We start from the raw sequence: 144179 nt of genomic DNA, 5'->3' as shown, positions 1-144179 counted from the left end.
TTATTGTTGTAGGGAAGATATAGCACAAAGTAGAAAAAGCCAGAGAGAGATGCATCAGGAGGCTATTGCTTTGGTCCAGGATAACAGGGACTGATCAGGATCAGTGAAAATAAGAATAGAAAGCACGTAATATATACAGGAAATAATCAGGAAAAAAATTCTGAGTATTAGGTGATTAAGCACATGGTGCTTGATGAAGAGTGAGTTAGAGTAGTAGGTTTTTGTTTTGGAGAGAGAATAAAATTTTATGTTAATATCCAAGAGGAGAATGAATGAGACTTATTGGAGATACACACACACACACACACACACACACACACACACACACACATGCACAGAGAGAGACACACACACACCCCAATCAAGTTAATATGCAAATCTGAAACAGAGGTAAAGGGAAATAATTGTTGAGATGGAAACCTGAGAGAAGATTAGACTTTGAGCAAAAAAAGAAATCCAGGAAGTATATAAAGATGTGGAGAACCAGGAAAGGGACTAGAATGATTACTCACTAAGAAGCTAGTGGAACTAAATCCCAAGTATAGGTTCACTAAGATGTAGGCTGAAATATGTCCATTGAGTCTGGGATTAGAATTTATGGGTGACTTTAAAAGAAGGAATTTATGAATGACTTGGACAAGAGTAGTTTTGGTTGTGGGGGTAGAAATAGAATTTAGATTTTTTTATATGATGGATTGTATGAAACTATTGAAAAGTTGAATATAAACTATTCACTTAAAAGGGTTGGTTGACAAAAAATTACATGAAATTGAGTTTTGAATAAGAGGAAGTCCAATTTATAAGCATCTTACTGATGAGGAAACCACTGCTTATTAAGGTCATGTAATTTGTCCAAGAATACCTAATTGTAAGTGTTACACCCAAAGTCATAACTTTGATTCCAAAAACCTATTTTATTTTGAACTTAATAGATGGAGCAACATCAGTGATATAACTAACAAAGTGACCGGTACTATCATCACCCTAATATCCTCTCCTTTTCAACCATACTACATTTCTGTGCAGCTATATATGAACTTCATTTTAGAATTACAATTATGGCAAAGGGGAGGGTGGATCGAAGAGGAGAAGTACTATAGGCAGCAAAACGGATGCCAGGGAGGAAAGAGTCATCAAAGGTGCCTTGGGCTTTGCAGGTTTGTTGACTGAATTAATGGTGATAGTGTTAAAAGGAGAAGTCAAACCCCACAAGGGAGCTATATGTTGGGAAAGGAAGGGGGATGGGAGTGCACTGGAAAAGATTGTGGTGAATTTTTACAGTTCCTTGGCACCTGCCAGTCTTGATGTATTGAACAGTCACAACAGTGCGTTTGAGAATTCTGCAAAAATGTACCAATTTTTCATTAGTGAAATGAATTTCTATATTCAGTGTTATCTCAACTAAAATATGAACAAAAATTAAAATTTACCAGAAATTGGCTAATTTGAGACCAATTTAGTTGGTTATTGGTATCACTTATTCACTAAGATTTTAAATAGTGGATGGTTCTGAAGAGAAAAAAATTGTAGATGAAGTGTTTTTTTGTCTACATTTATCTAAGACAATATTTGTTTTTTTTTTTTCTTTTTTTTTTTTTTCTAAGACAATATTTGTACAAAGTAATGACTTTGTACAAAATGGCTTGGTTGAAATCACTGGGGAAAACTGTATGTTGCCTAGTCACATGAAAACCCTGTTTTTCCCCCTAGAGAGAGAACCTTGATACTTTAATTGTCATGTTTATTAGAGTCCAACTATAACATGAAACTTTTTACCTGGAATTAGTCTAGGTGGCAATGGCCAATTTGCAGAAAATAATTAAAGAAGAGTGACAGATAACTGAAACCGTATAATTTGAATCCACTATTCGATCAGTACAGCTCAAAGTTCATTTTGTTTGTTTATTTATTTATAAAATATTTTATTTATTCACAAGAGACACCCACAGAGAGAGAGAGAGAGAGGCAGAGGGAGAAAGAGAGGCAGACCCATGGTGATGAGGGCCGTGACACAGGGCTCTCTCCCAGGACCCCAGGTTCATGACCTGAGCTGGAGGCAGACACTCATCCAACTCAGCCACCCAGGGTTAACCCCTGCTCCCCCTTTTTAAGATTCTATTTATTTATTCATGAGAGATTGAAGTTCACTTTAGAATTTATATCCTTTTCTTTTGAATCTTGAACCTTGAAAAATGGATATCCTTTCAAACCCTTTAAACTAAAAAGTCAAGTAGGGGGAGACAAAGGAAGGATATGCACTGCTATTACATTTAAAAATTATTTAAAAATTACTATCTCTGACTTCACACTAACAATCCCATTAATAGATGCTTCAGAAATCACAAAGTAGCAGACAACTAAAAAAAATGCAACAGTAAAATTAAGAATATTCGATAAGTATCCTTTTTGCATTATTAACTTTAATCAGGGAAATGGCATTTGGACACATGGTTCAAACATCTTAGAAATGAGTTTGAATAAGTCTTGATGTTTTCCTTATGTTTGTAAAGTGTTTATTATATATCCTGACAGCAACATCTGTACTCGTGGCCTTTATTCCTGTTACCCCAAAGGATCAAATTCAGAACAGTGGCAGAAATCATTTGTAAGGCAAAACCTGGGTTTTTAAAATTTTAACTATGCATTTGTTCTTCTGATATTCTTTCCTAAAGATTGGTATGAGAGCTACCAGTAGAGAAAGGGTCAGTATTAATTACAGCAGGTTTAGCTTTCCTGCATATTGCATGAGACATGAGGATAATAATAGTCTCCTATCTTGGTACTTTTGCATTATGTTAATGATCGTCAGGAAGGCAATGTGCCAGGAAGAGTACCCAGCTTTCTACTTCTGCCTGAGGTATCTGCGTTTTAATCCAAAATATCTATGTTTAAATTCAAATCCCAGAAGAGACTCAAATGAGTCTCCTCTGTCTTATGAAACACTTACTTGTGCCAGTGAGTGGATTTTCACGCTGTGGTGCAGTCAGACACACTTTGGTTTTACAGCAAGTGTTCCTTAAAGAGATGCTTCTGCTCTTTGCTTCCTCACTGGATATAGCTTTGGCAATGGTCCAGTGAGACTGAGAAAATACTCTCAAATTAGGCACGGACTGGTGATAATTGCTAATTATTGAATGTCAATGGGTGAGAAAAGAAAAATCCATGTAATGGCAAAGAGATGACATGTAAAAGTGCCAACCACACTGTCATAGTGTTCAGTCCATCAGTCTTTATAAAAAAAAATAAGTAAATTCAATTAGGCTAAATAGATGGTTATTTAACAACACTCAATAAAATATTTCTTTACGGTATAGTAAATAGGCTTATATTTAACCACAGCTTAGTATATTCCAATGTTAATACCAAGGCAGTTTGTTTTCATAGCTTGATCTAAACAGCACTTTATGTTGACACTTCTATTGCGTATTTAATGAACTCATATCAAATATGCATGGCAAATAAATACTATGTTCCTGGTAAACCTTTATTCCTTCCCCACTCACTTGATCTTTTCAAGGGAAGTTAACGTGCTTTTCACAATATATTTCTTCTCTCATAAAAAATGCGTATCACAACAGTGTAACTAAATCTTATTTCAATATTTTTGCAAGGCGGAAAGGAGAAATCTAGATCATTGTAAGTGCAGACTTGCTGCTGTTTTAAAATGCATCCTGGAACTCTACCTCAGTTGGCCTCTGAGCAGCCAGTCTACTGAGAAGTACCCTTCTGAAAGAAAGGATTAAGGCTTCCTGAAAGTCCTTAATCTGCCTATATAGAAAAACAGTAGCAATGCATATGATGCTGCCAGTCAGAATCAGGGATGGCTGCCCTTAGCTTTGTACCTAGGAGAGCACAGAGAGGATGGAGCTGCCGGGTGGCTCTGCATCTGGGCATGGGGGCAAGGTATTGTTACTCTCTCCCAAGAACAAAGTCAGGAATAGTGGAAGCAAGAAGTCAGGGTAGTTGGATGTGTGTCTTTACTGTTATGAGACTGTTACAAAATAGTATTGCAAGTGACTTGAATTTCAAAGATTTGAAAGGGTCACTGAATTGGCAGGTCCTTAGGTCTCCTATTTAGTCCATATGCAAAGCACAAATAAAGGATGGATGGTGGGATGAAATAGATGAATACATGCACAATGTACTGTCTCCTGATTTCTGCCAAAGTCCTATTTAGACTGTGATCCTGCCCCGAGTGTCACTTTCACTCAGGGACAGAGGATGGCAATTTGCTCCCTAGGTTTTTAGGTATGGCATGTGCTTCAGCTAAACAGAGCAAAATAGTGATTTCTTCCTTTTTCCGCAGAGAAATATGAAGACGGAAACTGCTCTGCAGTGTTTGTCTTGCCCAGAGACAGAGTGTGCGATCTGTAAAGGTTTTCCTAGTAATTAAATTTCGAAAAGGATATGAATCCCTTTATTTATATTGGGTAACTTTGAGACCAGAAATAACAAATGTTTGATTCTTTAGCTCAATGGACTTTGAAATAAATGCTTATTTTTGTTCATCTCTAGCTTTGGGTATTTTTTGAAATGCAGCTTTAAAGCTAGCCTTCCTTGTAATTCACTATGGGATGTCTTTATACACTGCTGACAGTAATACAACTCATTTTGGGTGATTAACTTAACCCCCAGTATTGCAAGTGTCGTGCTGCATTAGCATATCTTTCAAGGAATAGTTGCAGTGTGAGAAAATTGCCTGTAGGATTATTTGCAACTAGGAACCTGTGAAATGTAAAATAAAATTGAAGACTATAAAGTAAAACATCAAAGCTACCTAAAATATTAATAGCCAGCACTCTAAAAAGTAATTTAGAAGATTGCATGAGGTAGTGAAAATTACTAATTTAAAAACAGAGTTAAAAAAATAGGCAGGAGTTTAGAACAAACAACAGACAATAGAAATTCATTTTGTTCATACTATAAAAGGAGTTCAAGAGATACTGAAACCTTATCAGTTGAGAGGGTCTAAAGTTCAATATTTGACCATCCTGAACTTAAAGAAATATGAAAGCAAAGCTGACATTTTCTCCACTTCAAGATTGAAGGGAAAATATACTGTACCCTTAGTAAAATATTGTAGTGGGTTGAAAGACCGTTTTCAATCCCTCCTGGAAATTTTGTTTCACTGAAGCATTTGTTTCTTAACTTGTTCTGTGATATCTGTCTGTGGATTCAGAGGTCATTTGATTGGCTATTTCTTAGGCATTTTCCAGGTTCGAAGCCAATTCTTTAGTATACTGTCATTCTCTTTTTTTTTAATTTTATTTATGATAGTCACAGAGAGAGAGAAAGAGAGAGAGAGAGGCAGAGAAACAGGCAGAGGGAGAAGCAGGCTCCATGCACTGGGAGCCTGATGTGGGATTCGATCCCAGGTCTCCAGGATCGCGCCCTGGGCCAAAGGCAGGTGCCAAACCACTGCGCCACCCAGGGATCCCTATACTGTCGTTCTCACTAGGTATTTGTTTTGAGAGGAAATGTGTTAAGTGACATGGTGAGTATACTTACTTTTTTAAAGTATGGAATGAGCGTGAGGCGCAGAATGCATGGATTTTGGAGTCATACATCTTTTGTGCCTGCCACCTGCCAGCTGTGTGACCTTGGGTCACTTACTTAACATCTCTTAAGGTTTTGTAAATAGGTCATAATATCTACTTGAACATGTTGTCAAAAATTCCATGAGACAACACTCACAAAACTTTAAGAATATTGCTTAGTAAGTAGCAAACATTCACAAAACGGTAGTTACTTTTATGATTCATTATTCAGGATGATAGTTTCAGAAGTGGCAGTTAAAGCTCTGTGTAAAGTGGTCATGGCATGGCATACCTGAGGTGCCTTTTTTGGTGCTTTTCTACACTGAGAACAATTCTCTCCGTTCAGATCTGTGATGGAGCTAAAGGGAGAAGGGGAATGTGGAAGAGAAGGGGCGCATGGTGAAGGAGTACCTTTGGTACCTGGGAATGGAAACGCAGTGCTCATGCTGGGTGTCTACATTTTTTGAGCACCTTTTAGGTAATGCCTACCTAATACACATAAAATTAAGCTAAAACTGGGTATTTAAGGGCCCCTGGGTGGCTCAGTCAGTTAAACATCTGTCTTTGGATCGTTGGATTGAGTCCCATATCAGGCTTCCTGCTCAGCAGGGCGTCTGCTTCTCTCTCTCTGCCCTTCCCTCCCCCACTCATGATCTCTCACTCTCTCTCAAATAAATAAATAAAATCTTAAAAAAACCCTCACAAAAACAACCCCCCAAAACTGAGCATTTAGGTAAAGCCCATGTTTCCAAGTAGTTCAAGATATCTGATGAAGTGCAGAAGTGTACTCAAAGAAGAAGAGTGGAGATAAAGCAAGACTGGAGCAAGTGAGCGTATTAAAGAGAAAACAAAAGAAAAAATAGGAAAAGGAAGAGAAGATAGAAAAGAAGGAAAGAAATCATACATGTGAAAGAGATTAAAAAAAGAACTAAAAGAAGCAACTGGGAACAAGAATGATGGAGATATTCACAATGATGATAATACCATTTTATAAATACTATTTGCCAGACTCTATACTAGGAATTTTAGTTTTAGGTGTTTTTTTTTTCTTTCTTTTTCTTTTTCTTTTTCTCTTTCTTTCTTTCTTTCTCTTTCTTTCTTTCTCTTTCTTTCTTTCTTTTTAATTTTTGAATTTTGAACACATATTATTATTCCCATTTATAAGTAGGGAAATGGACTCAGGAAATTTATTTAGCTTGTCTAAGATATACAATATTTAGGAAATCAGGAGTTTAGGAAATAAGATGAAAATGATTTTCAAACCATAGGCATCAAATGACATCATGTTATACCTTGAAGAAATCAGAATATAGTCATAGAAAAAGTCATTGTGAAAGTCATTATGAAGTTGAAATTAAACTATATAAAGTCCATTCAATTATAGCAGCAATATTATTAATAAAATTATGTATTTATCATTTCATACATATCATGTATTATCATATATGCTATTAGGTATGCCAGATTATTATAGCACAAAGAAATCACATCTTTAGTTTGGTTATAATAAATATACTCAGGTTTTCTAAAAATATTAATTGTGCAATCATTAGAAACATACCACTTTAAAAAAAGCTGAGGAATTAATAAGATGGAGAACACAATACCTTTCTTTCCACTTTGGACCAACAACTATTTCTTAGCAGCTTATATTCTGTGTTTAGCATTATACTAGGGCTTTGTGTTCATAAAGGAAGAAAATTTGTGATTAGTGTTGTTACTGAACTCATAATTTAGCCTGAGACCACGACATACGTAAAACACTATAAAATAAAAGTATTAAGAAAGCAAATAATTATAATAAATGATGTGAGCCAGTCATTGCTGGAGGAATTCAAAAACAATCCATCATGACTGGAATATTTGGGGAAAATTGTTAATAATTGTTAGAAACTAATCTGTAACAAGTCAGGTAAAAAATAATAAAAGTACTAAAATGAGACATTGGGAAATCCTTCATAGGAGTATGAAAGGTCTAACTATGATTGAAAACATAGAAGTCAAAAAAGAAAAGATTTATTATATGAAAATGAAGATCATCTTCTAAGTAAAAAATAAAAATGCCTTAAGCAAAGATAAAACTCAGTGGGCAAACAATTGGTCAATGCAACCAGTATATGAGACAAAGGGGTCAATCTCTCAACTATAGTGAATGCTGATAGAAATTGTTAAGAAAAAGACAAATGATCCAAAAGAAAAAATGGACCCAGACTATGAACTGACAGTTTATTGAAAATGAAATACACATGGTTCTTAAGCATATGAAGATTTGCTTAACCTCATTAGTGACACACACACAAGTGTAAAATATACTGAAATGCTATTTTTTGATTATTTAAACTAGGAGTAGAGCCCCAAATAAACCACATGGACTAGTCAGAAAGGAAGAATCTCCAAAATTTTGGTGTAATATCGTAGGAAAGGGGGGATAGATACTGGGTAGAAGAAAAAAAAATCAGTTATCTAATGTAAATGCTAAAACTATACCATGTCATTATTTCACCAGGAGCACTTTATGCCACAATTCTTTCTAATGAGGAAGTTATGTATTCTATAAAAGTTCAACATATTTTGTATATTAAAATGTTTTAAGACTGTTGTTTTCTTTTTTTTTTATTTAAGATTTTATTTATTTATTTATGAGAGACACAGACAGAGGCAGAGACACAGGCAGAGGGAGAAGCAGGCTCCATGCAGCAAGCCTGACATGGGACTCGATCCCAGGTCTCCAGGATCACGCCCTGGGCTGAAGGCAGCACTAAACCCCTGAGCCACCTGGGTTGCCCAAGACTATTGTTTTCAATCAAGATGGAGTAACAGGACATCAGATTTATCCTCTCCAGTCAAAATAGCTGAAAAAGGAGACAAAATGTATTATAGTTTTCAAGAACTTGAACTTTAGAGAATGAAAGGCAATGATTTCTAAGAGTCAGGTAACATATGAAGTGAGTCTTACAATTGTCCGAACTTATTGGTGTAGGAGGATTTCCAGGCTGCAGTGTGTGACGGGGAAACCCAGGCAATGCCTGGCAGATTTCTCAATTTGGGAGGAAAAGAGCTGAGAGTCTCGGGAGACTGAAGCACATGAAAAGCCACCAAGCAACCAAATAAAAAGTGCCTGTAGATATCTGTAGGGGGTCCTCCTGGAGTAGGTAGGACAGGCCTGCTCAGTAAATACATATGAGAAAACTACTGGAGGCCAAGAGGAGAACTAGCTGAGAGCATTAAAAGCAACAGTAGTCAAAGCTCACCCTAGGCCAAGGATATTGCTTATTTCTTAGCTAGACTGGAAAACCATGCAATTCAGAGACTTGGGTAAACACTCAGAAGCGATTGCCTTGATAGAGGGGGAAAAATGGGACATTGGCTACTGTTTGACTTAAACCTAACAAATATTAAGAGCAAGACCCCAAAGGATCCAACTGTTTCCAAATTACTTAACTGGATCCCAGAACAAAGCTCAAGAATTTTAGAAGAATATAAAAATATCCAGCTCCTAACAAGGTATGATTTATAATTTCTGGCATATAATCAACAAGTTACCAGTCATGAAAGGAATCAGGAAAATGAAATACATAATGAGGAGAAAAAATAATCAATGAGAAACAACCCAGCTCTGAAGCAGAGGTTAGAATGAGCAAACAAGGACATTAAAACAATTGTTATAACTGTACTCCATGTATTCAGAAAGCCATAGGAAAATGTTATTTGGAGATATGGAAGTTATGAGAAAGACCAAAATCAAACTTCTGGAGATGAAAACTATAATGTCTGAAATGAAAACTACACTGGATAGGATTAATGGTAGACTAGACATTACAGAATAAATGATTGGTGAACTTTAAGCTCTATCAGTAGAAACTATCAAAAATGGAAACAGAAATTGAAAAGACTCAGAACAACAACAACAAAACCAGATCATTGGGAAGCTGAGGGACAACTTCAGGCAGCCTAATGTGTAATTAGAGTCCTGGAAGAGAGGAGGACAGAAAATATTTGAAGAAATAATGGCAAACATTTGCACATTTGAAGAAAACTATAAAACCACAGATGCAAGATGCTCAGTGAACCTCAAGTAGAAAATTATACTAAGGCACAAAATAATCTACTTATTCAAAATGAGTGATGAAACAAAAATCTTAAAAACAGAGAAAAAAACGTGATCTACAGAGGAACAAAAACATAAGGATGGCAGCAGGCTTTTCTTTGGAAACAATTCAAGTGAGAAGATAGTGGAGCATCATTTTGAAAGAAAAATAACTGCCAAGGAAGAATTTTGTAACCAGGTCAGCTTCTATTTCAACTTGGAGATGGAGAGACCTGGAAATAATAGGAATATGTAAAATGCAACAGGAAAATGCAGATTGCAAATGAATGATGATTCTTGGATTTCAGAGAATTGCAATGGTAATTATTGAGGTAGTGAGACAAATACAGAGAGAAATCGGATCCACGCTTTTGCTTACCAGTGGCAGGCACCACTGGCTGCTTAAAAGATGGTAAGAGAATATAGCTAAAAATTGTTAACAAACTGCTAAAGATGGAATGAGGGTTGGCATCAGAGTGGAAAGCTCCTGGGGACTTCAGATATTAATAACATTCTAACTCTTACAAGAAAAGCCTTAACCCCATAAGGCACTATCAGGGATGATAGAGTCCTGAGATAGGTTTTCTCATGGTTCTCTTTGGAGAAATGTGAAGGACGGCCACTGCCAAAATTCTACTCAGAACTGCTTTTCCTATTTCTCTCTCTGATCAAAAGCCTTAACCTTTAGGGTGGGTAGTGGTGGTGGAGAACAACAAAAATGTGTTGCCTTAGGGCACTGGTGGAAACCCATTGCAATTTGGGAAAGGAAATTTCTTAAAAAGCACCACATTTGGGGAGGAACAGAGTTAAGTTCCAGATTCAACATTACAGCAGAAAGAGAGTCAAGAGTGTTTATGAAGGATCTCAGCTGGACTCATAGACCATGTATCCACCTACAATTAAGTGTTGAGTAAAAATAACACAGGAATATAGTTGAGAGAGCTTCAAGGAACAGATTCTCTTTGGGGAGAGGTGTACTGGGAAACACAACACCAAGGGGGGCAGCAGACACTTTAAAACCTACCTTGGGAACCATCCCACCACCTAAACCCCAGATATCACTCAGGGAATTTGAAGCCTGTGGTGAACTGAGATCAGTCATAGCAATACTAGATCTCAAACACAGCCCAACTGACTAACATAAAGCCTTCACAAATTGGCAATGATTAATAATAATAATAATAATAATAATAATAAGTGGTTATTTCCAAGCATAGAAATATTTATCTCAATATCTAGTATACTACACAAGATGTCTGGCTTTCAACAAAAAGTTCTGAGGCATCCAAAAAGAAGAGACCAATCAATCACTAGAACTAGACTCAATATTACACAGGTGTTGAAACTCTTTGAAATCTTAAAATAAATATTAATATGTTAAAAGCACTAATGAAAAACTTAGATTGCAAAGCAGGATCAGATGGGTAATTTTAGAAAAGAAATAGAAAGTAGGAAAAATCAGATGGAAGTCTAAGAAGTGGAAAACTTGCTAATAGAGATGAAGAATATTTTTCATCGGTTCATCAGTAGACTTGACACATCCAAGAAAAGAATCTGTGAACTTGAAGAGAAGGCAGCAGATCACACAAACTGAAACACAAAGTATGAAGAGTGGGGGGATAAAAAGTAAAACAGAATAGAGCATCCAAAAGCTGTGGGACAATACAAAATGGTCTAATACAGCCATCATTGGAATTCCAGAAGGAGAAGAGAGAGAATGAGGTGTTAGAAATATTTGAAGAAGTAAATGCTGGAAGTTTTCCAAAATTAGTGACAGACATGCAAAGTAGTCCAAGAAGATGAGACAACATGAAGTAGGATAAATATCATAAGACCACACCCAGAAATTTTCTATTTAAGCCACTGTAAATGAAATACAAAAGCTAATCTTGGAGGGAGCCAGAGGGAAAAAGATGCATTATATATGGTGGAATGAGATAATAATTACAGCAGACTTCTCATCAGAAACCATGGAAGCAAGAAGACAAATGCATAACATCTTTAGCATGCCGATAGAAGAAAAACAAAAGCCTGTTAACCCAGACTTCTATGCCCAGCAAAGATATCCTCTACAAGTAGAGAAATACTTTCTCATATACACAGAAATGAAAGGAATTCATTTCTAGTAGACCTACTCTGCATAGCATTTTAAAGGAGATAGAATTTTTTTGTTTTTAAGGAGGTTTTTCAGGGAGAAGTATTATGATATCAATCAGAAGAAATGAGGCATATTGAAAAATGAATAAATTAAAATTTGTATTTTTCTTATAGCTTAATATCCCAAAAGATACTGATTGTTTAGTCAGAAATAATGATAGGATGTGTGCTTAGTGTATATGTTTTTAAAATATTACAATCCTGCAAAGAATATGAGGGAGAGATTGGAGATGTATTTTTATAAATCCTAACATTACAACTTAAGTGGTATATTTTTGAAGATACATTTGATTCAGATAGTTTGAAAATGCACATTGAAAAACCATGTGGCAATGACCAAAGTGGTTTAAAAACATATAAATCATAATTCAATAGAAGAGATATAACAGAATCATAAAAATTGATCAGTTAACCCAGAGAAGCCAGAAAAAAATAGAAAAAAGAACCTGAGGAACATATGATCCAGCCATTCCACCTCTAGGTATTTATTCAAGCAAAATGAAAACTTATACCCATAAATATTTGTATACAAATGTTCATAGCTACTTTATTTGGAATAGCAAAAACCTGGAAATAATCCAAATATCTACCAACAGATAAAGGGCTAAGCAAGTTGTGTTCTATCCATACAGTGGAATACTCAACAATCAAAAGGAATGAACCATTGATATATACAATATAGATAAATCCCAAAACAATTATGATAAATGAAAAGTCAGTCAAAAAGCAAGTTTGTTTTTGTGTAAAATTCTGGAAAAGGCAAACTAAAGTGACAGAAAATAGATTGGTGGTTGCCTAGAAATGTGGCATGGATATAGCAAGAGAAAACTTTTAGGGATGTAGGATATCTTTATCTTTCTGTGGTGGTTTTGTGTGTGTGGGAAAATCTTGTCCATTAAACATGTGCAGTGTGTTGTATGTCAATTATATCTCAGTAAAGCTGTTGAGAAAGTATGTTTGATACAGATTTATTGTAGCACTTTCCAGTGTGCAACAATTATATTTTAATTTCCTTCCAACTTCACTAGGCTTCCATAAATAAGCTCTTATACTTTCCTGATGCAGGATCAGAATGTCACACCTAACTTGACTTATGCAAAAATTATGGCCCAAAACTATCAAAAATTTACCCTACATCATACACTGCTGCCGAGTACCACAAAGTCTAAAGCTCTGCCTTTTGATTTACTGTTCTTCCCATGAAGTCATTTATGGCTACGTGCTCACCAGATTCTTTCCCTCGTCTTCCTGGGCATACAGCTACAGCACATTGCCTATCCTCCTTTTGCAGTTCGATGTGGCCACGGAACCCAATTCTAAGCAGAGGTGATAGGCACAACTTTCAGACCTGATCTTAAACATCTCTTGTGTGTCATCTCTCTTCCCTTTCCCCATCCTCTAGCTGAATGAGGACCCTTCCAAGACCCTAGAAGAAGGCAGAGCTGTAGTATAAAAATACCTTTGTCTGTAAATTAAAATTTAGAAAGCTGTGTGCTCACCAGGGATGGTGGAATTAGACTGTTATGTGAGTCATGAATTAAATTTCATTTGGTTAAGCCATGAAATTTGGCAGTTTGTTTGCTATATAACATCCATATTAACTAATAGACGTTGCTAATTTTTACCAGCATTACCAGCATACTGGAAGGAATAAAGGTGACCCTAACATAGCAGTGTCTTTCCCTGCAGTTCTTTTTTAAAAAAAATATTTTTATTTATTTATTCATGATAGACAGAGAGAGAGAGAGAGAGAGAGAGAGGCAGAGACACAGGCAGAGGGAGAAGCAGGCTCCATGCTAGGAGCCCGACATGGGACTCGATCCCGGGTCTCCAGGACTGCGCCCTGGGCCAAAGGCAAGCGCTAAACTGCTGAGCCACCCGGGGATCCCCCTCTTTTTTTTTTTTTAGCTGTTTTTGTACATTTACCCTGGGGCCAGATTCACAATAGATACTTAATAAATGCAAACTTTCTTGGACTTATTTTTTTTCCATTGTCTTTTTGGAATACAAGAAAAACAGAATAAGAATATGTTTTTTTTTTTTTTGGTTTCAATTAGTATTTATGAAAAGTTAAAAAGTAACTTTTAGAAGTTTCATCAATACGATGTCTCACAACTATACTTCATATAGTAGCTTTCTCTATTATCTGTAAGAATAAGAATCGTAAAGCACTGTGATTGAGAGAAATAATTACTATTGAAATAGAGTGGATATAAGGCTTCATAGTTACTTGCGGGAAACTTATTCACACTTTTGATCAAAATTCCATTACACAATTCCAAATTATGTTTTCAGGAACAAGTTAAAAAAACAAAATACTTTTCTTGAGTACAAAATCATCTTGTAAGAGGATTATTTTCATAAATAGTGATATTTCAATTTGTGAGTGTTATTTCTAGAGAAACTCGGTGGCTCTACTTCTCCACAGGATTTACTAAAACAAACTTGACTCCACGAGTACAGAAGGAATATAGCCATTTGGTTCTGCTGTTCAACTAACTGATGATTGTTAAAAATGCTACCCATGATATTCCCTTTCTGGGTAGCTTCAGAAGATGTGATACCACCTCCACAAGGCACTCACTCCACCTTGCATGTGGCGTAACCACTGGCTCTGAAGTGCACACACCCCAGAAGAGGGAAAAAAGGGCTCTCTTCTCAAATTGCAAGAAATAGCCTTTCTAGAGAAATTACTACAATCATAGAAGAATTGCTGTTTCCTTGAGGAATAAGAAAGGAATGTGTGTGGGTAGCTGGGAGTCTAAGGAGTTTAGAGTGGGAGATGTGAAATGACTACTCGAACATGTAGAGAAGTCCTTCGTTTTTGAATCAGGCTCTTACTTGACAAGTACAGATGGGCTAGGAAAAAAATGTGAGCTAACTCAGTTCAGAGGGTAGTGTTACCTGGGGGCTATGTACTTTACACACTGAGATCACAGATGTTCAACGAGCATTGAGATATTCTTGATGAAGTTCTGTCCTTACTGCTTTATTTGCTTATTTACCAGAGGTACCTATTAATTAGTGAAGTAGGCACATGTTTGGTAATGGATGGACTTATTCCACAAATGCCGAAAATGAAATCTTCATCCAAAGAGTGGAGAGCTTAAGAAAGAGCTTAAAAAGGTTGAGAATACCCCAAAGAGAGGTTGAAGAGAGAGCCTTGAGGCAGTTCACAGGTCACAGACCTTCAGATGAGTGAGGAGTCACTCAGAACCCTCCTCTATACCTTATTCAAAATATATCAATGGACTTAATGTGAATAAATCAACTCCATTCCTCTGCCCTAGAAGATCATAAATAGAAAATCAAAGAACTAAAATCAGAGGGCTAAGAAGGACTTAGAGGAGTCACAGAGTTCACCAGTTTGCCTCCCAGCATAGGATGGCATCTAAGTCTAACAAGGCAGGTGATGAATATTCTTAAAGGTGGCTGGTGGTTCACACTGTTCAAATGGTTGTCCAACTACCATTTATTAAAGGAAAGAGCTTTTGTTCCCCTGCTGATATCAGTGGCAGAAGTGTTCTAACTAAAATATGTGTTAAATATCAGAAGCCATCAATGCATTTATAGAGGATTATATATCTTGGACTTCACAGTAACATTAGGCAGTGTGATTTAAAATTGTAACTTTGAAATTAAAAAAAAAAAACTACAAGTTTCTTCACCACTGATAAAATTGTGATTTTAATTTTAAATTTAATTTAATTTTATATTTTAGGTGCTCAGTGTGAGTCTTGTTGGCTCATCTATACTCAGGCAGTGGGCAAGTGGTGGGCCTGCTGCTCCCTCAGCCCTGCCTCCTTCCTCTGCTGCGTCCTTCCTCAGACTGTAGTACCAGCAGTAGCCTAAAATTTTGACTTTTAAATATCACTTTGTGCACTTACAGGACAGATTTTTAAATACTGCTTTTGCCTTTATTTTTCCCCTTGGCCACAAGTGGTTGTAGCTGAATTCTTTCTAAATGTTCCTATTTTTCTTACTTCTCTTCTATCTTAATCCTGAGACTCATGATTTGAATTTAGGAAAATCTGGATATAATGGAGAGAACTCGGGACTCCAGGGAGCTGTCTGGGTGCAGAAGGGGTGAGTAAACAGTCTTAGAGTAGTGTGGTAGAGGCTTTGATGGAGTCATGTGCCGCAAGCAAATCACCAATGGGCTCGTTAAGTCTTACTGGAGAGTCAGAGAAAGTATCCAGGAAGCAATTTGGCCAAGAGGAAGAATGAGTGAAGGGCTGGTGGTATTCCATAGAGGAAACAGTATACACAAAGTTGTGAAGCTGTTAAATAGCATAGTCTATTCAGTGTGTAGTAACCAGCCATCACTGAAGTTTAGAGCGGATAGCATGGAAAACCAGAAGATAGGCACAGGCCAGGACTTACATCATTATGGAGAAATTTTTGGATACTATCATTGACATATTATTAGATCGTAATCTTTTTTTCCATCAGGGTAATGTAGTAATTCACTAGCAGGAGCCCACAGAGGCTAATAGGGGCTGCTATGGACATAGCTGGAACCAGACTGGTAGGGCTACTGAGAAAGCAACCTCAGAAATAAAGACACTTTTATAACCCTGCCCTGCTGCTCTCTTCTTGCAGGGATGCATTCTGATGAATCATCCTGCTGCCCAGAACCACCATTTTCTGTAAGGCTTAAGCAGCTGTGTTTGTAATTTAGATTTTGGTGGTAAGACCCACTTTAATTCAGGGCAAAGATTGACCTGGATTTAAGGGAAAGAAACAAGATTGTTAGATAACCAGAAGACTAGCTGGCACAGCTCTCTCGTCATGCAAGGAAATGTCCACTGCTTTAGATCCCCAGCCATTCAAGAGACTCTGTTCTCCTTCTTCTCCCTTCCAATCCAGTGCAGTTTGGTATTGAACCACTCCCTTAATATGCTGACAAGGGTCACATAGCACTGATGTATTGTCTGAACTGCCCTTTTTTTAAAGCTGATCTGAGCTGCACAGTACGTTCCAACATTACTGAAACTTGTCTCAAGTTGCAAAGTCAATCTCCCTTTAATTACAGTGTATTTGGATAGCATTTATTCCATAAATAAGAACAAAAAAGAGTCGAAAATGAGTTTCTAAGAAGTAGAAGCCCAAATGGGACTCTTCATTGTCATTACAGCAGCAAATATGTTGAAAGTACAGGTTACTGTGTGAGTTGGTTTCCATCTTGTATTCATTCATTCATCTTGTAGTTCAGGATGGTATAAGGGGGAGGCTGTCTTAGGTTTAAGCAGGGAACTGAATATAAAGGGTAGTGCAATGTCAAGGCTTGTCTGGATCTTCCCCCAAGATTTGCATTTTCTCAAATATAAAGTTGTTATGTTGGGTCAATCTGGTTTCAAGCCTAATAATGAAAATAAGACTGACGCCTTGTCCTAAAATATACATATACGTACATACATTTTAAGAAGAGAGAAAGAAAGGAAGGAACCAGTCTCCAGGCTGGATCCCAGCTTCTCAGAATTTTGCCAAGCCCAGTTTAGGCCTGAGTTTCTGCTTTGCTACTCATCCTAGGTTGCTGTTCTCAGTGTCTGTTCTGCTCTATGTTAAGGGAGCACATCTTCTTCATCCCGTACTGCCCATAAATGTCTAAATCGTGACTGGATAGGAATTAATTTCTAAGACCATGGAATTAGCTGGTGTAGCGATATATTTGTTGCCAACTGGCTCATTTCCTAGCTTTATTGTTACTCAAGTGTAGATGTTAATACACAACTATGGATTCTTCCTCCCTATATATAAACCCCTTTCTGTGAATATCTTCCAAACATGTCTAGGTCTTTAGAAATAATGAGCCTATGCAATGGTGGATCTGAAAAAGGGAAAGGTCTGGTTTGCATGGGAAGGTGCTCCAGATTAAGAGCCAGTACAAGAATGCTCCGTTTCACTTTTTACCATGTAAACGTCAGGTCAATGAATTTTTTCTTTGAAATTAAAATTTATTGTCTGAAATCTATTCTATACAAGATCTTTCTATTTGAGATCAAATTTTAGAGTTCATATTAATAAACTAATAATTTTGAGATCGTTTTTAGTGCTGTAGTTTAAGAAGCACATCCTCTTAGCTTTGAATGGGTATGTCGTGTTCTATGGTACTTGGTTTATAAGAAGTAAGTTATTTCCCGTATCAGTATAGTCTTCTTATTCAGACATAGGATCAACATAAGATCCTTCAATTTTTAAAATTGTGGTTGGTGCCATTAAGATTTGTTCAGTTAACCTTCAGGTTATTTTTTGCTAATATGAATTTTTACAAACTAAGTGGTCTGAAAACAAGTAATTATATAGTCTGACAAAGTAGGTTTGTGTATTTCTCACTAAAAGAATTGTGCTGAAGGCACAATTTCCATTTTGTTCTTCACATGTAAAAATTAAAGGCAGATTTGAGGACAAATAACTGCCTTGACTTCATATAGCTTTCTTCTCTGTTTGGGGCTCTCATTGCCTATGACAGATGAAGCAGGTTCAGTAGGACAGTTCTATTGTTTAATTTGATATCCTGACATTCTAATGGTTGCATCACGACATTTAGTTGTCCCAGATCTCTTTATGCTGTTTTCTGGGAGTGACAGAGTCAAAAAAATATGCCTCTTTAAGCTGTCATTCTGCTTAACTCCTCCTCTGCAATTACATTTGCATGCATAATACATCATAACAAATTAGATGTCGCAAAGACACACAACAGGAATTATGTGAGCTTGCACTAAGAGCTGTGGCTGATGGAATAGGCAAGGAGGAGATTGGAGGGTGAGGGAAAGAAGAAGAGAAAAAAACCTAATGAATGAGAACTACCATAGAAGATGGCAGCGGAAATTTATCTTCTCATCTTTTTGAGGCCAGTAATCAATTGCAGAAAAGTAAATGAAAAGGGAAAATTCAAAACCAATTTGGTTACTACCAGTCTGATTGGAGATTAAAATGAAACAATGGTATTTTGTTCTAGAGGGGAAGATATTCATTGGTTTGGAGGCAGTAAAAGTAACTATGACACAGAGGAAAGCTCTTTATTTCACATGTTAACCTGGAAAAAAAAGAGAGAAAGATATTGAGGTTGTAATTCAAGCTTATTGGAAGTGTTTTCTAGTAGACTGGAAACAATCTTCTTGACTGAATGAACCTAGGCTGAAATTACAGCTATACCCATAAACACCTCAGCCACTCTGTTTGGCTCCTACCTTATAATGACTGGATTAAAGTGTTTTTCTTATGTGATTGTATGTCTTCTGGCCCCCTGACACACGAAATTGGCCAATTTAGAAGCACTGGTACCTGATGGTCATCGAAAGGCCATTGTCCCTGAAGTGCTATTAGTACGTGTCATACGTTGGCCAATAACTGGCACAAGGACCGGGCCCTTCTCTAAAAGGTTGGAATAGCCGCTTTCAAAATGATGAGAATCAGTCAATATCGGCTGATGATGTTAAATGTTTTACTTAGTCTGACAAAAGAAGGAGGAGGAATAGGAATTGAACTTGTGGTTCCCTTTGTTCTGCCCCCCCCCCCCAGTCTCTTTCCATTTTTATTACTCATTTTCTGTCTGTTTTCTACAAATACATAAGGGAAATAATAAATTTTCGGTAACATGGAAGTTGGATTAAATTCAGGAGAAGCCCAAAATATTAGTGCGGTTACAGAACATGCTGTAAATCTTTGCTCTCTGTCCTGCTCTCCTCGGCTTCTATTTCCTTAGCTTGCTTCCTCCCAGCCCCCTTGCCTCTCCTCTGATCTCAGGCCAGGCGTCCCACTCTGCAAGGAGGCACGTAACAGATTGCTTCAGTGAAGCATTTGCCATTCTCCCGGTTTTTTCTCATCATTCTCTTGCAGCCTTTTTTCCAATGCTCCTGACAATGTGGAAGAGCTCCCCAGCCAATCATTTTCTGGCATTCCGTTGGTTCCATGGTGAGATCCGAGGAAGCCCATCAGCCTCTGCTAGGCTGATAACCATCATTGCTTCTAATGTGTGCTTCGGCATTTCTCATCACAGCATGCATCTGTTGGGGAGATAAAAGGAGAGATTTACAAATATATAATCAGCAGATGTATGAAGGCTGTCGAAGCAAAGTAGACTAAGAAGGAAGCATATCCACATTTTCTTGGGGGTAAGAGGAGATAAATATGCTGGCTTTTGTATGATTAGGTCATTACTAACACCTGGAGGCTGTCTCGGTCCTTGGAGGAAAACCATGGAGAATATTTGGTAACGAACACATTTGGTTCACAGAGGGGGTTATTCTGAGCCAGATTGGAAAACATTTTAAAATGGAATATTGCCTGCATAAAAGAGGCAGATATCTCAGCTTTGCTTCATAACAGGAGTTCTCTAGTGGATCCTTCTGCATAATGGGGCCGTATGGTAGGTCTATGGAATATCACACTCTGATGTCAGAAAATCATACATATCTTCAGCCAAATGTTTGCATGTGCATTAGAGCATATACAGTATTATTTCATCACTGTCTCCCGGGCCCTTGTGTATTAGCTCCCCGGCCCACGTTGTATAATGAACCCCTCTTAAACCAGTGAGGTTTTTCAATATCGGTGAAGAGTTTTCAGAACTATCGTCCTTTAAATATTATTTGAAGTTATCTCTTGTTAATCTTTAATATTCTCTTCCCCGACCCCCTAAATTTCTTAGGTGAGAAACATGGAAAATTTTGGAATTCGAATGTGTCAAGATTATTTCATATTTGAGCTTTCCTTTCACCTTAGCTAATATAAAACTGATAGATACTATTGTCTCTCTTCAAAGAACACATCTTATTGATGACTCTCTTCAGCCCATGTGTTAGAAGCCATATTTTTTTAAAAAAGAGAAAAAAGGACAGATTATAAATTTGTGAGCAAGGAAAAAAATACCAAGAAATTAATGACTTAGCCTTTGCTTGACAACAAGAAAAACCTACTGTAGTGATTTCTTACCATGGACCCACAGATTTCTAGAAAACTATACATAACCAAGAGAAGCTCTGTGGGTCACGTTAAGTCATCAGGATATTGGGAGGTGGCATTAGGATGACACTGTCCGACAGAGAGGAATTGCTTGCTCCGGTAAGAGATTAAAAATTTAATACTGTAGGATATTATATCAATCTAGGCTTTTCTCTATTCCTTTCTACTTTCTCTCTCCAACTGTCTAGTTGTTTTCTCCTTTCTGCTCTATCTATGGTGAATACTTCCATGCTTAAAAAAAAATTTTTTTTAAGGGAATCTTTCACCTTTTTTTCCTTGTAAACTTTAATTCTGTGGGCTATATTTTCTTAAACACGAAACTTTCCTTTTTCTCTCCTGGAATTAGAGAAAAGAAGTAATGTGGATGCTGAATACTGTGTCTTCAGTAAAGCAAAATGGCAGTGATTTTTGGATGGAATAAAATGAATAGTTAGAGGCACTAAATTAAGAGTGGCACAGAATAGCGTCGATGCCAGCATCATGCATGCAGGCTTCTAAGCTGCATAGCATCACCTAAGCTATTTTAGAACACAGCTACGTATCTTTAATGATTACAAATCTTCTTTCATCTCCAGAGTGAGATGAAAAAGAAATTATATCTGTTTCTCTTCATTGTCTAAAAGGTATATGCATAATCTATATGATAAACATGTGGCAAGCAACTGGCACATAAATTATTCAGTAACGTTGAACAGGGGATGCATTACAGAATGCCATTCCGCACCTCACATCTCACCTCACCCTCCCCCCTTCCTGCACTGTTCAATACCAGCATGGCCTCCATTCAGTAGGTATATTCAATTAAATCTAGGAACTTCTCCATTTCTGTTATACCTCCAGAAACACAACAAAACAGAATGAAACAAAACTTGCTATTTCATTTTTAAAGTACTGTATTCCCTTTGTAAGAGAGAAGTTTACCCACTCTCCTAGTCAAATGATTTTGAAATTCAGATAAAACTGAAAGTAGAGGGGCTTTCTCTCTCCCTAATTACATCCTACTTCATAGGATTTCTATGAGTCATATTGTTTTAAGGGTTCGTAAAAGAATGCACTTGGTATTGTACCAATTTAATGTTCCAAAGGAAACATTTGCCCTTGAGATTCTTCTAATATGCTGCATTTGGATTCAATGAAAGAGTTTATGTGCATAACTTTTGCTGTCTTAGGGGTTTTTGTGTGGTCTGTCTGATGGCAATTTGGGGATGAAAAAGGAAATGAGAATCGATATTGTATTATCAATTTCTTTTAATCACCATCAGCCTTCTTTCCCTCCCTCTAACACATTCCCTTCCACCTGCACGATATTCTCCTTTTATGGTATTAGTATATGATAAAACCTTACTTCACAGCCTAAACATAATATTGTGGAAAAAAAAAAGAAAAAAATAAGCCATTTCAGAACAACTATTGGTTTTGGAGCCAAACTTTTCTTCAGTTCTTGATGCAAAAAATACAAATTGTAACACTTCTATTTTTCCCATACAGTCAATAGCTAATCACATTACTATTTTATGTGATAGATATGCCTATTCTCTGTGATCAAATGACTTTTCAATTCTTAATTTGGACATATCTTTTGAACAGTGAAAATAAAATATTAAAAATATTCAGAAGTTTATAGTATTGTAACATCCTCTGTGCATGCAGCTTTCCCTCTGTGTTGATACTGGTGAGCAGATACTAACAATAACACTTGGAGAACTTTATTATCCAATTTTGTGTGCATTCAATAGGATTATGAGTTTTTGATCATACAAATGCAAAAGAGATTTGGCAGTAGCAGGAAGCAACATAGTTCTAGAAGCAAATTTCCATTTTATTAATCTGAGATAGAACTACTTTTTCCAAATTGCTACACAGCTTGAATTATCCGTTCAGCTTTCTCTGTTTATTCTTTGCACCACTAACCTCAGAATGTTAGTGGTTTATATAAATTCACAGTCCTATGAAATCTGGGGGACTAGAAATCTTTGGATGCTATCCACACGACTAAGATGCAGCCAATAAAATTTTTAGCTTTCTTTGTAGGTGGTCTTTGTTAGTCTTGGTTAGTGACCTGTGTAAGTTAGAAGCAATGAAGAAGACTCTTGAGATTTATTTAAGGTAAATAATTTTAACAGCTCACAAATTTACTAGAAGTTTCTCTAATGTGACTTTGAAATCTATGTTGAAATCCTCCTTCAATATGACAAACTCTTAGAGTGAGGTAACTCAGTTACTTTAGAAACCCAACCAATTTTTAATTCTACCCCATATTATTTATGTGGATGGCGAAATTCCATTACAAAAAGGTGAAGATATGGAGCTCTTCTATAGAGGGCATTCTCCTAGCTCTCCCATTGCCTCTTTCACATTAAGCCACATTTACACAAAATACCCTGAGGCTCATGGTCTGGATGAGTCTCTTGAGTATCCTCTGCTGTGTTCTGGTCACCACATCTTATTCTTTTTTTATTTTTTTTTTAATTCTTTAAATTCAGTTTAGGTAACATACACTGGATTGTTAGTTTCAGAGGTAGAATTCAGTGAATCATCAGTTGCATACAACACCCAATGCTCATCATGTCATATGCCCTCCTTAATACCCATCACCCAGTTGCTCCATCCCCTCACCCATCTCCCCTCCAGCAACCCTCAGTTTGTTCCTGCTGTTCAAGGTTTCTCATGGTTTGCCTCTTGGCAACACATCTTCTTAGTGGGGAAGTTGGCATCATGTCTCAGTTCTCCTCTCCACCCCACCATGGACAGCTTCAACTTCCATGTGGATAATACATCTGACAGCTAATTTCATTGTTTAAAAAACAAAACCAAACAAAACCCTTTTGCGTTTTAACAGTCCTCTCCCAAGGCCACTGCTGGCCTTTGTCAGTACCCATGACTTGTCTACTCTATGAACTCCCTCATTGGTAACAACAAAACAACCTATTAGTCCCTCCAGTTCCTTTATCCTTAATCCCACTAAAATTTCTCCTCCATATCATTAATTTCACCACTTTTTCGAGAGTTTATCATTATCTCTCTGGCTGCAACCTTGTGTTGCAATAAAATACAAGCCTCCTTTGCTAAACCTTCAAATTTTGCTCATCTTTTTCTTTTGACAAGTGCATTCATTGCATTCTGTACTTCTCCAACTTGAAGGCTGGGGTTGTATCTGTTTGACAGTTACGTTGCCTATTGTAGTGTTCTGACTCAGTTACTGTTTTACTAAGCAGAACTGGAATGAAGAAAGCAGCAAGAGACCTCGATGAATGAAGCTTAATCACAAGTTTTAAGCCTTAATGACTGGGTTAGTACCATTGGTAAAAATAGAAACTTTTTGGGGGGGCGAATGGTTGTGATGGAGTGGAGTGGAGAATTGTCAACTCAGTTATTAGAATTTGAGGTGAGTGTGAATGTTCTATTTGAAATTTCTTTTAGAAATTAAGAAGTAAGACTGGAAATTGCTGTAAAGATGGGCACTGCAGACAGTAATTTGAATAGTTGTCACTTCACAATACCAGTGAAGGAGATTGACTCCACAACTCTCATGGTTCATGTTTTGTCACAGATTCCTTCATAAATACTATCTCATTGATCTTCATAGAAGCTAAAAGGGAGAATATTGTCATTCCTGTTTTATAGATTAGGAAACCAAAGCTTAGGGAATCTTTGGATAGAGCTAAGATAACTCAGCAGGAAAGTATGGAGGGAACAGAGACTAAGTGACACAGACGGTTTTAGGGTACATAGTTTCTGAGCAGACACTTGTTGGTTAATTGATAGAATCACAAAACAAAACCCAGGGACTTGAGAATTTAAAGAAAAACAAGGTGGTTTTTAATGCTGAATGCCAAATGTTTCAGGAAGTTAAAAGGTTGATGACTAAGAAGAAATTGTTGGTTTGATATTCTCAGACCACTCACTGGTCATCTTGAGCAAGCAGTCTCAGAAGAATGAAGACTGAAGTCAATCACATGACACAAGGATGGCAAGTTGGAGAAATATGTCAGTGAGTGGATGGATAACTTGAAGGGTCAGGAGGTTTAAGTGAAGATTTGCCTTAAGTTAGTTTTGTGGGTTGTATTAGTTGGTACAGTAAAGTAGCCTTGGTGAAACCCTCCTGGGTACCACAGGAAAGAAGCCACTTCAGGTGGTAACTCCAGGGCAGCCTCATCTGTGCAGCCTCTCAATGTGCCAACCAGCTTCCTGGTTGCTCAGGAAGCAGAAGAGAGGTTGTGGGGAACTCACCACTAGTCCTCAGTGCATCAGACCATGGTTTCTCTTCATCTCTCAGCCTGATGCCCTGTGGAGTCAGTGGCCCTAATACACCTTCAAGGGAGACTGGAAAGTGTCAGGGAGCATGTGCTATATTTGGTGAGCACTCTTCTCTACTTAAGTGAAGGAGGCCATGTTGCCTATTGAGGTATTAAAACAACAGCATGCAGGTTGGACTTCACAGCTGTCTTGGGCTGTTTTAGTCAGAACCAGGTGATCCTGGAATGGCTTCCAAGTTCCATGCGGAAGTTTCTCCAAGTCAGGCATCCACACGACTTTCTGTCTATGCTTTCCTCCTTTAACAGGTTAAAACTAGGAACAGTGATTCTGAAAGCTTTTATCCACAAAATACATGGTAACATTTAGCAGCTTCGCGGATGCATGATTCGGCATAGAATTGCCAGCTTGCTGGCCTGGATAGGGAGAGGTCAAAAGGTTGCATTTTACTACCGGGAAGGAGAAAGGTAAATAGAAAATAACAAATGGATCAGCAACACTGCCTCCCTCTGGAGATTCTGGGATTGAAAGCCTCTACTTTACCTTCTTTTATTACCTTGTAAGGTTTGCAGAGCCCACATCCATTTTGTATCAGCCTTTTTTCAGCTAACCTGAGGGACAGAACATGAAGTCGGTGGGGGAGGGCGAGGCTGTGTCCTTCCTACTTCCTGTGAGTTAGTGGGCAGGCACTCACAGTTTCTTGTCTGGAGACAGAGCTTCGCGTCCAGATTTCTCTAGTGTACGGTGTGTACTACGGTTTCTATTCCTCACTCCTCAGCTCTCAGAACACCATCAACCATCCTGAACAAAGCCCTGGAAGCTGCAATAAAAAGGTTTTAAAACCTCAGAAAGGAGAGCCTGAGGAAGTATCACCACAGCAAAGGCAAATTAGTGTCACACAGTGGAAAAAGAAGGCTGTCGCTTCCATAAAGAGGGTACTCACAAGCCTGCCTCCTTAAGCATCACAGATTTCCCAAAGCCTTGTGGACTAGAGAGGCCCCATTTGAAGACAAATGATACGATTTACTATGATGATCCATGTACGAGAAGTCAGCAGAGAAAATAGTGATAAATTCTCAGAAAACAAAACACAAGCTCCTCAGTGGAGGAGGGGGCGAAGAAAAAAAATGTAGATGGAGGCCATATATAAATAACCTTATTGCCCATAGAAGATGGTAACTCTTTCTCTCTCTCCCCTTGTCTTCCTTTCTTGACTTTAGAGTCCTTTTTACAATGATTGTTCCGTAGAAGCCTGTATAAACTAAGAGTGTGCCTGCCCGGGCCCAGTGACGGGGTGGTTCATGGGTGGAGTGATGTGATGCTGTTGGCCTGTGACCCTCCTCCCAGCCTTCCTTCCTGTACTTAGCCCACCTCAAGTTCTGCTGAGGCAGCTCTGGAGAAGTCTGGGCTCCAGAGAGTGTGATGTAAACATCGCTGATACTGGGTGAAAGAGTCTAATATTAAATAACGCATTTTTAATTTTGTACTCAGATAAAAAGAAATCATGAATTTATATTTGCAATCTGAATTGCTTTCTGTGTTAAAGATTTTAACACTATCTCTCGGGAATGAGGATATCTATTCCATATCCCCGATGTCAGGACTCCTGATCTTACCTCTCCCCACATTTCTAATGTTACCCACCTCCTTTCTTCCCCTTATCTGCCTGTGTGTCAGGCTGTCATCTATTCTCCTTTCTGACTGCTGTCCTTCTTGGCACATGTATCTGGGTAACTCCTACTTGCTCTTTGGGTCTCAGCTCAGGTCATTTCCTTAGAGAACTTCACCAAACCGTGAAATACAGTGTAGGCCTTGTTTTACACTCTTAAAATGTACTCTTCTTTCTTAATACTTCATTCTGATTTCAGTGATCTAATTATTAATGTGATTATCTGCTTAATATCCAGTCCCCCATTAGACTCCAAGCTTCATGCAGGAAAGTTTATACATGACTTATTCATCATTTCGTAACTGGCAACTAACAAAATAATTGAGAAATGGCGAGCCTTTGGTGAAGGAATAGAGAAGGAATAAACATTATATCAGAAGAGGCTTCCCACTAGCTTTTCTCTCTCTCTTTTTTTAATTGAAGTATTGTTGATGCACAATGGTGCATTAGTTTCAGGGGTACAGTAGTGATTTGACATGTTTATATGTTATGCTATGCTCACCAGAAGTGTAGCTGCCATCCGTCACCATACAATGCCTGTTAGGTTCTGGTTAAGGTCAGAAAAAAAGGCGGCATTTCAAATATGCTAGTATATGTTTCCAGTTTAGATCTCATGAACCTTGAGATTTGGGTCGATGGTCAAACAACCAGATTTTTTTTTTTTTGGTACATGTAGCAGTCCTATATATTTGGATGATGCTTTTATTAAAGTATCCTTATTTGTATGGCAACATTTAATCCTTATACCAACCCTGTGAAGGATGTAAGCCAGTAATCATTATTATCTTGTGCATTAAGAAATGAATAAATCACCTGAGAAGCTGTTATCTTGCCTTAGCTTCTAAAGCTAACTAGTGACAGAATGAAAACAAGGCCCACAATTGCTAGCCCGGTGGTAAGTTGTTTATTTATTTGTTTTTTTTTTAATTACAAATATAGAAGTATCCCAACTGGGAGCCCATTCTGTGAACAGTTCAAGAAACAAAATACATATAATATATTTAAAGTTTGTACCTTTGGTTCATGGCTCTACTTTAGGTTCTGGCTTCTCTGAGTAAAAAAATAAATATCTCCTCTTCAAGAGGGTTTTTGGATATACAATGAAGTTGTCATTTTATATACATCTTTATGTATACAGAAGTAGATTGTTCTCTCCACAAATTCTCCATGTGGCTATGCAAAATTGGCTCTTTTCTATAATACGCTACAGTAACATTTGGGACATTAAACAGCTGCATCCCAAACACTTGTAGAGAAAGAAGATCGAGGCGCCTCCTATGCAGCTACTCTGTTAACGTGGAATTTCAGTAACCAAAGGGTTAAGAAGTGAAAATTATCAGAGGAAGCCTTGTTAAAGGAATTAGTAATGGGATACGGGGAGCATGTTATCTTTAATTTGTGGGCATGAATCCAAACTCCGTTATTAGTAACCAAAAATCTATTGCATTTGGGAATTTTAGAAGCTCTGGTGGAATAATTTAGGAGGGAATTTGTCTGTTTAATGGATCATCGTGCATTGAAATTTTTATTTTTAAGAACAATATTTCCATGTGCATGTGTTTTCTTTTCTGACTCCTTTTGGTTATTGCTGAACAGGTGCTTCTCATGACTTACTCTTCCGACATTGTTTCATGCTACAGATCATCTGTTCAGAATACATTGAAACTCCACTTTAAGACTATTTGCCTCTGAAAATACTTTCATAATTAAAGCAAATCCTTTTTGGATCCCACCCAAGAGAATTTAATTGCTAAAACAGCAATTACTTATTATTTCACACAGTCTTATTTCAAGAAGATTCCAAAGTCCTGGGACTCCGAGGATAGCTTCATAAGAAAGTGCCATCAGATTCTCATAATGTTTTGGAAAAACTGTATCACATCAAGATAGAGATGATTTTGAGCGCTTTTGTATCGCTGGTCCATCCCCTAAAACATTTATTGTTAGGTGGGAAAAGGGTGCATTCTGCCAAAGGAAGGGTCAGAAAGAGAGCCCGGAGAAAAATAAGGCCAGGCCCAGATGAAAGCTATTGGCATTGACCTTGCCCTTGCCCTCCTCGATACATAATCTCTGTTTTAGTTGGAGGGCACTGAGGAATCCCCATACTGATGGCTCTGGGCCAAGTACAGAAGGAAATGAGTCAAATTGTATGAGGTAATACGTTACAGAAGTAGTATATTTATTTCCAGGCTTAGCTGATTCTGAAAAATTACAATTGCAATTGTAGTTTTACGAATCATGTCAAAGAATAGACCAGACCAAGACAGGCCACAGAGCCTCAACTTTATTGATCCTTAAAAAATAGAACATCTAAATTAAGTGTAAGCCATACTTGTGGAGTTTGGGGAAATTTTTAATGCCTTAAGAGCCACTCCCTCCATTGCACCTGTTCACTGGTGGAAATAGAGGACTTCACTTAGGAAAACGAGCACCTTCCACAAGCACTCAGTTTTGTTTGAAAAAGTAATTGGAGGAAAACAAAGAGATTCTTGTTCGATCTGAAATCCAGAAGCTACTCTTGCCAGCTTTATGAATGATGGGAGTTCTACTTTCCATGTCGAAATGGTTGGCCCTTTTGCTGATATCCATAAATTAAGCAGCTGGGTTGTTGTGAGTTTTTTTTTTTTTTTTTCTTTTCTTTTTTCAATTAAGTGCAGAGTGCTCACAATGCACAATAGGTCCCTTAGAAGTGCATCTAATCTGTCTTCTCCCATTTAAAAAAAAAAAAAAAAGAAGAAAAAAACTGGATACAGGATCATAAACAAAGAGTCAGTTACAGTACATCTGTACAGAGCTGGAGAGTTGAGTTCCAAGAGGATTTACATTGGGAAAATCCCCAAAGCAATAAAAAGAGACAAGCACAAACGTGTCCACACTCCAAATAGTGAGGCAAAGCCTGCTCCCAAGCCAACATGCTGATTCAAAGGATTGGAAAGCTTGTGTTTAATAAAACATAATTCTAATAGCCGTGTTCGTGATATCAAGGGTTGCTTACAACGATTGCTCGAACAAGGAGGAGGGACTATGTAAAATTATTTTCTAGTGCAACTTGCTAATTGAAAATGCCCACATTCCTGCTATAATGGCATAAAGGATTTGAAGGCCGTGTCAACCAGCAGAATGTTGACTCCCCCCACTTCAGGAAAGTCTCTGAGAAGACCTTTAACCAAAGCTGTGAGACTCTATGATAATGATAGGCCTTCATCACCATATTATTCCTTTAAATTTTAGAGTAACAAGCTCCCATGAATATCCTCGTGCAGGTCTAACTACTTAGAAAAGAAGTTAGCAGCAGTGGAGTCCTCCGGGCTGGGGGTTATGGCACATGCTGCTTCACCTTCACCTCCAACTGAGGGAACAGGCAGCAACATGGAGCATTCGCTGGGGGATGAGGCTTGGCTGTGTTCATAAGTAACACCTGTGTTTATCTGTGCTTCGAGGTGCCAGATACCCCTTTGTCAAAAATAGCAAAGCTTCCACCAATACGCTAGTCCTTTCTGAGGAGGGCTTATGGTATCATTTTATTTTCCAAAGAACCTTTCTTTCTCCAGCTTTCTCCATTTAGTTAGATTTGAATAGAATTAGAAGTGTTCAGAAATCAGTCCTACCACGGCTGAGTTTCTAAACCTTAGTGATAGAAGTTAACAATTTAAAAAATGATAATCCTCTTAATTTATTATGGAAAGAGATTCCTTTCTTCTTTATCCTCATTTTCGCTCGTTCTTTATTTTTTCCCCAAGCAATCATGCACATGTTTTTGGAGGCATAACAGCTCCAACCCATCCAGAAGCAGACACATTGCAATGCTTCACTATTGCGATTGCAGTTCAGGGTTTACTTTGGACCTTGAGCTCATTAGGGAAATATTTGACATCTCAACTCCAATTATTTAGTAGTCACCAAACTGCAAAGGCCACACATAACTGCCTGCAACTGGTTATAATTGGGGAGGATCAGAAGAATGATAGCAGAGGACTGCATTTCTCTTAATCTCCAAAGACAACAATACCTCAGGTCATGGTTCCTTTCCAAAATATACTGAAAGGCTGGAAAACAATAGACGTCCTTTCAGATGAGAAGCAACCAAAGTATTCTAATATTAAAAATAGAGTCCTCTCAGAAACGTTTTATAGATCTTCATTTGTCTGTCTTCTTTCTTTTCTTTCTTTCTTTCACTTTGTGTAGGAAGCATTTTTTTTTTTTTTTTTTCCTGAAGGATTCAGTGATTGAATAGCTCTCTGGTTCTTCCTCTCCTTTGTTCTCCCCCTCTCTTCCTTGTCCACATTCCAGTCTTGATTCTGAGTCAGTCTGTCAAGGTGTTCCATTGCCGAAGGCAGATATTTGTTTCCCAAGGGTTTTGTTTGTGAAAAGAAACCATTTCTTCACTTGTAGTATTTCTCTAACAAATTATTCTTCTCCTGTTCTGAGTTGAACTATCATTATCAGCATATCAGCCTTCTCTATCTTCCTGGAGGTTTTACTTTACCAATATCTGCTATACTTTCACGGAGGAATCCTCATGCTTTATAGAGGTCTTGTGCAAAGGGTAATGTTTTTGTACAGGGGATTGGTTTTTATTATCAATATAGATCCTAATTTCTTTTTTAAATTCTACATGATTTCAAGTATATGGTAGTTTGAAAAAGGCAAAATTATGGAGACAAGAAGATCATTGAGTCAGGGGGAGGAAAGAGGAATGTACAGAGCATAGAGGATATTTAGGACAGTGAAAATATTCCACATGGTATTGAAATGATGGATCTATGTCATTATACGTTTGTCTAAACCCCATTAACTATACAACACCAAGAGTGAACCCTTAGGTCAACTATGGGCTTTTGGTGGTTACGATGTGTCAATATAGGTTCATCTTTGGTAACAAAATATGCAATTCCAGTTAGTGATGTTGATATTGGGGGAGGCCATACAAGTGTGGCCTCCTCCATACTTGTATGGCTGATAGTTGATGAGAAATCTCTGTACTTTTCTCTCAATTTTACTGTAAATCTAAAACTGCTCTAAAAAGTTAAGTCTTTCAGAAATTATTCATCATGCACATTTTGCTGTATTTCCATATATTTTTTGTCCCAACAAAAGCTGTGTTTCATTTCTTTTAAAACTGTAGGTTAAGAATGTCTGTCATTGTTTTTAAAGAGACTATCATGAACTCACAGACGTATCACTTCACTTCTTTCTACAGTTATCCCCATTCACCAATCTATTTTCATCTCATTTTTACCTAATAATACAATGCAGTAGCTACACCATATACATACCTTTTCCTCTATCGTTAGATCTTAGATTATTTCTAGGTTTCAAATATTAGGACAAATGATAAACCAATTTTTATAAACATGCTTTTAGCCTCTCACGTTTAGGTTTATTTCTTTGAGTCAAAGCCTACTTCCCATAGTCTTGACGCATATTACTAAATTATTTACCAAAATAGCCTTTGGAAATTTGTGCTCTCAACTATGTTTTATTTTACGTAATTACAAAGTTATTGACTAAATGGGACATCTGGGTGGCTCAGTTGGTTAAGCATCTGCCTTCACCTCAGGTCATGATCCCAGTGTCCTGGGTTCAAGCCCCGCATCGGACTCCCTGCTCAGTGAGGAGTCTGCTTTCCCCTTTCCCTTTCCCTTTCACTCTGTGTGTGTTCTCTCTGCCTCATAAATAAATAAATAAATAAATAAATAAATAAATAAATAAATAAATAAATTTATCTTTTTAATAAGTTATTGATTAAAGATGATTTCTCTTTGGTTTACTTGATTTTTTTTTTAATTAATGGAAATCCTAAATAGTTTTGAACAGTTTTCCTATGTTCATTCTAATTGTGCTTCCTTTTTTGTGAGTTGTCCTTGCTCTTTTCGCATCTATTCTTTGGGTTCTCAGTACTTCTCAGGTTTTTCATATGGGGTTTCTAGAAGATTGTAACTATTTGAGAGGAGGCTTTTTTTTTTTTTTTAAGGACAAAACTATACATTTTTTTAAGTGAAAAGTTTTTAAACCTGTAGAATCTTGACTTGTCATGGCTTGAGCAGATGTGGGTGAACACAGTGGATGGTTTCATGGCCTCAGCAGTGTTCTTAGGGAAAATATTTTTTAGTACTGTTGGTAAATCTTTTATTTCTTGACATTGGAATGCAGATAAATGAGAATATATGGACAAACTTAGAGAAAACCATATAAACGTACCCTTTCAATCTTGAAATTGTTATTAAAATGCATTTTACAATAATGTGTGTCAAATCACTATCCTCTATTTTTTTCCACACTCTCTTTAAATATAGAGTGGGTCAGGAGGAGTCTTCAGAGAAGAGTCTGTGATAGGGTGTTTGTGATTCCGGGAGCTGTTTTGGTATGTGCTATGCTATTACACCTGGCACCAGTCCTGGACCTGCCTTTGATATTTAGGTGATTGTTTGCCCACAAATATGCAATTACTGTTTATAAAGGAAAAATGTACCTTTAGCTGCCACTTCTGCTTCATTTGCTCCCTGTTATAAGAGCAATGGAAAATAGAACTTGAAAGAAGTAAAGGAGACAGAAAACAGGCTGTGTAAAATTGTGTATGGGGTGGCACCATAAGAAAGAACCCCAGAGGAGTGAAAAGTCTAGTGTCATTGTGGGGAGGCAGGGCTCTGCTGAGGACAAGCCATTCCATACACTGCAGAATGTGAAAATAGCTGTTTGATTACAATGTTGTGCACATTAATGTGTTCACTGGCCATTTTCCTCATCTCTGAGGAGAACCCAGCAGGATAAATTCAAATGTGTGTTTTAGGAATGTCAAGCCTATGAGAGTTCTTTACCTTTTCCTCCTCCATCCTCTAGTATCAAACATACCTGTTCTTGTTCTGGGTAATCTAGTTCTTCAAGAACCTGGTAGATGATTATAGTTAATTAAACAGGATTGTAGAATGATATTAATGACTTATAATGACTAAATGTGATACACTCCCAGCCTCACATAGTAGTTTTAACAAGAGTCTTTGATGCCTCAACTCAAGAATATGACTCATGGTGGAAATTTCGGGAATGGTGAAGTGCTGGTGAGGAGTATGGTGATGGTGGCAGTGTGGTCAGAATTTTGACAGAGAATTTATTCCAGTCTTTAGGAGTTTCTACAAAGGAAGTCACCTGTTCATCTACTGAGCAATGACTTGCTTAATGTATACATATTTATATAGAGTTTCTCAGAATTCTTTCTCTCTTTCTCTGTATATGTTTATGTGTGTGTGTGTATGCAAAACGCCTGTGAGAAAACTTAGCTTTAACTCTTTTACTGTAGTACTTACAAGTCTTTAAAAGATACTACTGTTAATTGGCATTAAAATAGAAACATTCATTTATTCTCACTTCAATTCTAAGGCTAATTCTCTATCTCTATGGAAAAATAGGTCTTTACTTAAATGGAAAAGACTTGGTCATTCTGCCAATACCTAGCAGTATAATCTAGGCATGTCTTTTTATGTCTCAGAACCTCAGTTTACTTATCTGCAAAAAAAAAAAAAAAAAAAGGATCAGTAGTACCTATCATAGAAGATTGTTTTGAAAATTGTCAACATGGTTAATGTTATTACACTATCTGCATTTTAATAGACTGCTGATGGCATAATTGATGATAGAACTGCCATGTGAGAATTGCAATTTGGAAAAGAAGAATTTGGAAATTTTGACACATTGAATTATTTTTACTATTGGCTAGAAATAGTTATATTAAAGATGCTTAAAACCATAAGGCTAAGATTTGTTAAACATACTTGGTTGATGACCTCTAAAAGGCCTTTTTACTTAGTTCAAAGGATTGAAGGAATAGTTTTTTTAGGGAATTTCATTTCTAGTATTGTGTTCATTGGGATATTACGAGTTTTTTTTTTCTAGTATCTCCCTGTCAAAAGAACTGACTTGTTAACAAATTTCAGGGGCAGCTGTGAAGACGAAAGCTGTCAGTAACTTCCCATTAAGTTCCAAGCTTCAGTCTAGCATGGAAAATGTGCTAGTCCCTGTGATGGATGATCCTTCCCAAATGCTGCATTTGAAATGGCTTTCTATTGTGAATGGTTAATCTTATTGAGTTCAAATTGAGAGTTTCTCAGAATTCACATATCATTTCAGGTTTGAAAGCTTATCCAGCTATAGCTAGGATATTTAAGACTCGATTTTTAAAATCATACTTTTCATACTATTATGGAAAGAGGTGTTTGTATAAGACAGTATTTTCTCATTTTGCAGAAAATTAAATTATTAATGTGATTTTAGGTAAGGGCTCTCTACTAGATCAGTGGATCAATTTTGAGGACAGAATTATTTCATTGTAAACACTTGAAATAATGCCCCCAATAAGTGGAAATTTAATGTTCTACTTTACTTGATTATTGTAGGTGCGGGCATCCTTAATTGTTTTGATAACTGGCATTAAAACAATCTCTGCAAAGAGTTTGGCTTTTTAAGGAGGTGGTCCTCATTTGAAAATTGCATCAGTGGGATATTCCTCACATACGATTGTGGAGTTTTTCTGTCATTTCTACGGTTTAAAGAGTGAAACTTTTCATATACTGGATGGATTGCTGCGATTTAGTTCTGTTCACTAGGCAGTCGAGTTACAATCTTTTTGTTTGAGTGAAATGAGGTTATCACTCAGGTCCTTTGTAACTTAATTGGTAGAAGAGCTAGGTGCAGCTTTGATAGTATGCCCTTCATAGGCAAATTCTTAATAACCACCTAGAGGTCAGCTATGTCCCTATAGCATACAGTGGAATTCAAGATTTTCTGGATAATATTTGCTGAGATGGGTAGATGAAATGATAGGACTTATTCGAGATGTCCCACAACTCTTAAGATTTAATAATGGGTAGAAATACACGTTGGTTAAAGACTGGAACTTTGAACTCAACAGGCTTTGGTGCAACCTGGCCTCCATCACTCAGTCACTGAGTGTCTTTGGGCAAATGGCTTACCGCTCGCTCTCCACCATCCTTGTTTTCATGTCTACAAAATAGAAATAACAGTGCCCACCTCTGAATGTTTTTAGAATTTAATACATTCACATAAATTGCCTAGTAGACTCCTAAATGAGATTGTCATGTGATAAACTGAAGTTTCTTTATGTACATATTTTCTTAGGTAAACTTTTTCCCTCATTTAATAATTCTCTTCCTTTTCCCCACTATTACGGACTGCCAGAAAGAATGCTATTTGGGGTATAATAGAAAATCTTTCTCAGATTTTCCTCCCACAGAGAACAAAGAATATAGCAAAAGGACCTCTATTCTTGGGCCATCATTATCCTCAGTGCCTGACTGACGTGGAGCAAATGCATGGCCATATTTGAATGCCCCGCTATTTCCTACAGCAGCAGTCAAGGTCAGAATGATACTATTGGCCATCAAAAAGTATAATCTGTTGGATCTTGAAAGGCTTTAGCTAGAAATTCTTCCCCTTCTCATATGCACCATCCTAAAGGCCAGTCTCAAAGCTTTTTAGTTTCTCTTTAGACTTTTATTTTTGGTCCTGCATGCTGTAAGTGTGCCTTGCCTTGAACTATTTGAGGTTCATTGTTTACTTTCTTCTTATTTGGAGTGTATTTCAAGCATGTTATTCTTAGTGGTCTTTTGTTAAAGCTCTCAGAGGCCTTCACACTCTAAAACAACAATGAATTAAAAGTTAATGTGTTATTATTTTTTACTCGCTATAATTCCATCTTAGTATTTGAAATGGCTTCACCCAGGAGTGCAGAGCTTTCAAATACCTGACGCTCAACCTGCCATAACACTTCAAATGTCTCTCAGAATTTACAAAGATCCCTAAATGAACCAGCAGAATGATTTTCCCAATGTTAGAGTCTGAACCCTAAAGCTTTTAACCCCTGAAAAGTTGTACAGGAAGTCAAGGGAAAAATGGTAAATGTTGAACTTTCCTGGCACAATAATGTCATTTGACAATTGATAATTTCTCCTATATTACTTGCAAAGCTCCCACATTGTATTTTTGGTAAACTTTAACTTCTTTATCTTTCTTTCTTAAGAAAAAAATAAATATTCCTTCTTTAAAATATATCTCCAGCAACATGTGATACCAAAGAATGACCAATTTTTAAACATTTGTAATGGTTATTTTTCCTCTAGGTTATACATAACATATATATGTATATGTATACGTATATGTATTATGTATATGTAATATATATATGCCAAATAATTTGTGTTGAAGAGATATCTAAATTCAGTATGATATATGAGGTGTAATCAGAGCAGAGAAAGTATAGCTCAATTCTAAATCCTTTATATATATATATATATATATATATATATATTTTATTTAGAAGTTAAATTAATTCCTTAATAATGCTGCTTCTTGATTCATTTTTTGGATGGTGGCTACTAGTTACTGATCAGTTACGTTTCCTACTCAGTTTTTAAAACCTGGGCTCAAAATTCTGTTGATGGATTTATCCTGTGTTGTCAAGGTTGACAAAAGGGACGGGGAGACCCAAAAGTGTCCAGTTACCAAAGCGTTCCTGGCAAGGCAGGAACTGTGTACATGGGAATGGACAGAGAGCATGCCTTTTGCATATCAGTTTTACTGATGGATATTTCAATTTCATTCTTAGGACTGTCAGATTGAAACTTAGATCTTGAGTACCAGAAGGAGTTTCAAAGATACCTGGAGAAATATTAGATGCGGGACATCTCTGAGGTCAGTGCAGTGCATTTTGCTAAAGAATCTACATCCACAACATTGACTACTTCATGACAAAAACAGTGTAGATTATGTATAAGTCAATTTCATCTCATAGCATTTTACATTATAGAAAATTATTGCAACATGGAATATTATAGCATGGTTACATTATGGGGCTTTCAATTCTAATGGAAGATGGTTCAGATATTATGGAGAAGTAATTTTATGTACTACAAAGGAGCTTAAGGTTTTTCTTAATGTTAAAGAACCTCAGAAAAAGGTGGGAAGAGAATTTGTTGTGATTAAGAATTCGTTGTGATTGTGGCCCAGGTTGAGGAATTGGAATTAAATTGTAACTGATTATAATTGTAACTAATTGTAACTGATCTATTTGTGATGAGTGCAAGGCAACTGTGATTAATTGCTTACTCTCTTCTATAACTGACTGCCTTCCTCTTTCCTCTCCACTTCATTTCCAGATCTAGACCAAAATGTTCTAATGAATCTTCTTCTTACATTATATAACCATTAGCATATAACCCATCTTGCAATGGAGTTTTATAAAGGTCTATAAATTGCAAATGTCGGTATTGGAATATTAACAATTTATTCACCTAAGTAGTTACCTTCAATGCATCCCCCTCCTAGTTTTCTTTATCTGTGTGTTCAGGTCTTTCTTGATGAGGAAATTTAAGAGGTGTTTTTGCTTAAATTTAAATGAACCAAATACTGTTGTAGGCAGAGTCACACCAGAGACCAAGAATCTTAACAAAGAAATGTGCACATACTGTTTAGTTTTGTTTAGGTTGTTTTAGAGAGCAAAGAAAGGAAACAGCGATATTTGGAAACTGATCACTAAATAATAGTTTTATGCAATCTCATGAAGAAATGGAAAACAATTGTATACTCCAAATAATTGTTTAAATAAGATTGTTAGTAGGCCTGTTATTTTTTTTTTTCTTCAGTGGTTGTATATTGCACTCCACTTTGCAAATGAAATAAAACACTGGAAGAAGACATACATAAGAGAAAAAGCATTGCTCTCAGCTTTTACGCCGCTTCCTAGTTTATTTGGGACTCTGTCCTCTACCCAGACATCGGTCATTTGAGATCCGTGCCAGGTAAGTAAATTAATTGAGTATAAATGTGTAAAGCCTTTCTATCACCTCTTGAAAATAATGAAACTCTAGAAGACAATAGAACTTGCAGCAGTAACAGCGAAATGGCTTACTAAAGTGAATTAGAAGGTTGCACCAGATTTCATCTAGCTCTTTAACATATGTTTATCTATCCAGCTATCTATTTATCTATCTAATGTGTGTGTTTACACACAATGCATAAATGTTATGCAAAATGTATATAGAAGCAGATGCCTCACAAAGATTAAATGTTATTTTTTATATGTCTCTAAAGTCTGTGTCTCATATTAATACAATGGATTGTCAGATTTTTCCATTGTTCCACTTCAAAGCATGCAATTATATTGCCTTAATTGGAAGCACTGATGTGTTTTCACCAAGGATGTTTATTTGTATTCTGACTACTGAGATATAAATATGGGACCATTTGCTATTTTTAGTTTTCCACTAACAGTTTTTTAACTTTTTATCTTTATGAACAGACACGTCGAGTTTATTGTCAGTTCAAAATTCTGAATTTGTAGTGGATTCACATAAAAATCTTACCAGTTGTCGTACTGAAATGAATCTTTTTTCAAGGGTCGTGATAATACATAGCAGAAAGCATAACAGACAAATCCAGGGACTTGCTGACTTATGTATTACCATAAATCCAACTGGCATGGATTTTATCCAGGAAGCTTTGGTGTCCATTTGACCAGAATATCTGTAAATATTTTGTTATCTCTGATCAGTTGGGTCAGCATGGATTTTAAACCCTTTTTGATAGGCACATGTTGTTGGTGAAAATACAGTTTCCTCCAAAACTTTTTGAGGATATAATCTCTGCAGGGATTTCAGTGGAACAAAATTTTCATCTTGTCAGGTAATAAAAGTATTAAATTATACTAATTATCACTAAATAGAAATTAGAGACTTTTCTTTAATCCTGTGTATGACAGCAGGGCCCTGTTGATCAGTGCAGCATAGATTCTGTGTTTCCCCACATCTGGCTTCAGTGAGATGAATTAACCAGTTAACTTGAAATTGTCTTTGCTATAGACTGAACCAGCAAATCTGGAAATGCCATTTTTAGTTCTGATTGTGTTCCAGGTACCATTTCAGGTACTTTGTATGTATAAACCTATTTAATCTTCAAAATGTGCACAGTGCACATTTGTTTGCTTCCCTAATTTTATAGTTGAGGCAACCAAAACGAAGGGAGGTGAAGGTACCATGTCTCATAATATTGAGCCTCTTGTTCTCTGACTAATGAAAATATTACCACAGATAATTATTATATATTTATGACTTAGTAAGAGACCCTCACAATATCATTATTTCCTTTATTCTTTCACAATATCTTTCCTCAAAGCTAAGAAAAGAATCCATGCCTACCAGTACTTCATCTAAGTGGGAATGCAGCCAAAAGAGCTTCTTAAAAACAGAGGCAGTTGTCCCTGAAACTAATAATACGTTATACGTTACATAAATTGAATTTAAAACAAAACAAAACAGAGGCAGTTGTGAAATGACAATAATTTGTTCATTCATTCATTCAACAAATACCATATTTATTTTATATCTGCTATGCACCGGGTACTTTTCTGGATGTATACAAAGGATGCAAAGATCTTCAAGTAGACTATATTATTTTATACAATCAAATAAATAAAATCATTACAATTGTGATGAGTTAGGAAAAAAAAAGAGTAGATGCTGTAATAAAAATAATACAAAGGACTTCCTTTAGGTAAGGATAGTCAGTAAAGGCTTCTCTGAAGGAATAATATTTTAAATGAGACCTGAGGACAAAGAGTAGTCACACTACAAGAGCTATAGACAAGGAATAGCCAAGAGAAAGGTCTCCACAAGAGTCTGGAGAAAGTGAGAACTCAGAATGTTCCAACTTAAGGAAAGCCAGTGTGGTAGGAACATAGAAAGAGCAGAGGAGATACATCTGAGATGAGGCTGAGAGGGTGAAGTGGCCATATCTTGCCACAGAAGCAGAGGCAGCTTGAATCAGCACTGTCAATACCTGGTGGGTTCATCAGCACAACACAACCCCACTGGCATTGACTTTGTTCTAGGATCTTGGCAGTGGCAGGAAAATGATTTACATGTTGTAAATCATGTAAATCAATGTAAAATCATTACAATGATTACTATGTCTTCTGTGGTAGTCCCAGTTCTGGATATTATATATATATATATTTTTTTCCCTCATTTGATACTTACAATCCTGTAAATAAAATGTACCTAAAAAATAAAATAAAAAAATAAAAAAAATAAAATGTACCTATATTTATTTAGGTAAACAAGCAGAGAAACAAAAAGCCTCCACTGTAATAAAGTATCTTACTCAAGGTTACACGGCCAGGAGAGAGTAATGGAGTCAATCCCAACTTTGAAGTCCTTCTAACTATGCCAGGCTTCTTCCCTGTGAGTCACAAGGCTGAATGGAGAGGATGAAATTGAATGATCCCCACAGAAGTGTCTGATAGAGAGGAGCCAGAAAGTTCCAAGAGGATGTGTTGGTTCCCTAGCAGAGATTTGTTGGACATGGGAGAAGGGAGTCCTGTCTTAGACATTTGTGGAAAAGAGATGCTGAGACTTAGAAAGCAGGAGTCAGAACTTCTTTGGGCCAGAATGGAGGCTTGGAAAGGACAGTCACTTTGTTTATTTCTGTGGGGCATATGTGCCTGCATACTGTTAGCAAGAATGGGGAGGAGTGGCTGATAAATATGGGGCATTATCAGTGCAACTTCAATCAAACTAATCTAGGTCTCATCCTGAATTTCATCTGTACTTCTCCCCACCCAAAGCTGTGACATACGTGAATATAGCACAGGCTCAGAGAATGTTATAAAAATGTGACATTGGTCTATGTGTAATGACATTCCTAATAGACCTAAGGAAGTAAGTGGGGATTTCTTCTTGGTTTGGGACTAAAACGATGGAACCTTTGTAGTTCCCCCTTGGTATTAATGTAATCTCCCCTTTTGTATTCAAGTTACATATGCATTATTACTTTTTGAAAAGTAGGACCACTGCTTTCTCTCTCCAGAAATTTGAGTACTGATATCATGTTGTATTTAGTTGTTTCATGGGAAAAGATGGATTACAAGACTGAATTCAAATGGTGGCCAATTGCCATTTTTTAAATCACCAGGATCCCAAATATTAATTTCACATGTGCACATCTTAAACCATAATTAAGTTGAACAGCAATCTGGTGGGAGATTCCATCTTGCAGTGCACGGACCTCATTTTCTGACTTCTCAGGGACACTATATTTTTCTTTTCCTATTGAACATTCTTTATTTAATAGACTTTTTGAAGATTATATTTTTCTGGAAGGTTATTTTAATTCAGGTGTTTCTTTTTTTTTTTTTTTTTTTGTGGAAATAGATTACCCACTTTTTGGGCCTCTAATAGGATGAAAAAGCTGTGTAGGGAAGCGGAGTAAGAGGTGCAGGGAGCCTTTTTAAAACAAAAATAAAAACAAGAGCAAAAAACAGCAAAGTTCCTGACTGGGGAAATACTGTGTGGATTTATTTTATTGATTCTTTTTAACTGATTGAGTCTAATAGAAGAAACGAGAGAACCAGAAAGAGAAAATTGTGCGTCATAGTGGTATACTTCCGTTGTTCTTTTTTTTTAAGATTTTATTTTCATTTATTTATGAGACAGAGAGAGAAAGAGCGAGGCAGAGACACAGGCAGAGAGAAAAGCAGGCTTCCTGGAAGGAGCCCGATGTGGGACTCGATCCCAGATCCTAGGATCACACCCTGAGCTGAAGGCAGATGCTCAACAGCTGAGCCAGGGACCCAGGCGTCCCTCGTTGTTTCTTTTTCAAACAAGTTTTTGTGTAGCTCTGAATTGAAAAAGTTCTTCGGGCAACTACAGTTTCCTGGGACATTGGTAAAAGATGACATCAGTCTTAGGGAGACCATCAGGTGAAGAGGGTTTAGGATTTGGGGAGAACATGTCATCAGAACCTTCCAGTAGCCCAGTACTGACATAAACTAGAGTAGTAATTCCCAAACAAGGACCACACCTAATGACATGGTAATCTGAGAGATTTCTAAATACAAAGTCCTAAAATCTGCGTGTGAAATTCAGATTCAGTAGGAATGGGGGCTGGGGACATAGAAATCCCAAGCAATTTCTAAAGCTTCCTTGCAAATTGTGAAGCAAAGAAGGTTTATGAATTACTGAGTAGAGGACTAAACTGTCAACCTGTCATTAGAGGATCTTCTCTTTTTGTCACTCAGGTCTCTCCAATAGGAGAAGACAGGGGCCATGAGCTACCTTATAGATGAGAGCTTGTCTAGGCACTAAAGAGGGCTAATTCCTTTTTCTACAGTGTCTTTTTTGTGGGTTGCTCTTTCTCTTCTCATTCATTGTCCTTCTTTTTGTCATCCTGACTCCATCCTGGTTATTTTTGGAGAAGGTAAAAGGGATTTTGTTCTATGGGAGATTATAGAAATACTGTGAAATTTGGGTAGAAAATGTACTCTGTAGACCAATATGAGGCTTTAAAAAAATCAAAATGTATTCTTGTGAGATGATTCACTTACTCTCTTATTGAATTTATCCCACAGAAGCCTAGTTTGCTCATAGCCGTATTCTTGAGCCCGGATGGATAGGATGAACCTGTCCCTTGTGTCCAGTTGACAGATAGTATACCACTAGCCAACTCCTGTCACTCTGCTTCTCTTTACTTGAAACCCAACATTAATGGACCTTCCAGTCCTAAATGCTAATATCTACTCTTTTCATGGAGTCACTGGCCCTGAGACTGCTCATTTTAGTACCAGTCTAATACCTTTACTCTCCATACCATCTCCTGCTGTGGATCTCAGCATTTCTGCCATTGCTAGTCCACTTGACAATACGCTCATGATTAAATTCCTTCTGAGACTCTACTCTTTTCTGTTTAGTCCCATGGTTATGGCCACATTCTGGACTTTATCACCTCACTGATCTGGACCTTTTGCCATCTCTGGATATAGCCTATTCACAGAGTGTTTCCTTTTATTTTGGAAAAACTACTGATATCTCTTTTTATTAGAGCCCCTGGGCATTATAGATCTTTCAATAACCTCAGTTTAGAATTCTGCATCTGATATACTTGAGTATCTGTTTAATTTGAATGACCTAGTTGGATTTATCTAGTTTAACACTGGTGGAAGACTGTGCTATGCATTATGGTGGGTGCCATGAATCAAAGATAAATGCCACACTGTCCTTTTATTTGAGTATTTAAATTCTGGTTGAAAAAACATGTAAGTGGATTTAATACAATACAAATTATACTATGACATAATTAAGCACAGAGAGCTATGGAAACACACACACACGTCCAGCCTAAGCATGTAAGGGAAGGATTCCTGGAGAAGAATGAGTCCAGGAATGATTTAATGAGAATTAAATGAGAGAATTAAAATGAGTCCTTAAGGATATAAAAAAATTAGATGAAAAAAAAAAAGGTTAGAAAGTACTATGGGGAGAATTAAGTGCATTGATGGCATGGAGGTGTGAAGAGAGGTAGGATATGGAAGAACCTATTGGAGGGCTGTGGCGGATGAGATAGAGAGAGAGGTGGGAATAGCATGAAGAAGACCATTGGCACCATGCTAAAGTGCATGGATTTTTTTTTCTCTAGTTGATAGGACTCTGTTGAACAGTCTATGCATGGGAGTTGTTTAGTTAGATTTGTGTTTTAGAACAATCACTATGTCTCTCTACAGAGAATGGGCCTCAGAACAGCAGGACTGAAAGCAGGGAGACTGATGATGGTCCAGGACCTTGATTAGAGCAGGAATTATTAGGATACAAATGTTTAGGAGGTAAATTTGTAAGATTTAGATTGCTTATTCACTGATTTCTAAAATTAACATTAGTTGCATGCCTGCTATGTGCCAGGCACAGGAGGAAGCCGCCCAGGCAAACATCCCTGCCGACATGGAGCTTACATCTGGTGGGAAAGATGGACAATAATAAAAAGGTAAACATGTAATATATTACATGATGCTGAGTGCCATAAAGTGGGATAAGGAGATTGATGTATGGGGTAGAGTTACCAGACTTAGCCAAAAACTATAGGACACCTGGTTGAATTTGGATCTCAGATAGACAATGTATAAATTTTACTATAGATATATTCCATGAATTTTGGGGAGACATATTTATGCTAAAAAATTAGTTATGGTTTATCTGAAATCTTAAGTGTAACCAGGCATCCTCTATCTTATCTGCGGGTAGGTGGAGGTACTATTTACAGAGAGGATGGTGAGTGAAGTCTCTCTAATATGTAATCTTTGAGTATTGCCCAGAAAGAAGTGCAGGGCAAGTCATGTTGCTGTGTCTGGGAGGAACATGCTGACACAGGAATGGCAAGGGCAGAGGCCTGAACCAGGAGCATGATGTCCTGCAAAGACTGAAAGGAGGCCAGTTCGCGGGAAAGGAGAAGTAATCATGGCTGGGGAAACTTCCTTTACATTTCTCAGATTTTAAAATTTATTTTCACCTCATTTGTTAAAAACCTCAGAATTAGAGTAAATTACAATTTATAAATACTTCTGTGGTCTAATTACGGGAACATACTAAGATGTCTAACAGAATCATACAGTTTAACTGTGTATCACATACTTAATAAAACTAAAATCTTGAAATGTTTTATAGTTAAATAATCCTAAAAACGATTACAGAAATCAATAGTGTCGAGATAATGTTTAGAGAATAAATTAAAGCATTCGGTCATATGCCCAATAGGGGAGAAAAAAATGCTTTGAAGGGAACTATGTTAATACATTTTTAATAGTATTCTACATCATAATATGTAATATTATGAAATTGATCAGATTGACTTCATATGGTAATGCGTTTTGCATACTTTTATTAAATTATATTCAGATTCAATGCCTTGTAATCATTTAAAACAGAAATGTCATTTTAAATTTTATAATGTGCTAAATAGTTAAATAATTTAATATGAAAAATTTAATGTACCATTTTGATAATGTATCAGGATTTACAGAAAATTAGTTTCTTTTATCTTTTATTCTTGAATCCCTAAAATAAAGAGTGTCAGCATATGAAATTCAATTTGTATTTTCTTTTATAAAGATTTATCTTCAGTAGATTTAGAATACAATACTTTTGGGGATTAAATAAATTTTTCAACTATGAAAATTAAAATTTGTGCATTTAATTATGGTTTTCTGATTGATATATGTATTTATTCTTTCGTGCCATATTGAGAGAGGGTCTATTCAACCTCAAGGGCAGGTCATGCACAACAAGCACTGTGTTGGAACAGCCTGAAATTCTTTGTTTACTTTTTATGATTTTGCTTGTGTACGTTTTTTTTTTTTTAAGATTTTATTTTTAAGTAATCTCCGCACCCAACATGGGACTTGAACTTAGAACCATGAGATCAAAAGTTGCATGCTCCATCGCCTGAGCCACCCAGGCGCCCCTGCTTGTGTATGATTGTGTGTGCATAGCTATGGTTAATACAAGTTCACATAATCTTATTTGTTTGTATGTACTCCCTCACTATTATTAGGCAGAGATAACCCCTGCTATATTTTGTATACATTTTTTTTTTGTCCTACAGACTAGGTATATAATTACTGGGTAGATCCTTTCCTAATCATCTAGTAAATTTTGGCTCACTGTATATACTCAAATAGCTTTGCTATTAGCAAGGCCGGATTTTCAGCAGGTCAGAACACAGAACAAACTTTAGATTTAGATAACTTTGAGTTCACTCTGCCATTTTTAGCTATGTGATTCTGAGTAAATGAGTTAAGCTCCCTAAACGTCAATTTCTCATTTGTGAAGGATAATAATACATATAAGGATCCCTCCCTCACAGGATTATCATCAATATGAGGTAGATAACATTGGTAAAACATCTAGCAGCATACTTTGCTTATAGTAATTGGTTATTATATTGCTGCTGTTTTAATTAAGTTCAATTGGACTAGTTTCTGAGACCTAGTCGTATATATCTACGTAGATGTTGTGGACATGATTTTACACTTAGAAAAGTGTAATATCCCCCTTTCTCAGAAGTGCACTTAGTCAGAAGTGCATTGTGATACATCTTCTTTGATCCAAGTCAATCAGACTAGGGATAGAACCTGATTCAAGTCATGCCAGACTAGGTCCCAACGTAGACATTTTCAAACTAAAGCAGGAGAAAGACCTTTATTGAATCTGTCTCTGAGGGCAAAGCTAAAAGATGTGATGCTCAAAAAGTCCTGGCAGTTTGTACCATACCACGTGGTGAGATCAGGTAGTTAATTAGAGAGAATATGGTTGAAAGTGGGAAGAAGCGTTGCTTCAGTCTTTTACTCCATGTTTGTTGAGTGGCTGCTTGCTGGATCGTGATAAGCACTAAGGGCATAATGGTGAGAACCAGTCAAGTCTCCCGTTTCTTGAAGGGCATCAGCTGATAAAATGTGGAGTCCTGGAGATAGACACTGGAGGAATAAATACAACCGTGAGTGACTGATAATACACTAAGTACAAGGAAGGAAGGAATACGGTCCAATGACAGGATGGACTGGGGAGTGAGGGAAATCTGCTGTGAGTCAGTCACGCTTAAGCTGATCCAATGAATCAGAAGTGGCCATCCAGGCAAAGAAGGAGAGGAGGGTGGCTTGGGGCGGGATGGGGGGTGGGGGTGGATGAAGATGCACAAAGAAAGTGAAGAGGAACAGGAAGTATTTTTTTAAACTAAATGGAAGCTAAATTATGGACCCAAACTACTTGGTTTTGCACAAAGAGCTACCAGTAACTAGCTGTGGCTCTTTGAGCAAATTATTTAACCATGTTCTGCATCAACTTTATGAAATGTTTAAGAGGATCGCGCAAGTTACACAGCAACCTCAGAGTGGTCTGTGAGGATTAAGTGAAATGATACATGTAAAGCATTTGGCATGATGTGTTCAGCATACACTAAGGTTCAGTGTATATTTACAGAGTATATCATAGAGGGTGAAAGTAACTCAAAAAGAGGTTGAGAGGTAGCCAAGAGCATGAGAGATTATCTGATTTCCATTTTGGAAGGATCTCCAAGTCTGTAGAATAGAGAAGTTACTTGACAGAGACATGATTAGGTAAAAGGAAGCAATTCTTATGCCACACGGCTAGATGATAGGAGCTTTGATGTAGGTGGTGGCAGTTGTGGGGACATGTTTTAGAGTGAAAAATAGGACTTGGACATAAATTGGAAATGAATGTAAAGGAGAAAAAGGTATCAGGATTAGCCAGGAAGGTCTGAGATGAGTTAGAAGGACAGGAAATGGCCATACGAACAAAAAAATATAAGATAAAAAATCTTATTGCTAAGATAGGAACAAATTGTTAAGTGAGAGCAGAGGAAGGAATATATTGGACCCTTTGCTTTCATCAAGCAGAGAAAAATCTCTCTTCTGTGGGGGAAGTATGCCGATGGATAGAGGGAAAATGATGTTCACTCCATGCTCTTTGTTTTCTTCAGGGAGAGAAGAATATCCTTTTGGTCTGTGGAAGATTGAAGAATAGGGTGGAGCTTGCTGTGGGGGCGCAGCAGAATAATGTAGCAAGTTGAAATTAAATAATTGAAGTTTCTGGAAATTGAACTTCTGGACGTGTGGATGCCATATTTTATTTTGAATAAAACAACAAAGATATTTGGTATAAGAACACTTTCTTCTTTAAGAGTTAGAGTATGTCAGGGCGCCTGGGTGGCTCAGTCAATTAAGTGTCTGCCTTCCACTCAGGTTATGATCCCAGGGTCCTGGGATCAAGGCCCACATTGGGCTCCTTGCTCAGTGGGAGTCTGTTGCCCCTCTCCCCCTCCTGCTCTCCTTGCTAGTTGTCTCTCTTTCTCATCAAAAAATTAAAATGTTAAAAAAGAATTAGAGTATGCCAACAAAAATCAATAATCAATGCAAATTTCTAAAATAAAAAAATTTTTTGCTAATAACTTAGCTTTCAGTAAGGCTAAAAAAAGCAGATTGAAGCAAAGGTGAAGATCAAAGAACAAATTTATAGCAAGTGTGTTAGAAAGAGAGAATATTTTAGTTTTATCATCCTAACAGAAATTATCAGATGGATAAAAGCCATGCTGTTTAACTATCATGGCTGTAATGGCATTAGCTGTATATATAAATATATATTTAGTTTCTGAGAATTACCTACTAGGTGCTGGGCTAATGCTTATAGAATACAATAGGACAAGAAGTTCTTTCCATGTTGTAAGAAAAAGGACATGCCAAGAAAGATTTTATTACTAATACCATAGGAACTGGCTGTGTGACTTTGAGCAAGTTAATATATGCCTCTGAACCTCTGTCCCCAACTGTAAAATGGGGTATTAATACCTAACTGTAGAGTATTAAAAGTTACTGGATAGCATATATTAGATACTACTGCTTTTACATTTTTTGTTTTTATTTTATTTTGTTTTTAGATACTATGTTTTTAATAATTAGTGGTTATTACAATTATTTGGTCTTCACATTTTATTTTCTATAAGGTTGCATTACAGTCATAGCAGCCAAGTCACATCTTTGGTTCAGAGTGAGCCTACAGTTAATTAAAACTAGAGCTTTTTCGCATGAACTGATGCAAATTATTTCTTAAAATTTCTTAGAATTTACTCAAAAATACTTATCACTGATGAATAAAGATGAGCTATAATAATAAACTATAGTTTTATTAAAATGATAAAGTTCTTTGGAGGAAACAAAAGAGAGGAGAGCAAGATCACACAATCTCTATTGAGGATAATGAAAAAAATCATACTGTGAGCTCCCTTGTTATAGTTGAATATGCAAACATCTGTTTTCATTTTTTTTTAAAGCTGCGGATTTTTAAAATTCCTTATCTATTTGTTTTATTTCATGAGTTCAGATGTCAATTCTTAAAGAATTTATCCTCTAGAATTTTATAATTTCAAAATTCTAGTTCATATTGATACCATGAAGATCTATACTGTGAAAGTGAATATTGATCATTTTTAACATTCACTGACTAATAAGTATTTATATTGTAGTATATAAATGCAGTATAGTAGTAGTTTCTTACTGATGCCTTAACAAATTATCACACTGGCTGACCTAAAACAACACACATTTCCTATCTCACAGTTTTATAGGTTAGAAGGCCAACATGGTGTCACTGGGGTAAAACTATGGTGACAGTAGGGTTGCCTTCTATGCAGGCTGCTCCGGGGGAGAATCTGTTGTTTCCAGGCTCATCTGGGTTCTTAGAATTCAGTTCCAAGCAGTCACCATTTCATTGTCGGCATTTGTCTAAGAGTCCTCTGCAGTTTCTGGAGGCTGCTCAGATGACCTTCAGCTTCAAAACCAGCACAGGTGGGGTAGGTGGAGGGGGCCCTTTGTGCTTCCCACTGACTTCTTGTGTGGCTTCATCCCTTCTGCTTCTTATTCTGCATTTCTTTGACTTCATCTGGATGAAGTTTTCTGTTTTTTAAGGTTCATGATTGGGTACACCTGGATAATCCTGGATTCTGATAATCTCCCTATGTTAATTTTAAGGTCCGTAACCTTAATTACACCTATAAAGTCCCTTTCGCTATGTAACAGTATTACATGTTCACAGGTTCTGGGGATTAAGGGGTACACGTTTTGGGTGGAGACATTATTCTGCCTACCACAAATGTGTGTATTCTCATATAGTTGTTGGTGTGAATTTTTGGTGTGCCCAAAGAGCCTTAAATTTTTGTCTAGTAAACAATTAAGAAAAATATATAACATATGTACTGCATTTTCATAAGGAAATTTGTAAATCATACTTATATTAGCTAACATTGTTTTATTTCTTCAATTACCATCAAATTACACATGTTTGGTAACTCCCTTTGAAGTAAATGAGCAACATTTATTCTCAATAAAGCTTCCATTTTAACTAGGCACATTAAATATCATTAGCACAAATTCATTATAAATTACATTCCAGATTTCATACAGGGTTTATTTACCCAGCACTTGTTATATAGGAAAAGTTAACTAAGATAATATTAATATTAGTTTTAGCAAATGCCCTGCAGTTAACTAGATTCTATTTAATATGAGAAGAAATTCTTGCTTTCTTTTGTAATATTCACAATGGACAAAAATTGAATCCACGTTTAGTTTATACTTACCGATCTAACCATTCTACATTCTTTTCCCTTCTGATGATACATACAAATTCAGAAGCAAATTTAAAATAGATGGACTTCAGATTTCAAATTTCAGTGTTTTATGTCATTGATTATGTTAAAAGATACATAAATTCTCTGTAATTACCCAGCTTATCACTACTTTAATGTTACATCTTTTAAAAAGGTAATTTGGGTGTTTGGCATTAGTCCGTGATTCATATTTTGTCCGAGCACCCCAGTCTTGGATATCCCCTGCAGTGATGGATATATTCCTAACAAGGGTCTTTTTATTTTATTTATTTTTTTTTGGAACTTGGTCATGATTATAATACAGATGACAATCCCTGTCACTCTTTAGGCTGTAGCTTTTCAAGGCAGAGTGGTGCTCCCTGAGCCTTCTTAAGCCCCTGTTTAAATGTAAATTAGAAGAGACCAGTTTACATTACTTATTCCAGGCATCCATATGCAACACCAGATTGAAAAAAAAATATTTGTAAGAAGCTATCCCTATATTTATCTTATGACACTCATCACTATGACACGTTAGTGCTTAAGCCGCCAAACTAGAAGCATTTCAATTATCTACCTTAGGGGGAAAAAAACATCCAGAACAGACACAGCTTTGTCTGTTTCAGAGCCACATTGAGCAAGTAGAGAGCAAGTGACTTTTTAGTGCTCTTGGTCTAATTAGATAGCAGTTTGGTCAAAAGGGTTATTTGCATCTTCTCCTGAATAAGAGAAATTAAATGCCCTTAACCGGATTTTGAAAGGCAGATGGGACCTTACATGGCCTAATATCACCTTTTCTACTAGAGATTTTAATTTTAAAAAAGTTCCATCCTTAGGTAAATGAGAGGACAGTATTATGGGCAGAAGGTAATTATTAGCAGCATTCAAGGGCAAAGAAGAAAGAAAAGTAGCAAGAACCTCCCCTTAGCCTTTTAATGGAAGGTAAAAGAAAGTGAAAGACAAAACAAAACAAAACAAAAATAAATAAAAGGGGCTTCACCAATGAAAGGAGAAATTTCCTTCCTCTAAATTTCCATTGAGTTTCCTACTTAAACTTTGGTGATTTGGTGTCCTATTAATTTAGCGCTTGGCTGTGGAATTTTTTTTTTTATCAGCAGAAGTGCAGTTATGATCCCCAAATGTCATTATCCTTTGAAAACAAAGAAGCTAGAAGAACAGAACACTCTCCTTGTTGGGATTCAATGAATACATAAAGTCTCATTCATATCACCTTCGTAAGATGTCACTTAAACTCCATGGGATCAAATCTCTCTGCTTTCCCCTTTAAGATCTCTGGAATTTTCATTCTTTTGAGACCAACTATTCTCAACTGCAAAATTGGATCAATATTGCTCATTTCATAGGTTTATTTTAATGACTAATTGAGATAATCTTGTGAAATCTTTTTGCATGTTTGTTATCTAAGTGCTCAATAAACAAACATGCTATTATTTATTTCACTTGATCCTCATGGCAAACCTGTGAAGCAGGTAAGGAAGGCATTGTTATTATCATTTCACAATTGAAGAAGCTGAGACAGGACTAGTTGGAGGATTTCTTGGACACAACAGAGTGCTGCTTCTTAGCCATGCAGCTGCCCATCTAGACATGAAAGAGTCATAATTTAGGGTATCTTCTTCTATTTTTAACATTTATTTATTTATTTGAGAGATAGAATATGGAGGGAAGGGGCTGAGGGAGAGAATCTTAAGCAGACTTTGAACTCGGTGCGGAGCCCCAGGCGGGGCTCCATCCCATGACTCTGAGATCATGACCTGAGCTGAAACCAAGGGCCGGTCACCTGTACCATTCAGGCACCCCTAGAGTATCTTCTTCATTTGAAGATATGCAGTAACCTGTTACGTGCACAGCACACTGCTACACACACCGAAGGAAACAGAGAAACTACTTTTTACACTTCCTGTGCAGTAGACAACTGGTCTGTGCTACTTGGTTCCTGGTCCTTCTTGGCTCAGAGAGTTGGGCATGAATATAATGCTACCCATAGCATACGTTCCTTTACACGTTAAGGACTTGGCCCTGAAGATGGCTTCCTTCTCTATTTGATAATCACTTCTCATTGCCCATTATTTCCCTCTTCCTTTTCTTTTTCATCTAATAGACTTTTATTGGAACACAGGCAGTTAAGCCTGACATCTCTTGTAGGTAGATGCATTATTTCCTCAATGTGTTTAGTGTCTAAAGAAGAGAATTTTTTTAAGTGATGGGTTAAATTAAGGGGATTATAGATGGCTTTCTGGTAAAATTTTTCTTCTATAGTTTTTACAACACTTACAAGAAGCTAGTATTGTCTTTTGAGTGACACGAGGAGATAGAAGTTCCCTGCAACCTGAGTACAACATAAGGGTATAGGGAATAAGCAGGTAGATTGAATTAAATGTTTGCATGTTAGAGTTTGTGTGTGTGTGTGTGTGAGAGAGAGAGAGAGAGAGACAGAGAGAGAATTAGGTGAATTAGGGCAGAAGGGATTAAGAGTGGGAGAAAGAATAAAATCAAGATAAAATGGCTCACATAAAGAATCCAAATGCTCCAAAAACCTAAGCTCTGATTGTGGTCAGAATCCAAAAGAGCACATGCTTTTTGTGTCCCTAGCTGTGTTTTTTCTTGCCCTGCTTATCATTCCCCTACCATTCCATTAGATCTGGTTTAAATCTGTTGTGTAATGAGACAACTCTACTGAGCTATATTTTTTTCCTCCAGTTTTGTTTCAGTGCGAGGTCTATGTAACTGGAAAAATCTGTTTGGAGGCAAATAGCATGACCCATAGCATGAGAATATTTCTGAATGATAAAGAACCAGATTTGTTAGAGCAAATTCCAACAGCTATTTTTTTCTGAATTGGTTCCTTAGACCTCAGTCTTAAAACATTTATCTATTTGCCAAGAAACAGGGCGAGTTGTCTTCTTTTTCTCATTTTTTTTTCAAATTGAAATTGTAGAGGAGTAAGACAGAAAATATCTAAAGTGCCCATTCACCATATAAAATGGGAACAAAAATAATCAAACCCTTTTGAGATATACCTCTGCAAATTATTGTGACAAGCACATGAGATTGTCTTTGTTCCTAATTCTAGATGTCTACTATGTTTTACAATCCAAAAAATCAGCCAGAACACAATGTGCTACTTTGTCATGATATCTCCATGGGATTGTAGGTAATATTTTCCTTTCATGACAAATTGTGACCCTATGTCTGGATTTTAGAGTTGGAAGGTGTCTTCTACACCACCTGGTTTAACCCCCATTTAATAGATAACATTAACAAAATCATGCAGAGACATGGTAACTTGCCTCATTTTGCACAGCAAGTTAGTAAAAAGTCCTGAATAAAGGCAAATTTAAGTTTCCAGCAATCTTACATATTTGAAAAATCTAGGCATTTTTGAGGGTAAAAACAATAAACAATCCTAAGATTATTGTTGAATGAATGACAATGCAGATGCTCTAATTTGACTCATCTGACAACAGAAGCAATCCAACTACTCTTTTCAGACCTCAGTGATGAGTGGCTTTCTGATAATCCAGTTCTTTCAGCTGTACCTACCCAACATGCCTCTTTATGGTGAATGTCACCTCACAGCTGAAGCAAGTTTATGGGGCACTGCAGTTCCCCGGGCGTTCTTTGTTCAGTGGAGAACCAGAGAACTTCAGTCTCGGGGACTGTGAATCCACCAGCTTTCATCAGTCTGAAATGCATTTTAAATCAGTGTCAGACTGGCTGCAAAATTTATGTCGCCAACTTCATAGTAACTCCAGCTGTCCCACAGTCCTGTGAGTACCTATACTAATTACATATGGTAAAACATAAGAAATGAGTAAAAGCAATGATCTTATGCTATGTTTGAAAAGAGAGATGAAAATGCAAAATCAAAAACAATAATCCTAATCAGTGCCACAGAGAAAAAAAAACCTTCTGAGTATATATTATGATGGATGTAAAGAAAATAGATACATATAGAAGCTTTATGTTACTGTACACCCCAAAGTGAAGCTATTAAATGTTGGTGTCTCCCCTTGAGAATGCTGAAAACCTTTCATTTTCTTTTGTCTGATATTTCTGAAGCCATCTTTTCTCACATCTGAGTTTGGTTAGTCACTATTTCAAACATTATTATACTGAAAACGTTATTATACTAGAAATTCAAATAAAATGATTTTGCCTTTAGGTCTCAGATTCCACACAGGATTCTTTAATTATTAGTGAAAAAGGTTTGATTTTTTCCATATTGAAACCAGTCTCCTTAGTACTTCTAGAACTAAAGTATTTTTGGTTTTAATTTCATGTCACTAATGTAGTCATCAGAATTGGTACATTTTGTTCTTCGTAATTTCTCTGATTGGCGATTACCTGCCCAGAAGTGGTAAAGTACTTCATGAAGTTGTGCTTATCAACAATTTGTCTGAATGTACAATTTTGCTAAGTATGGTTTTGCTACGTTGACAGATTTGGACACGACTTGAGGCCCGATAATGTCCATTGCCTAATCCGCATTGCTGAGAAAGTTTGGTGTGTTGGAAGATGCTTTAATATTGTCCCAAGTGAAAGGGAAAAATAAATTCTGTTTATAACCAGAGGAGAAAGTACTAAATAAATAAATCAAGAGGAAAAAGAGAATGTGACTATCTGAGAAAGGGAGTGGAAGCCAAGTTTCATCTCTCTCAGTCAGTTGCTTGGGAGACAAAGGGAGGGAAGTGGGCAAGGGAGTTTTGTTCCAAACGTCAAGAAGCAACAGAGGGCAGTAGTTAAACATGTAGGTGTGAAGCCCTAATTCCTGGGTTTAAAGCTTATTTTTTAAACACTTCTGGTGTGGAAATAATGGCACACTGCTTAATCTAAGCCTCAGTTACTTTCTTCTGAAATAGGGCTAACAATAGCACCTACCTCATAAATCCATTGGGAAGATTCCATGAGATACATCCTGTCTTGATCCTTAGTCCAGGGCATGACCCACTCTAAATGTTAGTTGTTACTGTTATTAAATCTCAGGAGTTTGGTGTGGTTTTGTACGGGGGAACTCTAAGGAAAACTGTAGAGCTAGAGCCAAAGAATATAAAATTAGTTTTGTTGATAAAAGAGATTTGATAAGACATATATGCTACCATAGCTACAATGTAAACTTGCTGGAAATAGCTTTGAAAGAGTGTGGGATTGCGACAGCCGATTTTAAGTTGGAAGAAAAGCAGAGTTATTATTTTTTTAGGTCCAAATAGAATTGCCTAATGGATTCCATACATTAGTAATGTAAGACTATATGCCTGACTGACTTTCCCTGGCTCCATCTGAAGGGAGAGGAGTGAGAGATCCAGTAGAAGGTGACTTGGCATACAGAGCAGCACAACCTTATGCTCATTGTCTCCAGAGATCCTGGTAGACGAAGAGTTGCAGAAGTTTCTGGAAAAGAGACAACAAGTTTTTGTCCATTCCTCTTAGGCCAGAAAAATCTTGAGGCCATGATTCATCACCAGAGTAGGCTTAATTTAAAAGCAACTTTGAATTCCTTAGCTGTGGTGGTTAAACTGTTTTGTGGAAACTAAGTGGTAATATTCAGGGGCATTTACAACAGGGATAGATGGGCAGGTTTCCTTATGGTTTACAGTTTCTGTATCTTTAAAATTATTATCATCAGAGTTTTTTCCCTGGCGTGTTATGAGAATTAAAAGATATTACTGAAGCTACCTAATGCAATATTTGGTACAAAGTAATTGTGGTACAATTGTTAATTTCCTCTCCTTCATCTATTTGTTTAGAATTTCTTCAGGATTCCTCTAGATGCTTTCTTGCTTCTACCCTATGGTGACATCCCGCTGAGAGCATGATGCCTTCTCATTTGTCCTTAAATATTTAGCTGATAACCTATTGCTTTTCCTTGGACATTTTACATTTCCTTTGTCTACTTCCTTGGTCCTGTGACAGATGTCCTTTTTGGTTCTCTTTTGTGCTTGATATGTTTTGTTGGCTCCTCTAGATTCATTTGCCTTCTTCTCAGCTCTGCTCTGCTTTAGTTATCGGCTGCATCAATGGCCCCCATTGATGGTTTTCTGGGTTCTGTATGAGTTTGTCCAGTGGGGGAATGGTGCTGTAGGAGATCCTTGAGGGCATGTGATGACTAGTTGACCCGTAAACTGGACCCCAGTGATCAGAAGCACCCTACCCCCTCCTCTGTCCTTGGAATATATATTCTGCTTTCTTTCCCTGTTCCCAGAAGCTGCCCCAAGGAGATTATGATGTGGTATTGAATACCAGGAGGGTGTATGTGACTGAATCCAGTTAAGGGTTCTACATAAACTTTCAAGATTCGGTAGGTGGGTGTGAAGATCTATTCTCTTATGGCTGCCCAAGCCAAACAGATTGTGTAAGTTCCCTTGCTTATTAAACCTGCCATCTACCAATCGGGTGTGGTCTACCTTTTTTTTTTTTTTTTCTCTTTTACCCTCTGGAAGTAGGGACTGGTGTTAGAGTACATGAGGGGAGCTTCTGAGGAAGTTGTGACCAACAAAAGGAAAAATGATTATGAGGAGCTTATTTCCTCACTTCCCTTCCTATGGACTCACCAGACTGGTTGCATCAGGTTAGGTGGTTTTCTCCACATGGTTCTGTTTCCTCTTTTGGGCAAATACCTTCTCTCCACTTCCCATCAGACCTAGGGATAGCTCCTTACTGTTACTATAAGATCTTTATAAATATCTCCCTTTTAAATTCTTCTCTAATTACCCAGTTTGAACATGCTATCTCTTTCCAGTGAGGATGCTTGGAAGGATTTACAGCCTCTGCTCTTGGACTCCACCACTCTTGATCTTTTTTCTCTATATTAAGATAAGCACCTATCTTACATCTAGAAAATTTCAAATTTATAAGAAAATCAAAGCACTTTTAAATAATACATGTCTCAATATAGATCACTCAGGTTTCCAGATTTCACTGGTCTCATTATTAGGTGCCTGTGCAGATAAGTGTCTAATCTGTAAGTACATTTTTCATGTCTTAATATATAAACTGGAACCTGGCTAATGAAATAATATTTTGGAGTTTGATATAAAATGCTTTTCTTTCAAGATCTCTTGTTTAGAAAGTAGTGGCTAACTGTCAATGGACTTTCTAAATATAATACTTTCAGTTACGGACCTCCAGGATAGAATTACAGCGAGGTTTCATGTTTGATGTGTATTTGTTTAACTATACATTTATATTACTAACCCAAACACTAGATTAAAGGATAGGTCATTTCAGTTAATTGTAAATGGAATTTGTTATTGTTTTACTTTTTTTTTTATTACTTAAAACTTCCAAAGATCTGAAATCAACACCGGAATAGAAATGTATTCAAGAACATAAAACATACAAAGAAAGGAGGTTTATTAGAAATTAAATGTACTCTTTAATTAGGTCTGGTGTTCACATCTGAGGAAAATCAGATGGCCTTTAGCAAATATTTTACAAGCATGGTTTTTGTATAAGGAAAGGTAGGTGACATAATGATCAATTATGAGACTGACATGCTATTTTCTTTTATCTTTGGCTGCTCTGCTAAAATTCAAAGTACTGGGTTATACTACAGCACATCTTTTAGGAGCCCTATTAGATGTGTATTTTATTTGCTAATTAGTGTTGGTAGTTCCTCATTTTGTAGCCAATAGGGCACTAGGCATTGGATCAGAAAGATATCTGACATGCATTGACATGTACCCTTATAAAGCAAAAACTAAATTTATTGTATTTTCTGTTTTTATAGAGTAAAAATTTTTTTCTTTGATTTATATGTATTCTATGGAAAAGATAAATGTTAAAACAGAGTCTGACACTCTGGTGTACAAAGAACTGTATGTCCTTGCTTGTATGATCTCTAATAACCTCAATATAACAAACTTAGGTAGAATTTCACAAAGGTTGTCCAAAGGCTTATAAGTGCAGTACCGCATATGTAATGTGATATTTGTGTTAATCAGTTATGTATTAAATTAATGTAACATATATGTGATACGTTATGCACACATATGTATCCTATTTATTGATTTATTCAGCAAATATGTATTGAGAATCTCTGATCTTCTGGGCTCTAGAGCTGCTGCAGCAGTGAGTTAGTTCAACATGGTCTCTGCTCTCATGAGCATTATGTATAATTAAGCATTTGCTGTAGATGTGAACAGTTTTCTCCACAAAGAATGCAACCACTTAGGACAATTTAAAGACAGCAGTGGAAAAACAGAAGAACTCATGTTAGTTGAGGCCTTTTTAAGCAGTGGAGTGCCTCTTACATTTAGAAAGAAACTAAGCTCAAATAAATTTAAATACCATGTCTCAGGGCTTCTTCCCCCTCCCCCCCATTCCTATTTTGAATCAATGTCATTCTCTCCTGTTACCAAAAGTTAAACTTCTCCTTTCCTCGGATCCTTAATTTATAATTCAAAAAATAGATTTCAGCTACGCTGTTAATGTTATTACCATCTATTATATTATATGGCTTAACTCTGTTTCGATGTCACTAAATATCTTTGAAATATTTAGTTTCCACATATTTCTTTATTTTTCCTAGAAGTAATGGCCTTTTTAGGTTGCCAGGAAAAATGGTTTCATTTTCTAAATACCATTACCTGGCTGTTAGATTTAAATATTATATACAGTTTACAGATTAAAACAAACAGGGGTGCCTGGGTGGTTCAATTGGTTAAGTGTCTGCCTTTGGCTCAAGTCATGATCCCAGGGTCCTGGGATCAAGTCCTGCATTGGGCACCCCACTCAGCAGGGATCCTACTTCTCCCTCTCCCTTTGCTCCCCACTCATGCTTCCTCTCTCTCTCAAATAAATAAAATCTTTTAAAACAAAACGAAACAGTGAATTAACTGAATAACCCATTGTCCACTGTTACACATGTAGGAGGTGCCCAAATAGGACCTGAGCAAGGTATGCGCGGTGACAAGCTTGCAGAGGGCAATTCATGGGCCCTCCTGACCTCCCGAGACGTTGTCAAAGATTTTATTAATTTTACAACCATTATAAAAAGAAATGAAAAAACAATAATGGTAATGTAACAATTATTATAATGTGATAAGAAAATAAAAAAATAAATTTTTAATGGCACAATAAAAGGAAAACATGGTAGAAAAATGTAATAGAACTACATACGATATAACCATAACCATACATTTAAAAAGGCATTAAATTGCAACTCTTCCCAGCATGGTCACCCAAGTTGAATATCATGAAATGGCTAATGGTTCACTTGATACTTCCCAAAGTTTAGAGAGCAGCAGGGGTAGAAAAATTCATTTGTCATTTGAGCCTTTATGAACGACTAAGAGAATTACGTTCTCCTCCACATTCGCCATGCAGCGGCAGGAAGAGTGGGAGGCACGTGGTAGAGGTCTGACATCCAGCCCAAGAACTGAAAGATGTGCAGCTGTTGGTGAAGGAAGGGAATGTTGTCATTTAGTGTTGGCGGAGAAACACTATCTTCTGGAAGGGAAGACAGGATCCTGGCAGGAAAGAATTTTAGATCACATAATATTGAAATCACTGATGCTGAAAATAGTACAGAAGTCCCCTTGAGTCTGTTAGGTAGTAATGAGCCCCACATTGGTTCTCCCCATTCCTCATGCCTACTTTGCAAAACCACAGTGCTGCAAGTAAATAGTTGGTTATCAAATGTGGCTGTGCATTGCCATTCACAAGTAGGGGATAACAGATTTCCTCTAAAATAATTTTGCTTCACTAACCCAAGAGATTGATTTGAAAAACTTTACAGGAAAAAAAAAAGAAGTTATAGGATATGATTGATAAACACTTTAACAGAATTTTCATAAAGCCTTTAAAGATTAAACAGTGGAAGAGGATCAGAGGTTGAAAGTACTATTAGGGGTTTAAAAAACATTTCTTGAAGGAGAAACAAAGAGTAAGATGTTATGGGCCACTGTGTATGTGATGCAAGGTAAATGGATACTCTGAAGACAGACTGTACTGTGAGTAGAGTGGTTCAGTTTATTTATGATCTGGGAGCAGGTGATGGGGAGAGAAGAAGAGAGGAAGGGATGACTTGCAAAATCTGCTAGTGATAAAAGACTGTTTAGATGGAGGATTGGTAAGAGCCCAGAACCTAATTTCAGATTTAAAAGACATTGTTTTATTTTATTTTTTAATTTTTTAAAAGATTTTATTTATTTATTCATGAGAGACACACAGAGAGAGGCAGAGACACAGGCAGAGGGAGAAGCAGGCTCCATGCAGGGAGCCTGACGTGGGATTCGATCCCGGGTCTCCAGGATCACACCCTGGGCCAAAGGCAGGTGCTAAACCACTGAGCCACCAGGGATCCCGTAAAAGACTTTTTTTTTTTTTTTAATTCCTAAAATGTGTAAAGAATTCAAGAATTTAAGAATTCTTCAGAGCGCATACACGTAAGAATAATTTTACGCTTACCTCATTTGGTAGTTATTATATTCAATCTCAAATAGGCCAGGGTTTCAGTCACTGGCCAAGACATTTCTGTAAAGTTTGGGAGGTGCAGAAATCCTTGGAAGGTATTTTATTGGGTGCTTTAAATGTAATATAGAAAGCATTAGCAAAGAGAAATTATAAAAATTATAACCCCATAACCCTTTCAATTTTAGAATGAGTTATCTGTATATTAAGTGCTGATGGTGTAAGTTAAAAGTACATAGAGAGAGCTTAAATATATGAGGAGGGCACAGAATGAGTACCCTTATTTTTCATTCTTTCTGGCCACTTTCAGGCATAATACAGATCAATTAACTTTCTAATCCATTAATAAGGACAGGTTCTCATCTGAATGTGCTCCAATGAGTCTAAAAATATCGCAGTTCAAGACTGCAGTGGTTTTGTATTTTTCCTATTTGTGTCCATTCACAATTTACTGCAGAAATCAAGTCATATCATATCCAGGTATAGCCCTTGTGTAACTGTACTCGAGGGGGTAAACTTTGTACATCTTGAAAAAAAAAAAAAAACATTGTTTTTGTGATTGTGTGCTTTCTGACATTGGAGAATTTATCCAGAAAATAGAAAATAGTAAAAAAAAAAAAAAAAAAAAAGCTGCACACGTTACAGGGTGTCTTTTTTTTAATGTGTATTTTTTTATAATAAATTTATTTTTTATTGGTGTTCAATTTGCCAACATACAGAATAACACCCAGTGCTCCAGGGTGTCTACTGAAGACGTAATGCAACAATGGAGTGTGAAATATGCTGGAATCTAGAAGAATCACTGGCTGAATGTGAGCCTTGCAGTGTCCGCCACACGCAAGGACTAACTTCTGAAAATAAAGTACTTGTATCCATTAGAAAAACCATGGTAATGTACTAACATTGTGGAATTGTCTAATTAAACAGTGTTATTATGAACAAATGATGAAAGGATTCTCTAATGTGCAACTTCTTGGGCATTTCTGCCAGTTGTTATGGAAGAGAAATTTGAAGAAATCATGTGATACTCTTTGAAAATGTAAATAATTTTTTTTAAAAAGGAAATAAAAAAAAAAGAAGAAAGCTAGGAGGGAAGAAAAAGCTAGGGACTGGTACTTTTTAAGATTTAAGTTTAGGAGCTAAGCCTTGTCAGTTTTTATTGCTTAATAAGATTGAGGAAATAGGTGGCAAGTATAGATGGTAAAGAGACCATATTCTGGATACAACCCTAACAGCCTTCAGATTGTATATCTTTTTCATGATACCCTTTTTCCCCCTTACCTGACACTCTCTCAGAGGATTTAGTCCAGTGTTTCAAGTTTAACTTGCATCTATGTCCTGACGACGTCTAAATAAATATCTCCCGCCTCAGTATGTCTCAGAAGCTCCAGTTCTGAATTTGACTGGACATGTGCACCCAGACCTTTTAAAGGCATCCTACACCTAAACTGTTTGTCGCTTTCCCATTCCCTGTATTTCAAAGCTTCCCTGTGTTCATTATTGTAATTAATGCACCTGCCATACACCCAGTCGCCCAAGCTAAAAGTATTGAAGTCAAGCTTAACCCCTCTCCTTTCATCGTTCGCTAAATCCAATTTATCAGCAAATCTCTTAAATTCTGTTTTCATAAAAGTTTACCAAGCCTACTCTTTCCATTTTTTTTTTCTGGTGACATTGTTCTAGAGACTTTTATCATTTATTTTCTAGACAATTGCCATAGTTTCCAGTTAACTATATTGAGGCTCTGTCTTTCTTAGGTCTGTGTTCCACATTACTCCCAGGAATATTTCTTAAACAGACACATACATGTCTCTACCCATTCTTTGCAAAAACCTTTCATGGTTCTTAAATTACTAAAGAAGTAGTCCAAAATCCTTAGCTTGTACTATACACTCCAGGAACATTGGAGTCAGTGGTTATTTCACGAGAAAGGAATGATTTTATGCCTTACTTTCTTGCTCTAGAATTTTTTCTGCTTCAAATTACCCTCTGTCTAATCTCTTCATATGAATTTGTAAAACTCATGGTTATCTTTTAACTCCTAAACCAAATACCACCTCTTCTGTCAGACTTTTCCCGACTCTTCTCTTCTTCCTTATTCTTCTGTACTCACTTAATTTGCTTAATACCTTTGTTAAAACATGAACCAAATTATATTAGAGGTTGTTTTTGTTTGCTTAGATTCTGTGTATAGTCTTCTCTGTTCCATTATTTCCCCTCGATTTGTTCTTTTAACCCTGTTCTCGTCCTTTTGTGACACTCTGAGATCTTTGAAGTCAAGGACCTTTGTATAACTAGTGCCAAGCACAGGACTAAACATGCAGCAGGGCCTCAGTAAAGGTAAAATGAGTGAACCAAATAATCTTAGAATGAGAGAGAGACATGAAAATTGGAACCTAAGAGATTTGAGCAGCCACTGCAGACTATGGAGAAAAAAAATTATTGAATAGAATGAATCAAATAATTTCTGACTAATACTGAAGTTCAACTGAGACCAGAAACCTTTATTGTGGGTGTAATCAGTGCTGGAGTCTGTGTGGCAGAACAAAAAGGGAAGAAAAGAGAATTTAAGCCTTCAGTAACAATGATATGGTCAAAATGATTGTCCAAGGGGTGCCAGAGAGGAGTCCGATAAATGAATCAAGATTGACCATTTGACCATAGTGAGCCGAGAACATGAGCATCCTGCATTTGTGTCAGTTTCTGGAGAAGAGGTGCCATCTTGGGAAAATGAGTCCTCATGTAACAGTGAGGGGTTGAGGTAACGTTCTAGGAAAAGAGTCTCGTGATTTCCAAATTTGTTAGCAAACAAATGAGGGTGCTTATAAAATTGGTGACAGAGAAGCCGGAGAAAGACATGGTTTGGATTTGGGCTTTTGATGATTGTACTGAGTAAATGAATAGGTGGGTAGGAGCAGCAGTAAAAGTGTAGTTCGCAGGAGAGGGAGGGGCTCAGTGATTCAACTGGAAGTAAATGTTACTGATCTCTTCCTTTTTCTTCCTACTGGACTCTTCCCATTAGCATAAAATTTGTTTTTCATAAAAAATCTAATTTGTTTTTGTTCACATAACTCTCCATCTACCACCTCATTCCTCTCCTTACTTTTATAATAAAAATATTCACTCTGTTTAAGTCCTTTTTCCTTGTCTCCTGATCCCAAGATTTTGTTCCTATGACTTCATTGCAACTCATCTTTTCAAGTTCATTGAAGACCTTTCAGTTACCAAATCTAACTCATCAATCTTTTTTTGAAAGCATTTATTTCTTTATTTGAGAGAGAGAGAGAGAGAGCATGAGTAGAGGGGCAAAGGGAAAGGGAGAGAGAGAATCTCAAACAGACTTGGTGCTTGAATCCCAGGGAACAGAGATCACCACCCCAGCCAGAACCAGGAGTTGGACGCTCAACTTACCACGCCACACAGGCACCCCTAACTCATAATTCTTGGTCCTCTTTTTAACCAACCTACTTAACGAAGTTGATCACTTGATAAGATGATCACTTACTCTTGAAACGATTTCTTCCACTTGACTTCTAGGACACCACATTTCCTTGGTTTTCCTTTAACTTCATTGACTTCCCAGTCTTTTATGTTTCTTGCTCATTGTAAACCTTTGAGCATTCCAGGGATCAATCCTTGGATGTGTTCTCTCTGTATTTCATTAGATTATGCTCACTTCCTAGATTATCTTATCTATTCTTGTGGCTCTAATTGCCATCTATCACTGATAACTCCCAAGTGTATATTTTCAGTGTGGCTCTCCCTTTTAACTCAAGACTCAATTGTGTACTTTACATCTTAAATTAGAGAAACAATTGGCATCTCACACTTAATATACCGAAAACCACATTCCTGATGTTCTTCCTCAACCTACACTTCTTGTAATGGTTCTAATCTAATTTAATTGTAATTCCACTTTCCAGTTGCTTAGGCTAAAATTACATAATCCTCGGTTCATCTCTTTTCCTCACACCTCACATCTAATCTGGCAGCAAACTATATTCACTCTAATTTAAAAATGTATCTCAAATCTTACCACTTGTGACCATTTTGCCACTCCCTGTCTGATCACAGCCACCAACATCTTTCACCTGATCATGTTGCAGTGGCCTCATAAATCGTTTCTTGCCTCAATTCAAACTATTTTCAGTATCACGGCCAGAATGAACCTGTATAAATGACAATCAAGAAGCCTAATACCCTGTGCCCCAAACCCCCCACCAGCACTTTATCTCCCTCTCTTATTTCACTCTGATTTGTTGAATGTCCCTCTTATGCTCTCCCTAGATATGCTAACCTCCTTAGAGTTTCTCAAACATACTAGGCAAACTCCTGCTTCATACTTTTGTACTTGGAGTTTTCTCTGCCTAGAATGTTCTTCCAAAAGATTTCAAAACAATTTGCTGTCTGACTTCCATCAATTCTCTGCCCAAATCTTATTTTCCCAGTGAGGCATTCCCTGGCCACCTAATCTACCATTCTAAACCTTCATGCCTTTCCATCTTCCCTGCTTTCTTGTTTGACTTAGCACTTATCTATTCGACAAGCGCTTAGACAGGACTTTCTATGAGCAAGGTACTTGTTCTAGGGTCTGCAGAAAATATTAACTTATTTATTTATTTAATCTTTCTTTAAGAGATTTTATTTATTTGAGAGAGAGACAGAGACAGAGATAGTGACAAAGATAATAAGAGAGCATGAGCAAGGGGGAGAGGGAGAAGCAGGCTCCCTGTTGAGCAGGGAGCCCGACATGGGGCTTGATCCCAGGATCCTGGGATCATGACCTGAGCTGAAGGCAGACACTTAACTGACTGTGCCATCCAGGCACCCCAACATTAGCTTATTTAATGATCATAACAACACTTTGAGCTTGGCAATATCATTAGTCTCATTTTATGGGTGAGAAAACTAGCACCCAGATTGATTAGGTGACTTCTCCATTGTAACGAGGAATTTAAACTCTGGTCAACTGGCTCTGTAATCTGTGCTCTTTACGATCATATTAGGCAGCCTCTTGCCATGCATGAATTCTGTATATATTATTTATTGATCTTTTAGATTATCTGTCTCACTGAGTGTTGGCCAATACGGTGTAGGCTCAAAGTGATGGGTGTAGCTTCCAAGCTGGATTCAAAACAAAAACAAAACAAAAAACATTAAGAAATACAAAATTCCTGCTAATACTTTATGTTCTCTCTTTTTCTCACAGAGGATCTAGTGAAGAATTCTGAGGTCCTTATGGATGGAATGGGACAGTCTGGGAGAGCTGTCCAGAGAGGTGACTGACCAGGAACATCGGGGTGGGATTATTTCATGAGCAATCCAAAAATTTAGGGATTAGCCTTCTATGAATAACACAGGGATTGTTTCTATAGAAGATAGTGATTAAAATCATTGAAAGACTCAGAAGGAAGACTAAAGAATAAAGAACTAAGGACAGAGTCCTGAGAAACACAAATGAGGAACGTAAGAGATTGAAAAGCCAATCAAAGAGGAAAAAGTAAGAAAATAATTTAAGATTGTTTATCGTCACTGAAATCAAAGCAAAAAGGAATCTCCAAAGAGGAATAGGTCAAGAGCAGTCAGAAAATGCCATTTAGAATTGCTAGAAAGAAGTTATTGTTAAATTAATGGAACATAATCGCTAGAAGTCTATTTAAAATAATAGTTTTAAATTGGATTATTTATTTTTTTGGTGTTAAGTTTTATAGTTCTTTATATATTTTGGATATTAACTCCTTATCAGATATATCATTTGCAGATATCTTTTCCCGTCTCATAGGTTGCCTTTTTGTTTTGTTGATGTTGGTGTAAAAACCTCTTAGTTTGATTTAGTACCAATTGTTTATTTTTGCTTTTGTTTCCCTTGCTTAGGAAGACAGATCCAGAAAATTACTGCTAAGGACAATATTCAAGAACTCACCGTCTATGTTTTCTTTTAAGAGTTGTATGACTTCAGATTTTTCAGTTAGATCCTTAATCCATTTTGAGTTTATTTTTGTGTATGATGTAGGGAAGTGGTCCAGTTTCATTCTTTTGCATATAGCTGTCCAGTTTTTGCCAGCACTATTTATTGAAGAGACTGCCTTTTCCCCATTGTATATCCTTGCCATTGTTATTGTAGATTAATTGACCATATATGTGTACATTTATTTCTGGCTAGAGGACTTAAATAGACATATTTCCAAAGAAGATATATAGATAACCAACAAAACATGAGATGCTCAAAAATCACTAATCTTAGGGAAATGCAAGATGAATTCTCATCTCACACCAGTCAGGATGCCTGGTATTGAACAGAAATAAGAAATGAACAAAGGGGGGATCCCTGGGTGGCGCAGCGGTTTGGCGCCTGCCTTTGGCCCAGGGCGCGATCCTGGAGACCCTGGATCGAATCCCACGTCGGGCTCCCGGTGCATGGAGCCTGCTTCTCCCTCCGCCTATGTCTCTGCCTCTCTCTCTCTCTGTGACTATCATAAATAAAAATTAAAAAAAAAAAAAAAAAAAAGAAATGAACAAAGGGTAGTAGAAGAGGAGGCAGGTGGGGGGCTGGGATAACTGGGTGACAGGCACTGAGGAGGGCACTTGATAGGATGAGCACTGGGTGTTATACTGTATAACAAATTGAACAAACTGTTCAATTACTGTTGGCAAATTGAACATTGAAATGTGGTATATACAATGGACTATTACTCAGCCGTGAAAAAGAATGAAATCTTGACTTTTGTGACTACACAGATGGACCTAGAGAATATTATACTTAGTGAAATAAGCCAGACAAAGACAAATACCATATTATTTCACTGACATGTGGAATCTAAAAAATAAACAAAAAAAAAATAGACTCCTAAATGCAGAGAACAAACTGGTAGTTCTGGAGTTGGGGGTGGGGTGTCGTAGATGAAATAGGTGAATGGAATTAAAAGGTACAAACATACAGTTATTAAAAACAGAACAAAAAGAATAGCCTGAACATTTTTGAAGATGGAAGTACAACAGCCAATATGAAGAAGTTAACTGAAGAAACAAGGGAGACACGTGTGGTTTTAAATTATGATAAAAAGTGGGAAGGAATAATGTTCATAGTATAGGTAAAAGGTATAAATTAAAAGAGACAGAGAGACACTTTCTTTGAAGGGAAAAGTAAGAACAGAGAACCATCTTGGTGCAAAATTTGTTTTATGCTCCATTTTTTTCAAGATGATAAAGAAGCAGTGTTCTGACCGAATTTGGAAATGGAGAATAACACGTTGGTTATTGTGGACTGGAGCTATGCTGTGAAAGGGTCATGAGAGAATTCTAAAATCTTCTTGATGTGAACTCTGACAGGTTCTAATTATAAACAAAAATGTAGAATTGAGGAAGAAGAAAAATTTGCACATGCCATAATATATTGTGGAGCCATTTAAAATACATCCATCTCTTCCAATTCTAATTAGGCAACTAATTTCACTTGGTTAGCTATATTGGCGTGAAGAATTGTGGACAAATGGCAGAAAAGACATTCTCTCTTTTATCAAGTAAAATGTACAACAAACGACAATGATAAGAAAAACAATTCTTAACCTAATGTGTTATTCAGGCATAATAAGTTGGTGAACAGTAATTGACCATGTTTGTCACTTATTGTTTTTTTTTTCTTTTTGAAAAGCCTCTTTATTAAGCTGCTAGAAAGATTAGGAAAATCATATATTTTGTAACATAAAGGCAGAATCAGACAGACACATTGGCCTCTGGATCTTAGTTTACCAATGTAGATTCACTAATCACCAAGGTCCACTCTCAAGGTATAAAAAAAACTTTTATAATTTTAGAGGTAGAGCACTTTTCATTTATTTTAAACTTACAGAAAAGGTTACTCAGTCAGACAAAAACAGGTAAGCGGGTGCCCATTCTCTGATGTTAGAGGAAAGAAGTATAATACAGCATATTTTCTAGACTAAGATAAGCATGAGCATTGGTAAAGTCTCCTTCTCTTCTATTCCCCCCAAACAAGGACTAAAGGCTACTTCCTTCATATCTTAAAATGTCCAGCAACAACCTAAATGCTAATCCTGATTTTGAAAATGTTATTATTTTGTTTCTCTGGTTAATACTGAATGACATTTAGGAAAATGCTGTCGAGAGGAAACATACAAGTTCTTTGTTTATAGACAAGGATCAATATGATAAATGATGTTGCATTTGTTTTCTAAGTAACCCCTGCAGTGTCTTGAGTGATTATACAATTTGTGTGCAAACTTGGGAACTAATAGTATTGGTATTCATAGCACAGCACAGTGTCTACTTAAAGCCTAATAGAATTTCCAGTAATATTCTGCATGGCATAAGGACTGTCTCAGAAACTGACTTGTCTTTTACTGTAAACTAGCTATGTCAACTCTCAGACTCTTGTTTATGTTGATATAGAGGTCATACCATCTTTTTACAAACTAGAATTTTAATTGTAATCAGTTAACATAACTGTTGCAATGCACTTAAGAAAAATACTATTTAGCCTAAATAAAGGGGCATCTCGTTAAGAAATTTTGTAACAATAAGCAGCAATAACCCTGTGAGTTATTAAATGGAAATCTTACATGATTTGGCCTAGCAGTAAAAAATATGTTAAGTCAGAAAACAACTGGAAATGGGATGACTGTAGCCTTGATCACCTTGTTCTATTCTTTTTGTGGTTTTTTGAGGAAATGAAATAAACCCTGGTAGGGAGCAGATCAAAAGGTTAGCAAGAGGAGATAACATCATTCTCTTTCCTGATTAGTCTATGAGGGCAATTAAGCAAGAGCTATAAAGTAGAATTTTTCTTTTTTTCTTTTTTTGGGAGGGAAAATATGGCATGTTATATAATCACAATCCTTTTGAATGCTATTTTACATGTTGAGATGCCTAAGGTCCCTTACTAATTGGGATACCTTTGCATGGGACTCATGTTGGGATGACATATCTTGCTGTGGGGTATAAGATAGGCAGTAAGGTACTTTTTACACTTTTATAATTTCTCTGTGTGTTCTAAATTTTGCATAGGTCAATTAGCTCCTCCATTTATTATTAAGCATTGGCCAGATCTGCATTTATTTGCTAATTGTGCTTTATATCTGATGTTATAGAGAATATGCAAGAGGTGGCTGCCTGTCAGATGCATGAGGCTGTCTTTTGGCCTGGTGCTGAGGGTGAGGGACCCACGTGGAAAGGACACAAGAATTTTTTTTTTAAAGATGCATTTATTTGTTTGAGAGAGAGAGAGAGAGAGAGAGAGAGAGAGACAGAAACAGAGCGCACAAGTGGGAGGAGGGGGAGCGGGAGAGGGAGAGAACCTCAAGGCAGCTCCTCACTGAGCACAGAGCCTGATGTGGAGCTCTAACCCTGGACCCTGAAATCATGACCTGAGCTGAAACCAAGAGTCAGATGCTTAACCAACTGAGACATCCAGGCACCCTGGGAAATTTTTATTCATCTGAAAATTACTAAATTGAGCCAGAGGAGAAAACCACCTCTGTTTCAAAATGTGTTCAGGCCTGCTTTGAGTGGTTCTATCTCCATATCATAAGGTGGAAAACCATTGGTTTGGATTCAGGAGACCTAGATTTGGCTCCATTATGTAAAAGCTAGACAAATCACTTAATCTGGCTGTGTTTTGGTTTTCCCCCTTGTTTAGTAAGAATTTCTTCCTTCGAATTGTTATGAAAATTAGAGGAGGAAATTTGTAGAAATTTATTTATCACCAAACTCACCCAGTAGATGCTCAGTCTAAATGCTGAGGAAGTTCAGACCGAACTCCCATTTTCTGGAGAATATATAATCTAGTTCTGCTAAGACAAAGACAGAGTTAGTGTGCCAGCAGGGGACCCTTTATACAGCTGGAGAAACTGTGGTCTATGGGAAATGGATGGGAAAGGCTGAGGCCAGAGTGGAAGCCATAAGCAGACTTTGGTCTCATGAGGCAGGGTCTGTTCACTAAGTAGGAGTTCAAACAGGCAGAAGGGCATTGTTAATAGGAAACAAGGGGATTGGGACTAGGAGCCTGGGTATAGATCATAACTGGCGCCGATTCAGCAGATCTATAAAGATGCAGAGGTATCACTTGTGATGAGGATAGGGGCTTTCTAACCTTTGTTCCGGTCATGAACAGCTCTCCCAGTGTAGGAAGATTAAAGGGTTTAGGCTGTCTAGAGAGAGATGGGATCCTGCCAGCACCGATAACAATACAGGGCTGTTGTACTCTGAGTGGTTTTCCCAAGTTGGCACAGACTTGGCTGGGCTCTCCAGATTCTCATGGGATCTTATGTGACAGACATTTCTGAAACAGGGGGATTGATTCTGAATTAGAAGCAAATGACCTCTAAAGTTGTCTCACTGGCACATCCTCTTATCCCTGGTGTTAAGTGGTGATTGGCTGCATCTCAGGAACAGTTTGGCATAAAGCTCGAACAATAAGCATTAACTTAATCAACCAACATCAAGGAGTAGTAACTAATACAATTTGGGAAGTGGAACAGACATATAAGAAAAATGACTATCCATTTGGTTTCATCTCTTCTTTGGAGTCTGCAGATTATGTCAGGATAGGATACAGGCATTCCAAGAGCTAGAAGATGCTTTCTCGATTGTTCAGCGTATATTATTTAATGATGCATAATATGTAATCTCAACTGTATTTCCATTTGCCTTCGATGGCTCTGTGTACTGCATACAAACATACCAGTATAGCTACATTGTCCTCGTCGGTTCCAACGTTATTTAGATATTTTTTCAATGCAATTAATATTGTTTGTTAATGAAAAACTGGATTGGTTACAATGACAAGGCTGAGGTTTACTGACACATTTGCTCTCCTCTTTTCCTTTCTTCCTTCAGAAGTTGTGTAAGCATTCCTATCAGCATGGAACAGGTAAGGATCCCACTGGGCACAGGGTAATCCTGGTGGCTAAATGGTACATATCGAAAAATCTCTTGACTTATCGTTTAGCAACAGCTGCACAACTACCTTTCTCCCTACTGTGAGAGTCACGGGCTGAATCACCAGAAGTTGATTAATAATCAAAAAAGTAGAATCTGCTAGGGTGTAGGAAATAGGTACTGTCATGAACAGTGCAGCTGAGAATGAAATTAGCACAAGTTTTTTTTTTTTTTTCAAGAGAGGAGTTGGTCTATATTTAAGTCTTTAAATATGGTTACTCTTTGACCTAACAGTATTACATTTGCAAAATTATTCTAAAGAAACAGTCTGATAAATGTACACATATATAAGTGCAAGGATGTTCACTGCAGCATTGTTTATAATAATAGAAAATTGGAAACTAAATGATCAATAAAAGGAGCCTGGTTATGGTGCTTTTATTATCACAGAATAATATGTACACATTTAAAAATCTTTTAAAAATGGCATAATGATATAAGAAAGTACTCATGAACTAATGTAAAGTGAATAAAGCAAAATAGAAAACTGTATGTTTAGGTAACATTCTATATTTGTAATAAATATTTATGTACATATACTTAGAAAAAAACTACAGTAACATGTATCAAAAAGCACAAGAGTTGCGTTAGTGCTATCGTGAATTTTTTTTTTCTTGTGCTTTTCTGGCATAAAGAAGTTTCAATTTTGTAATCACTTAAAGATAATTGTGATATTGAAAGCATCCCTTTTTTTCTAGGATTATAAATGCTGTCAGGAGAGATTTTTCTCTTTTGTTCATTGCTGTGTGCTCAATACCTAGAAGAACATCTAACTATATAGTTAGATGTTCAATAAATATCTGTTCAATGAATGAATATGCTGTTCTATTAGTCTCAGACATTACCATACCAGAGATCTAGCACCTTCTTAGGACAGTTGTGTTGAAATGAATTGTTGCTCAAAATGACCCAGTTCCCCAAAGAGTCTTAATATCTAGAACAGTCCCAGAGATTGAAGGTAGTATTTTAATGCTCTAAGATACCCCCATGTAATGCTCTAATGCCCTAGTTTAGTTTATATTATTTGTGCAGTGTAAAGTGGAGACCAGGAGTCAAAACAAAGAAATAACTAATTTTACTACGTAAAAATGTAACTCCTCATTCATTTATATTTTTTATTCAACAAAAATTGTCACATGCTTGTTTGTATTATATGTACTGAGAAAAGTTTTGGGGATGGAACAGCAAATATGTAAATACTTGCAGTTTATGTTTGTTGTAATATTGGTTGCCCACATCTCCTGAGTACCTTTTTTATGTTTAGGGAATATCGCCCCTTATGAGATCTCAATCTCCAAGGAAGATGCCAGAAACTTAAATTTCAAAATTTCTTTTACAAGTAGAGCTCAAGAATTTGATGTAGATTTCTCCTATCAAATGTTCCCAACAAGATTTTCATTAAGAGACATATAGCAGGAAGAAGGAAGCACAGTGCAGTGCCTGTTTTTTTGGTGAGGGGTAACTGAGAGATAGCCTGTGTATTATGGGTTCCAATGGTTGGACCGGGGGATCTACAGTCAGGGAAATCTGGGGTTCCCTCACCGATAGAAAACTATGTCCTGTGAGCAATTGTGTCATTGCAATTTGGCTATTGTCCTGGTTGGATAGCCCCAATGATTCTTTGACCTTCGCAAAGATCCTGAGAATTGCCTACTCTTCCATACTGTTCCACAGTATGTTTCTTCTTTTAAGAGGAATAGAACACCCAATAAGATGTTTCTTATGACCTTGTCTTCTTCCTCACCGCAGCTCCCTACTCCCACAGTCACACCAAACAGTTACCACCAAAACCTCAGTTTGAGGTGTCCCACTCCTTACTCACCAGGGCTTTCTCCAGGATGCTCCTTTAAGTTCTCTGCTTCAATAATCCTCTGAACCCTTAGTCCTACCCTTTTCATTGTTTATTTCTACCATTGCTTCTCACTTCCTTTGTTGGTTTATTCTGTGGTTCATCATTACAAGAATTATTTGCATTTGTTTTTACACGCATTCATGCTAATGGATCTCACTTTATACTCAAAACCCAGAATATCGAAAGTTCCCTTGGTGCTGCCCAGTTAGCCTAATATGTCTCTGTTCAGTCAACCACCTCTTGCACATCTGAGACAATTTCTTGTCACATCTCTCTCCTCTCTTCTATCTATTGTATGTCTGTATAGTTCTACCACAAAATCTATTTCCCCACCTGTACCTGCACCCAAGTACTCCACATCCCGGTCCACTACTGTAGTTGAACTATCTGTTCCTGGTCCACAAAGGCCACCTCATTTTTTTGCATCCTGATCCCACCTTCTCTCACCTACTAATGGACATGGCAATTAGTTCCTCTCAACCCTACATTATCAACATCTTCCTCTTACTTGGATCTTCCCCATTGGTGTAATGTGTGCTGTAGTATATCATAGGGATAATTATCCACTTAACTTACTACCTTCTCCAGTGAATTAACCATTTCTCTTCTCTCTGCTATAACAGACTCCCTCAAGAGTTGCCAATGTTCATAGTTTTCACTTCCTGCCGCTGCAGTCATCCCAGGACAAGCTGCCACCACCAGTTTCTTTCTGGACAACACAGTAGCCTCTATGTCTCTTTGCTTTCTCAGTGACAAGCACGTGCTCTACTCAAAGCAGCCAGGGTGAAATTTTAGAAATAGAAATAAGATCAGGTCACATCTTGCTCTAAATTTCCCAATGCTTTTAACTTACTAACGTAAAAGTTTCAAGTCCTTGCCAAAGCTTACAAGAGCCAGAGTTGGCAACCGGCTACTTTCTTGACCTTATATCCCATTTCTCTTACCCTCTTCCACTCCCTCTGTTCCTTCTTTCTTTTTCTTCAAAATTTACATGTATGCTTTCTCCTCCAAGCCTGTGCATTAACTGCCCTTTCTTCCTTGGATACTCTTCTCCTGAGCAGTCACTATCTCCCTCATTTAATTCTGAGATTTACTCAAATGCTCCACTATCTTGGAGGATTTTTCTCCCCACCTTATCTGCAACTGCTCTCTTCTACCCCCAACATTCCTTCTTACCCTGATTTCTTTTTTCTTCAGAGAACTTACTACCTCCTCTCTATGCCATGTGCTTATTTGCTTATTATATGTCTACTCCCACTTGAATATTATCTCCTTGAGAGCAAGAGTGTTGTTTTGATCACTGTTCTACTCCCAGTGTTTAGAAGCATTAGATAAATATTTGTTGAATGAGTGCCTGGGGTCTTGAGAACAAAGAGGAGGGAGTGTCATATTCTTCCTAGGAGGTTCTTCTCGGTGGAGGTGATTCTGGAACAAGTATTGAGTAATGGGACGTATGCCAGGCATCAAGTAAAGGAGCAAGGAGAGGACATTTTAGAAGACAGATGGTATGTTCAAAGGCACAAAGAAATGGCAGTTTAAATTCTAGAGAGAAGAGTACTTTCTTAATAACTAGAGCCTAAGAGTGGATGGAGTAATGGGTGTGATGGAGTTTTCAGAGATAAACCTTGAATGGTAGACACTATGATAAATGTGTTAGGCTTATTCTTTCAAAGTTTAGCAGTATAACTTTATGAATATTGTACCATTCCAAAGATTTTTTCTACATTTTTCATATGCTTATTTTATTGAGTATTGGAAAGAAAATTAAACCACTCTATATTGCTGTGGATGAAATGATGCAGAACTAAAAATCCAATTCCTAATTTATGTCTTCCTTTCTGAAGAAGCATCGAATGCTTTTAGTATTTTTCAGCCTCCACAAAGTGGTGTAGCCTTGTATATAATCCATGTAGATGAGCTATGCTCCTATGAAGTGGCAAATCAGAGCTCAAATCACTCTTTATTTGAATGAATGTTTGTTGGCTTGTGTCAATCTGATTAAAAAATAGTAAAGGAAAGGATTTATTTTCTCATACACAGTAGCTCTTAATCCTTTGAGACTGATAAAAGTAATGGAGAGTCTACCTTAGAAAAATATGCATAAACACACATAAGAAGTTTTGAATAAAATTTCAGAAGGTGTCAGGTGCAACCCTGAGGCCATTCATGTCTCCCGTATATCTATTGGCTGGGTTACTATGCACCTTTCTAATACATATACCATGTTATACATACGGTAGTTAAGTCAAAGAAGTATGAAATGAGTCAATTAAATATTTTCAAAATTAAACCGTTCTGAGAGATTATTAGCATATGAGTATTTTTAATATATTGGATGTCATTATTTATCTGGTGTGTTTCTGAATGGCTTAGAAAAACATTGGATTCTCTGAATATATAAAAAATATTGGAAAATAGTACTTCAGTAAAAAAATACAATAGGCATAAAATAGTATTTTATATTAGTTGGATTAAAAAAAAACCAAAGGATTAGAATATTCCTAAATTATTGTTAAAGTGGTAAACAAAAATCAGTTAAGTGATATTTATTCTCAAAGGTTAGCCCTATAGACCAAACGCATGTATGGGGATTTTTGTTGGTTAGGATATGTTTGGCTGCAAATACGAGAAACATATCTCAAAATACTTAACTCTAGAGAAAGTTTATCACTTTACATGTAAGTCATTTTAATATAGGATGACTCAAGGTCAAGTAGTTCCCCAGCTCAGCATTGTCATCAGAGATTAAGGTTCTTTCCATCTTCCCACTGCCACAGTTTCAGGGAACTGCCTTGGTCCTCAGACCAGCTGCTCTTAGGGTTGCAGTATGGGTGCCACAATTCTGGTAGTCACATCTGGACTCGTTCAACATCCAGAGGAATTAAATGGCAGTCTCTTTGTATTTCTTTTGATAAGTCCCTCCCCTTAGACTTAGGAGACCTCTCTTTAGAGTTCATTGGCCAGAATTGGTCATATGTCCACTGTAAACCAATCACTGTTAAGGAGAATTGTATAAACTTGATAGAGTCAGGATGTTCAGGATTTGCTCCGCTGAGAACAGAAATATATTTTCTAAGATACAGGTACATGGATAAAATTGGGGTTTCCTTGGCATATAAGAATGAGGAAATTATGGGTAGGCAACCGTTATTCTTTTTTGCAAGAGCTGAACAAAAATAAAAGAAAAATATTTTCTCAGCAAGATAAGGTTGGAGTATGTGTCTACCATTTTGTCTTCAGTGGGTGGTGGAGGAAAAATGTCATGAAATCTTTAGCTTATAGGCGTTGATTAATATGATTATTGAATACCAATGGAAGCAATCATCCCCCCCAAAATACCTATTAATATTTAGGAAGTATTATGTTGTGGGGCACCTGAGGGGTGTATTTTAAGTGTCTGACTCTTGGTTTTCAGCTCAGGTCCTGATCTCAGAGTTGTGAGATCAATCCTCCATCGGCTCCCCACTTAGTGTGGAGTCTACTAAGGTTTCTTTCTCCCTCTCTCTGTGCCTCCCCATTCTTGCTCTCTCTCTCAAATAAATGAATAGATCTTGGGAAAAAAAAAAAAAAACCTTTTTGATTGTGAAAGAAAAAAGTAATTTTACATTATAAACCAGTACATGTGTGCATTTGCATACACACACACTACACATGTATCTATACAAATATATAAATATAAAACATATATAAAACTATTAAAAACATATTCTTCTATGTGCAATTAGTTTTGATTTTTTTTGTTAAGTTTCACTTAAAAATTTATTGCAATCTGTTGATTTCATGAGCAATCAAGATGTTGTGACCCCTAGTTTGTAACACACTACTACTGCTGCTACTACTAGTATAAAAACAGTGAAACAGGGATACTCTAGAGACTTTGGGGCTCTATCCAGCAGAGGTCCTACAGCTGTATTTTTGTTACGGCTGGGCAGTGTTTTTGTCATTATTACTGATTTGTTTTTATTAGCCTAAGCTTCACCTCGGAAGTATTGAATCGTGGTATCTAAGATAAGACCTGGACAGACTTATTTTAGAAAATTCTCACAGTTGAGAACACAACGTTTTAAATATTTTGCAATTGCGTCCAATCCCCTGATCTTCCAACCATCAGTATTTCCACCAGACTGGCTATATCCATCAAATTCAACATGTGCTAAATTGGACTTAGGGTCTCCAAACAAACTCATCCAGCCCATCCCTCCCTTTCCCTTCAGTGTCTCCATGCCCATATATACATGTTTTGTTCTGTGGGTTTCTAGGGTCTACATTTGTATTAGTGGAGGACATGACCATATACTTAGCAGTAAGCTAGTTTCCTTTCACTCATCTCCCCTCCAAAAATGAATTGCATTGCTCATTATTTCTCTTATCAGTGTCCCTGTCTTAGCTCAAAGCTTCCTCATTCTTTACCTTGACTATTGCATAATAACTTTTAGCAGGTTTCTTTATCTTTCCTTATCCTCTTCAAATCAGTTCCCGATGCTACAAGCCAGAGAGATCCCCAGAGTCTTTGCTTAAAGTGTTTAATGGCTCTATTTCCCAATAAGATAAGTTCAACTCTTTTTTTAAATATTTCTTTACATTTATTTATTAATGAGAGACACAGAGACAGAGAGGGAGGCAGAGACACAGGCAGAGGAAGCAGCAGGCTCCATGCAGGGAGCCCAACGTGGGACTTGATCCCGGGTCTCCAGGATCATGCCCTGGGCTGAAGGCGGCGCTAAACCACTGAGCCACCCGGCTGCCCAATTCAACTCTTTTCGGCAGCAAAGAATATTTATCTCTCCTACTCTAATCACTGCAGGTCATCTTCATACCTGTCTTTAATATATCATGTTCCCAGTATGTACCAGACTATCTCATGCTTCTGTACCACTGTGGACCATGGCCAGAGCTCCTTCATTTAATCCCCAGCTCTGGCCTTTTCTTTCAATTCATATTCTGCACATCCTCCCTGTTGTTGGGTAGACACACCTGCATTCTAATTCTCTCTCTATTTCCTAAATCTTTGTTGTGATCTTAGGCAAATTACCTTCTTGTGCGTCCAGTTTCTGGACATCTGCTAACCCTTGATTTCACATTTGTGAAATTAAAACTAAGTCTCATCTAGCAAAATTAATACACTTAAAATTATTTGGCTCTGAGCATAGAATGTACTATCTAAAAATACACATTTAATTCTGTGTGTATTTATTGAATATCTATTTTATGCCAGATCTGGAGGTAAAAGTGAATAAACTGTTGGCACTTACAATCTATCTATTTTTGCATCACTGATACAAGCTCTAAAACATTTACTATATAGTTACATAATTCTGATAATAACAATGACTTCTGTAACATATTTGGTATCATGATATCTTTTTTTCCCCTTCTTTTGAGTGGCCTCAAAGCCAAAAACTTGAACACTGGCTTAGCTTTGAACACAAAACATCACAGTGCAGTAAAATGGCATGAATTGATCAATTTGAAGAGGTAGTTAGTAAACTGTAGCATTAACTTCACTCTCAGTGAAAAAATCTTTAATGATCTATAAAGGGGAGTAAATAGCACTTTAATGAAATTTGAAGACAATGCCAATATTTGGAAGAAAAGAAGAATCATAAAAATGGACCACACTGTCTTAGAACAGGAACAGGGCTTACGACTAAGTAAGATTTAAAAGCAAAGTGAGACAAATCCATCAGAAACTTAGACGTCCAGTAGGCAGAAATGGTTCCTGGGGTGAAGAGAGCTGCAAGGGTTCATGGGCGCAGATCTCCCTAGTTTTGAGAGTGCTAGACTCAGGGTAGCTGAGGAGAGGCCTTGCCTTCTGCAAAGATCTCCTGGACATTGTCCTAATCTCACCCTCTTGGGAAAACAACACACAGAGCAGTTGGCACGAAGGGAGATATATACTTGCTATATATAACCAGCCACTGGATTTATCTTGGATGAGTAATAAGAACCAGGGAATAATCCAAGGAATATTAGAATAGTATAAATATACACAGCAGAGGAATTTTTTATACAGGATCCAGGGAATTTGAATGAGACAGAGGGAGAGAAAATTAGCAAAGTCAAATTTAACTCCTGCCTTTAAGGGAAAACAAGCAGAGTCTAAGAATTGTGCTATTGCAGAAATAAACTGCTAAGAAAAGCAGTTGAAAGCTATGACACAGAGAAGGCACTAATTTCCAGATGACAAAACCTAAGATGTATTGCTCTAGACTGATCCTCTGTCAGAGCAAGATTGAATGGATAACCTATTTGGTCTTTCCCGTCTCTATCTCTTTTTCATTTCCACTTCCATTATTCTATGAATATACAAGAAAGGGAAATATAATATTGTTAAAGCTCAGGTATGATTTATTGACTCACTGTATCTTTAAGATAACACATGTACATTGTGTTGTTATACTTGATAGCACATTCTTTTTCATGAATAGTCGTGAATAGAGTAAACAGACTCATAAAGCCTGTTTAAAGTGTCAGCGTGTAAGTTACTGCCGGTGGTGTCTCGGGACTGCATTAACTTACACACGTAATTTCTCTTCCTTCCTCTTCTCTCTCTCCTCCCCTTTTTACTTAATAGATTTTCTCATTTATGAGCATTTAGCATCACCTTGTTTGCTTGATGCAATTCCCCTTGGGGGTTTCCCCTGTGGATGGCAGGGGAAGGACGTAGGGGAAACAGTTTGATGAATCACAATTTGTTGAAGGCAGTTATGGTAGCAGCGATAGAGAAGTAGAATATTTGCAAAATGCCAGAGGTGAAGGAATAGGACACACATGATTAAAGTTGCCATAAAATCAAAGCTGTCAAAGCAACAAAAGCCATAAAAAAGAAATACTCTGGCAACGTCAGTCTCCCCGCACATCCAGGGGTGCCAAGAAGCATATTACTAAAGAAAGTCCAGGAGGAGTAAGAGGATGACTTTTCTCCCATTGACTATGAAAACATGTGCTAAACAATATTCTCTGCCCCAGGTAGTTTAGAGTGAGCACTGGGGACTGCAACCTTCAAACACCACTCCAAGAGCACTATTTAAAAGGGCTAGAAAGAGAAAGGAGGGATGGGATGAGGTAGGAAGGGTGAGTTGAGGAAGGAGAGTCCAAGATGGGGGCTGGTTGGGGGAACCATGGTGGAGGATCTGAAGCTTGCACTGAAGAGCACCTGTGTTGTCCTCTCATAAGAGAGTGTTCCCACAGAGCCAGACGTATGGAAAATGCCTCCTTTTCCTTCACAGAATCCACAACTAGGGGCAGGAGGAGTCTGCTGAGTGATGTGTGAAGTGTGTGTTTAGACAATAAAATGGTAATTCATTCCTTACCCGAGGAGATCCGAGCTACTTGGGTGTACGTGGTTGGTGAGAAAGGGGAAATGATCTGTGAACCTCATGGAGTGACCTAAGCACCTCGAGAGGGCCCAGGAAGGGGCTGCAGTGGCTGTTTTTGCTGCCTTTGATGGAAAACTCTGCCTAAGAGTGAAGTAGACCCCTAACATGAGAAAAAAGCTCCAAAGTTATGGTCAGAGTCTGAGTGGGACAACAGAAAACCAGGGGCCAAAAAAAAAAAAAAAAAAGAACAGATTTGGAGTTTGGTTTTAAACAGAAGCAAACTGTTGTAGAGCTCCTTGTGTGGAGAGTATCTACAACATTTTTAAAAACCGTGCTATTTCTGCCAGGCTATTAGTGGTATGGTTTAAAATACGTTCGTGAAGACATAAAAGTACAGTAGTATCCACAGGGGTTAGGTTCCAGGGCTTCCAGGAAATGCCTGAAACTGCAGGTAATACTGAACACTCTACATACTATGTTTTTTCTTTTTTTTTTTTTTTTTTTTTTTTTTTAATTTTTATTTATTTATGATAGTCACAGAGAGAGAGAGAGAGGCAGAGACACAGGCAGAGGGAGAAGCAGGCTCCATGCACCGGGAGCCCGATGTGGGATTCGATCCCGGGTCTCCAGGATCGCGCCCTGGGCCAAAGGCAGGCGCCAAACCGCTGCGCCACCCAGGGATCCCACTATGTTTTTTCTTACATAGACATGCGTCTGATAAAGTTGGGTTTTGTTTTGTTTTTTTTTTCTTTTTTGTTTTTTTGTTTTGTTTTGTTTTTGCCTCTGATAAAGTTTAACTTATAAATCAGGCACAGTAAGAGATTATTGACAAGTAGTAATAATAAAATAAAACAACTATGACAATACTGTAAAATGAGTTAAATGAACGTGGTCTCTCTCAAAATATCTTACTGTACTCACTCTCTTCTTCTTGAAGATGTGAGATGATAAGATGCCTATGTGATGAGATGAAGTGACATGAGTGATGTAGGCCTGGTGCTACTATTGACCTTCTGACCATATGGCAGAAGGAGGATCGCCCGCTTCCTGACCGCAGGGGACCACAGGGGGCCACAGGGGACCCAAAGCAAGGAAAGCGCACGTGTGCATAAGGGGGAACTTCCGTAGTCCTTGGATGCTTGCTGAACTTGATTGTATTCAGAAGGCTTTCTGACGCCATGAACACACGACCATTTTCTAATGAGGAGCTCATTTTCCTTTCCAACAACCTTTTCTTGGAATCTCCAGTAGGAGCGGTGATGAGAGAGAGGGTAAAAATGCAAAGCTGGAGGAAACTGAGGAACCCACTTGTGGTTCATGTGCTCTCCTCCCAGAGAGGCATCCCAGAAGACTGAGGGTTCCATCTTCTGCAGATTCTTCTACAGATTGTTCCTGTTAATCACTGTCTAAACTTCCCAGGAAGATTTCTTTTACTGACACCTATGGCTACTTGGGACCCACTTGATTGCTTCAAATCTTACAAATAGTGGCCAAAATATAATGACCTTTCCTAAGACTGGCTGTATTCCTGGTGTGGAGCCTGTGTATCAGAAGCACCCAGCTGCCTACACAGCTCTCTGTGCAGGGAACCAGGGGAGAGGCTCACCACTTACCAGGTGTTTCATCTTGAGAAAGCCACCTACATCAGCTCTCTTATTTGCAAAACAGAGGAAATGGCACCAGACATTTCTGCAATGCCTCTTCTCATCGAGAAACTCAACAATTTTAAGTAAATCAACTTCTCTGAACCTCTTTTCTTATCCATAAAATGGGGATATTAAAATTAATCCATCTTTCTTTCTAGGATTCTTATAAACTATCGTATTGCAAACTTTATAATATCACACAATAATAAGGAATCATTATCATCAGTAGTGTACTTATCGTTACCGTTGTCACTTTGTCTTTGACATTTTCCTGTAAATATAAAAAGTTCCATTTGGGAATCTATTCACTTTCTTTGAATGGATTAAAAGAAAGAAATGAGATGAATTAAAAAAAAAAAAAGCATGTTGTCAGAGTTTAATTTTTTTTCTTTATAAATATCTGAACTCATCTTGCAATAAAATATGTACTTGTGTGATTGTAATCATTTCCATGGTAGCAGATCGGGGGTCACACACAAAGGTCTGGGGCTTGAGTATAGGTTCAAGCAGCAGGAGAAACTGGTTTGGGACCAAATAAGCTCTTATTCAGGTAAAACTGTCGAAAAACACTGCCAGGGGAATACAGAAAATAACTGGGGAAGGAAATTGCTTTTGGAATAAATGTTCTGTTCTTTCAAGTTTGCTCTGGTAGAAAAGTGCCCCTTTGAAGAGACTTAATAGAACCATTAGAAGGACCAAACATGAAATATCTCATGAAATCTTAAAAGGTTTATTTTGTAACCATTTTTTTTCCCAAAAGGTGTATGTAGAGGAAAAAGAAACCCAGGAGATAAAATTTGCACTCTTGTACAAATGCACAAAGCTATTTGATGTAAAACAATTACTTATGTCGAAATCTATTCCAAGTGTGTTATCTGATCTGTGCTTTGCTGTTGTTTATGCATTCTGTGCTACCCGTATGTCTGGACATCAGACTAAAGTGCTCGATCCTTCCTCGGCTTGTTCATTTACTGAAGTTTTGCAGTTACACATAGCTCTTTAATTAGAGTCAGCTGAAGTTCTCTTCAGTTTCGGTGAAAGTTTTGACATAACCTGTCTTAATCAATTATTGAACATCTACTACGTACTGGGTACAGTTCGTTCATTAGTTCGACAAATATGACGAGTACCTGTTCTAGGCCCTGAGAATAAAGGACTGTATAAAATACATTCCCTGCTTGCAAATGATTTGCAGTTAGGAACTTTACATTGAGACCACTTACATGCAACAATGAGGAGCTACAGTGTCCATAATCTATGAGGAACAACTAATTCAGCGTTGCCTAGAGGAGGTGGTCAAGATTGTTCTACTGAGGCATGAAAGATCAGCAGGAAGTAGCCTGTTGAGTGGGGGGAGTGCAGAGGGGATGCAGAAAAGGCAGAAAGTGATATTTCTAGGTTCATAATGGAAGAAAGATATATTAGTTTGCTAGGGTGACCATAACAGAATACCACAGACTAAGTGGTTTAATAGCAGAAATTCAGTTTTTCATGATTCTAGAGGCTGGAATTCCAAGATCAAGGCATCTCCAGGGTTGGTTTCTATGAGGCCTTTGTCTTTGGCTTGCAAATGGTCACCTTCTTGATATGTCCTCATATGACCTTACCTCTATGTGCACAGACTTCCTAGTGTCTACTCCTTTTTTTTTTTTTAATTTATTCATGAGAGACAGAGAGAGGGAGGGAGAGAGAGAGAGAGAGGCAGAGACACAGGCAGAGGGAGAAGCAGGCTCCATGCTGGGAGCCCAATGTGGGACTCCCACGACTCCAGGATCACGCCCTGAGCTGAAGGCAGGAGCTAAACCACTGAGCAACCCGGGGATCCCCTACTCCTTTTCTTATAAGGACACCCATTCTATTAGATTAGGACCCAACCCTTAACACCTTATTTTATCTTAATTATCTTGTTAAAGTCCCATTGGAGGTTAGGGCTTCAATATACGAATTTTGGCAGGGTGGGGGTACAGGGGACACAATTCGTCCATAACAGAGTGAAGGACTTGTATCAGCAGTATAGTATTTCTTAAGTTTGGTCAATGATGTAAAGGAATGGGAAAGATCATAAAATGCTTCAATGTCAGACTGTGTGTCTAAGTTAATAAATCTTAGAGCACTGGGGAACCACTGAAGGATTTTGTCAGATGGGCTACAGTGATCAGATTTGCCCTCTGTAAGGATCATTCTGGCTGCAAGATGAGAGATGATTGAAGGCGCAGTTGGTGGCAGAGACGAGACCGGATGCAGAGACTGGTTAATGGACTATGGCAGCCAGCCAGGCCAGGGACAATGATGGCCTGAGTCAGAAGTAGATAGATTAAGGAGAACTTTAGGAGGTAGAATTGATAGGAATTGATGATTAAATTGTGTAGAGAGAGAGGAAAGGAAAGTGGTTGGTGTTGGCTTGGTAGTATTTGGAGTAACTAAGTAGATAATGAGATAAATACAATAAAAATCCTGGGATATAGGAGTTAGGCGGGAGATGATGTGATCAGCTTTGACATGGAGAGTTTAAAGCTCGTACAACATCCAAATGGAGATGTCTAGATAGACATATAAGCCTGACTCTCACAAAAGAGCTCTTCGATGAGAACAGTTTGAAGTTATTTAGGAATATGGGCAAGAGTTAGAGCATGAGAGAAATTATCTAATTAATGTAAACTGTGAAGACCGCAAAATATACCTCATACAAATAGCAACGTAGGAAGCATTGTCATTTAAGGTATGAACAGGAAGGTGATTCTTTTTTTCTTATTGGCAGATATATAATTTAAATAATACCCTACTTGTGAATTTGACTCAATTTTCCCAAAAAAAAGCAAATTGTATTTGTATTGTGATTTACCAAATAAATGGCACTGCAAAGATTTATTCTCATTGTATTTAAGTATTTTTATTCTCTTTGATTTAAGTTTCAATCTGTGAAGTTATTTTCAATATGTGAAATTTCAATCTGTGAAATTATTTAAAGTCTTAAAAACTAATCATGGGGGTTCTGGGTGGCTCAGTTGGTTAAGCGATTGACTCTTGATTTCAGCTCAGGTCATGATTTCAGGGTTGTGGGATCAAGCCTTGCCTTGGGCTCCATGCTCAGTGAAGAGTCTGCTTCTCCCTCTCCCTCTGCTCCTCTCACTGCTCACACTCCCTTTCTTTCTCTTCCTCTCTCAGATACATACATACATACATACATACATATATATACATATATACATAAAATCTTAATTAAAAAACCCAACTAATCATTATTTTGGTTGCAGTATGTTTCCACGTCTTCCAAGTAATACAAAGACTAACACCTAAATCCCTATTGGAAGAATCCCTAATGGAGTTTTGAAATTTTGACTGACTCCTATAATACATTCAAATTTGGGAAAATGTTTGGCTTTCTAAACACGACATTGTTCTGTGGTTTTGACTTCAAGTTGTATAACATCACAGCTGTTGTCTTAAAGGAGTGTCAGGAGATGCTGCTTCATATTCTTGACTAGGATATTCACCACTATTGTGTCCTATTCATAATAGTGTCTCTCTCTCTCTCTCTCTCTCTCACACACACACACACACACACACACACAGGGTATTTACTCTGGTTGTATGGTTGTATGGTTGGCTTCAGGGAACCCGTGAGACTATGAGGAAGGACGAGACCCAAATAGCTGCTGTGTTTCTTGAGCCTTGGTGCATTCATTCTTTGTGCATCTATTTCCTGTCTCAGGAACTGTTGTTCTAGGAGTAGTGAATACAGAGAATTGCAGTTAACAGAACTTACACGAGGCCCCGTTCTTTCAGAGCTTACACAGCGTATCTACTGCGTGAATGTGCCTGGAAATACGGCACTTTTGCTGCAGCTAATAATGGAGTGGTTCATTATAACTCGGCTCTTTAATTTCATCACCTGTTGTTGAAGGTAGCTATTGGGTATTCCAGATAATCCCTCACAGTGGTGTAAGTGATGGCTTGGACCAAGATCAGCAGCCCTGGAATCATTTGTCATTGGGCCCAGTCAGGTAGGGATGACAATAGTCCTTGGTTTTTCTCAAATATGTATTTGCTTCCAAATCTCTTTAATGGCTCTTCTTTTCCAGCCCTGAATATTCAAGAATATAAGAGGTATTAGATGAGGCAGGAAGAAGTATGAGCTTGGTTTTAGTTAAGAAAAAGTAACAGCCTTTTGAACTCTACAGACTGTTCTGAGGCATTCACCACCACTTGATTATTGATTCCACCAATTTTTGCATCGTTTTAAAAAGCCAGATTAACTTAAGGCAAACAACATTATCTATACTACGTACTTGTCTTTAAGGAAATGTAATGATGTTGACACATAAAATGGAAAAGACTTTTAAAAATATGTATTTCAATGCTGTGGTTGAGCTATTAAATAACATTTATTGTGCCTCCATCTAGAACATTTAGATAAAGAAAAGCCTATAAAATTTTCATATTAGTTTTTCTTTCTTAACATGTGAAAAGAACGAACTGTTAAGTACATATACAATCATTTTGATGAGAAATATTTCCAAATATTGAATGAATATTTTCATTGTCCGTTATTTTTCATATTTACCATACAGTAGATTAAAACACACACACACACACACACACACACACACACTTAGAAAACTTAGAAATGATTGAAACTGGAAATGCATATTGTTATTATACTGGCCTAAGAATGTCATGATTTTTCCTCAGGGGCTCACTATCACACTTCAGTACCTTGATAGATCATAGATGTTAGGTTATTATCAAATGCTGACAGAAAAGACTGTGATTTGAAAGCTTCCTTAAGAATTCTATCTATAATTTCTGTTAACATTTGACAGAGTTTCATGACATTAGAACGACCAAGTTCATTGAAATTCAGCATTGGCTGAGTCTTTGCATGCGCTTCTCATTTAGAGATAACACTTCTGTTTCCTGACACAGAGAGTCAAAATGAATACCTCAAAAAGGAGAAACAAAACAAAACAAACTACAAAAACCTCATTTCAAAACAAAATCAAAATGCACCAGAACAACTACCATACTGAGAAACATTTGGGGGGGTGGTGGTAGGAGGAGCAGATTTAATTGATAGAAAACAGACTTTTACACTCAACTTCAAACAACTCCTCTTTTCCATCCTGTCAAGACAGTACCAAATATTTTGGAGAGAAAATAGTAATGACTCAAATTTCCCTAGCACTGTTTTGTCAAACTCAGTAGTTGTAAAATCTATTATTAAAACTATACCTATCTCACAAATACGGACCTTTCAATAGCTTTTGCGACTTGTTTCGAGATACATATATGTAGGGATTTTCCAACCTATTGACTTTTTCCCCCTTTCTGTTCCTTTGTGGGCATATTTTTTCAATTTATTTAAGCAACCCCTTTAAGGTAAACTGAGAAAATGGATTCAATTTGACAGCTCCTAAGTACGAACTTGAGTACATTTGATATCAGGCTGAAAAATAATCAGAAAGCTTCCCCCCACCCCATGGGGCTTGGGGGGGAGGGAAGAAAGAAAAAAAAGAAAAATAAGTCTTTGTAGATACTACATCTTCTGAATTAGGCACATGGCCAGAAAAATACCACGTACACTCACTGGACCAGGATATGAAGTAGACATGTAATGTGCCTGTTGATTTTTAGAAATTGTATTTTTGTTAGAGATGGGCAGTATTATCCACAAAGGTAGGCAAATATTTATTTGATGGAGCTTATGAAGAATAAAACATCAATAGTTAAATAAGGTCCTCTTAATGAGATTCCACCCATTAAAATTGCTCAGAACATGCAGAGCATTTTAATCAGTAACGTTATTTTTGGACTTCCTAAAAAATGACAGGGAAGACATGAAAACTTATACAACGAATACATAGTACACGCCTATTATGTGTCAGGCTTTATGCTGTTCTTCTAAATAAAAATTTAACACCGGACACATAGTCTGGGAGCGGATCTTTGTGTACTTTCCACAGTCTTGCAGTTTTCCTGTATATCAGCTATAATCTCCAGGCTCTAAATAGGCAATGAGCGATAAGTTAATTATCAGGCTACAGATACCAATTGATAGTTGTATTTTGAATGTCACACTTGGAAGCTCCAGATGAAATAATGGTTTATAGTGTGGGAACAGAAGAATAGAACATTTGCAGTTGTGATGTCCTACACAACAACCCAAGACCCCATCCCATTGAACCACCAGAAGAAAAAAATGCCCTTTAAATTAGTGTGTGCTCCCCTCCCCCACCCCTTTATGAATGTTAGAACTGTAACAGAAAGGCCACTGCACCTTTGAAACGTCTCATGTGAAAGAGCCCAGTTTCTGGTTTCTATTTTGCACTTCTAAGTGTTTTCTAGATCCTTTGGAATGCTTCGCCTGCAATGGCTGTGCCATTCTTGCAGCTTCATGTGTGCCTCTCTTGCAACTTTATTTCTAATTAGTTGTTGCCTTCTTAGAGATGAAAGCCCTTTTGCACCTTGAAGGGCGATGTGAACTTAATGAAAATATGCTGATACAAGTTAAAGATGTTTCCTTATGCGAGTAAGGGCATTGAAGGTTAACCCTGACCTTCTCAGAGGAAAATTGCTGTACTATGTTTCAGTTAAGATTATGTATTACCATATTCTTTCAGCGAAACCAGGCTCATAATTCCAGGGTGAAAAGAGTTGTTTTCCTTAGAATCACCTAAACACAAGTTGGCTTAAATGGATAGCTGCAAAAATAAAGCCTTGGCAGCAATAACAATACTAGGAGACAATGCCGAGTGTTATCAAGAGTCACATCGGTGCAGAGGATCTGCTTTCCCATTTGTTTTTCTTTGGCTGGGGAAATAACGTCCCCTCTGGCAATAACTTCTGAAGTTCCTTTATGTATTTTGAAGTATTCGTGGTGGACACTGTGATGTGCTGCCCAGATGCCCCTAGAAGGGGCTCTTGTTAGCCTGGCTGCTGGGAGTGCTGCAGTCGGAAAGCTTTCAGGAAGGCCCTTTTGGGATCGCCTCAGGTGGAGAGTGACCCTGCTCAGGCCAAGCATTTTTAGGTCAGCCCCCATCCCATGACTGATAATGTGGGTGGAGGGACATGAAAACCTGGTCACCTGCGCCCAGCTTGGAGCGATTTCGAAGGGCCATTCTAGTCTTAGAGTTGTCTGTGCAAAGATAAAAGAAAAGTACAAGGGACAGGTGTATAAATTCACCTATTTGCCACATCTGTCTTTATATATACACATACATGTGCAAATTGCTCAACTTCCAGAATGTTTCGGCATCATGAGGCATCACCCTGAAATACATGAGCATTTGTTTTCCAAGAATAAGAACCTTCTGTGCATAGCTCTAATATTGTCACTCTCTAGGGTTGTAGCATTGATACTATACAACTGTCTGACGTGCAATCCATATTCGAATTTTCCCAGTGTCCTAATAATGTCTCGGATAGCCGTGTTTTCTCACTGAGAATCCACCAAGGATCACAGATCGCACTTGTCTACTTAAGTCTTCTTTAATTTACAACAACAGCTCCCCCACTTTCCTCTCTTTTAATCCTGTTTTTTAATGGTTTGGAAAATTGTTTTGTGGGATGTCACACAATCTGGGTTTGTGTGACTCTTTCCCCATGAGTTAAGTTCATATTGAACATTTTTGGAAATAATACTAAATATGAGATATTTATGCCCTTCTCAGTGCATTGCATTAGAAAGTACATAAGGTAATTTTGCTTCTTTCTGGTAGTGTTAAATTGACAACTTAGTTAAGGTGGTGTTGGTGAGACTTCTTCGCTATTGAGATATCTATTATCCTTTATAATTAATACATAATCTGTAAGGAACTCTGTTTCACCAAAGCGTTAAGACTTTCAATTTTATGTTCTCAATAACCTTCTCTAATGGTTTTAACATCCACTGAAAATCTTGCCTAAATCTATTTTTACACTGGCGTTTGCAAAATAGCATTATACATTTTTCCTTCTCCATTTATTAGCTGAAAGTCTTCTGTAAAGATGAGTCTTCCTTCTTTCCTTTTTTCTCCTTTTCTTTTCCTATTTTTTTTTTGGCAGAGGGTAAAATTCACGGATTTTAAAAATTTGATGTGTTATAAGTTATTAAAATTATTTTATCTTTAAATGGTTAAATTTCCCCAAATTTAGTCAGTGGAAACCTCTTAAATCCTAGAGGCACTTTGAGGCATAAAAGGATATTTTAAATCTTAGCCTTTATTTGTGATCAGTTATTTCTTCAAATGGTATTTAGAAAACAAAATGACATTTGCAGATCAAGATCCGGTGCCAGTTTGTTTGTTGTTAGTGGGATTCCATTGCAAGGGCTTTTCTTTGAGCAGAGCCAAGAAATAAAAAATAAAAAGACCCTTGCTGGGACCTCCAGTTTTTTCCTAGGTTTCCCTCATACTTTCTTCTCTCAGTGAGAACTCTGGCTCCCAAATAACATTAATCTATTTACTCATTGGTGTTCTATTTACCTATCATCTATCTATCTATCTATCTATCTATCTATCTATCTATCTATCATCCATCTTTCATCTCCTCCTTCTCATCCTTCTCCATCATCATTATCATCTTTCACTTATTAATAAAAGACTAAAATAAAATCCTGCAAACCACACCTCTGCTGAGTAAAGATTTGTGATAAAGATCACAAATAAAGGCTAAGATTTAAGATTTGTCTTTGTGTTCAAATATATCCAGGATGTATAGCTGAACTACCAAAGTCAAGAGATATTTAAATTCACTCTGTTATTCTTATGTAATTATATTGTCCATTTGATATAGTTGCATCCATTTGTTTCTGTGTGTGATTAATTTTGCTGGTTTTATTACATCTTTATTGATTTATTTTTGAAAAGATAAAATGCCTCCATTGCTCAAAATTTTTTTCTTTTCTTTATTTTTCTCTTTTTTTCTAAAGATTTGTTTTTAATCTCTACATCCAACATGGGGCTTGAGCTCAGGACCACGGGATCAAGGGTCTCATGCTCTTCCGACTGAGCCAACCAGGCACCCCTAAAATTTATCTTTTCTTAATCCCTATGCCTTTTATTATTTTATATAAGAATTGTTGGTGGTTTATTTTCAATTTGTTTTTCTTTAGGTTACATAATATTCAAGTTTGACTGTGATTGTATTTGGGAATAATTAACATCGTCCAGAAATGTATGTCTATATAATGAAGACTGTGTGTTTACCCTTTTAAGAGAGAAGAGGCATATTTGAATGAAGGATAGGTGCATAGAACTTTAACACATTTTATCAAGCTCATGAAAACCTAAAAATGTTACTTCATTACGTAAGATCTCACGTGTGTTTAACAATGTGTGTGTGGCCATTGAGTAGCCAAAGAAGTGGACTGTGCTGGCTCTTGTCTCTTACTGGAAACACCCCTCCATGTCCTTCTCTGTGATGCTGGCACTCTCTAAACTATGTGTCACCCTTGCCACTTTTTGTCCTGTTAAGTCCTACCATAGGGTATCACAGGAGAAAAGAAGGAGGATGGAGAAAGGACTTGTTTCTTCTTGTTTATTTGTGGTTTCTTTCTGACTTTCTCCAGCAACAACCCTTTCTCCAGACAGTGGGAGGTCTTTCTAATATAGATTTCAGCTTATCTCTTCTTCCCAAACCAAAAATTGTCCATGTATTTTTTTAAGATTGTATTTATTTATTCATGAGAGACAGAGAGAGAGAGAGAGAGAGGCAGAGACATAGGCAGAGGGAGAAGCAGGCTCCATGCACCGGGAGTCCGACTTGAGACTTGATCCTGGGTCTCCAGTATCATGCCCTGGGCTGAAGGCGGCGCTAAACCGCTGCGCCACCTGGGCTGCCCATTGTCAATGTATTTTTAAGATCATTTTAATCTGTATTATTCGGGAGAGATACATTAAAAAATAATTATAATGATGAGAAATCCTTTCTCTTTGTTCAGGTCTACTTTTGTGTCTTCAGGAGTGTTTTTACAATTTTCTCTTTTTTTCCCCCACATTTCTTACTCCTAAATATTTAATTTTTCTGGTGTTATTATAATGCCTTTTCTCTGCAGTTGGTTATTTTATATCTCTCTTTACATGGTTTTGTATACTAGCGTATAGTATTAATTCTCTCTGGTTATCCAGATATATTGTGGTGCCATTTGTATACAGATCATCTAAGAGCCTTAGTCCCCCAATTCTTATGATTTTTAACAGTTTTCAGTTTTCTGATATACATTGGCTTTTTTCTTTTTGTCCTGAACATAACCTTATCTAGTATTAAGGTTGTCCTGCCTTATTTTCTTTGTATTTTCTTTGTATGTCTTTCCCTATTATGTTATTTTCAATCTTCTTGAAACACTTTGTTTTGGTTTGTGTTTTTATAAGCTTTGCTTAACTGGAGACTCCTTTTTCTTTTAATAGGAGTCCTTTGCCTATCTGTATTTGTTGAACTGACAGATTTGTTTGGGCTTAGCTCTTTCATAATCCTTTATATTATACTTTCACTTATTATGGCTTCTTTGATTATTTTTGTATTATTATATGGCAGTTTTTCTCCTTGGCTTTGTCTTACTTGTAGATTCTGACAAATTGTAAGTTGTACTTCTATTGTAAATTCTTTTAGTGATTACATTTATACCATAATTTTATATAATACACTTACTACTCTGCGTCTTTAAGTAGTAACTATTGAATCTCCATTTTGTGCAATAACAAAATTGCTTTAATTCCCAAATCTCTTCTTTTTTATTTCCACTTTAAAATTATAGATAAACAGCATCTTTTTCTTAGTCTACTCTGTACCTTTACATATTTAAACACGGTTCTTATTTCTATTACATCTTTATCCATTTTTAAAAATATATTTTAATTACCAGCTTAGTGATGAAGAAATAAAATAACTTATATTAACTCTATCTTATTTCTTCCTTTTGCTTCCTATTTTTTTGTGTCTATACATTTGCTTTATTTTTGTGGTTTGTGACATTTTCTTTTGATTTTATAGCCATGATTTATCAAATGTTTGATCTTATTCTTGCAGTTGAATGAATTTAGTGTACTAACTAATCATTTCTGAGTAGTTTCTTTATTAATCTTTTCCTTGTCTCCAATGGTTTCCTTAAAGGACTCATGGGCGTTAGAATACCTGAACATGTAAAAATGCCTATCTTCTGCCTTTGTTTCCATCCACAGTTTACTGATTATAAAGTTTTTATGTTATATTTTCTTTCCTTGAAAACATTTTAGTCATTTGCCAACCTCAACTCATTGAAGAATGCTGAACAGAAGTCTCTAAGGCTGGCCTGAATCTTCACTTTGTTGTTGACTTTATATTTTTGACTTGAGACCTAACAGAGCTTTTCTGTTTTCTTTTGTTTATAGAAGACTGACAACTCTATGGTCTGTGTTTCAGCATTGATCATTCTGTATCCGTGTTTTCCTGGACAGTAAAACATGTCCTTTTGCTCTGTAAGTTAGTCTTATGATTCTAGAAAATATTTTTAAATTATATTTTCAAATACTTTTTCATCCTGATCATTGCTATTGCTTTTAAAACTCATTGTTTCAGTATGTAGTACATTTCCCCCCCTCAATCTTGACCTCCATTGACCTGTTTTGTCTGTTTAGCATGATGTTTTCCTTTGCATTGTGATCATTGATGCTCCAACAATCTTTTTTTTTTTTTTTTGCTGTTGTTGTTTTCCTGTACAGCTGCTTTCTTGAACTCTCTCTGCTCCTTTTTCTTTGTACCCATCATATATTTTCCTTAAGTCCTATGTACTAGACTTGCCTTAACGTCTTTGGAGATTTTATCAATTAAAAAAATTGTTTGGTGTTGTTATTATTTTTGTTCTCTGTTTTTCCTTTTTGTTGTTGATTGTTGTTTGTTGTTTTCACCTGGTGGTTGTTTCTAGCCTTCATTTATTGTGTTCTAGTATTTGAAGGGGAAGATTATATACTGGTTCAGTTTGATTGCTTGAATGAATTCTTTCTGGCCTGGCTTTTTGCAGGAAGTGTTTGTGAGAAAGGGATTATTGTAGTCCTGTGAGGTGGTGGGAATTCACCTTAGTACACAGAGAAACCCAAGATGAATGTGTGAAGGGTTTATTTTAGTCATGACTTCTCCAGAGCCTATAAATATCAACAGTTATAAGAGGCTCCCAAATCCCCAGTTTTTCTCCTCCAATTCACCTCCAGTCTCTCCAGTCATCTCTCCAAATATGTCTGTGTGTTTCCTTACGGAGTTCCTGATACATCATGGTGTCATATGGCATCTCCCCACTAGCCTGGGCATTCCATTTCTTTTGCTCTTCAGATGTAGTTTTTACTTAAGAATAACTGTGCTCCGCTGGCTTTGTTCGGGATCTGCAGGCTTCCTCATTTGGTGTTTTCCTACACCTGTCCCCTCTTTGCTACATTTGGCAGTTCTTCAGCAGATATTAAGGTTTAGGGTTACAATGTTCTGTAGTTTTGGAAAGATAAAAGTATTTGCCATTCTGTTTCCTCAGTTAAGCTCATTGTTTTTCAGTGATTTCTTTTTTTTTTTTTTTCAGTGATTTCTAAGAGGAGATAGAAGCATGACTTGAACTGTTCCTCGACTTCTTAACCCCTTGACTTTTTATTCATTACAATAAATGTAATGAATCTTCACCAGTATAAAGAATCCAACAAGGAGGATGCTGAGATCCTGAGGTATTTGTAGCAGGTGAATTTACTATCAGCCTCAGAGGTGCTTGGGGTATGTAGCATGGACTTCGAGGAATAAACTCAGTCTTGGCCTCCTATATGTGTTTGTGAGATATAATTTACATACAAGAAAATTCATCAGGACCTACTTTTTTTTTTTTTTTTTTTTTTTTTTTTTTGTCATGAGAGAGACAGAGAGTAGAGAGAGAGAGAGACACAAAGAGGTAGAGACACAGGGAGAGGGAGAAGCAGGCTCCATGCAGGGAGCCCGATGTGGGACTCGATCCCGGGTCTCCAGGATCAGGCCCTGGGCTGAAGGCGGCGCTAAACCACTGAGCCACCCGGGCTGCCCTACTTTTATCTTAACCTTTGCTCTTCACAGTTTTTCTTTCTCTCTTCTTATCTCATAATCCCTATGTACTTTTCTCTTACTACTGTGTGTTGTATTAAATAGGAAATTTTGGCCACAAGTAACAGAAAACCGAACTCAAAATGACTTAAGCCAATAGTTATCAATCTTGAAGGGTCCATCAAGATCGCTTGCCCGGAGATTCTGATTCAGTAGGTTTGGGGTATCATCTGGGAATTTGCAATTCTGACAAGTTCCCAGGTGATCTGAATGCTGTTGACCTGAGAATCATACTTTGAGAATCACTGAGTTAAACAATTGGCTGTATTATCTTGCAATACGGGATGTTGGGATGCCTCAGTGGCTCGCTAATGTGATATTTCAACAATAACTTTATTCTTTCTTCTTAGAAATGGATCATCTCCCCCATGAAGCAAGGTGGTCGTAGCATATCAGGGTGCACCAGTGTTCAGAGTCAGAGGGTAAAATAAATGCCTAATCCTCTTTTCTCTTTCAGAGCTACCTTAACATGAGGCACTGTTGTAAGTAAAAATTAGGCAATGCAATCTTTTTAATACACATTTACTGCAGGAAGTTGTAACTAGTATTCGTTGTTAGCTTGGACTAATCAAGACTTACTTCATCGATCTGGCCCTATTCTAGACAGCCAGATCAGACAGGAGCTGGGGGCTGAGAATGGTGGGCGTTAAGTTCCCTACCCAGTGGCAGTGCTGGAAATCAGTGCATGAACAGGTTTGCTGAGTCCTTTTTACTACCCGTTAGGCCCAGTCTTTCCCAGTTTATTTTCATCTGTTCAGGAGCTAAACTTTAAGTGTTAAATGCCACATTAACACCTCCTTGTTAATTAGCACGAGTGACAATGAATCAATTGATTCTTTCAAATTCACAGGTTCTATTCTTCTGGTCTTTTAGAGAACTCAAACTCTGTAGAGTTTCTATGGTATCCTCATCTTCAATTTTTACCTTAGTTTTTCTTTTTCTGTCCTGTTTCTCTAACAAACAAATAAAAAATTTTTTTCTGATTCTGGAATAAACTTGAAACATTACCTTTCTTCAGCTGAAAGTCTACGATGCTGTTTTTGCGTTGTTGTAAATATTTCACTGCCTCATTTGCTCAAGATTAATTCACAATGACCTTTTCTCCCCGTGTCATACGACTCATGTGTTTTAGAATAAAAGGGCCAGAGAATTTTATAACGGAACTAAACATATGTAAAATAAAGATCATCTCTCATATTATTATTTAATGGACATTTGACTGAAGTACACACATACACAAGTACTTTGCTTGATAAAAAGTGAGCGTACTCCTTTTACCACCAGTCAGATCAATAAATTGAACGTCGCATGAATCCTAGAAGCTGCTTGCATATGCCCTCTTAACCTTCTTTTCTATGCCAAAGGTGACATAGATTCGTCTTGCCTTATTTTTGAACATAATATAAAGGAAACCCCATAGTATAAACTGTCTTGTGTCACGCTTCTTTTGTTCCATCTTATGTGTGAGATTGAGCCCCGTGTTTTCATGTGGCTAAGTGGTTTCACAAACTTATACTCCCAGCAGTGAGTGGAAGTTCCAGTAGCTCCGTATCAGGTGAATACTTATTATTTTCTGTCTTTTTAACTTTAGCAGTTCTGGTGGGTGTGTATAGCACTAATTTTGGTTTTAATTTGCATTGTTCTCATGACTAATAGGGTGAAGCTTTTCATTCTAAGTTTAATGTCTTTAACACATGTAAGACCATCAGATTTCTGGGTCTTTTTCATCAGTTTTGCTAAGTTATGTTTTCTGTCTTTTGATCCTAATTTTCATGTATGTTGTGTTAAAGTTGTGTATAATTATTTCTTTTTGTATGTTTAATCTCTTTAAGTTCTATATTGATGTCTTTTTCATTCTTAATATTTATCATTTATATTTATTTATTATTTCTTCTTCTTTTTTTTTTTTTTTTTAGCATCTTGCTACTCTTATTTGTCCTTTAAAGAATATAACTTGGCTTCATTAGTTTTTTTCTTTTGAGGTTTTACTTTTTCCCCTATCTATTTAACTTTCATTATTTTCTCTTTGTTTTCTTATTTTTACCATCTTTGGGTTTAAGTGACTGCTTTTTTCTTAAGTTTTTGTGTTGGATACATATATGGTTTATTATTAGTCTGGTTTTTTTCTTGTTTCAGTATGTATATTTAAGGTTTAAATTAGTTTTGATTTTCATTTAGTTAAAAATACTTCTAATATTTATTGAAATTTATTCATTACCCATGAGTTATTTAGAAGTATAGTACTTAATTTCCAAACATTTTGGGATTTTTTTTTTTGTTAACCTTTTGTTATTGATTCCTAGCTTAATGCCATTGTATTACAAAAACAAATGATGTATAATTTAAGTCCTTTGAAATCTGTGAAACTTACTTTATGTCCCTTTATATGGTTAATTTTGGAAATGCTCTGCACTGTAGGATGCAGTGTTCCATCAATTATATCATTTGTGATTCATGTTGCACAGATTGCTATATTTTCACTGATTTTTCTTTGCATGACTTATTAGGTAGTGGAAAAGGTGTATTAAAATATCCTTTTAGGATTATATTTTTTGGTTGTTTCTTTTATGTACGTCAAATTTTGTTTTATGCATTTTGAGATCATGCTTTTAGGGGAATACAAATGAATGTTTTCTATTTTCCTAGTAAATGTAATTGTTTGTTATTAATAACTCCCTATTATTACTTTTTTTTAAAAGATTTTATTTATGGGGATCCCTGGGTGGCGCAACGGTTTGGCGCCTGCCTTTGGCCCAGGGCGCGATCCTGGAGACCCGGGATCGAATCCCACGTCAGGCTCCTGGTGCATGGAGCCTGTTTCTCCCTCTGCCTATGTCTCTGCCTCTCTCTCTCTCTCACTGTGTGCCTATCATAAAAAAAAAAAAAAAAAAAAAAAAAAAAGATTTTATTTATTTACTCATAGAGACAGAGAGAGAGAGAGAGAGGCAGAGACACAGGCAGAGGGAGAAGCAGGCTCCATGCGGGGAGCCTGACGTGGGACTCGATCCAGGGTCTCCAGGATCAGCCCTGGGCTGCAGGCGGTGCTAAACCGCTGCGCCACCGGGGCTACCCCCTATTATTACTTTTTAAAAAAGAATTTGCCTTCTACATGCCAAGTAATTAGGCTATAAACAACTTTCAAAATATATAATTTGGGTGATATGCCACAATTTCCAGGATTATACACAAAGAAATTGTTGTGCTCCAGATCTCTGGAGATATTCAGCTGTTTGCTGGACTTTCTGATTACAGAACTATCTTAAGTATTGCCCCTAGTAAAAACCTTATGGTGAATATTTGCCTTTGAGACCTTCAATTTCAAGTCAGTCTTGTCATCTCACAAGCATTTGTCTTAGTCTACTTGGGCAGTCATAACAAAGTACCACACTCCAGGGGGCTTAAACTACAGAATTTACCTTCTCCCAACTCTGGAGGCTGGAAGTCCAAAATCAAGGTGTCAGCAGGTTGCTTTTCCCTGAGGCCTCTGTCCTTGGATGACAGATGGCCACTTTCTCACTATAGCCTCCCATGGTCTTTCCTCTTGTGTGCATGGATCCTTCTTTATGTGTCCAAATTTTTACTTCTTAGTGGAACACCAGTCAGATTGGCTCATTTTAACTTAATCAAATCTTTAAAGGAACTATCTCAAATTCTGTCACATTCTGAGGTTCTGAGGGTTAGATCTTCAACCTATGAATTTTGGAGGAGCACCAGTTCAGCATCATTACATACTATCTCTGCTACTTAAATGAGTAGAAAGAAATTTTGATATGCATTTTCTCTGTTGTTATATGTTTTATAAGCTAGTTTATATGATATCCTTTCTTATGCTGTATTTTTGTATAATTAAGAAATTTATATTTCAGGTGCATTTAAAAATTTTACAGTGTTTTACATCTGGATATTGCATGCTATTTACTCTTGTAATATTTAGCAACAAATATATTTTCAGTAATTCACATCTGAAATTCATTGTCAATATTGAAATGAAATATTGAAAAATGTCTCTGTGTCAAGACATTAAGAGAGACATAAATAATTAGAATATTTCTTAAATTTTAGATAGTTTAGAACCCAAGTTATCACCCATCTTGATTTAGAGCTACTTGTTAAAATAATGAAAATTATAGTGTTTTCTTTTGAGGCTAATAAGTCAATTCTTAATAAGAGTGATGCCATGGTTAATAATATAGATACCAGTTTTCATCTCTTCTTGCTCATATGTTATGTTTATCAAAAGTTAAATGCCATAAGTTCCAGCCTGAATGAAACAACATTGGTATGGCAATGTTTTTTTTAAAAAATAAAACACTTTTCTTTCTTCCCAGCCTCCTTTTCAATTGAATGGGGCCCATGTGATTGAATTCTAGCCAATGGAGTTTAGACAAAAACAATGGACACTGCTTCCAGGCTTAACCAATTAAAACCTTTTATAGTAATCCTCCTCTTTCCCTGTTCTTTTGCCAAATGGAGAGTGCCCTATGGATGCAGAGGAGGGCAAAACTGTAATACAGAAGGAGTCTGGCTCCATGATTGACAATATAGAAGGCTGTTCACTGACCAGGAACATATCATTTATGTGAATGAAAAATAAACTTTATTGTACTAAGCCATTGAGATTTGGGGTCTGCTTGTCATGGCAGCAACCATTTACTTAATGGGTACCGATGGTCAAAGTGCAATTTGATATAACTCGTGTAACATTCATTGCTGAAAAGCTTTCTTTTTGAATGTCATATTATAAAGCACTTGAGAGCACTTTTCCTTAAATTCTTTCTACTTGATTAAAATACCATCCATATTCTATGTGATATTCATGAAAAACTAGATATTTCTCCAACTGCCCCTTCTTCAGTCTTACTGTTCTTCACTTCATTTTATGTAATTTTGCCTCCAGTTTGACTGATTTTTTCCACTTACTGTTCTTTAAACATTCAAATAATTCCCTCCTCTACACATTTACTTTCCTGATATGTCTTCTCCCACATTCTTACTTAAGCCCTACATTATCTGGGAAGCTTTTGTCACTGTCCTAATCCTCAGCGAATTTTTATGATCCTTATTTTCTGAATGGTCATTTTGGTACTTACCAAAATGATGCATGGTGTTAGGAGAAAGGAATCTAGTCTTTATCAAGTGCATCTAATATACTACTAAGTATTTTATATCTATTTAATGGCTATAATCAATTGACTGCCCACCATGTGCCAGATAGGTAAACAAACTCTCATTTAGTCATCAGACTAACCTTATGAGGTATATATTTTTTCACTCCCATTTTATAGAGGAAAAAACTGAGAGGGTAAAGAGGTGAAGAAATGTACAAGCCAGTTGGAATCTAAACTTCAAAAATTAAGCTGTCCCTGCTACACCCCATGCTATTTACCTTTTATAGTTTATATTTTTTAATTAAACTTAAAACACATCTTTTTTTTTTCCCTGTAATCAGAAAGTGTGGTATGTGGGCACCCCGGGTGGCTCAGCGGTTTAGCGCCGCCTTCAGCCCAGGGTGTGATCCTGGAGACCCAGGATCGAGTCCCATGTCGGGCTCCTTGCATGGAGCCTGCTTCTCCCTCTGCTTGTGTCTCTGCCTCTCTCTCTCTCTCTCTCTCTCTCTCTGTCTTTCATGAATAAATAAATAAAAATCTTTTTTAAAAAAAGAAAAAAAGGAAAGTGTGCTATGCACTGAAGTTGGTTAATAAATATTTGGTAATTAGTAACTCATGTCAGTTCATTTCAGAACAAGTATTTATTTGAGGAAAATGTACATAGGCTTAACCATATGCTTGACCTCTGGGTCTGCTAAAGTGAAGGTCAGTGTCCAAATGCACAATAATGTAATTCTTTAGTCTAGAACCCTGGGACTCCCACCAGGAATTTCCTTATATTGTAATCCAAATTCCAAGTCCGGTACTGAAAAATAGAGATTTCTTAGGATTACTCCATTATTTAGTTAAGGAGTCAGTATGCCCAGAACAAATCTAGACCAGGATTACACTGTTAATATTTGTTAAGTTCAAAGGTCCTTTGTTTACTTGTAGGAATCCATCTTGATATTCCAACCTCTATGTAGTAATAAACCCTCAAATTTGCCTGGTTGATTATATAATCTTACACCAATTTCTTTTTTTTAAATTTTTATTTATTGATGATAGTCACAGAGAGAGAGAGGCAGAGACACAGGCAGAGGGAGAAGCAGGCTCCATGCACCGGGAGCCCGACGTGGGATTCGATCCCGGGTCTCCAGGATCGCGCCCTGGGCCAAAGGCAGGCGCCAAACCGCTGTGCCACCCAGGGATCCCTTACACCAATTTCTAATCTATGTTTTGCTCTAAAAGGGAATTAGAAGATGTTTAAATGGAGATCAAAATGAAGAGAATCTAATTAGGGCTACATCCAATTACAATTCTACTTTACTTATTTAACATTATTTGAAAGCTCATCTCATATATTTTGGCTGGTGAAAAATATTGAATTATTTTAATTCTTAATAATATCATTACGTTCACAATCTGTTATCAGGTCTTCATGAATTTTACATATATTTATTATTTTACGCAATTTATATATTTTATGCATTCCAGTTTTCTGCGGAAAAATAGGTTGTAAATAAAGTAAGATAATTGCTAATATATATTCCATGACTTTAATGGCCTTTTCTTCCCTGTGGACCATTATTAGTTTTCTCCTAAAACCCTTTTAATTAATCAAAAGAAAATGGGAGATTTCCATTAATATCTGAGCATCTTTTTACCTTAATTTGTTCTGAAGTGCATATGTGTCATGAATTGTGAGTTTCTGGGCTGATAGGAAAAAAAAGGAACTTCCATGTTTCCTTACAGAGGTAAAAAATGGCCATTTCATGATCTGATAGATTATAATAGTGTTTTTGGCCTTTCTTGTAGTAAAATGTTTATCCAAGCTTCTTTGCTCTTTTGCTCAATAGCCCATGGGAACAGAGTGCTCATATATGTAACAGTCACAGATTTACTGACAGATTTCTAAAAATTATCTAAACCAGAGTCGCATCATTTGAACATTTCATTTGGGTGTAAGGGAGAAAGTAAGCATGCTTCACCAAGAACTTCACTTTAGAGTGTATACTCAGCTGGAACTACAAATAAAAAGAAATAAATATCATTAACCTATGGATTTCAGAAAAAGAAAACAATAAATGGTCTTTAGGGATTTTGTTCATGGGAAGGATATTTTATTTAAAATTAATTCCTTCTCCTGATGCCAGCATTTACTAAAAAAGGTATAAGGAATCCATTGAGATACTTGAGAATTTTGAAGAACCAAATAAGGCAGGTACCCTTATTATGTGTTTTTCTTTCTGATTTTAATGTGTGTAGTTCCCCAAATATAAGAGGTATTATCGCTTAAAAATGTGAGTGTTCAGATGGAACAAAATCCCAAAAGAGGAGAAGTTATGGAAACATCAGGAGAGTAGAGTCCATTGTCACTGGGTATTGTGCAACCCACAAACAAAATTACCACTAACGTATCTTATATCCCAAACTGAATTCACGGGAAAAGCAGAAGACAAGTGATAGTCTTTCTGATTTCCTGACTGGAAAGATGAGTGTGAGTCTATACCTGGAATCTAATTACAGGCAAGCCACTAATAAAACCACAAGATACTTGACAATATGAGAGGGAAAATTGTACAAACAGAAAATTTATGACAGTGATCCACAGCACCGCTGCAATAAAGGAATCTAGTTTGAGTGACACTTCCTGAATAGTAATAAAAAATTAGAAGCCCATTCAACCACCCGGGATATTATCAATATTTACTTCTTCTTTGGTTGTCAGTTTCATGTCATGCCCCCAAACCTCCTTTAAGGGAGAGAAAAGAAATGTAGTTTCTCCTCCCTACATAAATTTAAAGCATAAGTCTTTAGCCTTTAGGACTGTTTTTTTTTTTTTTTTAATTTTTCTTCTGGCAAACGCAAGGGATTTGCTTTTGTTACTCTTGAGAAAAGCTGCTTTGTAGTTAAGAACACACTTTTAGAGACAGAAAAGTATAGATTTTTATTCCAAGTTTTCCATATGATAGAAGAATGTGATCCTACCTGTTTATGTATTGATTTTCTCATTTTTAATATGAGGGTGATAATACTTGAGGAAATACTGAGAGAATTAAACTAGATATTATATTATGTTAACTGTGAAGTGCGGTATCTTACAAATAGTAAACACTTAATACATGGTAGCTAAAAGAGACAGAATCATTTAATTCTGGTTCTGCAGCAACTTTTCAAACAGTATGGTCTAAGCATTATCCAAAAAATATGGTCTATTTAAAGCAGAAGTATTGGATTATTTTATGAAAAACTATATGTAAAAATTATTTTTCTACATGTAATTCTAATTTACTACTGATTCAATTGCATAGTTTTAATTTAACAACCCCATAGTTGAAGATTAATCTTCATTTGTTATTGATCATCAATTGACGAGATCTCTAAGCACATTTCCTCACACGGTATCATATAAAAATAAGAAGTTAGATGCACTGAATGGAATACTATGTAAAATGCCTGTTTTATGCAATGAAAAATCATTTCTTTAAGAGCAGTTCATCACTGATTGACATTTTTGTTTTTTAATTACTGAGAATAATTTTTCCTCCAAGTGGATTTGTATCTTTTCCCATTCTTGGACAAGGCTGGGACCAAAATCAAACTTCTTCAAGAAAATGGCACTAGTCTGGAACATTCTCATTTTAGGTATTGGTGGAATTTTGGAAGACTTCACTGACTGCTTAATTTGGGGAAGTAGTATCACTTATGATAATTGATTGAATTTCAGGAGGCTTTCCTGAAGACTATATAATGGAGTGTGTAGGAAGTGCAAATCTCTGGTCAGCAGCAAAAATCTAAAAAACTCAAAAGTAGTCTAACTTCAGGCTGAAGCAAAGGTACTTCCTGACATACATGGCATTATGTAAAAGCCAACCAAAACAAAAACAAACACAGTGACATAAATTGGATCTCATGTCCCACTTAAATATAAAAGCCATCCCTACAAACTTTCACATGATATAATAAGTAGACCTATATGACAATCAATTAATAAGCAACCACAACATTTTTCCCCTTCTATACTTGACATGCTTGGCCAATGGAGGAGAAGGGAAAGACTGTGAAAGAAGAACAGCAAAAATTCATAATTCCAACCTCTTGTTTTTCTTTTTTTCTCATCAATGACTGGAGAATGGGGCCCCACAAAGCCTATCATTTGAGGATCTAGCTAAGACCTGACTTAGTTCTCAATTGTTAGGTATGAAATGAGTTACAGAACTGTGTCTCTGGAGCTGTATTTTCCTCCACACCATCCTTGAACCCCAGGTGGGCCATAGTTATCTTCCCAACTACATGGTAAAATAAAAGTAGTAAGTCATGTATTTAGTTCTTTTACCAAATGACTTGCAATTCTATACACTATTATTCAGAATTCCTATTTATTGGTAAAGTTTTGAGTTTTTATTTTTTTTTTAATTTTTAAAAAGATTTTCTTTATTTAGTTGAGACAGTGTGAGACAGCACAAGTGGTGGAAAGGGAGAAGCAGGCTGCCCATCCAGCAGAGAGCATGATATAGGGCTCGATCCCAGGACCCTTGGATCATGACCTGAGCCAAAGATAGACAACCAACTAAGCCACTTACGTGCCCCTAGTACTGAGTTTTTAAAGGGCAACAGAATTTGATATATTTAAGCAAAAACTTCACATTACTAAAACAGTAAGACTCCAGGTCTGTGTTCCCATAAGTGATTTGGCTTCCGCACAATCCTTGATAACTCTATAAAGCTCCTATTCTATGCATGTACATGAAACTCCTGCAGTACTGGGGAAAGATGCTTCATCTTCAGAGCATCTTGATTTGATGATGACTTTCAGTTACTACTTTTTTTTTTGGTAATCCTTTGTTAGTTGAATTATTTTTAGGCGTGTCTTTTAAAGCTTTCATTCATTCTGCTTTTTTTGCTATTGATTTATATTTTACTTCTCTGTAGTTCTTTATGAAACAGAGAACCCACTACTTTGGTTCCCCAACTTGGAATGTGGGATGCAAGGAATAGTTTGGAAATCACTGCTCTAAAACCTCTTGTTCTTTTTAATGTTAGAAGGGAGAAATTTTCACAGTGTAGACTGACATAAACCAATCACAGTGTAGACTGACATAAACAAATCCCAAATTAGAGGGATCTCTAGAGAGCTAATTTTCAACTAGATCTTCTGAAGACAGAAGGATTCTGGCCTTGCCCTCCTGGTCCTAGCTTATTGAGCTGGGTGGAAATCTGACCAGGTTAGATCAATCAGATTTGATTGAGAACACATTTAGAGTTAGGATTCAGAGATTTAAGTTAGGCTCAGTAATGCTAGTTCAAAAAAATGGTCTTGGTAATTCAGAAACCAAGAAAGGGCAACAAACTATTTTTCATCCAAGCATATGTTCTTTACCTTGCTTATCGAAAATTAGAGAGAATTAGGGTACCTGGATGGCTCAGTTGGTTAAGTGTCTGACTCTTGGCTTCAACTCAGGTCATGATCTTGGGGTTGTGAGATCGAGCCCCATTTAAGAGTCTGCTTGAGATTCTTTCTCCTCCTTCTCCCTCCTCCTCTGCTACCCACCCCCTCCAACTGCATGCACACGCTCTCTCTCTCTCTCTCAAATACATAAATAAATAAATCTTAAAAATAAATAAAATAAAGAGAAAATAACCTTAAGAGTTTTGCAAGTATTTATATTTTGGTAAGAGTTCCCAAATTCTTGCATGGATAAAACATGCTGAATAGAAAATGGGTCTGTTTCTACATGAGAGTCATGACATAGGAGCTCCAGGGTTGCAATCGGTTAGTGCGCGGTACTTATATGAGAGCCATGACATGTGAATACTGAAAATGCCTAATGTCAATCCATGAGAGGGAGGTATGAGTATTAAAGTGACAAACCAGAGTTCTGTCTCTACTTGAATTCTTAAGAGTAACGTATTAAAGGAAGATCTTTTGCTTTTTTCAGTGTCATTCCCAGCTGAAAAGTGTCAATGCAAAAACAAACTGACTTTTATTTACAAATAGTCAATAATGGTATAAAAAAGGCAGGTAAAACCTTTAGAGTTAGGGAGAGAAGTCCTCAAAGGCTTCCTTGTGAAGTCTTATCTTGCTTATGCCCAATATCCAGTAAAGAACGTTAAATAAAGTATGGTCCATGAATTTGATGATCACTCAGGTCATTAGCCTTTGTCTTTGATATAGCATAAGCTGATATGAACTCTGATAGAGCATAGATATTAGTAATAGCCTGTGTTCTATATGATACGTATACACAGGAAAATAGCTGTTATAGATGTGTATATGTATATATAGTATGTGTATTATAATATGATACATATATACATGAGTAGAGATAATATATGTGATAATATAGATAAAACACATGAATATAGATAATATTTAGATATGTTTCTAATTTTTCCCCTTAAAGATATAAGAATTCAAGATTTTGATATTCTATTTGTAAAATAATATTAGGGAAGGCTGTAGGGTAAAGCAACAGAAGATGAAACATGTTATCCTTTTTTAAGACTTTTTTAACACTTTAAATTGCCAAAAAAAATTCTCTCACATAGCCTGATTCAAATGGATATAAGCAGATTGATTCAAACAATTCAAGATATACGATGATATATGAAGATGCCCTAATGTTTTTTCTTCAGAAGTAGTTATGGATACCCTTCTCCCCTCCTTAGCACGTTTTGAAAATACGGTATTTGAAGAAACGTAGCCTGGGGACAGATCAGTAAATTCACCAGTGGAATTCAAGGAGGTGAATGAGAGAATATAAAGAAAACGTGGAAGCAACAAAGGGTAATTCTGCTGGGAAAACTGCCTTGTTGAGGATCCTGACAAAATCTGGAGGTTCTCTTCTGAATATGGGGCCGATTACCAATCCATTCAATCACACCTTAATCCGCCACTGCTGGGTTGGACCTAGAGCAACACAGACTTTTCTGTACCCCCTGCCAAGAGTCTAATAATCCACATCCTTTCTTTTGAAGGGTAGAAATCTCAATAGGATTGGAAACAAGTCACGGAAAAGGTGCCAGCGGGAGGCTTGTTTCATTATAATAACAAACCAGCTCCTGTTCAAAGAGAAATCACACTGAATTCCTTGCTGTCTTGTCCTAGTTGATTCTTTTTTTATCCTAAATATTTACCTTAATCCCTTTAAACCAAGGCCCTCCCAAAGGAATAACTACACTTCTTCTAGTATCTGGAGACTATTCTCTTTTGTGGGATTCCTTTAGTTGTTGCTAGGGGTTCACTCTTCTCTCTAGAGAGGTTTTTGTTGCTTCTTTACTTCCTGGCTCTACATTTAATTTTCATTCTAAACTGTTAACTTGAGTTTTCTTTTCTTTTCCATGTGGGCTTTTTTCGAAACTTGAATATGGAATCCTTCAGATATAGACCATCTGAAATAGCTAAGTAGGGTAAATATTTATTTATGTTATTGATGTAGATTATAGTCAAACCCTGAGAGAATAAGACATTCATACTAGGCTTTCTGCTTATGTCATCCTTCATTTAGCCGCAAAATCATTGTCATCCTCATTCCAGTCAAGTAGCAACTGATTCTAGTAGTTGCGAATATCAGTGTTCTTTTGGGGACCCTGCTTAGGCCACATTTCCCTTCTCTGAAGATAAAGTGAATTCTGGCCGTGGCATACTGGCCCCCAACTTATAGAGGCTGGTAGACATCTGACCCAGGCTGGATCAACCACACTGGGTTGAGAAGACCTTTGGAATTGGGATTCAGTGATGCTAGTTAGGCTCTGGTGGTGTTTGAACTGAATGGAAAGGCTGCCCTTCTGGACAACTACATTCTGTGCCTGGGGAAGCAGTGAGTACAGATTTGAAAGGAAAGAAAAATTAGGCTAATATTCAGAAACTAGCAGGGAAAGAATGCAGTGGTCCCTCAGAGACACAGAAGAAATCAATTATAAACTTGTGATAGTACGAGTTTATGGTCCTAGTTCCTAGTGAAACTCTCATATTTCTTTACTTTGGGATCTATGAGACAGCCATGTGTCCCTATAATAAATCTACCTATTTAATTTTTCTTGTTTGATTGGGTTTCTGTTACATGGAACAGAAATATCTAGGAATAAGACAATGGGTTTCACGATGGTCATAGAATCATACTTTCGCTTAGCCAGACTATAGATCTTTCATTCAGGTCACTCGTTTTGCACCTGAGAAAACTGAAGCCTATAGGTAATGTGTTTATGGTTGAAAAAGATAACTAATGGCAAAATGGAGGATAGAAATGCAGACAAGTGGTAAGAAGGACTGGCAACACACGGTGCAAAGCATGACTGGGGAAGAGCCCTGAAACTCAAGTCAGAACGTGAATGCTAGCCCTCTCTTAAGAGACTCACTAGCTGTGTAAGCTCTAGTTTGTTTCTGGAGCTTTGAATTTTTATCTGTTAATAATGAGGTAGGGATATATGTCATATCTGGTCCTTTCTAACTCAAAAATCATATGATTCTTAGCAATGTCCCCAAACACAAAGTGAATTTGGTATTAATAATTATAATTATAACTGCCTAGCAATTATCTAGCAAATGTGAATATAAATATGGTTGCTTGGTGGGGAAATAAACCAGTTCACACAGGGGAGTGTCCGAGTGCTGAATTGGAAGCACTATTTTGCAGTTCAAAACTTCCTACTCAAGTCAACCAGGGAGTCCCCAAAGTGGTAGTTTTACTTTGTGGGTTTTCATATCAAATCAAGTAGTAAGCTGATTATATTGCAGTCATTGGGTTTGTATTGAGAATCTGTCTGGAAAACATCCAGAATCAGATGCATGCCAAGACAACATTCCTTCTTCCAGATAGTAGGGAGACTGAAAGGTTAACTGTAAATACATTTGGGTTTCGTGTTCTTTGAAGAAATAGAATGAATGAAATAAACCAGTCTTTCTCTCTCTCTCTCTCTCTCTCTCTCTCTCTCTCTCTCTCTCTCTTTCTCTCTCTCTCTCCTTTCCTTCCTTTCTCATTTCTTTTTCCTGGCTAATGATATGTTTGTAGAATGAGTGAATGTATGAGAGTTTTTCTTATTTTTACTTACGAAAGATAAAGTACAGAGAGATTGTCAACAGAGTGAGAATTTTCCATCTTCAAAACTTTAAACTCCTGACAACACATAAAATACATGCTCATCAGCATATACATGGGTCCCGGAACAGCATAAAATTACCTCCATAATATATACCGTGTACCTTCAAATCCCCTCTGCTGGCAAATCGAGATAATTTCCCAGTGGGTTACATCTCTGCCTGATTTCCTGTCTCGTGCTTTGACTAGTCTACTGAATTGTCTCATTTGTCAGTCAGTGATAAATAAATCTCTGAGTTACCACGTTCAGTAACCTTTCCTCAGGTCGAATTTGCCTCCTCACATTCACCCATTTGGTACATTTGCCATTTTTCCTTCTTAGAACTCTTCAGCTTGTGCTTCTTTGCAATTTCATAGTTCAATTAAATCCCTTGTTCTGTTCTGCTCCTATTAAGCTCTTTGGATGTTTCATCAACTCTTGTGATGTATCTTCACTATTCAGTGAAGTATGGGGGAGAGTGGGTGTACATGGGAGAAAAAGTAGAAAAGAAGCTTCTGGAAGCCAAATATCTCACTCTTGAATTTAAAGTCTTTGGGAATCTTCCTCAGCAATCTTTAACTTGTAACTCCTGCTACTTATTCCCTGTTTTAGAAATTTTATCTTCAATTTTCATTTCTCTGTCTTGTGTTTTTACATGTATTGCTCTCCCTAAGAGTGCCACCTCTGTCTTTTGCAGTTGAGAAGTCCTACCCCTTCTTGGAGACCCAATAAAAATAGGTTTCTGAATCATTCTGCAAACTTAAAAAAAAATGCTTACCATGTTCCAGATTTTGTGCAGCATGCTGAGGAAACAAATTAATGACCTTGTCCCTATTAAAATAGAAATATACTATATGATGTAATATATAATATGTAACATATAGCTATACACTACAAAACATATTATATTATCATAAGGAGTTGTAATAGCACATGTCCTAATCCAGCCTGGGGCAGGCCCTCTGGAAGGATGACACTGAAGGAAAAGCAGAAATCTACCAGGTTCCAAAAAAAAAAAAAAAAAAAAAAAGTGATTGAGGAGAGGTTGGAGATTTTTCCACACGAAGAGACAGCAAATCTGTTAAAACACATGAATTATATGAGAGAGCACAGAATTCTAAGAGTATATTAAGCAGTTTGCTCTAGGCAGAAATGATCTTTTCCTTCTCCAAAGTATTACTCATGCTATGCATAGGGCATTTTTAATATGCTCCTTTGCATTTTGGTTTTGTCTGTTTCTAATTCTCATAGGAGGTGGCGATTATGTTGTTATGTCATCCTGCATGTTTCTCTTCCCAACATGGCAATATACACTTCATAGATGTTCAATATGTCAGAAATACCAGTGGAATGACTACAAGGTGGCATCAACTGAGTATGTTAGTTGTCATTTGCAGGTATAGGTTTCCAACTCGTCTCCTTCCCCCACCCCCAACTAGCCCCCACCCCCAGCCAACGAGGAAAATAAAAAAAAACTGACCTTTCCAGGGGCACTGTGTCACTCGAACAAAAGTGTGAATCTATAAGCAAACTTTATAAAAAGGAAGGTGGAGATTTATACTTAAGAGGGCACATCAGAATCTGTGGATTTTTACATGGAGCTTCTTGGGGTTTTTTAGTACAGGAAACTTAAAAGTTATGTAGAAGTTTAAAAGTTATTGTGACTGGCATTTTGAAAAAGAATGACACTTTCAGGATCATCTTAAGTGTAGGACTGTCATAATAAAATTTCCATTACCGGAATGCTGTAATTTTAAACTTCTGAAGTTCTAAAGGTTAGGAACTTCGTAGAGAAGGCTGACCAAGCACTTTGGCCACTGTTTGGATTACTCATAAGCCACCTTTGGAGAAGTCAGTGCCTATAAAGCTTATTTTGGGGTATTCATGAATGTGAAATGAAGTCCTCTTGATATATTATTTTGTTAGGTATCTGACATTTTCTCTTCAGACCAGGAGAACGAAAATGGACATTTTATTGTATTCACATTTTTCTCAGTTCTGCCACCAACTCTTCTCACCACCACCCCACTGAAGCTGTGAACCCAGTCAGTGTCAACTCGGGACCACATCCTTGTCTTCTGGCTAGGGTTTTTAAGGCTTTCAGGGTCCTAAAGGCCCCAGTTATTGGTAATTGGTGGCAGCTAACCTTGAAATCAGTAATTCCTTTCATGGAGGAAATAGAGGTTAAACTACTGAGTGGAAAGAAATCGAAGAGGGAGATCAACTATGAGAGACTCTTAAATATAGGAAACAAACAGGATCGCTGGAGGGGAGGTGGGTAGGGGGATGGGGTAACTGGGTGACAGGCATTAAGGAGGGCACGTAGTGTGATGAGCACTAGGTGTTATATGCAACGGATGAATTACTGAACTCTACATCTGAAACTAATGATGTACTACTATATGTCGGCTAATTGAATTTAAAGAAATAAAAAAAAAAATTCATTAACCCCTGAATTGGTAGACTGAAACTGAAAATGTCAAAAAAAGACTATAAATGAAAATCAAATTCTGTAAATGATAATCTTAGATTATTTTCCCCACATAGATTTGGAATCTGAGCAACTAATAGTATGACTACCTTAGGTTTCAAGTCTGAGAGGTGAGTATGTAAGAGTTTGATAATATCTAATGCTATTTTAGAGTATGTCTGCTTTTCAACATCGAATAGCAAGTTTTATTGTTGATTTTTTAAAAATACTGTCTACATATTTCCTGTTTTGCATTTGCAGTTAATCAGGAGCTCACTCTATTGGATTTTTGATTGTTCATTAAAAATGTCTCTTCTGTGGCTTAAATTAAGAGCAGTGTGTGCAAGGTTGTCAGTTTTACTTGTATCCTATTTGTATTCCAAGTCAAGGTATACACTGATCAGTTGCCTTCTCTACTAGGCTGTCAGGTTACTAGCATCTGTTATTGTAGGATTCTCATTCCCAAAAATATTTTGATTATCTAATACTTAAGTTTAAGGTACTGTGACTGGCAGGAGTGCCCCACCATTTCCATTCCAGGTTGCTAACCATGGGGACTCTAACTGTTCAACTCCAGTTCCTTAATTGCTTGGCATATTACAACATTCCCTTGATTTGTTATTTAAAAATTAATCCTTACTGATCACACTGGAGTTTTTCTTATAATAATATTATTCATAACTGTGGTCGGAATGCAAAATGACATAATTACAATGTTTTGTCTGTGTTTTAAAGAAATACTAATCTATGAAAAAGGGAGAAGAGGGAAGAAGGCCCCCAAGTAATTGATAGAGTAAATTATAAAGGTTTAAAGAGAATAATCTTCTTTATGTCTTAAAAGATGATAAAAAATAATATCCCTTCAGGTGTCTACTGTGTGTCATCTACTTCATCTCTAATCTCTGTGGCAGTCCTGCAGTTTCAAGGATTATTACCGCTGAAGGGTTAGTAGTTTGTAAGAGGTCAGAGTGCAGATCTAGTATATACCAGAATCTCAATTTATTCTCATGTATACCTGATTCCATTTTTTTTCTCAATCTATCTTGGCATATAGCCTCCATATGTCTCATGTTCAGTCCAAAGGACTTCAGAAATAAAGTTCGGGCCCATCTAGTTGGGCCCTGGGTTAGGGGCATGTTGACTGCACATGCTTCTTTCTACCATTCTCATCATTACCATTAACGTACCTACAAAATTTAAAAGTTTCCTTCTTATTCATTTGGAAACCCTTCTTTTTGAGCCCAAATTAAAATCAATAGCAAAACAACAACAACTTCTGCGGAGAGAGAACTTTGAAGTTGAAGTGATTTGGTGAGCATATGGCAAAGCAACACCCTCCCACCCCCCCTGCTATGAGCAGTTATTGCAAAAAGGAATAAATATCTATTAAAAATTATGAGCACAAAGGCATAACCCTGAAAGTAGCATAAAATATTTCATTAAGTAGATTTTTGAGTAGTAAGAAACCTGAATAATAATAGGTATGGGAGTAATCTTCAGGGAGTGGAAATATCCAAGTACTAAAGCAAGGATAACTAAACTTAAAACTTCACAATCTTTATTCTAGTTGTTTGAAAACTAAATCTATGTAATCATTGTGAATAAGGTTTTGCAACCTCTTAAATAAGTAACTTTAAGTTTTATAAATTAATTTTTCATCGATAAAAGCAAATGGTGCCAGAGAGGAAAAAATAAGAGAACTGAAATTCTGTCCTGTGACTTAACACTAAATTTACTAAAACATATTATAAAATCCTGTGTAATGGAGTCAAGCTACCTTTGGAATGTTTAGAGATCAGGGTCAAGATTTTGACAGCATAAAATTTTGAGCCAACCATCCCACTTGTCTAAATCAGACTTTCTTTTCATAATATGATGTTTCCATCTATGCCTTTAGGGATCAGAAGAGTTTCGTGGAACAGTCAGAAAATGACATCGACTGTATTCAGTGAGAAGGGTTCGTGAGCTAAAGAAAGAAAAAGTTATTTAAATTATTCTCTCTCTTCTGAGTTTAGCACAGTGCCTAGTGACAGAGTAGGTACTCCTTAAATATGGACTGAATGAATTAATGAATAGTAGACATCTATCATGTGTCTGTCACTGTTCTAGGAATTGAGACAAATTAGAAAGACACTTACTGACTTCAAAGGGCTAATAATCCACTCTAGAGAATAAAAATAAGGCAGAAAATAAGATGCAATATGCAATTTCTGATAAAGTTATTCACAGGATACTAATGAAGGAGGAAGTTTAACCCAGATTGCAGAGGGAGTCTTGGAATGGTTTCTCCTTGTTTGAGCTGAGTCTTAAAAAAAAAAAAAAAAAAAGTGTAGGTATTAACAAAAGGGAGGAAATGGGGGAAAGGCTGTCCAGATGGAGGCAAGAATGATCAGTGTTTTTGTGTGACTGGGACATAAGCGTATGTTGATGAATGGCCAGAGATGAGCTTGAAAGGCAGTCAACCATTAGATCATGAAAGAAGTTACTGGAGAAACAAAGAAAAGAAAATGATTTTATTTTCAATATGATTGGACAGAACTGAAAGATGTAAATTCAGGGAACACAATCAGATTTGTACCATACACAGATCATTCTCTAGGCAATGTGTGGTGTTACGAGTTCAAGACTTGAAAGCAAGACTTTTGAAATGACCGAAGGGAAAAATCATATGTCTTCTACACTAAGGCAATGGCAAAATATAGAGAGGAAAAGCTAGATTTTTTCCCCATGAAGAAAATTAAAATCTTCATGTCCTCAGATATTGGGATTTTGGGGGTAGTTTTGGGCTAAGTTTAACCTAGCACACGCTGAATACTCCAGAGGTTTATGACAAGTGGAGTGCTACTGAAATAAATGAAATGATGAAATATGTGGGATTGGTTTAACGTGGGGGCGGTTTGCAGGTGTCAGGGAAACTGATGCCAGAGGTTGGAAGAAAGGCAATCCATTTTGTTGTGATGGAACTTGGATAGGTTGTTACTTGGAATACCAAAGGAAGGAAGATAATAGACATAATCGGTTTGCAGCTTAAAGGAAAGAATTGGATATTAGAATGTTAGTCGGATACATTGACTGTTTTGGGTGGCATCTGACAAGACAGTATGAGAAAGAGACAAGCTTGGAAAATAACTGGTCGTTTTACAAGTAGGACTGAAGGAATATAGAGAGCATCCAGAAATTAGAAGAGGCATTTTTTTTTTTAAACCACGAACAGTAAAAGCCAAAATTGAGAACAGTTTACACTACAAATACCGATTAAAACTCATCCGAGGAACAAAGATAAAATCAAGGACATGGTTATCATATCTATGGTTGAAACTTCTAAAGGGATTAAGAAGAGCCCAATAAATCTTTTCAGTTCAAAGGAAAATCATCTAGGGAAAGGTGAAGAGGGAGTGGCTCTATCACTGAAGCCATACAACTTGCAGATATGTGCAACTAAGTCAAGACAGCAAGATATGTCTCGAAGGGATTTGTTGGTACAGCTGTTGGCACATGCAGCTACTAAGCAAAAAAGAAAAAGACACCAATGGATAAGAAACTAGCACCTGGACTAACAAGATTTAATGGCTGCTTGATACTGAAGATGAATGACCCTATGGCCTCCTACTTTAAGTAGGTAGGAAGAGGACTAGAGAAGCTGTTTGGCCTACAAGTGTGGCCTGTTTATCAATGCTTACTTAAAAATGGCCAGAGATTATAACGAACAAAAATCAGATCTAAAGGCCATGGAGAACCCTGAACTAGAGAACCTTTTCCAGGGGAAAGAATTTTGGCCTGATCAAGTATCCCCCTACTCCAGGGTAGGGCCTGTGGCTCAGGGAATATCTGGCGTTATGTCTCTTACTCTCCCCCTTTTCTGAATAGGAGTGTTTATTGCAATTATCTTGTTTCTGTTTCAGCATTTCATATTGATTGTGGAAGATGCAGATAATGTGCCTTTTTCGTGTATGGTTCTCCAGATAAAGAGAAGGCCAACCTGGATATGACATACACGTTCTTGCATATAATCTCAATGTAGAAACTACCATGTAGAGCCCAGAGCTTGATGCCATGACTGTCTGGACTTAGGAAGTTCTCTCACATATAGTAAAGATGAGCATGTTTTTCTGCAGAAAGAAGGATGAAGCAAACATTTGATGACCCAGAAGGGTAGATTGTAGTGGACACTGGTTATATTTGTTAAACGTTACAGGTTCTCTTTCCTTTGGAGTACATCCTGGCTCCCTTGTGATTGCATTGCCCTATGTGACTAGTCCTGACTAATCACTTTGAGTGAAAGAGTAATATATGATATTTAGAGTTGAGATCCTCCTGAAGAGATTTTTTTTTTTGTCCTCTGATACAATGAACAGGGATATTCAAAGTGTTCTCTGTTTTGTCAACCTGAACCCCAGGGTGAAAAGATACAGAGCCTCCAGTCATGGTGGAATGTTAGCATGAATGTGGAATAAAGCTTTCTTGTTCTAGGTTACAGAGATTTGGGGATTCTTTGCTACTGCAACATAACTTATCCCATCATCCCTGGCAGACATTGGGTCACCAATACATGTGTTGATTTCAGTTCTTTCTTTGAGCACATTGAAAGGAGCCAACAAATACCTATTTGGAAGAATGAATGGATGATGACATACAGTTGCACTAACATTTGCTTTAAAGGGTTTGATATTTTTCTGTGAAATTGTGTTTAGAATTGCAGGTTCCTTCAAGGGAATGTTTCCTTTAGTTGGTAAGTCCTCTTGAGAAACAGGAATTGACCCTTCAGTTTTTGAAGGGTCAAGTATTGTCTTCTATTTTTCTTCTTCGTTTGCTTGTGCATCTGACTGTTGGAGCCTACGGCACATCTAGAACACTGGCTGAAATGGAATGGGAGATGCGATTTTAGCTGGCTCAGTGAGGAAGGTACCAAAGTGAGGCTTTGATAGAGTTGAGAAAGCCAAGCAGCTGGATCCCTGCCAGTGTGAAAAGACACAGGGTAAAAAGAGCACCTGTGGCTGAGAACTGTATAGCTCCAGGTAAGAGGGAAAGAATTGGTGAGAGATGAGATGGAGAAGGAACAGGGATGATAATGTGGGCTCAGGAGTTTCATATGTGCCTGGAGGACAACAGGAGTCACTGAAGGACTTGAAGTGGAGAGGAGTGGCATGTTGCAGACTTACAAATTAGAGAGATGATGCTTACAGCGTTTGCATATTCAGCCTCTTTCCTACCTTCCAGACCACCTCCTCAATTCTTTTTTTCACATTTGTTTTTATTTAAGTTTGATTTCCCAACATATAACACCCAGTCCTTATCCTATCAAGGGCCCTCCTCAATGCCCATCACCCAGTTACCCAAAACCCCTGCCCACCTCCCCTTCCGCAACCCTTTGTTTCCCAGAGTTAGGAGTTTCTCATGGTTTATCTCCCTGTCTAATTTTCCCCACTCATTTCCCCTCCTTTCCCTTATAATCCCTTTCACTATTTCTTATATTCCCCGTATGAGTAAAACCATATGATGATTGTCCTCTGATTGACTTACTTCACTCAGCAAAATACCCTCCAGTTCAATCCACATGGAAGCAGATGGTGGGTATTCATCTCTTCTGATGGCTGAGTAATACTCCATTGTATACATAGACCACATCTTCTTTATTCATTCATCTTTCGATGGACACCGAGGCTCCTTCCACAGTTTGGCTACTGTGGACATTGCTCCTATGGACATTGGGGTGCAGGTGTCCTGGTGTTCCACTGCATCTGTATTTTGGGGGTAAATCCCCAGCAGTGCAATTGCTGGGTCATTGGGCAGATCTATTTTTAACTCTTTGAGGAACCTCCACACAGTTTTCCAGAGTGGCTGCACCGGTTCACATTCCCACAAACAGTGCAAGAGGGTTCCCCTTTCTCCACATCCTCTCCAACATTTGTTGTTTCCTGTCTTGTTAATTTTCCCCATTCTCACTGGTGTGACGTGGTATCTTATTGTGGTTTTGATTTGTATTTTCCTGATGGCCGGTGATGCGGAGCATTTTCTCATGTGCTTATTGGCCATGTCTATGTCTTCTTTGGTGAAATTTCTGTTCATGTCTTCTGCCCATTTTATTATTGGATTTTTTGTTTCTCCACCTCGTTAATTCTATTTAACACTATTAACTAAGTACAGTCCTCCTGGAAGAGGAGTAAAGAGGATGGGCCCTGAATCTGCTTCTTTGGACAGAGTATCCATTAAAAGTGCTACTGAAAATCTCAATTTGGATTTTAATGGTAGCTCTACCCTGATTCAAAGTCACAGTTCAATAACTTGAGATTTTATTACTTCCTCTCATTTGTCAGAAAGGGAGGCATCTGAGCTATCTGCAGCTAACCCTTGCAAACAAAATTGCTCCTTTATTTTGTGTAGTCGTGACACTGATTCTGACACTGTAAGGACTAGTTTACAAGAAAAATGGATCCCAAGGGACAGGGTCAAGGATGTCTCAATAATGTGCTGCCTCTTTATCGTGTTACAATGTGGAGGCAGACTATTATAAGCTCGTTGCAAATCCTATATTTCTGGACTGACTTGTTATGGGTCAACCAGAAATTTAAATTTTAAGGCTGCGGTTTACTTCCTATAAACTGTAAATCTTGCCAGAAATCTCTTCTACAAGCCAAATTAATTTGATAGTGATTTAAAAAGCAATTGAATCTAGACTAAGCACCTGAAGATTTGTTCATAGAAATGAAATTTAAGTGAAACACCATCAATTAATTCGGATACTGGTTCTTGGCATATGGAAACTGGCTTGGTGCCTTTTGAACCCAAACCCTTTTAAGGCGGTACAGTCAACTGAATCTTTCTCCCCCCCCCCCCCCCCCCCGGAGAAAGAAATTCATATATTAAAATCTAATCCCTAAGGTGATATTACTTTGGAAGTGGGGCTTTTGGAAGGTGATTGAGTCATGTACCCTTATAAATGGGAATAGCGCGCTTATAGGATATTCCAGAGCACTCCCTCTCCCCTTCCATCATGTGAGGGCAGAGGGAGAACACAGCCATCTATGAACCAGAAAGCAGACCTTCAATAGACACCAGACACTCACTGGTGCCTTGATCTCGGATTTACTGGTCTCCAGAACTGTGAGCAATAAACTTCTGTTCTTTATGAGCCACCCGGCCTGTGGTAATTTGTTATAGTAGCCTGAGTGACTAAGACAGTACTTACTGTTTCTTGTATACCATAGTAGAAAGAAAGGAAAAGAAAAAAAGAAGAAAAAAATTATCCATATTGCACAGCATTCAATAGTATAAAGATGTTACTTGTCAGAATGGATGTGAAGGACAGTGAGTTTGGGGCAGGCTCGATGAATGGAGAATATCTGTGGAGTTAAACTATTTTGGATGGAGAAAATTGTGCATATGCTGTTGACAGGTGAGCCTGTTCACTGATAAGAGTACTTCGTTCCTACAAACTGGTGTCTGTGGAATCCTCACTCTGATTTTAACCCATATGGAGTTTCTGGATGAGTTCAAGAAAAATCCATTTATGACATAAGCCTGGATGTTCAGTGCAAGGCTCAGAGCTTCTGCCATAATCTAAAGGGTCCTGGACTAAGAGAGAGGACCCGTGTTCTATTTTTGCCTCTGCTGTATCACTAGTGTGTGAATTTGAGCCAAGCCTAAGCCAACATGGACCTAGGATATCAATTTTGGGCTCTTTTTTTTTTCCCCTCCCTTAGTCCTTTCCTCATTCTTTCTAGTTCATATTTTGAGTAGCAGCTAGGAAAAAAGTGTTCTTAGCAGGGGTTGGCATGGCGAGGTTGAACAAATCATCTTTCCTTCTCACGATTAAAGTCCTGACCTTAGGCGAGTCTCCTCATACTGTCTTTTCTCTTAAACTGACATAACCAGTGCTCAGCCCCAGAATAGCTTAAGATATTGAATATGTCTCTTTCTCCTCCACTTAGTGCTGTCAAGACAGAAGTTCAGGCCTCACTGTCCCTTGCACAGTTGCTGGCCCAATTAGCGCAGCACAGGGTAAAGATTACAAGTCCCTGGTCTGCTCCAAGTGTCAGTGATTTAATCAGCTTCTTCAGGTGGAATGCAAAACCACAAATTCAGTGGCAGACGGTGGTGGTGGGGAGGGAATGCACCCATTGATTTCCACTTATAAAAATAGTTTTCTTGGGAGAGTGACTCCTTAATGACTCTTTGCCAGTGTCTAGGAGGCCAGCTTCCTCATGACAGATTAAATTTACCACATTCTGTTTCGATACCATGTGAAAATTTCTGAGTCATTCTGATTATCTTTCTCCTTCTTTCTGCTGTGACCCTTCATTACCCCCTGTGGCCTTTCCTTCTGTTCTGTTCGCAGGTGCTTCAAGTTTCTTTTCCTACAATTTTCAATTATGTTTCCACTCTTTTTTTTTTTTTTTTTTTTTCAGTGATGGAAAATACAGATGTCGCCCACCAATTTCTTTGAAAGCTTGACAGGACAAAAATAGACAAATTCATTGAAATAATCTCTTAAAACCATGTTTAAAGTTTGCAAATCCAAGCTACTCTATCCTAGCACAGCATTTAAAATATAAAGAAATATAATTTGGGACAGAGCTGTTAATGTGGTTGAAGAGTCAATTAATACTTTCCTCACTGGAGAAAGAGAACCTTAGAAAATTATGTTTTATGAATATTAAATCAACTACAGGCTAACACTTGTCTCTTTACTCTCTTCACTGTTTTTCCATCTTTCTTTCTCGTTTGGACTAAGATCTCAAAGCAACTGCATCTGACTTCTGGCTATGTCCCAAGTGGGGCTGGAGGAGGTCACTAAACTTTTCTGGGCTTCCTTTTCATAGTTTATAAATTGAGAAAGTTGGAATAAGCCATTTCTGGCATGTCTCAGAGCCGAAGCATTCCACGATTCCATGATATCTTTGGAGTTGAAAGGATATTCAAATCACAGATAATGGTTTGTCCCAAGAAGCACACAGTAGGCCATGACATGGAAGATCTTGCTATATAGCAGCCTTGTAAAAGTTGTTTTTTTTTTTTTTTTCCTATAACAACAGATCAACAGTAGTAAAGGTATATGGGGTTTTAATAATACTTTTCCCTTCTTGAATTCAGTGAACTATATGCTAAATAACTCTTGAATTGTTTCTTGTTTCATTCCACTTTCATGCAACAGCAGGCTCATAGTAAATTTCACGTTATTTGACTTGCTCGCACAGTAATTTATCACATTGGGGAAAACTGCATCTAGCCTCAACAAATTAAAGCCAAATTTGATTTAATCATTTTCATTTTAACAGAAGCCATTAGCATGGCAGGATTTAGAATAAATTCTTTGTTTTGATTATTTGTGTTGAATAGATTTATTGGCTTCCTTACCAAATTACTCTTTACATTCTTTGCTGCTCTGGCCATGATTTGTTTATTAATGATTGAGGTCACCACCCAATTTATGAACAAAAGCATCTGTCCTACTCACAATACTTCTCATGAAAATTCTTGGTGTTTATTGCTTTGTAACGAAAGCACTGATGGTGATTAGTGTCAAGTAAGCCTCTAAATATTTATAGATTTGATTCATAAAAGTGTCCAAAGGGTGAGTTTTGTGAAATTCGAGCTGTTGTAAGTGTGCTAGTTATGTTTTTCATAATACTTATTTTCTGATGCCCAGAATGCAGTTGGGGTACACTGGATGTTGGAATGGATGCAGAGTGGATATCCATACTTAAAATTCATTGAGCATTTATTATGTGCTATACAGTATTCTAAATGCTAGAGGGTGCATTAATGTATTGGATTGTCACAGTGATCCTGTGAGGTGTGTGTTTCCCGATGCCCAGTATATAAATGAAGAAACTAACACTCAGGTACGTTAACTCGTATGATGTCCAATAATCAATAAATAGAGAGCCAGCCTGTATTGTTAGGCAATACGATAGTAACACTCACTCTTAACCATTCTACCATGCTGTCTTTGACCTCGATAAAATCCTAGCTTGTACCCTTATACACTCTCGCTGTGTGCTGGGAACTCTTCAAAGTCTTTCAACTTTAACCATTACAACAATCTATAAGGAGGTACTATTGTTATCTCTACAGATAAAGAAGCTGAAGCATAGAAAGTTTTGTTAACTTGCCCAAGGTTACATACACAGCGAGGAGGGGAGCCAGAATTGGGTGCATCTAGTTCATCTTCTGAGCCTGCAGGTGTTTTGTAATTTATTAGTTGTGTATAATTTTGAAAAGTATTTTCTCACATATGTGGTCACAAAATAATGCACAAGGTTGCTATGAAGATTATTAAATCAGCATTGATATATTACAGGGTTTTGGAAAGTATAGGATGAGATGGTGAACTTGGAGTTATCTTGGTTCCACTCTGGCACCCTCTTCTTCTAGGTAGATGACCATCATGAGGCATCTAGCCCAAACTTTCAGGACTCTGTTTTTTTCCAGTGAGGGTGCTTTCTTTCTAAATGGTTCTTCTCCAGTGCATGGCTTTAAATGCTATGTGTACATTGATGACTCTTAGTGTACAGTTTTTGACTGGACCTTTCCTCTGAGCTCCAAAGTGTGTCTATAGCTGCAACTTAATATCTCTGCTTGGATGCCTAATGGTCCTCTCGAACTGAACACTTCCAAAACTGAGTTCTTGATCAGATGTGCCTTGTTTACCACTCATTGCCTCTCCCTACCAACATCTGACACCTGCTCCTTTCCCAGCCTTCCCCATTTAATAAGTGATACCTCTACTTATTCAGTTGCTTAGGCTAAAACACCTAGAAAGTTGTTCTTGACTCCTCTCTTTCCTTCATACCCAAGTGTCAATTGAGCCAGTTCTCTTCCCCTTACCTTCAACAGATAAACTGCATCTAAAGACCTCCACTGAACAAGTACAACTACCTTTGTCCAAGCTGCCATCCTCTTTCTTGTACCTAAGCTACTGAGCTAGGTAGTTACTGTTGTCACTGTTGACCTTTTCAAAATGTTAATTGGAGTTGTCACTTTCTTGCTCAAACTTAGATCAGCCTCCTTAACTATATGGCTTTACATAATCTATTACTCCTGCTTTGCTCATTCTGCCCTAGAAGACTGGTCTTCCTGTTTTTGCTCAAACATGAAATTTATTTCTTTTTCATGGGTTTTTTCCTTTTGTTCTCTTCCCATTGATATTCTCAGGTCCAGTTTTTTACATTTCATTCCTGTCTATGCTCAAATGTCCCTACGTCAGAGACACTCTCCTTGACATTCTTCTCTCTAAGGCTCTAAGATTCCTATCCCAGTATTCTCAAGCATTGCTCTTGGCACTAACTACCACTGAACAATGTTTTATATGCTTATTTTGTCTATTATCTGTCTTCTATAGCAAAGTATAATAAGCCTTCTGAGGTCTGGCCCTTTGTCTTGTTCTTCACTGTTCGTGCAGCAGCTAGAATACAGACAATCAGGATACATTTGTTAAATTGTATGAGTTCCTTGTAAAGTATAGCATAATAATTCAATATTTAGCCCACAGTGATTGCATAACCTTTAGGCTGTCAGGAGGGGAAATGCCATTTTATATGTCCAGTGCTCTTAGAGCACTCTCATATGCCAACTTTCACATATTCTCTAGCCTCATTTCTGATTAGAAATTCTGGTTTCACTCATGGATTGGCTATCTTCCTGACTTTCAATTTCTGGCTCTGTTTTCTGGCTTCCACTCCTATCTGTCCATTCGTCCATGGCATTTCTGTGGCTGATAGAAACCTCTCTATTGGGTGTAGCCCCAGACCTCATACCTGGAATATTGATCACTCTCACAGGCAGCTCCTGCCAAGAATTGCCAGCTCTTCTGTATATCTTGAATTGCTAATCTTTTGACCCCTAGTAAAGACAGTTTAATAAGTCGTAGTCTTTTTTTCTGGATTAAGATAAATTTTTAAATGTCTTTGTATGGACACCTGCCAGTCTTTACCTGCTTCATGTGTGAAGTCTCTTCCCTAACCCAATGTTTGCATCACTGAGAATAAAATACAGTACCTTATTAGGAACTTTAATCCCAACAATATGTGTTGTGTATTCTGTTACTTTCCTTTAGTATTCAGGATGATTGTCTTTTTTACTGTTTACTACTCATGGGACTTGGGACAGATCTCATCATTTCAGTTTTCTCATCTGCAAAATGGTGATTAAAAATATATGTCTATCAGAATTAATATAAAGATTAAATTAAAATTGATATATTAAAAAAAAATAAAAATAAAATTGATATATTAAAGATGTTTATAAAGGTCAAGGTCATGGAATGTGAAGACAGGAATATTGGGGTTCCAGTGCAGACTCTGTCTCTTACTAGCTGTATAAGTAGCTAATATTCAGCTTCGTAAGGTTACTACTGCCCCCCCCACTCCCCAATATTGTGAGAACTGAATAGGAAAACTTATGCAGAGCACCAAAGTGATCATCAAACTTCATCTTTCACTCCATATGTCCATGCTCTGGCCCTATTTCTGATTTTCATTCTAGTCCCCTGGGAAACCTTCCCAGGCAATTTACTAGACTCTTGCTATTCTCCTTCTCAGGGAGTTAGACCCTGGTCATAAATCTCCAGCCAACTCTTGGATCTTTTTTTAATTCAGTCATCCTGGGCTGCCTCATAACTTAGCAAGAATTTTCTTTGTCCTTAAATCCCTACTTTTGAAGGTTTTCACAACATTGAACTCATATGTCATTGTTCACTCAGTTCATTCTGAAGCTAGCTATGTCCCTGAACTTTGTGGTTTTGAATATTCTCCACCTTTCTCCCTAGCCACAGGGAAAAGGTCATGTATCAAGTTCTTTCACAACAGCCAGGGAAGCCCAGCATGCCACATGGTTGTATCTATAGGAGGCATAATTATACCAGATATTCACAAGATATCCAGGAGAGGTATAAAAATACCTATTTCACTTTACATTTTGCTTGATTTATTACTCTTTTGTGCATCGATCCATAACATTTTAAAATTGTGCCCATATACATTTGAGAATCAAGTTCTTCTCTGGAGTTGTAAAGGGAACTTATTGGTAATTTACACTTTGGGTAAGAACTTAGAGCAATTATGTATCTAATCACTTAGTTTTAAAAATCTAAGACTGCATTAATTAGATACTTCCCTTCACTGGAGCAGGATGCCAAAGAGCTACCCCTGAAAACCAACCCCGCGGATGCCAACTTTTCACATCTGTTTTTTCCCCCTGAGTTACTACCTCTTTGTGGCTCTAAGTTTGGAAATATTTGAAAATTATGTCACTGTCCATTACATATAAACCTTATTGTGGTTAGTCTATAGAAAATAAATTGATGACAATGAGAATGTAGTGTTTATACATAAACATTTTACTTAAATTTAGAACTCCTGGAATGTGTTCAAATTATTGCAGATGGGACAAATGAATCAGCTGCTTTAGGGGTTTAGAAGTATAGAAAAAAATTATGCATTCCCTGAAGACATTTTCTTTTTCTTTTTTTCTTTCTCTCCCTCTCTCAGTATATTTCATACTTTATTTTTATTTGGCAAATAATCCAGATCAAGAGATAGCCTTAAAAAGTACTCAAAAGAGGGGCACCTGTATGACGCAGTGGGTTAAGCATCTGACTCTTGGTTTGAGCTTAGTCGTGATCTCAGGGTCCAGATCTCAGGGTTGTGATCTTGAGCCCTGCTTCAGGCTTTGTGGTCAATAGGCTCTGTGCTTGGATTCTCTCTCCTTCTTCTTTTGCTCCTCCCCCCATCCTTTCTCTCTTTCTCTCTGTCTCTCTCAAATAAATAAATAAATCTTTTAAAAAAAGTACTCAAAAGAACTTTAATATATTTCTGAGAAAATATTATACAGAGGGCCTTGATTATTTTATTGTAGTTATGTATTTATATGACCATTTTCATAATTTGTTCCAAGCAATCCTAAAATCAGAACCCAATTTTGGTGTACAGCTTGAAAAAAAAAACTTGGAAATTACTTGCAAAGAATGCCTTAAAGTAATATCAAAATTGGATAAAGTTCACTCAGGATCTATGATTTGGAGATTATAGCCTCATTGGTCCTGTTTACCAATAGCAAGACTAGAGTTTAAATCTTATGTAGAAAATCTCTGTCATACTTCAATTTGATAAATTCAAAAAGTAAATATAATTACAGCCTAAAAGAAGTAGATGCATATTTTTATCTATAGCTAATCTCAAAATAATAAAATATAGGAACAAAATAAATAAATATATTTGCTTTGTGGGGAGTGTTTTAAAGATTTAAAAGAAATTATTGAGTAATGCCTTTAAAATTCTCATGAGAACTATAAATCATAGTGAATTACTCTTTTGAGACACTACTATCATTAAAGAATTGCAAAGATAGTATCATTATCTTGCAGAGGAGATAATATGTGGAATAAAATACATACCTGTCTTAATGAATAAGTTAGTCAAATTAGCTTTTTGTGATTATAAGAATCTCCTTAAGTGTTTCTTTCCCCTTTGACCATAGTTTTTCTAGTACCACTCACTTTCATGAGATGATAGTCTTGTCTTCTTAGTGATGAGTAGATTATTTTGTGCTTACATCATTCCTTTCATCTGAATGTCTCAAAGTCTATTTAATTATCCCATTTTACAGATGGAGAATCAAAAGTTTTAAAGCATAAATGACTTGCCGAGGTTCACAGAGAGTTAGTAGTAGTCAGCTGGAGAATCAAGAGTGGAAATTTGTTGCAGTGGTCTAAGGGATGTGAAATTTATTGAGACTTATAATAATCTCTTATGTTTAAATGTACTATACTTAATAGGGCAAAATGACCCATTGTGTTTGATAAACTGGAAAGCACATATAATCGGTATTCATTTATAAGAATTATTTGCTTGTCAGTGGAATGCCATTCTATTTGCATCTGCCAGAATCACAGCTGTAACATATGTATGAAATAATTAAAAACTTGAATCAATTTATATCTCAGAGGACTACAGATCAGTATCATTTAAGTGGACAGGAAAATGGAAAAAGGAACATATTCTTTTCAGGGCTGAAATGCTCTCACTATACATCCGAAAATTTTCTGTAATCTCAGGTTAGTTAAAGTGAAGTTATAATCTACTTGGCATAGGGCTGTACACAGAGACTTTCTCACACTACTGCTAATGTAAGCTGCTCCCTGTTCAGAGAGTAACTTTGGCCAATATCAAAGGCTAACAACACTAACACTTCTACATAGCCCCAATCTCAGGAGGGATTAGCCTGCCTGGTGCAAGTTGTTTAATTAGTTTTCTTCCATCATGGAAAGCATAGCACTTGAGGCAGCTTGAATTAAAACTTCTGAATATGGATTTGCCTTTGCTGCCCACAATCCTGCTGTTGCCACCATCATCCATTGATTGTTGGAATGTCTTATTCACTCTCATGGTATCTTGTCCAACATTACTTAAGACCAAAAATTGTATTTTACATTAAAAGAAGGATTAGAAGTAAACTATAGATACAAGTGCGATGGACAAAGAAACAAAAGAATGTAAAAGAAGAAATTACTATATATTTTAAAATACTCATTCAAAACAAAGAGGAACTACTCATAACTATTAAAGTCCTCATTCATTGTATTTATAACCTTTCTTTCCACTCCGTATTTCCTTTGACCTTGGCAAGCACCATAACTGGTTATGGTTCCTTGCCTATTGGGTGACTCAGAAACTTCACTTCTGAATAGTCTCTGACATTAGTGCTCTCACCTATTGTCCTACCTGTTATTGAAGTTTTACATTTATTTTTATCATAAGACACTGGAATGCTTACAGATGCCCAAGATGTTCTGCTTTCAGACATACTCTATCTCCATGGCTCCATTCAATTTCCTGTTTAATAGTCAGAACTTATCACCAAATCCAGTACAATAACACTCTTTTTGCTTTTGATTCATTAACAGTTTCCAGTTTAATGGAACCATTGTTGTGTCCCCTGGTGGAAACATATCATTCTTGGGAACTAAGGCTTCCAAACCAAGCAGAGCTGTAAATTGCAAGAATAGGAAGTGTACATTTCATTAATGGATAATTAAGACCAATAGTGGAAAAAGTTACTCCCATTTCTATTCTTTGATTCTCAGACATGTGATCTTAGATATGAGGGAAATTCATACTTTGGTTACTGATGCAGAGTGTAGACCATGTCCTGGAGAACATTACCCTCGCTCTGCAAGCTATTGTCATCCATTTGGTGCTGTAACTAATTATTCAAGTGGCCAGTTCATCATTCTGTCAGGTTAGCTGCCTCCGGGTGATGGGAAACATGGCAAGACCAGTGAATCCATGAACATGAGTCCATTGCCACACTTCATTTGCTGTAAAATGAGTTCCCTGTTGAGAAGCAATGCTGGGTGGAATACCCAGATGGTGAATGAAGCATTCTGTAAGTCCACAGTGGTGGTTTTTGCAGAAACACTGCAGGCAGGGAAGGCAAATATATCCAGAGTATCTGTTCCAGGGAGAAAGAAGTTTTGTCCATGGTATGATGGAAGTAAGTGGTCAAATGTAATCTGCCTGACACTTGGTAAATAGCTTGAGGATCTCTACCGTGTGGGGAATGTGGCCATATGGAGTCTTAGTGTTGGCCTCTGAGTTGGCCAGATAGACACTTGGCAGTGACTTTAGCCAGATTGGCCTTGATAAGTAGACATTTGTGTTTCTGAGCCTATTTGTGGCCTCTATCCTTGCCACCACGGGCGCTTTGTTCACAATCTTATTAGGCAAGAACAAGGGTGAATGGGGAAGGTGTGTGATTGGTATTCAAACAGGTTATTGTGTTTATTTGCATACTAAGACTTTCCATTGCTAAGGTTGCTTTTTGGTAAGCCTTTACATGGAATATAAATATCTTTATGTTCTGTGACCAATCAGAGAAATCTGTGCTCATATCATTCCCTCCTATCAAAAACTTTCTTGCCACTCATCTTCCAATTGTATTTCCTTTCAGTTTCTGACTTCTCAGCCATTACATGTGAATCAATGTAGATTCATACCTCTTGCCATCACTTCTTGCAAGAAAAATTAACACCCAGGTACACTACTTAAAGTTCTGCTGACTGGTGGATTTTCTTTCATGACTCTCCTTCAGATCCTTGAGTGGGACTACATTGCTGTGGTCATCCACATTAAAGTAGTGTCAGCATATCATGGAGAACCATCTGTAAACCGGGCCTGAATTTTTCTTCTTTTGTCATTTGGTTATTGGAAACTCTTCCTGGAGTCATAGCCCTGGGTTAGAAGAGAAAACACAGTGCAGTAGGTAGGGACTGTGAAAATCTGAGACATTTATTCATGTAACTTTATTGTGCTTTTGAGATCTGTTAAAGCTCAATCTTACATAAAACACCTCTACTTAAGGGTACTTGCCCAAATAGCTGGTTGGGTGAGACAACACTGAGTTCATAATGGGGATCTCACATTGCACTGTAACTTGGTGTCCCATGGCCAAGTATTGAGTTTCTACTACATCTCAGTAGGAAATCAGAAGCTATTTATTAAAGGAGAATAAGTTTGTGCAGAGCATAACTTTTCTCCAAAATTCTATATTTGTGAACTGTGATTTACCTACAGGAAGGCCAAAGGCCTATCTGCCACAGACACTTCATATGCTATCAGATCTGCTGGATCATACGTGACATTCAGACATATATTAAAAAGCCTAAGCTGGTCACATATAAAGAACTACATGAGAAAGAGAGACAGAGACAGAGAGAAGTAGGTATCTCTGTTTTCCATCCACTCCAAGGCACTGGACTTGTAGAGAAGCCATGTTGGATACTTTTTCTCCAGCAACCAACTGACGTTAACCTCATGCTAATACTATGTGGAAGCAAAGAACTGCCCAGGGGAGTCCTACCTGAATTCCTGGCCCACACAGTTATAAGAAAATAAAGGTTGTTGTTTTAAGCCACCAAGTCATAGTGTAAAAATTAAAGCCTTATGTTAATTTGCTTTTTGGATTCCATATCCATATAGCAAATACCTTATAACAAATTTTACTGATATGACATTAGCCAAATCCTGGCTTTTCCTATTTGCTCCTACTATCAAATAGTCTCACTCAGTGTGCAATGTATAAGCTTGTCAGCCTGTCTTAATATTTCTTTCAGAATATATGCTCCCCATCAAATCTAGTTTTGAATGACTTGATAAGATGGTAAAATGCAGTTTATTAGATAACCATTTTAAAATGTAATTGATGAATAAAAAATGTCCAAAGTGTTATATTTTTACTTAAATAAAGCAAGTTTAGCAAAATGATGATTCAAAATTCAATTCATGATAACTTAAGTTATAAAAAAACTCCCTTTGCTTTAATACATATTTTCAGCGAAAAAATTCAGAGAGACCCTATATCTTTATCTTTTACCCAGGTATAGATTGTTCTCTACCAAATCAGGTGTCCTAGGTATATATTACTTGTTTGTACGAAAGTGGCTAAAACACACTTGGGCTAATAAGCACAGTTGCACACTTAATACAATTAATTTCATCAAAAGCATTGTTATGAGAGTGTGGCCTGTTCACATGAAAAATAAGTTATGTGGAATTTCTTCATCATGACACAGAAGACTCCACCTGTTTTGTTGCACTGCATCCAGACACAGTCTATATTTGCTTAAAAACAAGAATGCTGTAGTGTTTTCCTACTGTAAAATTATGCATGCCCATCTTAATTAGTTAATAAAATTTTTTTAAGAAATTAAAAATCACCTACAATCTCTCCAGGGAGAGTTGAGTAATGTTAATATTTCTATAAGCCTCTTTTTTTATGTCCTCCTTTATGCAGACAGAATGCATTTGTGTACACACACACAATTTTACATGCTATATAGATTGTTCTATAACTGCTATTCTCACATGGAAATGTATTAAGAACCTGTTTCTTTGCCTTAAAAATGTTTATTTTATTTTAATTGCTGAACAGTACTCTGTTGATTAGATGTGCTATCTATACTGTATTATATTCCTTATGAATGATATTTAGGATGTTTTCAGATTGTCTATTATAAAATTGTTTCAGCGAGCATTGTTACAAACATGCACACATATATGTGTAAATACATAGATATATGTATGCATTTGTCCAATTATCATTTCAGGGTATATTTCAAGGAAGAATATTGGTGGTTATTATACATTTAAACATTGACACATACTACTAAATTCTTCATCAAAAGTTTGTGCCAATTTATGTGCCATGGAAATTTCATAAGAATGGTGTTCTTTTTAGAGTAAGACATTTATTTAAATTAAAAGGATATTAAAATGGAAAGCTTTTCAAACCTTTAAGAACAGAATTGTTTGCTCAGCTTCTTTCTTTTTTTTAAACTAAAAATTTCTTTTAAATGTGGAAAGACAATAAATAATCCTATTCCCTAAATGGGTTTGATATGTGGCTAGAACTGGGGTAGATTCAGCATGTTTCAGACATTTTTTATACTTCTCTATTTTTTGGCACTCTATAGGGATTAACAAAACTTTTTAAAATGTAATTGCTAAGTTTCTTTTCTTGGAGAAAGAATTATACTCTTGATTTTCTGGTAAATATCTGAAGCTTATCCATCTATTCCACATCATTTAATAATACTCAGAGGCACTCTTATCCATAGATATGATGGAATTGGATTTCTAAGTCAGCAGTAGGGAACTTTTGAGATAAACTTCTCTCCTAGAGCTGAAACCTGAAAAAAAATGCCTACAATTGTGAGGATGTATATATACTATGGAGAGGAGTGAGTGTATAAAGAGAGTAAAACCATAGGAAGAAGTACCCTGAAACTGTCAAGAGTGAGTAACAAGGAAGAAGAAGAAGATGGGGGAGGGAGTCACCTTTCAGACTAAGGCACAATGTTTGCATAATAAAACAGTGAATTTACATGAAGTTATAATAATGGAAGTGAATGCATTTTCTTGATCAAAAGTAAGAACCATATGTTTTTCAAATTTGTCTTCATTGTACTCATTCAAGACCAGGCTGCTAAAGATATTTGACCAATTCCTATTGTTAACAATCTCCATTGGCCTTCTTCTTCTTCTTCTTCTTCTTCTTCTTTTTTTAATTTTATTGATTTATTTGAGAAAGAGAACACGAGCAGGGCAGGGGTGAGGGCAGAGGGAGAGAGAGAAGCAGACTCCCTGCTGAGCAGGGAGATGTTTAACCAACTGAGTGATCCAAGCACCCCCCACTGGTCTTCTTCTCATGATTTTGTAGAAAAAAAAATAATATTTTCAAGCCACTGGTCACTTAAAGAGTAGAATAATTGTTACTTTTAGCTTAAGAGATCATTGTTTTGACATGGAATACTTTATATTGGCAAAAATGGGTGCCATCTTGCAGTGGTCTTGGCAAACTGTCCCAACTCCTACTTTCCCTGGGCTCTTTTTGCTGAGGCTCCATCTCCCGAGAACCCAAATACCTTTCTGCTTGCCAAAAAGAGCCCCCGAATGTTGGTGTTCAGTAATCAGAAAATATGTATCACCATAATCACTATCTCAGATACTTCTCACTGTTTGTTTTGTTCAGTTTTATATTTTCTAGAGGGCTGTCACTCCAAATGGCACACATTTTGAAATACATAAACGCAAGTGCAGAAAAATGGAAAACGCTTGGATGAGGAAACAGGATGACTTGGGCTAAGATGGCCTGATTTCTTGTCTCTCTTTCTCTCTGCTTACTATTCTCTGTTCATTCATCTCCTGTTTTGCTATTTCAGTTCTCCTTCCCCCAACTTTATTTGCATCTCCAAATTTGACTCTGTGTGACCTTTCAGCTACAGAGCTTATAAGAACAGACTAAATACAGTCAGTATCTGCAACTCTACATTCATTTTTCTCGGGAGAGGAATCCCATTGGGCTGACTTCCAAAGTAGAAACTTCCCTGTCACTGAAAGAATTCAAGCAGAGACAGGTTGGTCATCAGTCAAAGTAGAAGAGAGAGTTCTAGTTTGGGCATGGAAGATGAACCAGATGACCCCTAATTCCTTTCAGCTCTAGGATTCGAGTAATATATCTTTGCTTAAAACCCTCTCCCTAGAAAATATCTTCCAAAATAAACACCTACATCATTACTCTTTCTTCAATCTCTGTCAGAAGATTTGCTACTGTCATCGTTGAAAAACGATGTAGAACATTCCAACAATTTCAATTCCTCAAAATGCCAGATGTTATGTTATTAATCATTTATACATAAATACATATATGCATAAATATATATGTATTTACATATGTGTAGTATGAGACATGCATGGCTCAACAGTGCTGGATAAATTCTTTCAAAGAAAGAACTCTGTGGTGTGAAACATTTCCATTACAAATTAGTAAAATCCTCCATGTAGTCACCGTGTAATAATCTAGGCAATTTAGCATGCAGTCTCTGTGTGGCTACTGTCATAAGTTTGAACCAGGGGCTCAATACATAAGGGTAGCATTGCTAAGGAAACCATTCCCTTGGTATCCACCTGTGATTAACAAGCTTTGTCTTGCTTTTGTGTCTGACTTCAAGGGACTATATATTTAAGATGGGATTAACATGAAATAAAAAAAAAAACAATAAAAGAAAACAAAACCCCAAATACCATTATTTTCAATTAACTACCTTTTAAAATGTAGATTAGTACAAAAGTTTAAGCAAAAATTTAATGAGGTTGCTTCTGTGTGTCGAGCTTATGTCCCTTCACTCACAATCAGCACTAATTGATTAGACTTGTTCTGTTTTGTTTCAGAGAAAAATAGTTCTACTATTTTTACTCCATCCTTTGTCTCTAGAGGTAAAAGGCTGATGTCAAGTAGTGTGCCCTATTCTCTGGGTGGGGGGTGGGAAGAGGAGAGCAGCGAGGAACCAACACCCTCTTCAGTCTTCTTTTCTGTCTTTCTAGTCCAAGACTTTGGGATCTGCCTGTATAAAGCAGTTAAGTGTTTCTTCAAGAAGCTGTTATGCAGGTTTTTAATTAATTAATTATTGAGAGCTAATTCACAAACAACAAAATGCAGAGACCTCAAAGATTCAGGTTGATGCATTTTGACAATTATGTAGTAAATCAACTATATTTTTTAGCATTCCTTTTGTCTCCTATATATATTTTTGGTGTATATGTATTATTTTTAGTGATTTCTCTAGAGATTTGAATATTCACCTTCCCTTATCACAGAGTACCTTCAAATAGTACTTTCTTATTTCACAAACAAGGTAAGAACTTTGTATCCATACTTTCCTTTTTCCTCTCCTTACCACTGTTTTCCCCTCTTGTCATTTATTTTTATGTGCCCATTGTTAATACTTTTACTTGAACTGGCCAATAGTCTTTTGAACAAGAGTCTTATAATTTGCCCATATATTTACTCTTCTAATGCTTTTGGTTTTTCCTGATGATCAGGTCTTTCTTCTGTCATCAATTTCCTTCATCCTGAAGCACTTCTTTAACATTCCATGTAGGGCAGTTGTTCTGGGAATTCTCTAAGTGTATTTCTAAATATTAAAAAAAAAAAACAAAAACCTTCAATTTCACTTCATAATGGCTGGATTTTTTTTTTGCTGTTTGTGTAATTTTATGATGTTTTTTCTTTCTGCTCTTTTCTTGTGTTGCTTAGCTTTGTCCCAGTGTTACTGTTTCTGATGATAAGTCAGCCATCACTCTTCTTGTTGTGTCTCAGTATATAATGTATCTTTAATCTTTGGCTAAAGTTTTTGCTTTCTCTTTTTCTTGGATTTCCAGAATTTTGATGACAAAGTCCCTAACTAACTGTGGTTTTCTTTAAATTTGTCCTGGCTTGGTATTCACGTGCTTTTTGGATCCTAGGTTGATACCTTTAATCAGTTTTGGAAAATTCTCAGTCATTTCTTTATCAGTCAAATATTCTGCTCCACTTTCTCTTTTCTTTCCATCTTAGATTCCAATTCTTCATATATTGGACCATTTTGTATTTTTATAATGTCTCACAGATCTTGGACACTCACTTCTGGGTTTTATTTATATTTTTCCTTTTCAAAAAATATTTTATTAACTTATTCATGAGAGACACAGAGAGAGAGGCAGAGACATAGGCAGAGGGAGAAGCAGGCTCCATGCAGGGAGCCCAACATGGGACTTGATTCTGGGATTCCAGGATCATGACCTGAGCTGAAGGCAGGCGCACAACTGCTGAGCCACCCAGGCTTCCCCTATATTTTTCCTTTATATTCTGATTTGAATAATTCCTACTGCTGTGTATTCAATGGATTCTTTCCATTGCTATTTCTAGTCTTATGTTAAACCCACTGAATATATTGTTCATCTGATAACATATTTTATATTTCTATTTGGTTCTTTCTTGTGTGTGTGTATGCGTGTGTTCTTTTGCTCAAATTCCACAGCTATTTATGCATGTTGTCCACTTCCCTCAAGGTTCTTTAACATATTTAAATATAAGAACCTAGGATTTGAAATCCCTGCCTCATATTTCCAATATATTTGCCAATCCTGGGTCCACATCTATTTCATCTTCTCTTAATTGTAGGTGACATTTTGTTGATTCTTCATGTCTTAGACTTTGAATTATATGCCACACAGTGTGTGTGAAAATACCAGAGATTGAAAAAAGCCATCTTCCCTTCTGTCATCTGCTGCTAGTGTCCAGTGGCATCAATCTAATCAGTTAATTGAACTGGGCTTGGGCTTTGTTGCAGCTTTAGGTTGTTGTACGTCAACACCAGCCTCAAATGTTTAAGGAACTCCAGAGATTTCTTCTTGCTTCAGAGTCCTTTTTGCTAGCTTTCCAAATTGTGGGTGATTTCTCTCTCCTGTACACACAGCTGTTTGTTTTGTTAGTCACTGCTAAGTCCTTTTTTCCTTTCACTTCCACTCTTGGCTTTCTGTAGCTCAGTAGTACTTTTTCCACTCTGCTTTCCTGTACTAACCTTTGGGAGACCTCTGCATTGCACTGGGCCAAGGATCCAAGTGTCTAGGAAGAATTTTATTTTATTTTCTTCAGTCCTCCGGTTCTTTCTCAAATCTTTCACAGCCAGTGACTACACTCAGTGAAGGCTCCGAGTGTACCCAGAGGGATTTCCCATTGCCCTCCTCCACAGCCTGGCCATAGACTTACTCTAGTGGAAGGTCCTACAAACCACAGTGTGAACTCTCTCTCAGAGTTCTTGCTGGGCCCCAGCCATGGGCATATTATACCTGTGTGTTTGGTAATGTGTCATGGAAAGAGCTGGCAAGTAGATGCAGACTCCCTCTGTGGTGTTAGTGATTCTAATCCATCACACCAGCTCACATGTGGTCACCACAAGTTTGTTAAAAGCTTGGCTGGTTTACCCTTCCCAGCTCCTCTGCTACTCTAACAGCGCTGAAAGCAGCCGTAGTTCTCTTCCAGAAAATTCATCACTTTCTGGAATTTAGTTTATTTTTGTTTCTTCAGCTCTCATATGGCTTTAAAAATCTATGATTTTGTAGTTTAACTGGCTCATTGTTAGGGTGGGAAAGTTTGTAGCTTGTGACTTTCTGTATCTTGACTCAAACTGGATGTTCTCTCTTGATGCCTTTTTAATGTCATTAAAGAAATGGACTAGTCATTTGAGACTAAGTGACCATGATATTTACAGTGTAATTTTATTTCTTCTCTTTGTTACCTAACTGTGGATATGATGAGGTTTAAAGCGAAAATAACGCACAGTGAGGTGATTAGATGCCATCTGTATGTAATTCATGTATATCTATGGGTAAATGTTCAGTATGTCCCTTTCTGTATGGTAGCCCAAGCCAAAAAAACTCTCAGAACAGAACAAACACACCTAATGAGCACAGAGCAATTCCTAAGAAAACAAAATGAGCTATAAGCATACAGTAGTTGTCCCCAGTGATTCTTGTACAATGTCAGATGTTATCACCTGTGCTATAACCCACAGCTTAAGACGTAAGCTGTTCTTGCTTAAATAACGGCAATTGCTTTCCTAGAAACAGTGTTGCCCAGTGAAATAAGATGTCATGACAACTCCAGAATGGCCTTCTCTGAGGAACATCTTCTCTTTGTGTGAATTAGGAAAAACAGAGAAGGTAGGTTGAAGGCATATGAATAATGACAAAATCTGAGATCTGTGATTTCTTAAACATAAAAGAGACAAACTAAGCACTACTGTTACAGCTGAAAAAATTAGGGAGACATAAAAAAGGATTGGGTCACAAACACACTCCGCTGGCACGCAGGATTCAAAAGAAGTGAAATATCACTTCTCTGACTTCTGTCTGCCTAAACACAGGGCCACAGAGCTTAGCATGTGTAGAAAAGTGTGTAGAATATGGGCCATTTCTCATTGGCGTCGTTTGAAGGAGATTGGAGATGATATACTTTTGAGGAAAAGGCAAAAATTTCCAGTGGCTTAAATGAGTGAGCAGAAGCTGTGTATGGAGCCCCTGGTAACAAAAAATGGTTTAAGTCAGAGAATAGGAGTCAAATGAGATGCTTGCAGACCTTTAACTATAGCAGTGCAAGCAAGGCCTCTATAATACTTAACACATAAAACAAATTATAACAATATCCTTAAGATTACCACACAAGTAATAGTGCTATATAAAAACTCATAAAAACAAAATGTATGGCTACAATAACCATATTAAAACAACTACAGTTTTCTCTTAAATAACCATATAACCCATGCTTGGAGGATATTATGCTACTTAGTGATTAAGCTCAAGAAGCAATGTCTTCCAGCCACTTGAAACTGAAGAAGAAAACAAAAGGCCAGTTCCTTCCTTTTCTCTGGGTGTGGGGAGAATGACCTCAACGGAGGAGTGAGAGGAGTTGAGGGGAACAGGGGCAACATAGAGGAACAAACTTCTCTTTGATCATTTCTTTTCTGAAGATAAGAAAGAGCAGTTCTTTTGATGAAAACCATAAACACACACACACACCCCAAAACCATGAACAGGAAGACTTTTATTTTTAAGGAAGTGTACAGTGAAGGACTGCGTAATTACAAAGCACAACAAATCTACATCACTTACTGAGTATTTAATCTCGTTTCTTTCTTTCTCTGACCTTTCTTGATTTGCTATTGCTGTAGAAGATTTGATCTCTAAGATAAAGATATTTCTGTGCTTCTGGCAGAGAAAGTAAGCAAAAATAAATACACGTGGTACTCATTTGCAAGCAATGCTCGAAGATACTGCATGATAATTGCATTAATTTGCATTTGTAGAGGATGTTGGAGTTTTGAGGGAGGCTATTAATAATGTACCTCTTCTATACCCAATTTTGGAACCATATGAAAAAGAAATAGAAAAATCAATAAGATAGAAGAAAAATTAAGTTCTGCTACTGCTGAAAGCTGAATATATGTGTGGCCACAATAGATTTGCTAGTATTTTACCTTCTAATTAGACCAGGTTCCTTCCCAGTCATGGCATCTACCCACTGGGGCTTCTCTTTAAACTTATTCCTCCTTCCTGGGTATGGATGAGAGTGGGAGAGAAGCCAGGAGTGGTATTCTATAAGAAGGCTCTTCTCATGGAGGTATGGTTTATGGAGGTTTCCATAAAACAAGTCATTTAATACTCAGAACTGTCTTATGAGCAAAAAAGTTTCCACTAAGTTATATGTGAAGAAACTGAGGCCCAGAGGTGCAAAATGATTGGCCAGATTAAAAGAGCTAGTAAAATATACAACTTAGACTTGGGCTGAGGTATTTTCCATCTAGGCTCTTGAAAAACAACCATTTTTGACTTGTTTTCAGAAAGACCAACATGTTTGATGACCTTAACTACACTTTCAAAACATTCTTAATTCTCAATTTTAAAAGTGATATTTCATTGCCATCTTCTCAACACATCTTTTGTTTTTCTGGATGGCTTTTGATTCTGTATGCTATGTCAAAATATAATAGGAAAATCATGGATTGGGGGAAATTCACCTCTCATTCTCTGATATCAAAGGACAAAGGAACTTTGCCCATGTTGATAACTTTACTGGCAGGAAGATAGTATAATGGGTAGAAAGCATACATGACATTATTGCAGGTTTCATTGCTGTTCTTACAACTCTTAGGTCAGCTACAGTATCACAAGCAGCACTGAACATCGCAGGCCTCTCCGTGCAGGAACGTGGCCCTCGTAAAAGTAATGGCATGGAAGAACAAAGTGTGTGCGTCCTGCAAGAAGCCTCTCAAAAGCAAGGAAAGAGGATGAGTGTGGCCTGAGCTAATGTAGTTTATTCCTTTATCTAACTCATCATGAAAATGAGCTCCATCTCCTCCTTTGGGAAAAACAAGTTAAGGAGCCATGAGAAGCCAGGAGTTTTTCATTAGATGACTTCCTCAACAAGGAAGGAGTCCTCAGGTGTGTGTCACAAGGCATAGCTCTGATCACACAATGTCCTTACACAAAGCAAAGCACTGCTGGTTCACAAGTGAAGTTTGAAATCATTATCTCCTGTAATGCAGATTTTCCAGATTTGTATTGCAAGGATCCATTGGTGAACTCCAGACTCTGGAACCCGTTGCTCATCAAATGTCCCATGTGCTTTCTCACATTTGTGACTGCTCTCATTAACAAATATTTCTTGGGATCCCTGGGGGGCTCAGCAGTTAAGCGCCTGCCTTTGGCTCAGGGCATGATCCTAGAGTCCCAGGATCAAGTCCCCCAACAGTCTCCCTGCATGGAGCCTGCTTCTCCTTCTGCCTGTGTCTCTGCCTCAGTCTCTCTCTCTCTCTCTCTCTCCCTCTCATGAATAAATAAATAAAATCTTTTAAAAAAAACCAAATATTTCTTGTGCATCTAACATGTGCCAAGCATTATTTTAGACAGTAAGATAGATTAGTGAAAAAAAAATACAAGAATCCTTGCCTTTGTGGATTTTATATTCTAGTGAGAAATGGATAATAAACTATGTATTTTGGAAAAAGTAAACTTACAGTATTCTAGAAAGTGATATGTGCTATAAAAATAGAGCAGGTTAAACAAAACCAGAAGTACGAGGGGCAGTGGGGGAGATGAGGAGACATTTTTAAAAGGGTGGTCACGATAAGGTTCATTGAAAACTTGGCATCTATTATTAGTTTCCTAGGGCTTCTCTAACAAATTACCCCAAAGCCAGGAGCTTACAACAACAGAAATTCATTCTTTCATAGACCTGAAGGCCAGAAGTCCAAAATCAAGGTGTTAGCTGAATCGCATTCCCTCTGGAGTCTCTAGAAGAGAATCCTGCCTTGCTTCTTTCAAATTCTGGTGGCTCTGGGCATTTTTTCACTCATAAGTGCCTAACTCCAATCTCCCTCTTCATCTTCACATGACCTTCTCCTCTGTGTGTTTTCCTTCTCTCTCTCTCTCTCTCTCTCTCTCTCACTGTCTTTCTCTCTCTCTCTCTCTCTCTCTCTTATTTTTTCCCTTTGTTTATTTGTTTTGTTTCTACATATGAGTAAAATAAATTACATAGTATTTGTCTTTGACTGACTTATTGGCTTAGCATTTACTCTCTAGCTCCATCCATGTCATTGCAAATGGCAAGATTTCATTCTTTCTATGGCTGAATAATATTCCATTATATATGGAATATCTATATATCTATATCTATATCTATATATATATATATATATATATATATATATAGACCCCATCTTCTTTGTCCATTCATCACTCGATGGACATGGGCCGCCTCTATATCTTGGCTATTTAAATAATGCTGCTATAAATATAGGGGTGCATGTATCCCTTTGAATTAATATTTTTGGGTTCTTTGGGTAAATTCCCAGTATTGCTGGATCATAAGGTAGTTCTATTTTTGACTTTTTTGAGGAACCTCCACACTGTTTCTGACAGTGGCTGCGCCAGTTTACATTCCCACCCACACTACACAAGTATTCATGGATAGAGCTTATTTTAGATTTATCTTTGTATCCCCCATAGGATTTAATATGGTGCTATATATATATATATTACATACTTCTTGGTAAATATTTAGTAAGTAAATAAGTGAACCCTAACTATAGACATATGACCATAATTTCTACCTGCAAAACAGTTCTGTCTTCTTTAGGTACAAAACATTGCTAATTTTCTGATTTTTCAGACTATGGAAATTTGTTGAGAGCGCTCCTGCAGAATTATATCTAGTACAAATCTTCAGAAAAAGATTTTAAAAAGAATATATTTGGACATGTAAAAATAAAAGGAGAAAAGAGATCATTCCTTTTTATTTTACCTCTTGGGTTTTGTCTTATTGATGTCATAGCATCAAATCTGTTCTTACCATTTTTACTACCAGAGAGGAATGATGGCACATTGCCTGAATACAAAATTTCAGTAGTTTTACTCATATTGTGTCTAACCATAACAATCAAGCACCATTTGCTTATAGTACAGTTATTTGTGGTTTCTGTGAAGGCAGAGTGTGACATTAATGAAGTGATTGGAAGGGGAGTCCATATGGGATGGTTCTGAATTTATGACAGTGTAATCACTCTCTGCCAAGCCAGGACAGGCAAGACCATTTTTGGCAGATTCAATGACAGCGATGTCTGTGGTGCCCCCAGAAGAGAGAGAGTTGGCATTATTCTCGTGGTACTTAGTTATTAAATCGTAAATCATGTTTGACCCTGTGTCCTCAATCATTTTCAATAAAAAAAAGCTACATTCTGTTTACTGTGTTAATTTTCCTAGTCTATCAGAATAGAAACATTTACTAGCAGAGATTACTCTTTTTTATTCCTTTCCTCATGTTTCTTTTATTATCTCGCAGCCAAACTTTAAAGACGACACAGACAAGTTCTCAGGTTCTTTCTCTCTTGTGTTGATTGAACTTCTACCCAAAGAGTGTCCTGAGACAAAGTCTTCTTCTACTGAGAGTAATGCTTATGAATTAAGCAGAATTCATAAGCATAAGAATGCTGAATGAGCATTCTTATGTGTTGGGATGCTTGAACTTTCTTTGGCTCTTGAGATTATTACCTGTCTACTTTGCATCACTCCTCCTCTCTCTTCCCTCTGTGATTATGGTCCCTTCTTCCCTCAGCTAGCACTCCCATTAATACTCTGTAATACTCTTTTCTGTATGGTCCCCAGTTAAAGTGACAGTGAGAAGGCAGAGAGGAGGAGTTATTCTCAGAAGATTGTGTCTATCAGATGCAGTAGTTTCTTGGTCTCTGCCAGGAGCTCAACATTCATGGTCCAGGTGGCCAGACATGGCGGCTTCTCAGAGTTCTTTAGAAGCTCCTGTTTGTCCCATGATTTTTGCAGCTTCTCAAACTTCTGTTTGAGCTCCCACACCTCCATCTGCTGCAGCGCTTCAGGTGAAAGTCCTGAGTGACTGTTTCTATAGTCCTCCACATGCAGGTGCAAGCTTCTAGAACTTCACACCCCACATTCATGTTGTTCCACTTGTTAATATTAAACTCCTTTGTCTCCATAATACCTTTCAGTCTCTCTTTCTCTCCCTCTTTCTTCCTGAATGAAACACAGACTGATATATTCATCTGATAAACATTTTCTTAATCTAAGGTGCCAGGCTGGACTCTGAGGCTGCAGAGCTAAAGACACGGTCCTGCCCCCACAAAGGTGAAATCTAGTGAAAAGAGGAAAATTGAGCAAAGTGCAAATAAGATTTGTAGGAAGCTGGGGTCCCTGGGTGGTGCAGTCAATTAAACTTTCCACTCTTGGTTTCAGCTCAGGTCGTGATCTTAGGATGGTGAGATCGAGCCCCACATCAGGCACCGCGCTCAGCACGGAGTCTGCTAAGGTTCTCTCTGCCCCTCCACACTTTCTCTCTCAAATAAATAAATAAATCTTTAAAATTAAGATAAAGAAAAGAATCTGTAGGAAACTTATCTAATGCAGACTGGGGAGTCTGGAAGCACCTTAGGAGGAAGAAAGGACCTACGCTAAAACCAGTAAGGTCTCTTGCCTACCCATTATTCCCATAGCAGAAACTTACCTAAATTTTCAGAATCAAAATATTTGGCTCTCTCTCTCTCTCTCTCTCTCTCTCTCTCTGAATACAATTTACTTGTGATGATTTAAATGTAAATGTATTTGTCAATAATAGCCAATAACAGCACTTTCTCTAAAATCATTCTGAACACAGAGATACTTGAACATTTAACTTTTATCTTTGTATGCACAGAGTCTTGGAAAATTTCCACACAGAATGCCCCAGCATTTCCTTGCCTTGTTGAAAACAATTCAGTTTCCATCTAAGGAGTCCCTGAACAGAGCTGCTTCAGAGTTCACTCAGTGACTGAGCACTCCCACCCAGGATTGTATCATCAGCATAAAGATGCACACTACAGTCAGAACACTGCCTTGTCAGCTCATTTATAAAGATCATAAATAACAATGGTCCAAGGATTGATCCCTGAGGAACCCCCATAATGACATCCATTAAATCTGACATGACACTGTTTAATAACACAAGTGGTGTATGCCCTCTTAAGTAGCTAGCACACCAATTAATTAAGGATGATGCCATACCTAGTCCATTCCATTTATCCAGCAAAGAAGTATGCACTACCAATTAGGAAATAAAATGATGTTTGAAGCAACACTAAGTTATTTATCTAAGAGAAGATCTCTTGACTTGAGCTGTAACCTTGTGTTAAGATGACTGTGTGCACACGCCCTCTCCTTCAGAGAGCTGTGACTGGTTGA

The sequence above is a fragment of the Vulpes lagopus genome, chromosome 3 (assembly GCF_018345385.1).
Source record: "Vulpes lagopus strain Blue_001 chromosome 3, ASM1834538v1, whole genome shotgun sequence".
NCBI classification, from domain to species: domain Eukaryota; kingdom Metazoa; phylum Chordata; class Mammalia; order Carnivora; family Canidae; genus Vulpes; species Vulpes lagopus.
The sequence above is the reverse complement of the archived record's forward strand: the minus strand, read 5'-3'. Positions refer to the sequence as shown.